The 144,179-nt window shown below is 42.5% G+C and overlaps 1 protein-coding gene across 5 annotated transcripts; it reads left to right on the top strand.

The window, feature by feature from the left end:
* The first annotated feature begins 25,420 nt into the window (after window positions 1–25,420).
* On the top strand, window positions 25,421–123,430 carry LOC121291087 (grainyhead-like protein 3 homolog). 5 transcript variants are annotated; one of them, XM_041212125.1, is made up of 16 exons: window positions 25,421–25,485; window positions 59,861–60,047; window positions 61,772–61,842; window positions 63,101–63,422; window positions 65,561–65,625; window positions 66,476–66,632; window positions 73,183–73,294; window positions 75,162–75,256; window positions 93,410–93,568; window positions 97,888–97,966; window positions 106,628–106,767; window positions 108,889–108,926; window positions 112,263–112,351; window positions 114,725–114,810; window positions 117,387–117,451; window positions 119,952–123,430. In XM_041212125.1, the coding sequence occupies exons 1-16, from the start codon at window positions 25,466–25,468 to the stop codon at window positions 120,064–120,066; spliced, it is 1,800 nt and encodes a 599-aa protein (XP_041068059.1). In that variant the 5' UTR covers window positions 25,421–25,465; the 3' UTR covers window positions 120,067–123,430. The 5 variants fall into 5 exon arrangements, with proteins under 5 accessions (XP_041068059.1, XP_041068060.1, XP_041068061.1 ...); XM_041212126.1 differs by having other exon boundaries at window positions 25,446–25,561; XM_041212127.1 differs by lacking the exon at window positions 25,421–25,485 and adding an exon at window positions 37,893–38,044.
* The last annotated feature ends 20,749 nt before the right edge of the window (window positions 123,431–144,179 follow it).

Genomic DNA, 144,179 nt, shown 5'->3' with positions numbered 1-144,179 from the left:
CAGCATCAAGGTTGCCATCAGCTGAGTCAAACTAACAAGCAGGTGTCCATTTCAGACTGATACCTGCCCTGCGATTGAACTTAAAAGTGAAGCGGGAGGATTGAAACCAATCTAAAGGAGTTGTTCCCATGCACTTTCCTTCTTTCTGCTGCCTCTGCCAACTGCATATCATTGACTGATCGGATAGCAGTAATGGCAACACATTGTGCAGGATGCAGCTAAGAACAAGTTTCTCACTGACTGATTTTACACCCTGTTTCATTAAGTCCCTGTGAAATTCAACCATCATAAATCTAACTTTTAAAATTCTAAATGCATCCTCTGGGACCCTACATTTGTGGCACTGTATGTCAACATACCCCGTAGGGTCTAACAATAAAGAGTGTAGGGAGAGATTAGGTCTGCAGAGATGCACCCTACAAAGGAACAGCACATGATTATCCACGTTGCTCATTTCTTCTCCTATGTTGTTTTCTTTTTACTCTGTAAGCGCTGGTTACCACTCTGTGCCTATTTTTTTTTACAACTAGAAGAATGAGTTGAATTATTTAGGGCTCGCATCTTTTTATTGTTTTAATAAATGCACCTCAGTGGTTATCCAGGAGGGAAACTGCCACAAAGGAAAGCTATGGGTGGAATCTTCTGCTCCTCGAGGTGGTGAGGTGGGAGGTGGAAAGGGCACTTAATTAGGTGGGATGGTGTCGTACCTAAATCCTGCTGCCTTCCGCCTCTGCCTGAATTAAATTCTGGGTGGGGAAGGTCAACTGTAATAATTACAGTTTTGGGAAATGTTAGGCTGTAGCTTTAAGAATAATTCTGTGCTGTAAGATCACATGATCTGTATAAACCAATGGGCTGAATTTTGCCATTGAAGGGCGGGAGGGCCCGACCGACTCGGCGGCGGCGATCGGCTTCCCGACTGCCGCCGAGTCGGATGCGCGCAAGAGGTGGCAGTGCACCCGCCGACAATTAAGAGGCCTATTAAGGCCCTTAATCAATTAATTAAGCAGCATTTTTTGCTGTCCGCTCAATCGTTCGGTTGACGGGTGGATGAATAGACCAGGTGGCCTTTGCATTTTTAACGAAACGTCATCCACAGGCGGGATGAGGTTTCCAGCGCTTACTAAAAAAAAATAAAATTTTCTGGTATCCTTTTTCACATGTCCCTCTTCATATGACTGAGTCACATGTGGGGACATGTTTATCTCATAAGTTAAAAGTTTATTTTTGTATTTAAAATCCGTCAGTTCTCTGAGGCAGCTCTGTGCCTTCCAGGAGCTGTCAGTGGGCATTCCCCCATGCATGCACGCACCTCAGCACTCACACTCCTCCCACCCCTACCCCAGCAGCACTGAAGCTCCCAACACACGTTTCACATTGGCTGGCCGTTAATTGGCCAGTCAGCGTGAAAGCACGGTCAGAGCCCGATCCCGGCGGTGGTTGGTTTAACAGCCGCTCTCGGGCTCACCCACTGCACCTGCCCGACGAGGATAATATTCTGCTCATAGTGTTATTTGAAGAAGATTTCATATTCCATGGTGTTATTTGAAGAAGATTTCATATTCCATGATGTTATTTGAAGAAGATTTCATATTCCATAGTGTTATTTGAAGAAGATTTCATATTCCATGATGTTATTTGAAGAAGATTTCATATTCCATGATGTTATTTGAAGAAGATTTCATATTCCATAGTGTTTTTTGAAGAAGATTTCATATTCCATGGTGTTATTTGAAGAAGATTTCATATTCCATGGTGTTATTTGAAGAAGATTTCATATTCCATGGTGTTATTTGAAGGAGATTTCTGCCTTCCTTCAGTTCTGCATTCTGGTGTAGCCTTAATATCCTTCACTCCACTATTGGCAGCTGTACTTTCAGACATCCAGAACCTATGTTCTCTAATTCCTTGCCTAAATCTCTGTGCCTCTCTGCCTCTGTCTTCCTTTAAGTTCCTCCTTTGACCTTCTCTTTTAAACAATCTTTTTGGGCAGCTGGTTCTAAAATCTCTTTTTGTGGCTTGGTGCCAAATTTTGTTTAATAATGCTCCTGTGCCTTGGCATTTGACAGTGTTTAGCAAGGTAAATGAATGCAAGCTGTTGCTGAGGAGCAAGTTTCCAATGATCACCATTTACCCCTTAATCAACTCGACCAAAACAGAGGAGGAGAAATTGCTCCTTGTTGTATCCATTTTCTGGGCCAAATATTTCTGTTGGAGGAAACAATTTTGGGTCATTATTTCTCATTCCCAATCTACCCTTGAAGTGCGCCAGCTGCCAATTGGAAGTCAATGACTTCCCAGTGCCCAGGCTATTAGGGACCTTGAGTATCCAAATCAAGGTCCTAAGCATGTATTAATATTCTAGTCCAACTTGATGGTCCAGATTTACAATGGACTATCTAGTGGACCTAAAGAGATTACTGGAGGTTACCCTCAAAAATATAAATTCTCTCAGAGCAGAAACACTTAAGGGAGTTTTTCAATAGAGATGTGCAAATTTATGAGCTTTGACAAAGCAAATAGGGAGAAATTGATTGCACAGGCAGCAGGATCAGTAAATAAATGCCACATATTTAAGATAATTAATGGAGATGGGGAGAATTTTTGTTACACAGCAAGTTTTTATGATCTGGAATGCTCTTCCTGAATGATTGGTGGAAGCAGATTCAATAGTAACTTTCAAAAGAAAATTGGATGAATACTTGAAAAGAAAAAAGTGGGAACAATGGGAACTATGGGAACAAGCATGGAAGTAGGAATAATTAAATAGCTCTTTCAAAAAGCTGGCACAGGCATGATAGGCTGAATGGTCTCTCTATGCTGCATGATTCTATGAATCCTTTTACGCTAATGTAACCTGCCTCCAAAAACTACTCAACCCAAGCCCAACTTTATCCAGTTCACCTCCCCTTCCCATTTTTACTCCTGGCCTGGTATGGTGTCAGAGCCAGCCAAATTTCCCACACCCCAATTGATGAGCTGAATCGAAATGTTTGACCGGCATTTGCAGCTCACCAGTTCTATTGAAGTGATGCCCTAAACCTAATGTCCTTTGGTTGGGCGTGTGTTTTACGTTGATAGCCAATTCACCCTGCTTTTTTGTGCTACATGAATTTCTTCCCCGGGGAATACTAGTCATTTATCTCACTTGATGTCTTTGCACATAAGTTGGTTGTCGTGTTTGCTAACATTCTGAGAACAGTAACTGCACTTCAAAAGTTGTAAAGTACTTCAGGACATGCTGAGCAGCCAAAAGCTGCTATTTAAATGCAAATATCTTAGTCTCTTTTTGTTCATTTTTTTTCTCGGAATTTGAGTGTAATTTTTTCTAAGGATATGATTAGCTCTGTTAAAATTATGCTGACTATTGTTCTGATGGATGCAATTGTTGCAACAAGCACATCTCTAAAATAAGAACAAAGGTGTTGTTGGCATGATTGCACTTTTGGTAGTAAATATACAAAGACCTAAAGCCTTTAAATGAATACCTGACATAGCTTTCTATCCAGATCATTGTTGAACATCTGACAAAAAAACCTTACAAATAAAATTACCTTTATTCAATACACAGTAGGAGCTGCCACACACGTACACAGCACTTTAGGAGCAGCACCAGATCCAAAGCACTACACATGCCCAAAATGGAAAAACAGAGTAATTAGGGAAGGTGTTTCAATAGATTGTGGAGATGATGATCTGGGAAGGACAGTATTAGACCCAATGGCATTCTCCATACAATAACTTTATTGATAGCAGTGTCATACAGGCCTCCAGTGTGGTTTGGCACAAATCCAGCTTTTGGAATTCACAATAGAAAACATTCAAATGCATAACTTTGTGATCTTAAAGCCCATGTGCAATTCTATTGAAGAGGGTGTGGAGATGGTGTTTTGATAACAACTTAGAATATGCATAGTTGTGGAGCCATACCTAGTTGGGACCCCAACATTATTTCCAGGTGTCACATTTGACCTAGTTCAGATTACTTGAGGGTGATTCTATAAAGCAATTATGCATGTGTGTTGATGGATGTGAGATAGGAAGTCAATATTATTTCTGGTCCAACACTGCACAAGTACAGCTGCTCCCCACTTCCCAATGTAGCTTTGTTAATTGGGAAATGAAGGTGATAGGCTCACAGGGTAAGATAGCAGGAAGGTTCAAAAAATTGAATCAGGAAATTATTTTAGATGACATATCGCTTGGGTTTTAAAATCCTGATACTCTAAGAGGAAGGATAACCTGAATGAGGTAAGGAGTTCTATAGCTTTGAGATTCCCTCATGAGTATCTTTAATAGTGACTTCTCTTCCCAGCCTTCCAATATCACCTCCAAAGTCTCAAGGACCCATTCTTAAGCCTCATATTTTTATTATCTAAATGCTGCTTCTTGGTAACATTGAAAGAGTTTTATGTGCAACATAATGACACCTAACTTTATATCCACGGACACTCTCAACACCTCCATTGTTTCTGGGCTATTTAACTACTTATCCAACATTCAGTTTTGGATGAGTTGCCTGTTTCTCCACCTAAACATTGAGAAGACCAAAGCCAATGCCTGTGGCCCTAGCACAAATGTCTTTCTGTTACCATTTTATCCATTTTCCTTGCTGGCCACTAGCTCAGTCTGAAGCAGACTGCTCACATCCTCAGCATCTTATTTGGCCCCAGGTAGTCTATGGGAAGCATATTTCAGACTGGCGGCTCAGTTTTAAATGAGGCCCGACTGTGAAATTGATACAGAACCCAAATCTTTTAGTTGGTTTCACCCACAGTGCTCCAACACAAGCTCTTTTTAAGTTTAGCATCCATGGTTTAACAAGTCAGCTTTGCACTGGCTGCAGTTTCCACAGTGGGTGAAATTTCAGCATGGTGCAAGACTGCCCCCTCTTCGTCTGATACAAAATGGTGAACTGCTGCCAGCAAGCTCTATTAACTCTGAATTATTTTTCTTGAAACCTTTAAAATAGGAAAAAAATGTCCTCTTCCCAAATGGCTATCCATTGCTACCAGTTGTCTCCATTTGGTTATTATTATAATAATTAGTAAAATTTTTCCACCTGCCCTGATCTTCATGATGAGAAGAAGAACTTGCAATAACTTAGCAGCTTTCAGGACATGTCTGTCAGGAAGATATAATCATTTATTGTAAAATAATGCTATCTGTGTCTATATGTATCTGTTTGTGTGTGTGTGTGTGTATGTGACTTAATTGGATTAAAGGCAGCTGCTCTGAAGGCTTTGATGTGGCAGAAGATGAGATAGGTTTGAAATGTTAAGTAGGTAGATATAGGGGTAAAAGGACATTTGCATTTTAAAATAAACTGGACTAGACTGTTTTCAAAAGAGGGAGTGAAATGTGTCACCTAGCCAGGTGAAGTTCAGAAACAGTGTGTTTATTTTTCCCAAAGCTTACTAGTAAACTTAGTACTATGAGAGATTTTTATTATTAGGAAGGGAAAGTCTAAAGACATAGTGAAACAATGGGAATTTGCATTCAAAGGGGAAAATATGTATAAAAGAGCGAAGGCTGTGTGAAGGTCAGGCATTTTAAGATCTAACAAATGAGAAAAGCCTTCAGTATCTACACCTCAAGCTGATGTTTTCAAAGAACTGAAGTTAAAAAAAACTCACTTTGAATTCGACTGGTTCAGGGTATTGTGTGTCACCTTGCCTGGGTCTTTTAAATTCTATGTGTCTCACTATTGCCTTAACAAAAGTATAACTGGGAGTCAGATTAAATAGGAAATTTATAAGTTATCATAACAGTAATTTGTAGATCTATGTATGTGTTTAAAATCATTTCTTCTATTAATAAAGGTATAATTCAGTTTGGTAAGAAGCCTATAAGACTTGGTGGTCTCATTACCACTGAATTCAAGGCACGCATCTCGAAATTTATACAAATTTCAAAACAAGATGTGGCAGCTGTTTCAAGTTTCCCGTTGGGATTTGAACAGCTCAGCATTTACCATCAGCTGTGCCATAACAACTCCAAAGTGCTTTACAGCCAATGAACTGCTTTTGAAGTTTAGTTACTCTTGTAACGTAAGAAATGCACCAGGCAATTTGTGCAGTTAAAGCAAGGTCTCACAAGTAGCAATGTAATTAGGTCAGATCATCTGTTTTTTAGTGATGTTAGCTGAGAGATAAATATTGGCCAGGTCACTGGGGATAACTCGCCTGCTCTTTTTCAAAATAGAGCCGTAGGATCTTTTAGGTTTGTCTGAGAAGGCAGATCAGGCCTTAATTTAACATTCATCCAAAAGATGGCACCTCCAATGGTGCAGCATTCCATCAGCACTGCACTGATGTATCAGCCTACATTATACATTCAAGTCTCTGAACAGGATCTTGAACCTATCAGTTTATAACTCAGACACAAGAGCATGTTTACTGAGTTGGGGCTAAAACTTCCTAGTCCCATGCCTATCCTTCCTTTTTCTCCTTCTCACTTTCTTCATGCTAAACAGATAAAGTTGAATTGATTAACTGTACAATGTGTACCATGTTGAAGGCTAGGTTCCAGGTATAATGTCTAAAGCAAGTTGTCTCTGTACCATTTTTGTCAAAGGAATTGACATTCTATCTAATTCTTCCTCCTCCATGAAGTTAGGTGTTATAAATGAATCAGTGGCAATACTCATCATAGTGTGTAATTGCAAGAAGTACATCCATGTATCTTTGACAGTTTTATAATTTTATATGGATGGCAACCCGCATAATGTTTTCAAAGTGATGAAGACGCAACTGTAGTACTACTGCCAGATGTACTGCTAAATCATTGGTGTATTCATCTAGACATTGTTAAAGAATGATTGACCTGAAAATCCCCATTAGATCTACAACAACGCTGTGCACAAAGTCAATACATTACTTTTGAAAAGATTTAGTTGATATGTTAAGTATGTGCACAAATGGTAATATAAAGTACATACTGAGAGTAGATACCTACGCTGATTGAGTAATGATTGCACAGAGCTTGCAGTTCAATACCTTTTGTAAGGCATTTGTTAAAGGGGATATTTTCTGTTAGTTTTCCGTCTGGCTTGAGTACTGTTTCTTTCACTAATATGTTTGTACGTCAGTGTGTTTGTACTTCTGGATGTAATATTGAAAGAGATTATTACACAATCGTCTGGGGGCTTTAAGCTATGTTTAACAAAGTTAGCTAAGGTTGTGACTAGGTTTTTACTCTCTAACACAAATGCTCCAAAGACCTCCTAGTTATTTATGGTGGTGCCAATAACCACACACACACATAACTGGGACATTAATCGACATATATGTCTTCGTGTGCTTTCCAATATTCAGGTTTGTTTCATAATTGCATTAATGAGGAGACTTCAATATTTAAACTCATTTTGTGTATATATTGGCTGAAATTGTGTTTATTATTGAAACCTTTGCATAAAATGGAACACTGAGGACCTGTGACCCATCAGATAGAATAAAACAAAGTTTTGTTTCTAATTAAATTCCATCTCTTGTTTTGATGTAAAATAAACAATTTGTGCTACATCTATTTTTCTTTCACTTCACCTATATCACCAGCCCACACCTTATTTATCAAGAATCTAAACTATGCCAGTTATGTCTACGTATGTATTTGTGTAAATCTGTGTATATCGTAACAAAATGTCAACTGTGTAAATTTAGTTTACCTAGTTGCTCCATTTGCTTCTCTCATTGACTGTTTGCTTGGGTATGATTCTACTGGCTTAAGGATGGTATAGATCATATGTCCATCACTCTCCATCATCTTATCCAAGTGGTCTTTACCCATGTGTGAGCCTTGATGTTAAGGGGTCACATCAATAATGATTTCATTGAAAAGGAAAATTAAATTGCTTCTGTAACACATACCCAACCCACACTGCCAATATTATACTCCAGCAGTAAGCTGAAATTACCCTCGGAGTGTCTGCAGGCTATTTGTTCCTTGGCTAATGATTAATATCTTTCTATGAAACCCTTTCCAGCCTGTTTTTTCTAGTAAACCAAGAGTTTGAATTTTCTGAGAATATGACCCAGAGAATTAGCATTGACTAATTCCAATAAAAATAAGATGACACATATTAGCATCATTTAAAATCTGAAATCACATTTGTTGTTTAGATGAGCACCATAAAAATATCCAGCCATTTTGATTTAATAATATTTCAATTTAAGATGGCTTTTTCAACTGAAGTTGTAATTCTTCAGTGGCTAACTATTGAATAGCTTTGCCAAAATGATTTTTAAAAATATTCATTCGCAGAGAGTGGGCATCACTGGCTAGTCCAGCATTTGTTACCCATCCATTATTACCTTTGAGAAGTTGATGATGAGCCACTTTGTTGGATACAACAGAGTAGCTGACAGGGCCATTTCAGAGGCCAGTTAAGAGTCAACCACATTACTGTGGGCCTGGAGTCACATATAGGCAGGCCAGGTACGGACTGCAGGTTGCCTCCCCTAAAGAGCACTAGTGAATCAGATGGGTTTTTACAACAATCTGGTAGCCTCATAGGGTGGGATTTTCCATGCCCGCTGGCATCAGGTGTGTTTGGCTGCATGAGCGGACAATATGGCAAGAAGGCCAAAAATCGGTTTCACAACATCGTGAAAGAAGCTTGGGATCGTCCACTCAGCCCGTTGAGCGCAGGTTGCATTCTCCGCTCTCGGAAGTCGGCATATCATTGTAAGAACAGCCCACCGGACTCATCCGCCCATGTTGGTGGGAAAACACGCCAGTGCAGAACACGTCTCGACAAGTGTCACGTGCAAAAGACAGGACTTACAGCCAGGGCCTTGCTCATATCGCGGACATCCAAGGAGCAGAAGATGCTGGAGCCCAACGGAAATGGGATCCTGCAGGAACATCCATAGCACGCTGGGTGGATTCTCACCGAAGTTGGAAAGTCACCGTTGAAGCTCACAACGGATGATTGTCGAGGGGATGGGAGATGAAGGTCCAGCTGTGTTTGGGAGAGGAAGGTGTACCGGTGGGTGGGAGAGGAAGGTCTAGGATTGACTAGGAGAGGAAGAGGTGTCAGGTTGAGGGAGGTTGGGAGGGGAGCAATGAAGGTGTTGGGGGGGTGAGGTTGGTAGGGGAGAATGAAGGTTTTGGGGGACCTTGGGGGGAGGGAATATGGGGGGGGGGAGGGGATAATGCGGGAGAAGATGGCAGTTGAGGAGGTAGATGTAAGGGGAGTGGAAGGTGTAAGGGAAGGAGGGGGGAAGGAGTGTGGAGAGGGGAGGGAGTCCAGGGGTGAGGAAGGAGTGCAGAGAGGGGAGGGAGTCTTGGGGGAGAAAAGAGTGCAGATAGGGGATGGAGTAAGGATGGAGGAAGAGGTAAGGCTGGAGGAAGGTGTTTGGAAAGGGGAAGGACTATGGCTAGTGGTGGAAGTAAGGGTGCCTGAGGGAGTCAGGGAGGGGGAGGGACTGTCGGTGGTGGGTGGTGTGGGAGGACTAAGTTGGGGAAGGGGTTTTGGAGGGGGGAAGGGTTCCCGGGGGGAAGGGGTCCAGAGGGTGGAAGGGTTTTCGGAGGGGAAGGCATCTGGAGGGGTGAAAGGGTTCTGGGGATGGAAGCTTTCCAGAGGGGGATGTCCAGGTGAACGTGCAAGGGAGGGCTCTGAAGAGTCCATGACTGCCTCCTGCCTCCAGTGAACTGAGGGTGGGTGTGATACGAGGGAATGGTGAGAGTGACCAAGGGCAGAGTGAGGCGGTAGGGTGGGAGGGTGAGGGTTCAACAGTAGTGGTAGAAGGGACGGCGAGGGTGGTTGTTGGGGACTTGGAGGCAGACATGGATCCTGGGGGTGTGAAGGAGGAAGTTGGAGAAGTGAATGTAGATGGGGGTGTGATTTTTGGGAAGGAAGAGAATGTATACATTCACCTGGACATCCCCAAAGGAAAAGTGTTGTGGCTGGTAGGTCACTGAGAGGAGGTGGAAGATGATGTCGGGGGTTGGGGGGGATCAACTGTGATGGGGAAGAGGAAATGGATAACTGGAGGAGGAGAAAAGATGAGGGAGCTGATGAAAAAGTGAATCCAGACCTGGCTGTCCAAATTGAAAGTGAAATGACAGTCGTAGCAGGCAAGATCAGGTGCTGCATGGGAGTGAGATCAGTGGGTGGGTGGAGATACAGGTCAGCTCAGATGGACAACAGAAAGCGAACCCCAGCAGGCAGCATTGAAAATGCTGAGGACATTGAGGTGAGTTTGGTATGTGAAGGATCTGCGTGCGTGGAAGACAGCTTGCATGAGGCTCTGAAAGGCACACACACACACACACACACACACTTCTCCCTCCAGAATCACTCGTTAACCAGCTGCTCCCTCTGCAGGGACAGAGGGCAAGATTGAGGGGCTCACAGGCAAATGGGACTCAGAGGGAGAGGACAGCCTCTGAGTTATTGAGTAGATGACCCAAGGGTGTCCAGCTGCCGCTCCTCCTCCCTTCAGGTGTCCAGGGGCCCGGCCTGACTCCTTGAGGGGAAGGAGCACCTGGAGGGATGTTGAGGTGCCCCATTTCCCTCCCGTGTTGCCACTGCAGGAACTCACACATGGCTGTCACGATGGAGTGCACGTCTGCGTTCTGCTGGACCAGGGTCTCCATGGCATCTGCTATCCTCCCCATGGAGACCTCAATGCATGTACATGTGGGCACCACTTCATCACAGAGCAGGCAGACGTAATCCTCCGACTCATGTGCGACTCTGTCAAGGGCATCCAACAGCTCTGCGTGATGTTCCCATGCCTTCTGCTGACTCTCCAGGATGAGTTGGAAGGCCAAATCTAGAAGTTCATCATCTGATTTGGACCTCACAAATGCCTGATCCCCATCAGTCCTCCATGTGCCGGGGAGTTCGGCCGAACCTGCCTCATCCTGCTGTGTATATGTATCTGTGCGGTGACCACCAGATTGTGAACCTGAGCCTGCTCTAGATCTCGGTCCCAGTGAGGTCCATGTGTCTGCGCTGGTGTAGGGTGTGGGTAAGCACTGTGATGGGTCTTCCAGGCTGCTTATTTCCAGCTCTTCAATGGAGGAGGTGTCCTCTTGGCTGGAGCTGAGGACCTGAGTGGAGCTGAGGGACTGGCTGGCTGAGGGTGTCAGTCACTTGTCAGAGCTCCCTGTGAATTAAAGTAGAGATGATTAGGGCACAGCAGCACAGTCAAAAGCAGGAGAGAGAGCTCTCACATTTCTATTGACAGAGGGATGATGTGGTGCAGAATCTTCACTAAGGTGTTCACCGCTGACCTCACTGTCACCGCAGGCATGGTCCATGTCCTCACCAGTCAGTGTGATGGCACACTCCTCAAAGTGAGTGAGGGGCCTAGTGTGGGCTGTTCCACCCCTGGTCTGGGACCTCTTCCTGCTGATGTGAGCAGGCTTCTCCTGCATGAAAACAGAGAGAGAGAGTGTGAGCAGGACACATGGCACTGCGTGGAAAGTTTGTGTGGTGAGTGGAGCCATGAACAGGATGAGGACATGAGCTCAAGAGAGCATGAGCCTGATGGAGATGTGAGAGTGTGTGTGAGAGTTAGTGGCCTTGTCCCTTGAGGTGTGAGGTCCCTGTGAATGTGCAATTGGGGTCCCGCCCACCAGTTGTGGAACCGGTGGGAGCCCTGTGCTCCTTCTCTCCAGGAGGCCCAACGTTATTATGAGGTAATGAGGCAATCATGTGGACAGCCTCTGGTCTTCTATGCAATCAAGCTCCCAGCAACGCATTAATCTCACCTCTGAGAACTGCTGGTCAACCAGAGGCCGGTAGCTCTCCAGTACTGGCAGTGTCACCAGGAACAGTGGCCGCTGTTAGTATTACACTCAGACCGACCTCTTCCCAATGCTGAATCCCTCAGTCAGGCACAAAGTACTTGCTCACGAGGGACCTCCCTTAGAAGGCCACAGACAAACTTGCCAGGGTCCCCACCCCGCACCCCACACCCTTGCACCCGAACAATGCCTCCCCACTGCCTTCCAACTCACCTCCAGGGGGTCACTTAATTCCACCCAAAGTATCATTTTGGGATTGTAACAGAAGTAAACTTTGATTAAGGGGTATTGTGACTCCCATGTAAGAGGGGATAGACTGAGTTTGGAACTTTGGAATGAATAATGAAAGCTAGAAAGCAACCAACTAATTCAAACAGCATAAGGCCGGACTTTTCAGTCAGCAGTTATCAAACGGCACTTGCCCACTGAATTTTTCTGGGCTTTTGCGCTGGGGGCAAAACTGTCCAAAAAGTAGTCAATTGGTAGTACAGAACTTGAGTATTGCTGAAAAAAGGTTCATGTTGAAATTTTTCGTCTTGCACTTATCTGGACACTTTGCAAGAATAAGGGGAAAACAACAATTTATACTGTATGTGAAGAGAGTGTTGATTGATTGGCAAGTGGATTCTGATTGGTAGAGGTGTTGCCATAGAGAACACATCAATTGATGGTGACTGACAGTTAACTACCAAGCTTTGTATGAAATTTTAAACAGGCAGCTTGACCCTGATTTGTCAAAGTATTGCCCTGAGGAATGATTATATCGGTATTCTTGCAAATGCCCTGATGAGTGCAAGACGAAAAACCAAGACATGTCTCTTCTTTCAGCAATATGCAAAAAGTACAACTCTCTCTTCCTGACATCTGGGACTTATGTGGACAGTGTGAGTCACTGTGTATCTCCCTAACCAATCAGATTGAACAATTATTAATGAACAGAGTAGACTGAATGAGAAAGAGTAAGAAAGAGTAATGAAACCAATATCAAGTCAGATACAGATAGAGAAATACAACAAGGGAAAGAAAGATTGGATTAAGAAAGAGAAACAAAATAGAAAGAAAAAGTTTTTTAAATTGTTTACATTTTTAATGTCTTAAATTTTCAACAATAATTAAAATAAAAATTTGGAGGAATAAATCTTCATCATTGCAAAAGTTAATTTTCACTACAAAGAGGTTATTGAGCAGTAATTAAAACTTACCATTCCTTTAAAAGGGTTCTTACACTGAAATAGACAAGACGTATATTTTTCTGATGAGTTTGGTTTGCATATATCAGGCAAGTACAGCAACTTCACACCATTCAGTGTATTTTAATGGAGGAATTAGACACTTTGAGTAGCAACATCCTGCTTGCTGCGTTTATCTGTACATGTGTGGATGCTGAGATTTTCTGTCTAACCTCCATATAAATAAGGGTGAGCATTATTAGCCTCATAATTTTTTTTACCACAAAATCTTGCCCAATATCAGGTAGTGAAAGGATTTTTCAAGTTAATGGGCGTCTTGATTTATGACTCAGTTTATTAAAGAGCCAACAATAGAACAAAATATTTTGATTTGCTCGTGAGTAATAGGAATGATCAAATCTCCAACACAAAAGTGGGTGAGGCTTTAAGTATCAATGATCATAATGTAATCAAGTTTAGCATTACAAAAATTGGAGAGGTTATTACAACACAAAGGTCATTTCAACATTTTTGAAGGACCAACTTAAAGCAGTTGACAGTCCTGCCAGAGTGGGCCTTGTAGGTTTGAATATGGCTAGAGGAGTGAAGGATCTATGGGAGATTATTTTGAATTAAATGGACTAATATCCAGTCATGAAAAGCAAAAGTACTGTGTTTAAAAGTCACCACTTGTCTTGTTGAACAGGACTGCCAAGCAACACATGAAAGAAAGAAAATGGCACCAAATTAAGACATATTATCCATATTATCTAAAAGTATGTCAGAATGGTAGATAAGGTACCAAAATGCCAAAGAAAACTTTTGAATTGAATATGGCAAGTCAAGCGAAGGGTAATATTTTTTGTTTTGTTAATTAAAAGAGAAAGGAAGACTAGATATAGGGCTGGATATTATGGCTGCAAATCAGGTGGTCTGCCCCCTCCCCCAATCTCCAGTGCGCACAGCATGATGATGCCATGTCAGCAATCTGACATCATCAGAAATCGGAAGCCCGCACGCCATTTGTAAATAACCAATTAACAAGCCATTGAGCTTGATAAAGACCCAATTGTATGTAATCTTTCCTTGCCCACACATTTTTTGGATGTTGCACAGGGTAGTGTTCGGGACTGCTTTACAGCAGGTATGATGAGGTGGACCAAGGGCGGAAGAAAAGGCCTGCCAACTGGATCATGGCAGCATGTATTTGCAGATTCTGCGAGTGAGGGTGGCAGCGTCAGTCTGTTTTATGACTTCATTATTCACTGTTTTGGGCCTGCCACGAGAAATAAGGAGAGATTGAGAGGGCAGGGGTCTTTAAATTGGTGGCCTTGTCTGACTTCCTGTTTAACCCCTGTCCTGCCCGACATCCCGGTCTAGAAGTTCAATTGGGTAAAGCGCCCCCCACCCCTCCCTTCACACTGCTAATTGGCCACTTCCTGCCTGGCGACCACTAATTGGCGGTCCCATGCCCAAGTTGTGGTGCTGAGACAGCGAGGGCAGAAGCGAGCTGACCACTCAGATTCTGTTCTGTCTCCTCCGCCCCACAGAAAACTGTAAAATCCAGCTGACAGAGATCCTGCCCTGAAAGTGGGGATTGAGGGCATGACAATAGATGTACAGCCTGCAAAACTGCTATGTATATTTTTTGCTTCAGTTTTTACCAAGAAAGAAAAAGGTAACTTATTTGATCAGGAAATTGAGCTAAAGGGCAGAACTTTACACCTCGTCGGCGGGTGTGCGCCTGACCCGATCGGGCATAAAATTGTGCGCGATGACATCCAGTGAGCGCTCTGATGTCATCGTGCACTCTCACGATATTTCGCTTGGCAGGCTTGTGTGGGTGCCGGAGCTGCGCCTGCCATTAATTAACAGGCCACTTAAGGGCCTTAACAGTCCAATTGACTATGATTTTTTTCTTACTCATGCAATTTCACGCTCGTCACACAGGAAAATTGGGCAGGCGGCCAGCCGACTTTTTCAAAAACCTCATCCATGGACGGGATAACAAAGATCAGCAGCAATGCCAATGTGAGTAGTGAGGAGTTTTGGAGAAAGTTTGCTGCTGGTTGCTTATTGGTACTTGGCAGCTTCATCTCTGTTCAGAGTTTCATTCTTAGCATTTGCAGGTTTCGTTTCAGGACTCATTGTTGTCTTCAAGGTCCCCGGAGGATTCACACTGTGTGGGTCCTTCCAGGTATCAGACAGCCTTCCCTTACCCTGGTAATGGGGATTGGGGTCTCCACTGGAGGCATCTCCTCTGAGGAGGAAAAGAGGGGCAGAAGGGAGAGGAGGCCAGATATCCCAATGCAGCTTCCAGGGGAGGGACCTGTGGGAGGAGAGGCGCAGGCACAAGGGGTACAGGGCCAGCAGGAAGTCCAAGGCAGAAGGGGCCGCAAAATATGCCATTCTGCTGCTGCCAGGGTATACAGGCGGTGATGCAGCTACCTCAATATGCCTGAGGTGCAATACCGAAGGAGGCTCTGCCTCTCAAGGGAGACAGAGACCTCCATTTGCCAGATGAATGGACCTGAGATCTTCTCTGACTGTGTAAGTAGACACCCCATGCCAGCGGTTCTGAACGTCACAGGGGCCCTCCGGCTCTTTACAGGGCTCGGTGGGGGATCTGTGTGGAATCTCCCAATCAACTGTCCACAGTTGCATTAGGCTGGCAACAGAAGCTCTGTTCAGGTGGGTCCTGACCTTTATTCTTTACCATATTGATGAGGCCAGCCAGGCGGAGCGAGCAAGAGGCTTTGCAGCGATTGCTGGGTTCCCCCACATTCAGGGTGTCATCGACTGCACAAATGTGGTCATCAAGCTGCCAGTGGGTCAGCCGGGTGCCTTCATTAACAGGAAGGGATTCCACTCCATGAACGTGCAGATAGTATGTGAGTACAGGATGCAGATTCTGCAAGTCTGTGCAAGGTACCCTGGCAGCTCCCATGATGCTTACATCCTGAGACACTCCCAGGTGCTGAGGCTCTTCAGTGTTCCAGCCCGACTGGATGGATGGCTGCTGGGTGACAAGGGCTATCAATTGAAGAGGTGGCTCATGACACCTCTCTGCCACCAAAGAACAGAGGCAGAGAAGTGTTACAATAGGAGGCTAGCAACCTTTCGATACTGTTGTGGGCCATCTTGTCCTGAAACAACAAAGGAGCATCAATTAGCCCATTCTGTACCTGCAGCTTGGCCAACCCCAGCTGAGGAGCACCTGGCAGAGCATGTCCATGTCATCGGCCTCGAGCTGCAAGGCACTCAGTCCAAGCAGCCAGGGCTCATCCCTTGGCCAGGTCCGGAGTCATTGACAGTTGGCACTCAGACTCTAGCACCCCGGAGGCCCTTCCAGCCTTCCAGGGGCTGCCTGGGCCGCTTTTATATCGGCCGCCGGGTCACCATTGGACACAGCGGGCGACAGGCTTCCTGCTTGGCCCTTCCCGGCTAGTGCGGAGCCACATTTCACACTGGCCGGGTCCTAATTGGCCCTCCAGCATGCAATCGCAGGTGACGGACCATTTCCCAGCCACTCCCGGGCCCACCTGCCGTGCCCACCCAACGACCTCAAGATCCTGCCCATAGAATTTTGCTGAGATAAACCGTAACACTCTTGACATTACTACCCATATGTTAATCAAAATGTTAAAAATTAAGGTAAATAAATCTCGGGTCCCTGAGATCCAGGCTGGATGAGTTGTATCCAAGAATCCTTGCAGGAAGTTGCAGGAAATCTGACACAAATATTCCAGAAATCACTGAACACCGCAGAGATGCCAGAAACTGGATAAGGGCAGATGTTATTCCTATTTTTAGAAGAAGTGGCATGAGTGACTCAAGAAACTACCGACTCATGCATTTGATGTTCATTGCGGGTAACTTATGCAAAGATAGCAATCATGGAATACCTGGATGGAAATAAGATCATAAAAGATTGCCAATATGGCTTCATAAAGTGGATATTTGTTCATCCAGCTGACTGGTTTTCTTTGAGGGTGTGACAAAGGAGCACAGTAGGGTGAAGGAGTGGATGCGGTTATTTGGATTGCAATAAGGCTTTTGATACAGTTCATCCGGAAAAGCAGGCACCAAAAATAAAGAAAGCAGGAATCAGTGGAAATATTTTGCAATGAATACGTGATTGGCTGATCAGTAGAATCCTGAGAATGATTGTAATTTGCCTAGGAGAATGTTACCAGTGGGGTCCTATAGATGTTTGTTTGGGGGCTTCTTTTGTTTAATATCTCCATAAATGATCTGGTGCTAGGGGTCACAAGCACAATAGCTAAATTTACAAATGATACAAATACGATTGAAATAGACTTGAGGATTAGGCAAACGGGGAGATGAAATTCAGTGTGGAGAAATACAAAATGCTTCACACGAGGACAAAGATTCCAAGAAGGGACCATAACCTCATTCATATGAAATTAAAACGACTGAAAACAATGAAGATCCAGGATCCTGATTAACAATAAACTGGGACTATTGCAAAATTGCTCTGCGACATTGAGTAATGCAACTCAGATTTGCAGGGTAGAAAAAGATCAACATCGAGCTAAACAATTGTGACAATATTACCACACATAGAACACTTGTTTCTGCAGTGCAGAAAGGACCATTCAGCTTTTAAGATGGCGGGAGCAAACAGAATAATTCAGGGGGGTGGGTGGGGGGTTGGGGGTGGGGGTGGGGCGGTGGGGGGGGGGTGCATGGTGAAGGAATTGGATTATGTGAGTTGATTTTGCAAATTAAGCTTATTCTCATTGGAAAAGCCAAGGTTGGGAGGTGATGTCATTCAAAAGCGAAATATGGAAATCCAAAATAAAAACAAATGCTGACAAATACTCAGCAGGGCTGACAGATTCTAAGGCGAGAGATACAGAATTAACATTTCAGGTCACTAGCCCCTCAGCAGAACTGGGAAAAGTTCAAAATGTAATAGGTTTTGAGTAAGTGAAAGGCTGGGGAGGGTGCGCAAAAGAATAAATGGAAGGCCTGTGATAGGGAGGAGGGCAGGAGAGATTGAATGATGAAACGTTTCATGGTGCAAGGCCAAAGGTAATGGGACAAGTAAAGAAACAAAATATCTGTATAGAAGAGGTGTGAATGGCAAGATCCTTAATAACCGCCATCCAAAAGTAAAGAAAAGGAAATAAGAAAGAAACAAGAGAGAGAAAAACAAATTAACAAAGAAAAACAATACAAAATGGGGACAGAGGTTAGAATATTGTTGAATTCAATGTTGAGTCTGGAAACCTGTGAAGTACCCATTAGAAGATGAGGTATTGTTCCATGAAGTTGTGTTGAGCTTCATTGGAACACTGCAGGAGATAAAGGAGAGAAATATCAGATTATTGCTCAAAAAAGAGATATGTTGAAACTTATCGTCTTGAACTCCTCATGGCACTTTGCAAGAATACCGATTTAAGGAGAAAACAACAAGTTATACTGTATGTGAAGAGAATGCTGATTGGTTGGCAGGTGGACTCTGATTGGTAGAAGCATTGCCATGAACGCAAGATGAAAAGATTTGACATGTCTCTTTTTTCAGCAATACTCCAGTTCTGTATTCACAAGTGACTAAATGTCAGATTGGGAACAAGGTAGAGAATTAAAATGACAGATTGGGGTTATAAGATCTTAAGAAATAGGAGCAGGAGTAGGTCACTCGGCCCATCAAGCCTGCTCGGCCATTCAATAAAGTCACATTTATGGATTGAATGGAGGTGTTGCACAAAGCGGTCATCCAGTCTGCTTTTCGTCTTCCCAGTGTATCTATACAGATATTTTGTTTCTTTACTTGTCCCATTACCACATAGTGAGTAGCAAATACAATATATTAAATTAAAAAAGGTACAAGCAAATCACTGTTTCACCCGGAGGGAGTGCTTGGGGCCTTGGATGGTAAGAAGGGGTGAGGTAAAAGGGCAGGTGTTGCATCTTCCAGTTCCAAAGAAGAGTCATATTGGACTCAAAAGGTTAACTTGGTTTCTCTCTCCACAAATTCCAGACCTGCTGAGTCTTTTCAGCATGTTCTGCTTTTATTTAGGATCTCCAGCAGGAAAAGAGGAGGGTTGGGTTAGCTGAAGCGTGGGCCAGGATAACAAGGAGGAAATGGTCCCTTTGAAAATGCTAAAAGTGGAGGGGAGGGAAAGATTTGCTTGGTGTTGGCACCATGCTGGAAATGGTGAAATTAACAGGATATCCATTGATCATCCAGAGGCTGGTGGAGTGGTAGGTGAGGACAAAGGGAACGCTATTGTGGTTCAGGGAGGGAGGAGAAGCAGTGAGAGCAACAGTGTTTAAAATAAAAACTAAAAACTGCGGATGCTGGAAATCCAAAACAAAAACAGAATTACCTGGAAAAACTCAGCAGGTCTGGCAGCATCGGCGGAGAAGAAAAGAGTTGACGTTTCGAGTCCTCATGACCCTTCAACAGAACTAGGTGAATCCAAGGAGAGGGGTGAAATATAAGTTGGTTTAAGGTGGGGGGGGGGTGGTGGTTGTTGGGTGGGGGGAGAGAAGTGGAGGGGGGGTGATTGTAGGGACAAGCAAGCAGTGATAGGAGCAGATAATCAAAAGATGTCACAGACAACAGAACAAAAGAACACAGAGGTGTTGAAGTTGGTGATATTATCTAAATGAATGTGCTAATTAAGAATGGTTGGTAGGGCCCTCAAGGTATAGCTCTAATGGGGGTGGGGAGAGCATAAAAGATTTAAAAATAATGGAAATAGGTGGGAAATGAAAAAAGTAAAATCTAGAGAAATTTTTGGAAAAAACAAAAGGAAGGGGGAAGAAACAGAAAGGGGGTGGGATGGAGGAGGGAGTTCAAGATCTAAAGTTGTTGAATTCAATATTCAGTCCGGAAGTGCCTAGTCGGAAGATGAGGTGCTGTTCCTCCAGTTTGCGTTGGGCTTCACTGGAACAATGCAGCAAGCCAAGGACAGACATGTGGGCAAGAGAGCAGGGTGCAGTGTTAAAATGGCAAGCGACAGGGAGGTTTGGGTTATTCTTGTGGACAGACCGCAGGTGTTCTGCAAAGCGGTTGCCCAGTTTACGTTTGGTCTCTCCAATGTAGAGGAGACGGCATTGGGAGCAACGAATGCAGTAGACTAAGTTGGGGGAAATGCAAGTAAAATGCTGCTTCACTTGAAAGGAATATTTCGGCCCTTGGACAGTGAGGAGAGAGGAAGTGAAGGGGCAGGTGTTACATCTTTTGCGTGGGCATGGGGAGGTGCCATAGGTGGGGGTTGAGGAGTAGGGGGTAATGGAGGAGTGGACCAGGGTGTCCTGGAGGGAATGATCCTTATGGAATGCCACCAGGGGTGGTGAAGGGAAGATGTATTTGGTGGTGGCACCATGCTGGAGTTGGCGGAAATGGCGGAGGATGATCCTTTGAATGCGGAGGCTGGTGGGGTGATAAGTGAGGACAAGGGGGACCCTATCATGTTTCTGGGAGGGAGGAGAAGGCGTGAGGGCGGATGTGCGGGAGATGGGCTGGACACGTTTAAGGGCCCTGTCAACGACCGTAGGTGGAAAACCTCGGTTAAGGAAGAAGGAGGACATGTCAGAGGAACTGTTTTTGAAGGTAGCATCATTGGAACAGATGTGACGGAGGCGAAGGAACTGAGAGAATGGGATGGAGTCCTTACAGGAAGCGGGGTGTGAGGATCTGTAGTCGAGGTAGCTGTGGGAGTCGGTAGGCTTGTAATGGATATTGGTGGACAGTCTATCACCAGAGATTGAGACAGAGAGGACAAGGAAGGGAAGGGAAGTGTCAGAGATGGAAGTGTCACTTCCTCTCTCCTCACCGTCCAAGGGCACAAACACTCCTTTCAAGTGAAGCAGCATTTCACTTGTATTTCCCCCAACTTAGTCTACTGCATTCGTTGCTCCCAATGCCGTCTCCTCTACATTGGAGAGACCAAACGTAAACTGGGCGACCGCTTTGCAGAACACCTGCGGTCTGTCCACAAGAATGACCCAAACCTCCCTGACGCTTGCCATTTTAACACTGCATCCTGCTCTCTTGCCCACATGTCTGTCCTTGGCTTGCTGCATTGTTCCAGTGAAGCCCAACGCAACCTGGAGGAACAGCACCTCATCTTCCGACTAGGCACTTTACAGCCTTCCGGACTGAATATTGAATTCAACAACTTTAGGTCTTGAACTCCCTCCTCCATCCCCACCCCTTTCTGTTTCTTCCCCCTTCCTTTTGTTTTTTCCAATAAATTATATAGATTTTTCTTTTCCCACCTATTTCCATTATTTTTAAATCTTTTATGCCCCCCCACCCCCACTAGAGCTATACCTTGAGTGCCCTACCATCCATTCTTAATTAACACATTCATTTAGATAATATCACCACCTTCAACACCTCTGTGTTCTTTTGTTCTGTTGTCTGTGACATCTTTTGATTATCTGCTCCTATCACTGCTTGCTTGTCCCTACAACCACACCCCCCTCCACTTCTCTCCCCCCACCCAAACACTGCCCCCCCACCCCCATTCCACCCCCCCCTCCCCCCCACCCCACCCCCCACTCCACCCCAACCTTAAACCAGTTTATACTTCACCCCTCTCCTTGGATTCACCTAGTTCTGTTGAAGGATCATGAGGACTTGAAACGTCCACCCTTTTCTTCACCGATGCTGCCAGACCTGCTGAGATTTTCCAGGTAATTCTGTTAGTGTTTAAAATAAAATGGGCATGGTCGAGGGCCCTGTCAACCACTATGGGGCGGGAATCCTCAGTTGAGAAAAAGGAAGTCATTTATAAAGCACTGGTACGGAAGGTTCCATCTTCAATAGATGTGAAGGGGTGATGTAACTGGAAGAATGGAACTGCTTTTACAGGAATCAGGGTGTGAGGAAGTGTTATCAAGATAGCTGTGGGAGTCAATGGAGTTATAATGAATATTGGTTAATAACCTATCAGAAATGGAGACAGCAAAATCAAGGAAGGGAAGGGAGAAATCAGAGATGGACCATATGAAGGCAAGAGAAAACTGGAAATTGGAAGCAAGGTTGAAATGTTCCAGTTCAGGGTGAGAGCAGGAATGGCTTTGATACAGTTATCAATGCACTGGAAAAAGGTAAGTGAGGAGGCCTGAGTAGGACTAAAACAAAGAATGTTCCAAATATTCCACAAAAAGGAAGGCATGGCTGTGAGTCATGTAGGTACCCATAACACCACCTTTTATTTGGAGGAACTGGGTGGAATTAAACAGATTGTTGTTCAATGTGAAAACAAGTCCAGCCAAGTGGCAGAGGGTGGTGGATGGGGACTGGTTGGGCCTTCATTCAAGGAAGAAGTGGATAGCCCTCAGACTGTCTGGGGATGTAGAAGGATTGGATGTCTATGGTGAAAAGGAGATGGTTAAGGCCAGGAAACTGGAGGCTGTTGAAATTGACAGAGGGCATTGGAAGAATCACAGATGTAGATAGGAGGAGACTGGACAAGTGAAGAAAAAGTAAGGTCTAGATAGGAAGAAATCAGTTCAGTGTGTCAGGAACAAGCTGAAATGAAGGGTCTACCGGGGCACACCTGTTTATGGATATTGGGAAGGAGGCAGAAGCGAGCTATTCAGGATTGAGGAAAAACAAGATTGAAGAGAAGAAACAAAACAAAAACAAAAACAGAATTACCTGGAAAAACTCAGCAGGTCTGGCAGCATCGGCGGAGAAGAAAAGAGTTGACGTTTCGAGTCCTCATGACCCTTCGACAGAACTTGAGTGGAAGAACTCCAGAGTAGATGAGGTCACCGACTACCCTGGAAACAATAGCTTGATATTAAGTGGTGGAATCATGTTCCAGGGGGTTGGGGGGTGGTGGTGGTGGTGGGAGGGGAGGTGGGGGGCGCGGTAGGAAGAAGTGTCAAAGAGTTGACATTCAGCCTCTGCTACATACAGGTTGTCATGCAGCACCCTTGTCAGCAGTTTTGATGACAACATTAGGGCTTGAACCTGTGAGATTAGAGAGCTGCAAATTCAGATGGATTTAGGTTAGAGTGCGGGAGGGGAGCAGAAAAGTTGAGACAGTCAATGTAATGCCAGTAGTTCTCAATGAAAAGATCTAAAGAGGGTAAAAGGTAGGGGGTCCCGGTGGAGGCAGAATACTGGAGAATGGTAAAAGGTTCTACTGTGTAGCGGAGGGAGATCTGGCCAAGGAAGAGGCAAAAGCAACAGAAGAAGAGCTCAGCCTCGTGCCAAGCTCAAAATCTATTAAGATGGGGCATGAGGAGATGAAGCTGGTGCCTCTGCTCAGCACAGATTGTTCAGGGTCAGAGAAGGGAAGGTCAGATGGTATCATGACTGCATGGCAAGGGGTGAGATTGGAAGAACCATGTGACATGGTTGCCATTTTCAGAATTCTACAGGGACTGGAGAATGTAGCCCACAACATGCTGTTTCACCTTGTCCAGAACTATAGAACCAAAGGACATGGCCTGGTATGAAGCAGAGTAAATTAAATCTAATCTTCAGAAACGTTATTCAATTTAGTTAATGATGAATTTATCAAACAGGCTCCTTAGGGAGATAATAGAGTCAGACTGTGCTGAATGATCCAACTGTAACTCACATATGTATCTTTCAGTAAATAATATTTTGAGTTACAGGATGTGAGTAATTTGAGACATGTCATTGTTAAGTGTAGCATCCTTTGAAGGGACAAATGACTTTGTTCTCAAAGCTTTCCATCACAGGGTGTTTTCCTTGGTTCATGTCTGGGTCCATTGTAGATTAATTGATAGAGGTTGGGTGCTATGTTTAGTCAACTACTCCACTATTTTTATATCGTGTTTAGGAAAATGGTGGAAATGGACCATGATATTCACCTGTCCAGCAATTCCTATGTTTCTAATTCAGGAGGCAATGGTCTACAGGACAGTGCTGTGGCACAGGGCATTACACCATCCCTGTTGCTCATTGTCACATTGGGTTTTCAGTTATGTGATTATATTTTGAAGTTATCCAAATGAACAAGTCATATATAGTGACCTTCTCCTTACAATCGGTGCTACTGGAAAATCCGTCATGGCAAAAAAGATTGAATGCTCAAAGCTACATGTTTTTCAGAGTTAAAAACAAAAAAACTGCGGATGCTGGAAATCCAAAACAAAAACAGAATTACCTGGAAAAACTCAGCAGGTCTGGCAGCAGTTCTGTCGAAGAGTCATGAGGACTCGAAACGTCAACTCTTTTCTTCTCCGCCGATGCTGCCAGACCTGCTGAGTTTTTCCAGGTAATTCTGTTTTTGTTTTGTTTTTCAGAGTGTTGTGTAAAATATTCCACAATGGGCTGGGCTTTGTATCCGGGATGACATTGGAAGCAGGCCAAGAGTTCAGTTCACAGCTTCTGCATATTCATATACTAATCGGTATTCCGTATCTTATTTATTCCAGAATATGCAGATACATATGACCATTTATTGAAAGGTTTGCACTTCTTTTTCATGGTTGCTCACATCTCTGGAGACAGAACAGCACCAAGTAATCCAAATGTAGACATGCCAGTTTTCTGGGACAAGCAATTTGCCATCATATTTAATGTTCGTCAAAAGGCATGACAGAGCCTTTCCATTTATATATAACACATATTTTTGAATGGGCACTGCAGACACTGCAACATGTTATTGTGGTATTTGTGGTTTTGTGTAATGTGTAGTATACCTTTAAGAAGGATGTTAGAAAGGAAGATCACATCATCCTGTGTAACCAATAGCAGAGTAACGCGGGCTACCTCTCTAGTCAGTAGTCTGTAGTTAGGGTCAGAATTATGATTTAGGGTTTGATGTAGAAGCACACATGAGTAGCTGCTGAGTACCTTGTAAATGAACAGAATGTGTTCCACCTAAGAAGTGTCTGCTGATCAACTCTATCTATAGTACCAACTTGGCCATCCCACAACAAGCGTGCAACTGGGATTCACAAGTCCCAACAGTTATCTAGGCTGGCATTATTGGAGGTGGCATCTTTCCAGTGAGGGGCCAAATCTTTGAGGTTGGCCTTAAAGAAGGGCACTGTTCGAAAGAAGAGGAAAGTTCTTCTGGTGTATCAACTAACATTTATCCTTCAACCAACAAAACACCTAATCTGGTTAGTTATTACATTGCTATAAATGGGGCATTGTTATTGCCAAATTTTCTCCTATTTTTCTACATTTCAACAGTGGCTACACTTCAAAAGTCATTAATTGTCTATAAAACAATTTGGCATATGAAGTTCTGGAAATGTACTGTAATTAATAGAAGTTTCTTCTTTCCCCTTTCTTTGTATACACCGATTGTATAAAAATTTGGGAAGGTAAATTTTCCAAGAATCCAGTGGTCAAAGGGTTAAGCTATTGCACCTGTTATTGTACACCTGTCTGACTCACCTGCAGGCGTACCTGTATCTGAGCAGACCAATCAGAAGCAAGGCAGGAGAATCTACCTGTCAGCAAAATTCCTGCAGTGAACCTTAAGGGAAATAAATAGAGATCCATCACTGACGCGGTTAGCTTTTAACTAGAAATATCACACAAAACCACCTGGATGTTTTTTGACCTGAGAGAGTAAGAGCAACTGTTATAAAAATATATCACTTGTGAAGGTTACTGTGAAGAGACAGACAATGTCCAAAGAGCTTGGGTAAGTGAATGCTCTGGCAGAGACAAGTCTCAATAGTTGATATTACTTTCTTTTAAGATACTACTCTGTTCATGGAGAGGGAACACGTGCCAGTTTATATCACGCTATTAGTCTGTTGTGTTTCCTGAAAAGATGAATGCCAAGTTTCTGCCTCAGTGTGATGGTTGTTTGTTATGTGTATTTGCTTATTCCCAGTGGAAGAAGTGACCATCATTAGAGATTTTCACAATTGCTTTGTTCCTCAGGGTATCAGCTTCCTCCTTTGCTATTGTAAAAAACCTGAACAATATAATTGAAAGGTTAAGTCTGGCCACGTGATAGCATCAGAGCATCCTGTAGCCATGGTTTCAGCAAATGTTCAATTTTAGGTTAGCAATAGTGATTAGAATTGAAATGTCAATAAGGAGAAATTGAAAGAAAATTAGACAAGTTTATACTTGATTCTGTACTTACTCCACAGGCGTGAATGATCTGTTTTACTTTCATGTGACAGACCATTCATGATATAACTTGATAATCATGTTCCTGAATGGACTTCAAAATGAGAAAACAAGTACTTTTCTCCTTATTCTCTTCTGTGTCTAGTAATACATGAGGCAACCCGTTTCTTCCATTCATTTACATACAGCAGTTTGTGCTCTGGGTTTTTTCCATAACCAAATTCCTTCCTACGTGGACAGGTTGTTAGCCTGATTCACTAACCATACCAGGACAGCTAATTAGATGCGATAGGGGGTCATCACCCGATTCCTATCAGACACAAGTACCCTGCTGGCTATCAACTTAGTATTCAGAGACCCGGACTCTCATCTCTTTTCACTGGGATAATGTTAAATCCATTATATAGATCGCAAATAAATAAATGACCCATCTCTCCTGTTATTTTACCTGCATAAAAGTTGTTTGTTACAACGTCAGATTACATGTTAGCTATTCACAGAAACGTAATCGAATGTGTTTAATTTATAATAGATATTATGCAATACCGCAAATGTGACCAGTCATCCTGACTGTCTTAAGACTGAAGTCTCCTCTGTAGTATCTATATGCATGATGTGGACGTTGCAGTTTCATTTTGCAAGCTAGCAGTCAGCCAAAATAAATAAATAAATTAAGAGCAGTGAGCAATGCTGGGCTGTAAAACTTTAGAAAATAAATCCATTTAATGATACAGCCCATACTAGACAGTAGATAGAACTAAGTGATCTCAAAGAAAAACATTGTAGAATTTTGTATTATCTCTAAAAACAATTAGCAACCTATAGAGTCATGAAAATATCATCTGATTGTTTCATTGATGCTCAATGTTTAATTTTCAGAGCAGTTGTGAATCTGAACTGATAGTATATCTTCAACACCCACTGGTTTAGTTTTGTGTTCAGTGATAGGGAAATAGCAGGGACATGGACTAAAGCTGTCACTGAGACATTGCTGATCAAAGCAGATGCTAGTTGTTGACAGGCAAATGTGCCTTTAAGGCGTTTTGTTTTAGTTGGCACTGAATGTTCGAATAGCAATGTTTTGTGTCTTTTGGTAAAACAGTGTTTTTAATGTATATGAGATCTCCTCCATCATGATGCCTGAGAATGTTGCAAAAGGAATGAGATATGTGTCAGATACCAAGGAAATCACTAAAGATGTTTTGTGTGGCTTTCTTTTTGAAGAGCGAGTTGCGATTAGCTACACAGATCATTTTGAGGGATGGTGCACATGCAGTACTATAGCAATGCAGGCGCAGGAAACAATATAGTATCTTTCTGCTAGTCATGTGCCATTTTACACAATTGTGTATATTAGAAGGTATTTTAATATTAATTAATTTATAACATTGTACATTATAGCAAAATAGATTGCCTTGACTTTAAAGCACTGCAGTTAAGTTTGGCCATTTCAAGTCTTCATTCCTTCATCCCTTGTCTGAACCATGCTAAGTTCTGTGACCATTAACAGCACCTCTTACTCAAGAAAGGAGGGTGGCAGAAAGCAGGAAATAGTTAGCCTAAAATCTGTTATTAGGAAAGTGCTTGCATCTATTATTAAGGAGATAATAGCAGGACATTTAGAAAATCATAATACAATCAAGCAGAGTCAATATGGTCTTGTGAAAGGGTAATCATGTTTGACTAATTTATTAGAGCTCTTTGAGGAATGGACAAGCAAGGTGGATAAAGGGGAAGCAGTAGTTGTGGCACATTTAGATTCCCAAAAGGCATTCAATAATACCACACTAGATTAAGAGCTCATGGTTTTGGGGGTAACATATTAGCATGGATAGAGGATTGGTTAGCTAACAGGAAGCAGAGAGTTGGGATTTTTGGGTTAGCCACCTGTAACTAGTGGAGTGCCACAGGGATCAGTGCTGGGGCCTCAACTATTTACAACCTGGATGAAGGGACCGAGTGTATGGTAGCTAATAGGTAAGAAAACAAGTTGTGAGGAGGATACAAAGAGTCTGAAAAGGGATATAGATAGGTGAAGTGAGTGGGCAAAAATTGGCAGATGGAGAACAGTGGGAAAATGTGAACTTATCCACTTTGGCAGGAAGAATAGAAAAGCAGCATATTATTTAAATGGAGAGAGAGTGCAGAAACTTGTGATACAGAGGGATCTAGGTGTCCTAGTATGCAAATCACAAAAAGCTAGCATGCAGGCACAGCAAGTTATTGGGAAGGCAAATGAAATGTTGGCCTTTATTGCAGGGGAATGGAGTTTAAAAGTAAGGAAGTGCTGCTACATCTGCACAGGGCTTAGTGAGACTGCATCTAGAGTACTGCGTACATTTTTGGTCTTCTACTTAAGAAGGGATATACTTGCTTTGAGCAGTTCAGAGAAGATTCTCTTGGCTGATTCCTGGAATGAAGGGGTTGTCTTAAAGTTGAGCAGGTTTGGCCTATACTCATCGGAGTTTAAAAGAATGAGAGGTAATCTTGTTGAAACATAGAAGATTCTGAGGGGACTTGAAAGGGTGGATGCTGGGAGGATGAAACTAGAGGCCACTGTTTAAAAATAAAGGGTCTCCCATTTAAGATGGAGATGAGGACAATATTTTTTTCTCTCAATGGTTGTTAGACTTGGGAACTCTCTCCCCTAGACAGCAGTGGATGCTGGGTCATAGAACATATTCAAGGCTGAGTTAGACAGATTTTTGATCGAAAAGGAAGCCCTGGGTTATGGGGGTTAGGCAGGAAAGTGGAGTTAAAGCCACAACCCAGATCAGCCATGACCTTATTGATGATGAAGCAGGCTCGAGGGAGCAAATGGCCAACTCCTGCTCCTATTTCTTATGATCTTATATTCTAATGATCTTATTCGCTTGCTGCTATGTTAATACACTTCAGTAAAGATTGATTCTGAATTGTTACATGATACAGGCTACTCTTGTTTCAACTAATCCAACTGATCAGTGAGTGAAGTACCTCACTCAAATGTAAGAGATCCTACATAAGCAAGACTTGTTGGTAACAGCAATTGGTGTGCAGCCTAGAGTTCTGTACATCCCACTATCCAAACAAATTGACGGTGGACGAAATTTGAGAGAGGAAAACTCCACAGGATGTATCTCAAGAGATGTTGATCTTAATCGGTTATGAAATAGGTTCATATAAATGAGTATTACCTATGCGTTGATGTGATTGACATGCAGCTGATCAGGCAGATGCTAAGGTCAGCTGCAGACCTACTGATCATACAGTTTCTGCTGTAATCAAAAGTGGATATTTTAAAAACTAACGCACAGATGAAGGCAGTGGCAGAGAGAATTGGTCAATAAGTTAAAAGGTTGGAGACGGGCCAGAAATTTATTTTAAATGGGAGCGTGGATTTACACAGGTTTTTTCTCTGTTTGCAGCTTGGAGAATTGTCATCCTCTGTGACAGCTGGGGACTGCAGAGTTCTTGTTAAACAAACAGGAAGAATCTGGCCTGGCCAATTTTTCATTTAAAAACTCCCTAGTTGAGTAAATGATTTGGACATACAACTTAGAATTGTAAATGTATGTCTACTTATATGTATACCTGGAAAGTGCATAGCTTTGTTAAAAAAATATCTTTTCCACTTCTCCTTGTGTTAGCCTCTGTGTAACCAAGAGTACAATGATCGGGAGAATTTTCTGTTGGATATTTTGTTGTGCCATCTGCTCATCCTCATTGTAAATGTAGATGTGCTAATCACTTAATTGCCTTGCTGTCTGGCAGAATACAGTGATTCTGCTCTTTAAACTGGTCCCAGACTCATTATTAGAATGCAATTTAGCTAGTAAAAATCGTTCCTGTCAGTAAATGGTGGAGGGGGGGAGAGACATTCAGCAGTATAAGTTGTTAGTAAATCAGAAATCATGCAACTCTTCCTATACATATCTACACTAATGAAAAAATAATTAAATTGATTTAAGATCTATTTCACACAAATGGGCTCTGCCTGAAGAGCCAGGATTGAGTATAATTCTCAAATTTATGAGCCACATTAATACAGGTAGTGCATTACCAAACAGGTGTTCTTGTAAGCTTATTCTTTTAATATTTCAGTGCAGTCCAAAACAAACTCTGTAGCTTGTCAAATTACTAAATTGAAAATAACCATTATTCAATTGATGAAAGCTTTGACACACTGTTAGTAATTAGTTGATAAAGATGACACTAAAAAACAGTAAAAGGGCAGATGATGAGCTCCTAGGCATCTACCAATGATGTTCTGATGCTATCTGTAAGAACATGTTCAGGAGAGACTGAAGAAACATATCACATGGACCCATCACTGAGGGAATGTTGCATTGGAAGCTGGGGGTGAAACTGGTCCATGTCAGTCGCTGTGAGAGAATTCCTGCTGCTGATCACTATTGGATGATTGTGCTGGAATGTAAGTGCATGTGAACAGCTGAGAGGACAGAATCAACCGCATGGTCAAAATGATTGTGGTACTCGGGCCTCAGAGTGCTTGGCGTTTCGACTAGTTTGCCCTGGCCTTGAACCATCTAAATTTCAGGACTCAGGTCATCTGTTTTAAGGGAACAGATGCTCGTACCTTTTGTGGTGTTCCTTGACCGTCCGTCTAACCTACAGAGCAGGAATCTGTCAGTGGAAACTTGACCCTCTACTGGGGCAGAGAGGCAGTGTCTGGTGGACTGTTCTGGTCACAATATTAAAGCTTTCTTTGCAAAAACAGCCTTTTTAACTTTTTGGAACTCCATTTCTGACAGATCTTAGTCTGACACACAAGTGTACCTGCATATCATGTAGGTACTTTGCATTGGGAACATACTGGCGCTGGAAGTGGTGGGATTTCTGATGGATGCCAGTATAACCCTAGTTGCACTTTTTCTAATGACATCCACTTAGAGGAGGATTATGCAACACAGCAGGATGTCACCATGAAAAGAATAATGAACAGAGATCTGCAGGAACTGGGTCCGACTCCAAATCCAAGTTCATTTTTCCCATTTATACCAACATTGTAACCTGTTAGGCCCATGGGCTTTGTGGCCTCAAAGGGTCTATCCTAACACAGGGACAATTGCCAATTGGATTTGATGTCAGAGTAAGGGCTTAACCTGGAAGTACACTCCTGCATGGAACAGCAACTTCAGTAAAAAAAGGCAGGAAGAAGAAAGAACGTGCATTTTTATACTGCCTTTCATGATATCAAGCTGTCCCAAAGCTCTTTACAGCCAATTACGTATGTCAGAGGTGTAGTAACTGTTGTAAAATTGGAGCTGGAGGGGAGAAATAGGAAATATTTTTTGTTTATTGTTAAAAAGAAGTTGACACCATTAATATTGTTCCAGCAGCTTTCCACTTATAAAACAAACATGTCTTAAGTCAAATAAAAAAAAGAAAATGCTGGAAATACGCAGCAGGCTTGGCACGATCTGTGGAAAGAGAAACAGAGTTAATGGGCTGGGTTGAATGCAGCCCGTTATGGCTGGACCATGGTGGCTGGGCAGGCTTAATTGTGGGAGAGCCACATGTCCATCTTCCAGAGGCTGCAAAACCTCCCCCAATTAAGTCAGAGGGTGAAATGGGCTGATGCAGGGTTCCCTGCCTACAACAGCGGGAAGTCAATTAGGCTCTTTAATGAGCCAATTGGCATCCATTGTCCCTGAGCCCACCACAATTCAGTGATGGCTCAGGGATTAAATGGAAGCCACATGGTTTTGCAGTGTCTCCCAAAGGCCTGCCAGGGAGGGAGGGGTCCCTCATTGTCAGGCACTAAGTGCCTGATTGAGGGACCCGGCATTGGGAAGGGGTGGCCCCTGAAAGTCACCCCCTACCCTTGCCTCTGATCCTTATACAATTCCCCCCACCCCCCCCACCTCATGACTGCCCACCCCATGACCCCTACCCCACCCTCACTCAGCTTTGGCCTGGGGTCCCTTAGCAACACTGGACCTCTGATGGGTACAATTCCAGCAGCTGCCACCACCCCTGGTAGTGCTGACAAGCAATGGGGAGTTGTCGGCCTCTGATTGGCTGGTAGCTCTCAGCAGGCGGAGCTTCCGCCGCTCGGGTCCTGAATCCCAAGATGGCAGTGTTGGGCCTCCCCCGTGGAACTAACGGGAGATCCCTAACAATTCTCCACCCAGCGGGCGAGACCCACATCCGGCTGACTAAATCCCAGCCCAGTGTTACAGGTGTGTGATTTTTCGTCAGAAGGGATTTGAAACATTGGGCAGAATTATTCGTCCTGCAGGTGGGCACGCGCCTGACCTGATCGGGAGTAAAGTTGTGCGAAATGACATCAGGCGAGTGTCCCGACATCATCGCACACTCGCGTGATATTTCGCTCTGCAGACACATGTAGATGGCGGAGCAACACCCACCATTAATTAAACGGCCATTTAAACCCTCAAGAGTCCAATTGACTGTGATTTTTCTCTGCCTGTGCGATTTTCTGCTCGTCGCACAGGCAAAACGGGCAGGTGGCCAGCCGACATTTTCACAAACGTCAGCTAAGGGTGGGATAAAAAGGATCAGCAGCATTGCCAGTGTGAGTAACGAGGAGTTTTAGAGATAGTTTGCAGCTGGTTGCTTATTGGTACTCGGCAGCTTCATCTCTGTTAGGAGATTCATTGTCAGCATTTCCAGGCTTCATTTCAGGGCTTATTGCTGTCTGCCAGGCCCTCAGAGGATTCAGACCGTGTGGACCCTTCCAGGTATCAGACAGCCTTCCCTCACCCTGGTAATGGGGATTGGGGTCTCCGCTGGAGGCACCTCTCCTGAGGAGGAAGAGAAGGGCAGAAGGGAGAGGAGGCCAGGTGTCCCTGTGCAGCTTCCAGGGAGCGACCTATGGGAGGAGAGGCGCAGACACAAGGGGCGCAGGGCCAGCAGGTAGTTCAAGGTGGAAGGGGCTGCAGAAGAAGCCACCATTCTGCTGCCAGGGTTTACAGGCAATGATGCAGCTACCTCAATATGTCTGAGGTGCAATGCCAAAAGAGGCTCTGTCTCTTAAGGGAGACAGTGGCCTCCATTTTTCAGATGATCAGGCCTGAGATTAGCTCCGACTGTGTGGATCGACACCCCATGCCAGCGGCTCTGAAGGTTACAGTGGCCCTCCAGCTCTTTCCAGGCGTCAATGGGGGATCCGTGTGGAGTCTTCCAATCAGCTGTCCACAGTTGCATCAAGCTGGTGACAGGGGCTCTGCGCAGGCAGGTACTGACCTTCATTCTTTACCATACAGACGAGGCCAGCCAGGCTGAGTGAGCCAGTGGCTTTGCAGCAATTACTGGGCTCCCCCATGTACAGGGTGCAATCGACCGCACACATTGTGGCCATCATTGCACCAGTGGATCGGCCGGCTGCCTTCGTCAACAGGAAGGGCTTCCACTCCATGAATGTACAGGTAGTGTGTGACCTCAGGATGCAGATTCTGCAAGTCCATGCAAGGTATCCAGGCAGTTCCCATGACGCTTACATCCTAAGGCACTCCCAGTTACCGAGGCTCTTCAGTGCTCCAGTCCAACCAGATGGATGGCTGCTGGGTGACAAGGGCTATCCGTTGAAGAGGTGGCTCATGATGCCTCTCACCACCCAAGAACAGAGGCAGAGCAATGGTACAACAGGAGTCACGCCTCCACAAGGCCAGTGATAGAGAGGACCATAGGTTTTCTCAAGGTTTTCTCATAGGTTTTCCGATGCCTGTCCGTTCAGAGGGTGCACTACACTACCCCCCAGAGTTGGGTGTCACAGATAGTGGTTGCATGCTGTGCTCTCCAAAACCTGGCACTGGCAAAGGGACTCACTGGAGGAAGAGGATCACAGGCCACAGATGATGAGTCCAGTACTGAGTCCGAAGAAGAGCACGGTGAGGGGAACACTGTGGGCATGGAGCCAGACCTTGGTAACCTGCTGGGATACCAGGGACTCCTTGATCCAATGCTCCTTCAGCTAGGCCACCAAACATCATCTTCAAATGCATGCCGGGGCTCCCTCCTCCATCCCAGATGTCTGAAAGGACCTTTGCATTTGAACACAAAGAACACTCAGTGCCTGTGCAATAAAGTTCAGAGCCACTTACATCCAGCATTACATGCGGGCATTCCCCGCACCAATGAAATAACACGGTGAAGCATATTCAGGCTGTGATGACAAAAACACAATTAATGTCATTCTGACAGTTCAATGATCTTAACAGAAACATTCCTGGTATTCAACATCAGACCAGTTTACATAAAGTAAACAAAAATAAACATAAAATTACCCATGACCTGTCCCTCTTGTGTTCATGATCACTCGTAGCGAGTGCTACATCTAGGTGCTTCCCCCTTGTTGGCACCAGCATTGGAGACAGCTTGCTGACACTGCTGCCTTGTTGGCCTTGATGACCTTGGTAATCATCCCTTGGCCAGTGGAACCTGTGTTGGCCCCACCTAGGAGGGAGCAGCTAGCACCACAGCTGGCATCTCCTCATTCGCCGCAGCCTCATCAAATGCCTTCATCTCGCACCCCTGCCTCTCCACAAATGGTTGCATGTGGGTCTTGCTGACTCTCGAGACTAGGGCGTCTTGCTCACACCTTGAGAAGATTAGGAGGTCACTGGAGCTGCTGCCATCATCCAGAGTGTCCTGAGAGGAGCCCGCAGAGATGACAGGCAGATTGTGCACCAACATGAGGTCACTGTGGACCTCGCAGTGCACTATTGATGGCACCTAACTGGGATACTTGGTGTCTCATCCATCTCCTGCACTGACACTGGCCACCTGAGTCATTGCCTGTGTGAGGGCTTGTAGCTCCGAGTGCAACCCCAGGAATGCCTCATCCTGTCCCTGAAGATGCCTCTCCATGAGAGTCGCCAATCTCTCAATGGAGGAGACAGTGCGCTCTGCCAAGATGGTCAACGCAATGCTCATGCTCTGCATGGACTCCTCCATCATGGAGACCATGGCATGCAGACCCTCATGGATCTCCGCCAGATCCTCCCACACATCTTGCTGGACATCCAGCATCTCCTGCCTAATGGATGACTCCAGAGGCTCATCATCAGCCTTCGGCTGAGCACTGTCCTGGTCTCCAGCAGTCCTCCCCATGCTGGCACCCTGGCCACTCTCTACCTTCGCCTGCACCTCAAGTGATTGTGAAGTGCCCTCACCAATGTGCACTGAGATACTAGCAGCTGCTCTAATGCCCACTGAGATGCTGGTATCTGCGTTGACGCCTGCTTCAGAGAGCGGGTGTGTCGCAGGTGCAAATGATGCTCAGTGGTCCTCCGGTGTCAGGGGTGACCCTTCGGGGTCTGGAGAGCGAGCGTCTACTGGCAAACCTAAAAGAGTGAAGAAGGACAAGTCATTCATCAAGTTCTGTCGAAGGGTCATGAGGACTCGAAATGTCAACTCTTTTCTTCTCCGCTGATGCTGCCAGACCTGCTGAGTTTTTCCAGGTAATTCTGTTTTTGTTATGTCATTCATTAAAGTCATCGTACTGTCACTGTGCATGCCATGAACCCTGGTGAGACAAAGGAGATCTGCATCATGGTGACCTCATCTTCCAATGATCAATGGGGACTCCAGATTCGAGGCTCACATCAATGGAGAGACTACACTGGAATGGCTGCACAAGCTGAAATTCTCAAGCCTGTGCACTGCACTCTTCTCTTCATCTGGCACCTCTGCCTCTCCACAACCGGTTGCAAGTGGGGCATGCCGACTTACAAATCAAGGGCGTTTTGCTCAAACCTTGAGAGGATTAGGAGGCTAGTGGGGCCTCCACTGGTCCGTGACCTTTCTATATTGTTGTGGGCAGTCTTCTCCTGAAACAACAAAGGAGCATTGAATAGTCCACTCTGTACCTGCAGCCCCATTGCAGTCTGGCCAAGCGCACCTGAGGAACACCTTTCAGGGCACATCCGAGTTGTGGCCCTTGAGCCGCAATGCTCTCAGTCCAAGCAGCCAGGACTCACCCCCCATGGCCAACTCCAGTGTGACTGACAGTTGGTACTCAGGCTCTAGCACCGCTGAGGTCCATGGGAGGGATGGCCAGACCTGGACATCTGCACAATGACCCATAACAACATGGTCCTCATCCTTCCTGAGTACAGCAGGTCATTGGAACACATCCGGCACTGCACCCAGGAGCATCACACCATGACATGGCTGCTGACCAGCGCTGCCACCTCCTCCCATGCTCTCTTGGTGAGGTACGGTGGCCTCCTTCCCCTATCCCTGGGGTCAAGCGTGTCCCTCCTGACAGCCACCTCTTCCAGGATGACGGTGAGGCACTCATCAGAGAAGCGGGTTGGGGGGGTGGTGGGGGGGTGGGGGGGGGGGGGGGGGGTGGGGGGGGCGGGGGGGTGAGTGCCCACCCAACTTGCCCTCCCGCCTGCCGTGTCCAGTTGCACCCGGGTCCATAGTGTCGGCTCAGGAAATGTCCTCTGTGGCAGCCATCCATCCAGGGGCTGCCTGGGCTGATTTTAAACCTGACAGGCCCCCGCCCCTGCTCGGCTCTTCCCAGCCAGTGCGGAGCTGCGTTTCATGCTATGTGGGCCTTAAATAGCCGGCCTAGCGTGAAATCGAGGTCGGGACCTGACCATGGGCAGCGGTCCATTTCCCGGCCACTCCCGGGCCTGCCCGCTATGCCCACCTGATGAAGGGAAATTCCTGCCAATTAACTTTGTTTCCCTCTGCAACGCCCACTGCTGCAACACCCGCTTGAGTATTTCCAGCATTTTCTATATTTATTTCAGATTTCCAGCAGCTGCAGTATTTTGCTTCCTAACTCAAAAGCACCTTCTGTGCCAGACCCAGAAAAATTGACAACTTGTGAAAGAAGTGACCAGATATGCCTGCTGCACATACTTGCAGAACTGCTATTCCTTTGGCTAGTTCCAAAATCATGAAACAGAAAAAGCCAGTATACCTTTAAAAATACTTCCCTGTGTTGTAATGCACTTAAACTTGATTGCGTGAGTTGAAGAGAAAGGGTAAGGAAGGGCTTTCTATTGTCAATAAGCTCTTAGTTTCCTTAGTTTCTATTGTGATGTTGTAAGTCAATGTGATCACAGATAACTTGTCACGTTGTCAGACCAAGCCCACCAGTTGAATAAAACAAACTTAAAGTACCCTGTTGTCAGTTGCTGGTTTCGACAGCAGGACACTATTTTGCCAGAGGCAAATTTTTATGCATGCAATTTTCTTCCTTATTGAGTGGGTGTTGGGAAAGTGAAGAAGCTCATTAAGATGAAGTAAGATTGCCTATGTATGTGATTTCGACATGTGTGAAGCACTCAAACCTTAATAAAATTTTTAACTGCTGTAAGGCAAAGACCCTTTATAACAAAGCACTGTGAGTAGCATTGCCTGAGCAGTACCAATGAGAGGGCACCTGTTTGCTAGGGCCAATGCTTCTCTTGCCACGAGGCAAAATTAAGTCATGAGATAGATACAGATGTGCTAAAACCAATAATTAAGCATTGCAATTGTACACTTAGATTGTTATCAGTTGTTACAATCAAGCTTCCAGCTGTAGTTTTATTTTACGGTGCCTTTGCCAGAGATATTGTATTAACCTCGAGACCCTGCTTAAAACCGTTCATATCTCCTTGTTAACGTGATGGTGTGTATACAATTGACTCACAAAATGTTCCCCAAGGCTGCCAGGTTTTTTATGCAACAAGTTTTCTAATGCTTAGCTTTTGGTTTTGGAGGGTCTCAAGAGAAACTTGGGGGGACCTGATCCACAGGTGGGGGATCTGACACATGGAAGCAGAGAGTTTTTTCATATCAGGCTGATATCTCCTTCAAACAGAAGCAGCAGGAGTAAAAGAAAACAGATTTTTCACAACGTCAAGTCAAGTTTGAACAAATTGTGGTTCTGCATGTGGTCCAATAAATTAAAGATGACGTTCATGCGTTATTGCAGCACTGTCAGTGGGAGCAAGACTTGGAGTGAAGCATAGTTTTGTTAAAACGGAAAGCCCAATGTATTAGTCAAGCAGGACTATTTGACTGGAGAGGAGATAATGGAGACTCACAACCCCACAACCTAGCTTAAGAAAAGGTATGTGCATTAGATCCTGAGAATAGATAAGTCAGGATATAACTTGTCTGAGATATAACAGTTGTATTTTTGTTAGTAATGAACAAAACAGTTGCAGCACGGTGTACCAAAGCACACAGAACAATATGTAATGGTGGCTTCAGCATTGTAAAAGCCCAATTAATAATGTTTGTTTTATGCAATGCTATATCATGTCGAAGCATGCTTCATACAGTGAATTACTTTGGAAGTGCAAAGATTGTTGCTGTTTAGGTAAATTAAAATTGAAAATAAATTCTTGTGTACTATCCAGTAGCAACTCTTTAATAAATAACCTGTTTGTGGAAGCGTTATATACAAGTTGCATTCATATAGAACCTTGATTGGACCATGCACTGAGTGCTACGTGCAGTTCTGGTCTCCATATTATAAATAAAAAATTGAAGTACTTGACAAAATGCAGAAAAATTTACAAGGATATTACCAGAATTGAGAGGATGGAACTATCAGGAAATATTGAGTAGGCTTGGTTCACTTCTCTGAAGAAGAGAAGACTAAGAGGAATTTGATTGAGGTCTTAAAATTATGAAGGGGTTCAATAGAGTGGATGTGAAGAAACTGTTTTTACATGTGGCTGAGTGTAGAACAAGGGGTATAAAGATAAGATTGACACAAGCAGATTAAATAAGCAACTTATGAGGAATTTCCTAACACAGAATAGTGAGAATATAGAACTCACTTCCAGATGACATCAACACAACTAAGGAGAGCTTGATGCATATATGAGGGAGAAGGGTATAGAGGGATATGGAGGCAGGGCGGGATGTGGCAATTTGAGTCAAAGAAGGTTTATGTGGAGTACAAGCACCAGCATAGCACTGTTGAGCTGAATGGCCTTCTTCCGTGCTGTCAATTTTATGCAATGTTCACAATGGAAGGAACCAATCATCATTTTATTTAGCATCGCTTTACCTTAATGTTTGTATCATCATTGTCGACAATTTTTGGTTTCCTTTTGAAGGTATGAAATTCACATACAATAAATACCGAAAATAAGCAAGACTTATTACGTTTGTTTAAATTTTATACAGAGATGTTAATAGATGAGGTGAATGGACCAAACTGTGGCAAATAGATTTCAATGTTGGCAAATGTGAAGTCATCCATTTTGGACCTAAAAAGGATAGAATAGGTTACTTTCTAAATGGTGAGAAGCTAGAAACGTCTAAAGAGATTTGTGTTCCTTTGTTCATAGGTATTCAAATTATCATGAGCAGGTACAGAAAACAACAAAAAGGCTAATGGAATATTGGTCTTTATATCTAGAGGAATAGAATGCAAGGGGTAGAAGTCATGTTACAGTTATACAAAGCCCTGGTAAGGCTACACCTGGAGTACTGTGAGCAGTTCTTGGCACCACACCTCAGGAAGGATCTGTTGGAGGGAGTGCAGCATAGGTTTACCAGGATGACACCTGACCTCCAAGGGTTAAATTACGAGGAAAGATTACACAAACAAGGGTTGCATTCGCTGGAATTTGGAAAGTTGGAAGGGGTGATTTGATCGAAGTTTTGAGGATACAAAGGCAAACAGATACAATGGGTAGCAAGAAACAATTTCTGTTGGTTGTGGAGGAAAGGACTAGGAGGTGTATACCAAAAACTTAGCATAAGACCTTTCAGGAGTGAAACTATGGAACACTTCTACACACAAAAGTGTTATAAGTTTGGAACTCACTTCTGCAAATGGGAATTATTAATTTAAGACTGAGATTACTAGATTTTTGTTAACCCAAGGTTAAGGAATATAAGGCAAAGACTTGTATATGGAGTTAGGTCAGAAATTAGCCATGATCTCATTGACTTGTGGAACAGGCTCAAGGGTTAGATGTAAAAACAAAAAAACTGCGGATGCTGGAAATCCAAAACAAAAACAGAATTACCTGGAAAAACTCAGCAGGTCTGGCAGCATCGGCGGAGAAGAAAAGAGTTGACGTTTCAAGTCCTCATGACCCTTCGACAAGGGTCATGAGGACTCGAAACGTCAACTCTTTTCTTCTCCGCCAAGGGTTAGATGGCCTGCTTCTGTTCCTATGCTCCTATGGATGTGTGAGCTGACCAAGAATGAAAAAGTTCTAATATTTCCCATGGGATCATCGTACTGGTATTTCATTCAAATTCAAGCCCCTCTCTCACCAATTGTGGACATTAATCGAGAGTTTGTGCTGGTAATAGAATTTCTGAATGCCCTCAGCATCCAATATTTCACGCTAGCACAGATTCCAATATTATGTGGGAGAAGGTGAGTCAGATTAATACAGGCCGTATCTGCACCACTGACTTTCAACTGTGTAATGATTCTGTCATGCCTGTGTGAAAAAAAAATGGGTTGAGACTGTGCCTAGAGAAAGCTTTCAAGGATCTGGTATTATTTGAACATTAAAATAACCCTTAATTATTTGTTCAAACTGATTTGCAATATATGAATGGGACCGAAAACTAAACAACAATCAGAAACCTTTAAAAAAACTTACATTTGTATAATATCTTTCAGCTGATGAATTACTTTTGAAGTGTAGACTCTGTTGTAAAGTAGGAAATCTATTATATATTTTCTCATAATTCATCCTAATATTCAGAATTTCTTACATGCCGTTTAATGTAAAAGGAGATATTTCAGTTAGATTCCAAGACCATTATGATGATATTGTCATTCATAAGAAATGGATAGATCGCTTTTGTATGTGTACTATTCCTTGTACAATAGTCCTGAAAATTACACTAAAGAAAGCTTGTGTAGAGGCAAACACATTCCCATTTCATTCGCACAATAATCAGTTTGGCGCACAATATAATCCATCAGAATCCTAACATCAATCAATATTTTTAATAAGAATCTTATATAGTTGAATATTCCTGAAAGAGAATTTATGGTACTCTGCAACTTTGTGTTACCATGCAGTAGTGTTATAGTGGCAGTATGTACAATACCATAAAAAGGTATGATTAATAATCACAAGATTCTGGATTTCTTGTACAACTTCTAATCTAAAAGATCATATTTTAACCACATTTTAAGTCCAAAATCTACTGTCCACGATTAGGGCATAATTTCACCATTTCATTAAATATCCACAAGATGATATGAAAGTCATCACACTATTTTTCCTATTTCATTCTTATTCCTCAATACTACACTTCTATGATCAGCTTGCAGGATTATTAGTAAACATATAGGGCCTGCAGCCTCGTGCAAGGCCGTAGAAGAAAAAATCTCACTAAGGTAGGGTGTTTCTTAACAAACAGAATACAAATCCAAAGAGATCGTATTGTTGATGTTTAAAGCTTCATCAGATCTCATTTGTAGTAGTGTTTGTAGACCCGTCACCACGAGGGAGGATTTATTACTGTCCTTGACAGAAAAAACCAACCAAGGTAACTCAAATTATCAGCAATTTAAAGTTACAAGGAAAGATTAAGGAGAATGGATTTGGGTTCTTCGGAAAAGAAAATACTTTGGGATTATATAAATTAAGCTTTCAACATTATGAAAGATATTGATTAAGTAGATCAGGCACATTGTTCACCGTGTTGAGTATTTCAAATATCAGAAGACACAAGAATTACAAAGTTAGAAGTAAGAAAGGTAGAAATTTTTACACATAGGGTAAATGACTTGAGGAATAAATTAGCAGAGGGAGACTTTTTAAGCACATATAATTGAATAGTACATAAATGAGTTCAAGGAACAACTACATGTCTTTCATGAGAGAGAGGAAATGGAGAGCTCAAATGAGAATGCAGGTAAGTGGCTGGAAATCAATCAAGGGCAGGTTTGTTGCACCTAAAGGCCTTTTTTCTTTTCTATTCCTAAAATAGAATAGTCTAGTGTTGTTGCTCCGCATCCAGCAATAGCTTGGGACTGGCATTAGCAAAACCTTCACACTTGAATAAAGTTTGTAAGAATTTAAATTATTTATAAGTTATTTACATATCTATAGATTAGATTTTAATTGTATTTTCATCTAAGCATTGTGAATGTACAACCTCATAAAGGAAAAAATGTTTTTCATAACCTTTTATTTAATTGCATTTTATCGTTAATTTTGAAATAGATCCTGATTTTCTCTAAAATGTTATGTGCTCAAAACTAAGAGCATCATTATGGAACAGATGATGTGCTGTTATGGCAATAGGGCTATTGACATATATTTGAAGATAAGAATACTGCAAAATATCTGACTTTCTACCTGCTAATGTGATTGAGGAGCCACACTGATTAATGGCAACTGAATTAGAATGATTAGGAGCCAGTTCACGTTATTTGATGACTTACATCACTTTCCAGTGATTGTAGAACTCTTCCTTCTAGTTTTCCATAGTTAGAATTTTTAAAAAGTGGTACTTAAAAACAACTTTGTAACTCTTTTATTTTATTTGTATACCTTAATATACTTGCATACTCATGTACAGCACATATATGTATCAGACCGGTTAAAGGAAACAATCACCATAGGAATGTGGTTTGGCACCGCACAGTCGCTGGAAGCAAATAACCTTGGCAGGGCAGACAAAATAACATTGGCTGGAAAGACAAAATAACATTGATGCGGCAAACAGGATCTTTGTCTCACTCATTTTCCTTTTCCTTGTGAGGGTTGCTTCTTTTAAATTTGTTCTCAAGATTGGAGCAAAGCTATTAAAGCCACATTCATTTCCCATCCCTTGTTGGTATAAGAAGGTGATGGGCTGTCCCTTTGAATTTCTGGCTGTTGATCATGCTCCCATGCTGGTGACTGTAGTGATTGTTTTACTACTGAGTGGTTTGTTAGAGGGCATTGGAGTCAACTATATTGCAGGGCTGATGTCATATGTAGGGCAGATTAGAAGTTCCTATCATTGAAGGACAGAGTGAACCAAATCCTTGATTATAAATGATCGCAAATGATCAGGTTTAGCTAACAAAAGTTCATAGCCTGTTATGATAGGATTTAAAGCCCTAACCTGTGAATTACTAGTCTAGCATCATAACCACTACACAATCATGCCCATCCCTTTGGTTACCTCATAGCTCCAGGACAACAGGACACCCATCTCTTGAAATCTCGTTTCAATACGGTCATCAGTAGGACGAATGTGTGACCTCGAATACAGTGCTTGACATTTCTGCCCCAATGTTATTCATTCAAGTTAAAAATGTCCAACATACTTCAGAATCTAAGTCAGAAAGGTACCATTGGAAAACATGAGCTGAAAAATTTCTTGAAGCTGTTCCTGTTTTGCTATGGTAATTATACCTAAATTTTGGTGGAGGTCTTGTTTATGTGGTGATCAAGATATCCACAGTACACGATGAAGCTAAAGCAACAGAGTAGCAGCTCCATGGAACTTACCAGCCATATAGTAGACTAAGTAAGCCTACTTAGCATCATGTGCAGCAAGATCAATGCAAAATGTTCCATTCACTTTGGTAGATGGGGAGAAGGTGGCATGGATACTGGATTAGTGTTCCAGAGCCCCAGGGTAATGCTCTGTGGACTGGGTTTCGAATCCCAGTGAAATGGTGTAATTTGAATTCAATAAAAAAAAATCTGGAATAAAAGGGAACCATTGTTATAAACACTCACCTGGTTCACTAATGCCCTTTAAGGAAGGAAATCTGTTATCCTTACCTGTGATTCTTACATCCCATGAACGAATAAAAAGAATGTCTGCATTGGTGGGATTATCCTTACTGTGAGGTAAATGGGCAGATTAATGTTACAATTATCCAAATGTTAACACCTGATTAAGCAAACTCTTCACATTTACCTTTACGGCCAGCAGAAAATTGAAAAGAACCCGCAAATCGAACAGTTGGACCAGAAAAGATTATTCTGGTGGAGTAGCATAATTTCACAATGTGACATTTTTTCATGAAAATTGCAGTTCATCTTTCCTGCAATTTATATATGTCTTTCCTAATGTGTTTGTGAGAGAGAGAGTGATGCACAGAACTTAGTAATATCTTCAGATATCTAGTCCAGAATCTTTCCCTTGTCGGGCGGGCTTGGTGGGAGCGGATGGGGACAGTCGGGAAGCCGACTGCCGCCTGCGATTGGCTCAGCTCCCAATTTCACGCGAGCGGGCCAATTAATGGGCCTTGCATGGATCTGCGTGCATTGAGCGGCATGGAGCTGCAACAAGAAGATTGAAGCGCTTTTTAAAAAATTTAACAACGACAATAAAAATTAAATGAAACATGTTCCCTCATGTGTCACATGAGATGGGACATGTTTTTAAATTCAAAATAAAGTTTTTATGTAATTCGTATTATCTTTAGGAAACCTCATCCGGCTCGTGGATGACGTTTCCTGATAAAATATAAAGCCGTTAGGTTGGATGGGCAGCGTAAATTTCAAGTTAGTTACCTTCTTAATGGCCCTAATAGGCCTCTCAATTATCAGCAGACGCGCAGCCAACTCCAGTGTGCACCCGATGAACGAAATATCGTGCGAGTGCACATTGACGTCTGGACGCACGCCCAACGTCATCACGCGTCATATTACCTTCGGGTATGTTGGGCACACGCCCACACGCTGAAGGTAAAATTCTGACCTTGATGTTATAATCATTTTATTTCACACATCCAAATACATTTAGATTGAGAGCTTTTATTTCCTGTGCTTCTTGAGCATTGCAGACGAAATGGCAAAACATTACGATCAGTCAGATTATTTATTTCTATGATGATAAAAGCAAGGGTATCAACTAAAGCAAACATTTCTATTCCTTTGTGTCCTTTATTCCTAAATTAAGACATTAAAAGACATTCCCCTTTAGAATAGTATGTGGCATCAATAGTGTTGCCTTGAGTCTTAAAGGAGACACAAAACATTAAAAGGTATATACTTTATAGGATATATAATTACATTGGAGGAGCCCAGTAGCTTCATCTATTTGAATGTGCAAGAAAAAGTTTGAGATTTGGTGCAAGAATATTTAAATAACGACTTAAAACAATTCAGCAGTATTTCTAATCATTTATACAAATGGTGACCAGTGATCCCAGCATTGATTCATCTGGAACGCTGCTTCCTAAATTTTACCAGTGTGAATAACTGCATTTAATCCCTAATACAATAGCGAAACACTGTTGTCACTGTAAATATGAACTAAAAACAAAAAAAACGCTAGACATATTCAGCAAGCAACATCTGTAGAGAGGAAAACAGAACTTGACAGGCTGACATTTCATGGCCCCATGGTAGTGGGCTTGGAGGCGAGGCAATCAGGAAAATAGTGGGGAGCTGCATTTGGACAGGTGTTGACAGGGCCACTGAGTATTTCCAGCATTTTCAGTTTTCATTACCTTTAGCCCAAGCTCTAAAGCATTCAGTTAAAGTGATGCCAATAAGTGGATTAAATAGGTGTCTGATGTGGCAGCACTTGCATCTCCTTTCCTACTGAATAGCAAGACATGGCTGCCCATTGTCACTGCGGTGATTCATTGCCTAAAGTACAGGGGCCTTTGGCGACTGCATTATGTTCAATCCAAAGTCCATTCTGTATGCCAGCAAGTGACCTTAGGAGAAAATTTGGCTGCATAGTGCTGCTTTAAACCTCTATGATATCAGTAGTGAAGGCTGGGTGAGCTGCACAGGTAGATGCCGGCGATTCCTGGGAATCAACATAGACTGCTTAGCAACACTTCGGAGTGACGCTGTATGAACAAAACTCCCCCCCGGCCATGTTTCTATTATGATGGCTTAGTATATGAAGCCCTTAGATAAGATTGTGTCAAGGTTTTCAATTGTATCCTGCACCATGAGTACAGCCCTGTTCAGGTATGGGTATGCATGAAATATCATGAAGGATCTACAAGGTCGTGATGTTTTGGTCTAGATGAATAGTAAATTTGAAACATTTTAAAAGGCAACACTTTATAACATCTCCACTTCCTCACGCAGGGCACCATATTTAAACTGCAGCCGCGCACACACTTCTCAATGCTTACAGCCCAGGACTGCTCCGGTGAAGATATGGCCCCAAATGCCAAGAAGATTGCAGCCCCCCAGTTCTGTGATGCATCCATGGGATGCTTTCTGGATGCTGTGGAGGCCCACACTCACTCTGGCCGCAGGAAGCCCATCAATTTCACCACTCCGGCTTGGGAGGCAATGGTAGCGGTGATCAATGCCGATACTGCACACAAGAAGTTGGCCATTCAGTGCAGAAAGCAAATGAATGATCTCATTTGTGCTCATTTGTACTCTAAATTCTTATCACTCTAAACTCATACGGTCACAAGGCCATCACACATTCACTGGCATCTCACTCACTGCCAACTCCAAGGAACATCAACACCCATTCTCACACACGTACCCTGACATGTCCATTGGGGCTCGTTTCCTTTGGAGACTGCCGACTCAGCCCTCACCAACTTGGGGCTATTTGCACAGATCAACATGTGCCCCCATACACACCCTGAGACACCCTCCTTCCCCAGTACAGCCCTAGCCCTGCAGCCATTGAAAAGCCACCCCCACCTTATGCTGGTCTAGGAGAGCCCTGCCCATGAGCCCCCCTATGATGTGATGCTTCCTGTGAAGCCTGGCGTGATGACCGTGAGTGCTGCCCCAAGCAAAGTAGGCAAACAAGCCTCGAAGTCCCGAGTGAAGTTCAGTTCACCAGGTGCACGTTGCTTATGTACAGTTGTGAAACAAATCGGCGTGCCTGGATGACCCAACACAGGGGGATAATGCTGGTGGGCAGGGCTTATAATAAGATGCTAAAGTATTGAAATTAGGTTCCTGACATGCAGTGGCGGGAAACGCAACCCGCTATTGATTGGTGGAGTGGATGATCAAACTGGTTTCACAACGGCATGAAACCAATATTTAACCATTCTGCCATATTGCTCCACTACCCCCCCTCCCCCCACCACCACCAACCCCACCACCCCACCCTCCCCCCCACCCCCCAACACCTCCTACTATGACGCCCGACGCCAATGGGGCTGGAAAATTGCGGTGATGAAATCTTGTGATATCTTCTCCTTTATTTGTTCCCATATCCTGTAGGTTCTGCAGACAGAATTCTATCTGGCCACCAGCTCCAATGGGAATAGTGAATTAATCTGACCTAGGAAGTGTTCCCCAGAGTGCTGAAATAAATAACCTTTCTCACCAACTTCATGAAACAAAATGTTATTATTCATCAACTGGGAGCATGAGGAAGTGTTGCTCTGTTATTCTATTCAATCCTGCAAATGCTGGACTCATTTTTTGAGCCTTTTATTCATTTGACTTGATGTTTTCCCTTTAACTTTCAAGGATTGCATGGTCCCAATATTCTGTAGCCACACTCAGTACACAAGGCTCAAACTGCATAGGCAGCATTTCCAAATGAGTTCATGACTTGACTTGGTAGCATCCAATTAGGTCAGCTCATCATTATACAAGGCATGGGATTTAGTCAATGCTGCATTGGCATTATAATTTCAGTTACTGATATTGTTATTATACATGACCTATTGACTTGTGTGTTGGCTCCCAAAGCTTAATCAATAGCATCCCTTCAGCCGCACTGCTTTGTTACCTTAGCCATGCACAATTAGGTACGCCAGCTTCTTCTGAATATCTTTTAGACATATCACAAGGAAATGCACTTTGCCTCACATGTGCAAATGTCCGATCATTTTTGCATTGTTCTTTCCAAATATTTTCTCCAATTTTCTTAATTTGGGGAACTCAGGAGAAATTTCTTTGTCGAGAGTGAGGCTAGAATATGGAATTAACTAGCACAGCATATAGTTGAGGTATTTAGCATTGGTGCAGTTAAGGGACAGTTAAATGGTTATATGAAGCAGAAATCAATATAAAGTTATCCTGATAGGATTAGGTGAAGAAGGATATGTAGGAAGAGGCTTGTATGGAGCATAAACACCAGCTCAAGTCTATTGGGACAAAAGGCCTGTTTCTTTATTGTACATTCTATGTAATATGAGCGAACTTAATTATGGCTATGCTGCCCATTGTAACATATAACAGTTCAGGGATTTCAGGAGCTTGTAGTTTCGAACCACCCTTAGCAAAAACATGTCTGTATCTGTCAGGTTTCGTTTGTGACTAATGTTAAGATAATTGACGAGCCCTCCCTCCAAATGGTTCCATAAGTTAAAAATTGTGCAATAGTTTCAGAACTAATTAGGCAATCTTGGCACTTCATTGAAATATTAGATTACTATGGGAGGGCCCTGTTAGTTTACTGTCAGGAACTATAGCCAGATTTAAAGGGCTATTCTCACTCTTTTGAGCAGTTATTAAACACTTCGGTCCCTTCAACAGCAGGAACAAAGCTGTAGTTTGGAGTCAGTGGGAATTTGTACAGGTTGTATTCACTGCACCTCTGAGGTCCTCATCTTAACTACAATATTTGAAGGGATCCAAATGAAAGTCTATTGTAGGATGAGGGTTTCCTACATTACAACAGCTATTACACTTCAAAACAAAAAGTACTTCATTGGCTAAATTTGGGATATCACAAGGCTGTGAAAGGTGCTACATAAATGCAAGACTGTCTTTTCTATTCAGAGTTGACCTGAGACTATTCTTTTGTGTTTATTAACAACCTGCTCAGAACATCAATAGCATAACTCTTGGACCAATTTATCCAAGCACTTGAGCAAATAACTCTTTGCCTTTACTATCTAAATGTTTAAGGTTTGGATTCTTTAGCACATGGCAAGAAATAGATAATCAATTATCTATATTACCTTCTTTACCAAATACATTTGAAACAGTACTTAATGTTTATATATATATTATATATTTCTACATTGTGATAGTGATTACACTTGAAAAGCACTTCATTGGCTCTGAAGTGCTTTGGGATGTCCAGAGGTTGTGAAAGGCACTATATAAATGCAGATCTTTCTTTCTGCTTCTTGTGTAGTATACTTATGTATTATTATGTTAGAATTTTCATTCAGAGAATTTTCATTCAGTTGCATTGCAACAGTTAAGTAGCAGTATAGAATGGAAAATATTGACATAGAAATCACAATGGTTAATGCTAACAGAAAAGCAACAGGAAGTGACGTTTGTGCACAGGAAATTTGAGCTGTGAAAATGATAATATGTAGACATGCCCGTTTCACTTCTGCTTACCCAGTCATCAGGAAAATACAGCAACATCAGGAAAATACTGCAATCTGTAATTAAGGAAGTTTTAACAATGCATTTAGAAAAACATAGTATCATCAGAGAGAATTAACATGGTTGTATAACATATAATCATGTTAGGCACATTTAAGAGAGTTTTTCTGAGGATGTAACTAACAGGGTAGATAAAGGGGAACCAGTAGATGTTGTGTACTTGGATTGCCAAAAAGCATTTGATAAGGTGTCACACAAAGGTTAGTATGCAAGTTAAGGGTTCATGGAGCTGGGGTAATATACTAGCATGGAAGGAGAATTGGTTAATGGATGGGAAACAGGTTGTAAGGATAAATGGGGCAATTTCAAGTTGGCAGGCTGTAATTAGTAGAATGTCATATAGATCAGTGCTAGGGTCTCAGCTATTTCCAATTTATAATTAACGACTTAGACGAAGAGACTGAGAGTAATGTATCCAAGTTTGCTGATGATACAAAGCTGTAAGGGGCTTGGCCTAAATAACCAAGTGGTTATGGTACTGGGCTTGTAACCCCAAGATCAAGAATTCAAATCTCACCATGGCAAATTATGAAACAATGTAATTTCATCTGAATAGGAACAGATAGAAACATGTTTGTACTCAAAAGAGTTACAAAGCTGTGGGCAGGACATAAAGAGATATAAACAGATGGAGATAATGTGGGAAATGGTCAGGTTCTTCACTTTGATGGTAAGAATAGATATGTGAAGTATATTTTAAGGCATGAAACTTCTAAACGTGGGTCAGAGACACGTGGCTATATTCGTGCAAGAAACACAGAAAGTTAGCATGCAGGTACAGCAAGCAGTTAAGAAGCAAGTGGCATGTTGGCCTTTATTGCAAGGGGAATGGAGTAAAGAACAAGGAAGACTCTGCAGTCGTACAAGGCTTTGATGAGACCACATCTGGAGTACTGTGCGCTGTATTGGTCTGTATGCCTGAGGAAGGATATACTTGCTTTGGAGGTGGTACAGTGAAGGTTCACTAGATTGGTTCCTGGGATGAGAGAATTGTCCAATGATGAGAGGCTGGGTAAATTGGGCCTAGACACTTTGGAGTTTAGAAAAACTAGAGGCAATCCCATTGAACCATAGAAGATTCTGAAGGGATTTGATAGCATTGGCACTCAGAGATTGTTTTCCCTGGCTGGAGAACCTAAAAAATGGGAGCAGTCTCATGATAAAGGGTTGATCATTTAGGACTGAGGTGAGGAGGAATTTCTTCAATCAGAGGGTTGTGAAACTTTAGAATTCTCTACCCTAGAGGATGCTTCAATGTTGAGTATATTCAAGGTTGAGAGAGATAAATCTGGAGTCTCTGAGAATCAAGATATGGGGAGAAAGCGGGAAAATGGAGTTGAGGCAGAAGATCAGCCACAATCATATTGAATGGTAGAGCAGACTCGACGCACTATATGGTCCACTCCTTCTCCTATTTCCTATATTCTTATGTCCCAGCAACTCTGGATAGCGAACAGAAATAGGAATGAACTCTGATTTCCCTTTCCCTAACCTGAAGACACTCAGAACAATCATAGCTTTCCAAGATGCACCCCTGACATAGGCTAAGGATTGTACCTGTGCTCTTGCTGGTTCAAAGCCTTAGCCACCCATTGGATAAACTCTTGGTACTATGTAACCGAAGAATATCACAGATTCAATCCCACAGTCTGAGTAGCCTAGCATTTGGGCAGCTTGGATCAGAGCTTGAAGGGACAATTTCACTGCAAGAACAGTATGCGCAATTGAGTATCCACAGTTCAAATGTAGAGCAGATGACTCTCATCAATCACAAGCTCCCTGCTGAATTTTACCCTTATCGCATACTCTTTCAGAGAGATCTAGGTAGTTGCCCTTGTAATAGATCTGATTTCTTAGATTAATTGCTATGTAAGTGCCCTCCATTTATTCAGACTTCTTGCTATTCTGGCACTTTGTAATATCTGCATCCATGTTGGGGAATACAAATCCCACTAGACTATTTTCATTTCTATTTGTGGTGCAACTTAGAAACCTCTTTCTTCCTTGCTTTGTGCAACTAATTAAGTAGCAAATAGAACGGTCAAGACTGGAATAGCCTACTGCGCATCCTTAATATAAAAACATTTGGGAATGTTGATGCAGAGAATTTCCCAATTCTGAACTCAGATCCCATCCATGTCTCCCTCAAATAGTGGATTTACAAGTATGTTAAACGTTTGCCTGCTAACATTACCAAAAGTAAATTCTACACTAAAGAGTTTAACTATATTTTCAAGAATGTTGAGCCTTTAAAATCATAATTTTAATAAAAGACACCTGAACTTATAAACTTTATTTCAAAAGTTTCAGCCTTTGGGCTCCATTTGCTCTCTGAGTAATCATTGATCAAAAGGTAGATGTGAGGATTCACAAGAGGTCACCAGCGCACCAGTTATCAAAGACACAATGCACCACTGAGCGTTCACGTGTAGCTGATTGTGTGTTGACATACCTAAATTGAATAGCATATTAGTGGTAATTTTAATAATTTGTTTCGCTCACCAGGAAGCATGGCAGGAATTCTGGTGCTTCCTCCAAAACGTTTTCTGTCCGTTGCAAAATAAATGACTAACAGATTACAAGATAAATGAAAAGTGACATAATATTATTTAATGAATGAGCGTGTATGGTGTTCCAGCAAATATGTTATAATAATAGCTTACATTTTAAATAGTGCATTTAATGTGGGCAAATTTCCCAAGGCATTTGCAGGGGTGAAATTGGACAAAATTGGACAGAGAGCCAAAGAAGGAGCTATAAGGAGATGGAGGTAGAGAGATGGATGGGGTTAAAGAATGACTTCCACGAATATTTGCCAATGGTGAGATGAAGGGAGAGGGGTGCACAAGAGGTCAGTGAATGGAACAATGAGCTTAGGGGATGGGTAGTTGTTGGGCTAGGGAAGACTACAGAGATATGGGTAAAGCCATGAGGGCGTTAAACACAAGGATAAGAATTTCAAGTTGGAGACATTGGAGGACCAGGATTCATAAGAGGACAAGGTTGATATAGGGTAGGAAGCAGCAGGAAATGGGATGAGTTGACGTTTACAGAGAGTAGAGAAAGGAAGGCTGTCTAGGAAGAGAATTGGAATAGTTGAGTCCGAAGGTGACAAAGGGATGAGGTTTTCAGCAGCAGATGAGTGGAGGTAGGCACTAAGACTCCAGAGAAGAAAGTAGACAGTGATTTGTGATGGAGAGGATGAAGCTTAATTGAGGTCAAAGACGATGTTGAGATTTCAAATTGCCTGGTTCAGACTAAAATAATAGTTGCAGAAGCGGATAAAATTGGTGGTAAGGGGTTTGTGGCAGGGGCTGAAGACAATGGCCTCAGTCATCCAAATGTTTAACTTGAAGGAAATTGTATCAAAGCAAAAATGCATCTTTCTGCTGTTTCCACTAATGCTGAGAGGATCATTTGTTTTTGTACCGACATCAGGTAAGCAGCGGTGAGCAATGGTGCTGATCGGGGAAGGTTGCAAGTCCAGTGATCCCTACGTGGAGCCAAGCTGAAAGTAAAAAGTTATGGGAAGGGTGAAACAAATAGTTGATGTATGTGGATGGGCAAGTGGATGCTGCACCCCCCCCCACCCCCCACCACCACCCCCCCTCCCCACCCCCACCACCCCACACCTCCCTCCCCCAAACAGGTGAGCACTCTAACCACCCATTTTTAGGACAGATCAAAAATAGCGGCTGGTGAACAGAAGAGCATTTGCTGTATTGTGATTTTCAGAGTGGCATCGCCACGTTCCCTCCTGCCTAGCAAGGATGCTGAAACCCCTCCCACCACTCCCCCCACCCACTCCTGTAATTTGTGTGCTTTTACAAATCACAATTGCATGTGCATATGAGTTTATTTGTAAGTGTTCCTTTAATTGAGGAAGTAACAGCGGTGAGTGACTGCTGAGCCAACTGGTAAACAAGAAAGCCTAAGGTGTATGTGTGACTAATGTAAAGTTTTTTTTTGGATTAGTGCCAGGAATGCCAGTGTAGTGTCATTGCTTTCTGATCTTTCAGAACAATGTAATGACCCAGAATTTCCAACCATGTTCCTGTTCCTATGCCTCTCTACGCTTGATGGAGACCACCTCCTCACAACCTCAATTGCCAGAACATAGAGCTATGTGCCTTTCCCAGGTCTTTGATTCCCTCAAGAACGTGCAAGCCAGTTAGAACCATCTTTGGATTCTTTTTGGATTTGAACCCTGAGGCTTCCCTAGTAACATTCTTTTGCTTGAACTTTAAATTTGTTTTTCATGAATTATCTTCAACAAACTCATATGCAGCTGCCATTTTGATTTTGGGTTTGTTAAGTTTTCCATCATCAATGAAACTGAAATATTTTAAATGCTTTAGAAGCTCAATTTTAATTCCCCACCCTCATCTGACTGATGTTGGTGGAATGTTGCTATGATTAGGTAACAACAATAGTTGCTCTTATTTGTTTGAAGACTAGATCACTTCTGTACCAAAATCTGTAATACAGCAAGAGGGCTATTTACCTAAAATTTAGTTCATATTGTGAATTGAAAATATTTCTACAATTTGGCGTTTCTTGTTTGATTTTTGGAATAGTCAGTACTAGGAATTTACATTAGCATATTTCTGCACATATGTAATGAAATAAAACTGAAAGATACATGGGCATTCAAAACTGTAAAGGTCATTTGGTTCTCCAAAAGTTAATCACCAGGACACCATGTGCCTTTGCTCATTGCAGTGGTCATTAAAGAAGGGTTGTTAGGCCAGATCCTCTAATCCTCTGTTTCTGGCAGGGGCCATTGGCCATCGGCTGTGCAATTCAAAATCACAGTCGCGCTGCCAACAATTTTCTATCTATTAAAATGAATGCCTGGAAACATGTAAGCTACACGCCTGTCATTGCCAGATATGCATTGTTGAGGCTTCCCACTGAGAGCGCAAGCGAGGAATTTTTATGTAATTAATTCACAGGATGTGGGCATCGACATTTATTGCCCATCTTTAATTTCCCTTAAAGAGGTGAACCACCTGCTTGACAACTGAGTGATATGCTAGGCCATTTCAGAGGATGGTTAAGAGTCTTGGATTTATAGGATAGTTGCAGCATAGAAGGAGGTCATTCAGCCTGTCACAACCATGCCAGCTGACTGCAATGGCACCTCAGCTAATCCCACAACTCCATCCCTCTACCCTTGCCCTGCAATTGTTAATTCTTTCAGATGCTTTTCCTATCCCCTTCTCAAAATCACAATTGAATTAGCCTCCATTACACTCTCAGGCAGTGCATTCCAGATCCTAACCACGCGCAGTGTAAAATGGTTTTTCAACATCTTGATGTTGGTTCTTTTGCCAACCACCTCAATTTGGTGTTCTCTGGTTCTCAACATTTCTGCCAATGGGAAGTTTCTCTTTATCTACTCTGTCTGGACCTCTCATGACTTTGAACAGTTCTATCAAATCTTATGTTCTCTAAGATGAACAACCCCATTATTTCCAAACTATTCAGTTGAGGCTGAACCAGGGTTTTATAAAGTCAACAGTTATTGAGAATCAATGCTCTTGCTGTGGGTCTGGAATCATATATAAGCCTGTCTGAGTAAGGATGGTAGATTTCCTTCCTCAAAGGACATCAGTGAACCAGATGGGTTTCTACAATAATCCCATTGCTTTCTGGTCACCATTTTTGATACTAGCTTTCCATCCCAGATGTACTTAATTAACTGAATTTAAATCCCCTGACTGTTGTGGCGGGATTTGAACTCATTCTCCAGATCATCAGAATAGATCACTGGATTACAATTCCAGTAACATAGCAACTATAGCTGGGAATTTTCCAACCATGTTGTAGCGGATCCCACCGCGGGAGATTTCGCGACCCAGTCTAAAGTCCATTGCCTTGCGGTGGGACCAGACGATCCCGGTGGCAAATGATGCTGGATAATCCTGCCCTATGCTACCATTCCAGGCTACCCCCAAGCACTTTTTGATTCAATTATCAAAAGTTCTTTGTTTCATTGATGATTTGTTGTTTGATTGGCAAGGACTTTGTCGCCTTTAGAGAGAAATGCATTTTTCTCCTGTATTTACTGCAAAGTCCAGCCATTGCCACAATTGTATAATATTTTGTTTGTACATTTTTATATAGAATTGTCAACTGTAAATTTGTATTTGGTATTGTTGAACTTATCTGAAAATATCGACTACAAAAGAATTAAGAGATTCAAAGCTGGATCTTCAACCAGTTCAATACCTTAAATGTAGTGTAAGTATTTTAATTATTAATCCTCAGCTCTGGTAAGTGAAGAAAAGGCTCAGCTTCCAGATTGTCAGAGACAAGGCTTGCTTATATTGCCCTCAGTTGGTTTCTCACTTGGCTTCTTTTCCCGCTCCTGCACCATTACCTCCAGCATCTTCCAGGGGTCTATTTGTGGGTTTTCCCGATCTCATCTACAGGCTGCCTCTTGGTGACACCATCTGAAGATATGGGGATAAGAAACATACAGCTCTGAGAAGAGGATTGAGATATTGGGACTATTCCCATTAATATAAAGAGCAAAGGGGATGTTTAAAAGATATTTTCAATAGTATGTGAAGGGTTTTGATAAGAGTGAATAAGCAGACAAGGGATTACCAATTTAAAAACTGATAAATGAGGTTGGGAGAAATTTGTTTACACAGGGAGAACATGGAATGTTTTGTTACCAGCGGTTGAGGAAGAAATTATTGCAACTCTTAAGGGAGATTTGGGTAATTCTTTTAAAACCATAAGATATAGAGCTATGAAGGAGAACGTGAGACAACTGGATTAATTATGGACTGCTCTAGCAAAGAGCTGGCACAAGTACAAAGGGCCAAATGACTTAATTCTGTGCTATAAATTATCCGGATCTATAGAGTATTAATATAAATGACATATTGCCGAAGATAAATTACTTCAATGAAGAGTAAAATTGGGTGGAATGTAAAACTGATGGTGGATGCAATCCTGCCAGATTCCTGTCGGGCAGGTTTGGTTAAAATCATCCTCCCTCTGGCTGGGGTTTTCTGCTTGTGCTATCTCTGGTCTTTGATTTTCCTCTGATTTATTTCAAGGGACAGGAACATCAAGAGTTAGTAAGTGGAGAAGCAGAAGGTGTAGTCAATGGCTGGAATCTTCCATTCTGGTGTCTACGTTCGGTGGCAGGCGTGGGGATCCAGACAGAGTAGATAGAGAGAAACTCCCCAATGGCGGAAGTGTTGAGAACCAGAGAACACAAAATTGAGATGGTTGGCATAAGAACCAACAGCAAGATGAGGAAAAACCATTTTACACAGCGCGTGGTTAGGATCTGGAATGCACTGCCTGGGTGTGTGATTTCCACTGTGGGGTTCAGCTTGCACTGTTCGGCTTAGTACATTTGCATCCACGAGGAGCTTGCCAATTCTTATGGTGTGGCAAGCTGGAAGTAGCCGTCCCTGCCATTACCTCATGTGTTCGAAGGTCTGGACGCCATGTTTAAAGGGCACATGGACAGCCAGCACTATCCCTTCCACTGTTGACTAGCCACTGCACCACCCTTCCCAGCTAACCCTTCCTCCCTTCCTTGGTCATCCTCCACACAACTTGCACTGTCACCACCTGCTCTCCAGCATAGGTCAACATTTACAGACACTCCCTGAGGACAATGAAGTGGCAACTCACCATTAATCAAGGAAGAAGTCTACCTCACCAGGTGCACACCACTTATGTGCAGTCATAGAAGTGAACGTTCTGATTTCTCACAGGCGGGGAACATAATTTAGGGGGAGAACTTAATTCTGGAGAGGTAGACTTTTAAGAAGTATGCATGACGTGCTAATGCATGGAAAAGGGTTTCCCAACATTGTTCATCAGGAAGCTTGATCCACCTTTAACCCACCTTTAAAGTCCTGAGAACTTAATTCCTGAAGTCCATTCCGCTGTCGGGAAACTGATTTTTTACCTCGCGCCAAATTATGTTCCTTCACCCACCAGCTTCCCGCTGCTGGCGGGACCAAAAGATTCCGCTCCAAATGTCTGCTTTTATCCTTGACGATGTTAATCAGATGTTCTGATTAAATAAGCTCGGGCCATTAAGGTGTGTCCCTTTAGGAGAGAGCGAAATAGTTATCAAAAAGAACTGGGATAGCCAAAAATGATCCTTTTCAGGAGATTCTTAAGTAGTGGCTTAAGTGGATTCTGTACAAAAATGTGATAAATATGAATTGTTTCATTTGACTTCATGCTCTGTTCTTGAGGGAACAGATGGAGAAGTGAATCTCTCATCATTGGGAAACTATTTCAAACCCAGGCCAGAGAATGATTTTTACTCCCTAGCCGATTTCTAAGTGAATTTGGATGTTTAACTCACTTCCTAGTTGGCAAGCTGTTCAAAGCAGAATTTGGTTCTAATTAGGAAAAAAATGGCAGCTTTACCTCAATGGGCCTCAAAAGTATTTAGAAATATGAATGTTGCTCTATTGTACCGAGGAATAAACTTGCAGTGAAGCCACATTTTTGAGAAAGAATAGCAAAACTTTTTCCTCAATTGGATATGAACTGTAACTTGCCTGGCAATGGTAATAGCCCTGAAGGCACAAAATGAAAATGTATCCTACTAACACAGAAACCCTCATCTTTGAAAAACACTCCAAGAGGACCAATGAAAAGTTTCCTTCGTTTGGCATTATGATGAAAATAAGCATGGTCTGTTCCCAGCAGGCTCTGTCTCTGTATTCTCCAGTCAGAAAGAGGAACCAGATATAGGATCAAAGTATTGCATTCATATTTTGTGATAACTGAAAATGTCATAGGAACAGAGTCGGTTTCAAAGGATGAGAGACAAAGCTGGAACAATGTCTGATGTGGTGCAGTTGTCAGATGACAACCCATTAGAGAACGACGTAGCTCTTCTTCACCTCTCTTGGAAAGTCAATTCGACATTTGACAGAAAACAATGAGGTCTTTTCTCTAAAGTGCTCGCTCCTAGCCTGTTTTGACTTATAGATTCCCAATTTAAAAATGTCTGTAAACATACTGAACATTTCTTGAACTTGATAGAAATATGTAATTTTGCATACAGGGCAATATTTTGGTTTCAAATTTTTTCAATGATGGCCATTTTGTCATCTGTTCCAGTAATCCCCTGCAAAATCCCATGTCTAACATTTTAAAATAGGAAAGAAACCAAATTATGTACCTACGTCTCAAAGGAGAAAGAATACAACTTAAAAGCATGTTTTATGGGAGGAATACGTCCTTTTGAAATAACTTGAATTCGCTGATGCTTATTTGCTTAACACAATTATTTTACTGCAAAATAATTTGATACAATGTAAGCTAGTGCCTTTAAGAGGATTATATTGTATTAATTCTGGATGAGAGTCAGGAATGAAACCACTATCTCAGAAAGATCAAAGCTTTGCAGATTGCATGCAGATAGAAATATTCTGTGGGTATTTCATATTTTTCTTTAGAAGGTAGATTTGTGAACAAGATTGTTGATAGAAGCTTGTGAAAACAGAATGTTGGAGAGCAGCAATGAGCCCTGGAGTTAAAGTGTCACTGAAGGGTGTGACAAGGCTTGGCCTTTGTGCTATATTTTAAAATAGCATGGAGAATAAATAATATTGAAATAGAACAAGTTATCATCATATTAGTGCCATTCAACCAAGCATTGAAAATAGGTCTGGTTCTATTCAAAATTATTGGGTTGTTTTACACGGGGCGGAGGCCCATATTTCTCACCCCCTCCCCACCCACTGCAGAGGTGGAATGAGGCCCTTAGCAGGCCAATATTGGCATGCTGGCTGACGCCTTACCCACTCACTGTATTATGGGGCAACTCAGGGGTAGGTGGGAAGGCAGTGGTATAGCTACCCATTCTATTTCATTTGCCTCATGCCTGCAAATACACTGCAGGGGTCATAAAAGGCCCCCCATTATTTTTTTTGAATGATAGATGACACTTTACAGCAATATAGTATACTTGTGCTAATTATTTCTTCATTTCTGTTATGTGTTGAAATCCTCTGTCCTCTATTCTTTTTCATTCACGTAATGCTACACCTTTTACTGCACATTCACAACTGTTCTTAGTTTTTATATCAGCCTATTTAAAATGTTTAACTGCATTGGTCATGGCTTCATTACAGGCATAAACAGCAGACTGAACTCTGCACTGACATTCCTGTCATTGATATCCCTCTAGGCTCAATGGCATCATGGGGAAAGGACATGTTCATCAGAATCTGATGGCATTCCACTTATCCATTAGTAATGACCCAATCCTTGGAGTCTGAGGTACACTGAACATACCCTTGGATTCAACAACCAATTCAAAATTCCATGAAATCAGCTTTTTTTTTTCACTATTGCTGATCTCCATCAATCAAGTAACTTTGGCTCAAACCTGCTCTTGAACTGTCTGCTAGGAAGTAGGAAAAATATCTTTCTCCAATCAGCCATGTTTTCATTGGATCTCCGCAAATGGGGAATCGAGACTGTGTGGCGCCACATGTTCATCTACCATGGCACTTCCCTTGAGTAATAGTTACCTGTATTTTTTTGCCTTATTTGTAAACAGCCATTTTGGTTAATTTGTCTCAATTATGTCAGGTTACTTGTTTTTCACTGTAATTCTGATTAATTTATTTCAGTTTGAGGCCTGTGATGGTGCTTCACAATGAAGGGGTTAATTTCCAACTACATTCTCTCAGCAACGAGGACGAAGCTTGGAAAAACTACCTGGAAAATCCATTAACTGCAGCAACAAAGGCCATGATGAGCATCAATGGTGATGAAGAAAGTGTAGCTGCTTTGAGTTTCCTCTATGACTATTATAAGGTATTTGTTTTGATTGAAAGTTATGTGGTCAAAGGTGTAAACTTATTTGAATAAAACGGGTTTTTCACTTAGTAAAAAAATCTCAATTGCCTTCTGTACAAAACAGTTCAATGACACTAGAATGACTAACATGATATGCTGCAAATTTTGATCCACTCCCTTTCCTTTGTGATTCTATATTTCTCTGAAAGTCCATGACTGCACGCCCTAAAAGGCCAGTCAGTCCAAACAGTGAATGTTAACACCAATAGCATCTTAATTACCCAGAGGCATGTGGATCCTCAGCCATTGATATATTCAAGGCAGAGATTCATAGTTTTTTGGATACTAAGGGAATCAGGGGACATGAGGATAATGCGGGAAGGTGGATTGGAAGTAGAAGATCAGCCATGTTTTCATTCGATGGCAGGGTGGGCAGGTCAAGGGGCTGAATGGCCTACTCCTGCTCCTATTTCTTATTTTTTTTCTCTGTTCAAGCTGTTCCTTGACCTATTTGGCAATAAGCATGGACTCCACAAATCAGTTCACTTAACATTTATCTGAGTATCACTTTGCACTAGGATTTTAACTTAATTTGTCTTGTCAAAATTTCAGCTCTCCATTTAATTAAAAAAAAACACTTAGAGAGTTTTCCCATGCTCCATTTACTAGCCAAATTGAGATAAAAGTGATCAAAACAATGATTTTCTAGCTTTCCAAACAACAGGTAGTACAGTGGGCTCTACAAATGAAACTTCTGCTCTACTGTATCTTCCCATATGAAACTAAATGTTCTCCTTCATTGCAGTGCTTTACCTGAACTGTCTAAGCTGATAGATGGACTAGTTTCTATTTTGTTGTTTTTGACCTGTACGTCATTTTAGTTGGATAAGAGGAAATTTGTGCTGCTCATATCATTGTGTTGTGCAACTCATCATGAATAGAATTAACACCCTGACCACACACCCAGTATCCTTTTGTTTTTGCCCTGCTTACATGGTAGGATGTCACACCATAAATTCCTCTGACGAGTGCAATGGAATTGGAAGGTTTAAGATACCACTATGGTCAGGGAGAACTGTGTTTTTTGCCAAATAAAAATTTAGCTCAATTTAAGATACAATTGGCAATTTCTACCATTAACAATTGACATTAAAACAAAACACAGGCCAACTTCTATTTGATAGGATGGGCAAAGCTCAAATGGACCATTGGATTCGGCTGAATGGCCTGTTTCTGTGCTGCATGTCCTCTGAAATCCTATGTAAAAGGTTACTGCATGTAATGGCCCATCAACCAACTAAGAAATTCATAGATACATCAAAAAACCTACATAAGTGCAAATCAAGGTTGCTATGTGATTATTTGCTCTCTTTAGATCAAGGGAGAGAGATGTGAATGCATGGGAGAGAAGAGAGGCTTTCGTATGTCATACTTGAGATATGCTTATTGAACTTGCAAAACAACAGTAACACCACTATAAAATATGCTACATATTTCGAGAAACATGAAGGAAACCACGTAAATAGTTTATTATCACATTCTCAAAAGTCAGATAAGATCCAAGTTACTCAGTTCACATGAGCTGATATGAACAAGCTGTGGTTGAACCCTCCTAAGTATGTGTTATTCCACAATTACTATCGGCAGTTCAAACTGACGCCTGCTGACTGGTAACTTTTTTGCCAATCTCAACAGCTTCCTGTGTTCATTTTTTTTGAAATGTGATGTTACCTCTGTTATAGGTCCCAAAGCAGGAAAGAATTCTTCTGCCTGGAAAAGTACCTCGCCAATGTGAACCGAATTTAGTGAAGAGGTATGAGATATGTTTAGAACTTGATGGTTCTTTTCTCGAACTGACAGGCTACGTCAAATTTAACTCGGGTGAAAATGGCAGAAAACACTGCACTGAATTCCCATGTGGGCAAACACTTTTTCCCATTTTCTATCCCAAGTGGTGTTTTGTCTGTAGAGCCAGGGCATAATTTTTTCCTTTTAAGTGGAAGCAAAAATGTGCAAGAAATGAACCACCTGTCTCAGAGCCAGGGTCAAGCAAACGTCTCTCCCCAAAAATCATCAAAATGACAATTTATCATTTCTTCATCTGTGCCCCATTTTGAAGATAATGGTGCAGAGCCGAGTGCACCAGCTGAGTGCGCCTCAATATTCCCAGCCAGAGGCCGAGTCTATGTTAGCATTTGTCTGGCAGACTGCAGGGGAAATGATTCCATAGGAACAGCCCCAGTGTCTGCCACAGTATTGTGTCACCCAGATACCTCCCAGGTCAGAAGACGGAAGAGGCATTGCGGGGTGGGGGGGTGGGGGGGGTGGGGGGAGCGGGGAAGGGGTGGTGTCAGGGGAGCCGGAGGGGTATCCAACTTCAGGAATGGTGGGACCAGGTGGGGTAGTGGCCCCAGGCTAGTTTTGTGGAGCAACAGGGACACTCCTGCTCCTCCTAGCTCCACAAAAATAGAGTAAAACTTACTTTTGGGATCACCTTTATCTCCTTCCCATTTTGTTCTAAAATGACAGTTGGGGTTCCATGTATGGCACCATAAGGAAAGTAAAAGAAATCTTAAATAATTTCTGCTGGTGCTGGATCCTTTTCCCAAGGTCTTGACCTCATAGGAAAGCTACAGGAGCTTCCCCACTTCCGGCCAGTGTTAAAGAGATGGCTTCACTCTGCATATTTAAAGATTAGCTTCAGCCTGGTGCTCTTGTCGCCTGTTGAAAAATGTGACAAACGTTAAAATCAGGATTAATGAAAGAGAGGGAGGGAATCAGTGGGTAATTTGCCAGGAGCATTTTGACTGTCCACCTGCCTGGTATCCTCCAGACTAATAGAGGTAAAATTGTACCCGCTCTTACACTGGGAGGAATCCACTGAATGACCTCCTCACTAGCTGGCCGACCCACTCTCTCACGGGAAGCCAGTTGGAACTCACTGGCTCATTCCCTCACTGAAATAAGTGTTTGGCGTTGAAAGGCATCAAGCAAATGAAAAAACAATAAACTGAGGGGGGAAAGCTTGAGCTTGATTCAATGCCTTTTTCACAAATGTGTTTCATTTACAGGAGTAGCACTGGAACAGGATTTGAATTTGATGACATGATATCTCTGGATAGTCCTGTTCAAACTATGAAACTTTTGTCCGAAGATATCACCATGTCAACAGAGTACCCTGATCCAACCAGAAGACCTCACCGGCTGCATTCAGATTCTATCTTTACAACTCCCAAATCTCAGCCACAGTTGGATAACTATACCATTATTCCCGCGGATCTATATGACTGCAATCTAACTGATTCATTTGATAATATTTTAATGACTCAACCACCACAAAGGTGGGCTCCTGAGAACAGTTTCAAAGATGCATTCAAGGACATATCGCCTGAGGTAGGTTTAGCTTTCATAGTAATACAAATATTTACTAAAGTAATTGTTTATGAAAATGAGCTAACTTATAACATTTTAGCGTGTTTAAGACCCAAATGATTAATTTTGGTACCAGTATAAATTATTTGTGTACCAATGGCTTGTGCAATAAATCAGTTATATAACAGGTCCAGGCCTGTGTTTCTACTCTTGGCATGGTCTTGATCTTCATTTGGTCACTGTGGGAAGATATAATAATGGAGAACATTTACCTTCCCTGATAGTTGGCTCGACAGGGGCCTTGAATTGAGTCAGGATGGGCTTTCAGATAAGTGATGACACAATATGAAGAAAGAAATCTCAGGGAGAAAATAGCGTCAAAGAGAAGAGAGGATTAAAATGAATTATAGCAGTCAAGGAATTAACTAACAAAGCAGTAGCGTAGCTGGAATGGATGACCGTTCCTGTGTTTCTGCGGTAGAGAAGGGATGGATGAGTGAAGGATGTGGAAGGTAGCAGAACAGAATTGAATAAACAAATGGATAAATATTCTGGAGTTTCCCTTGATAATGTTTGGGGTTCAATGAGGTACTTATGCATAGATAGTATCTACCTAAGCTTATCTCGTGAAATTACAGCCATTGGTAATAAATTAGTCCTAGTCATAGAACTAACAGAAAGTGACAAACCTAAATTGTTTAATTACTGTTAAAGCTGAAGATGGCTCAATTCAAAAAAGAACTAAGTTTGAAAATTTAGCAACTTAGTCACCAATATATAATTTTGAAGAATTACTGTGCTCTGTAGCTTTTGAATCTGATCTTAACAGTAAGGGAATCTAATATCAAGTTAAATAAGAAATTGAAAGCTGAAGTTACAAAGTGAAGTTATTTTCCCTACCAATGTTAACTTGTTTATTCAGCCATATTCAGTTGTTGCTGTCCATCAGTATTTATTTTTCATGGTTATCAAAACTCTCTTGATTGTCTTTAAATGGTTTCATAACGTAAATCTCAGTAGAGTTAAAATTGCATGGGTGCTAACATGCAAATCTATTGCTCACTTGGGCTTCTAAAACAGACTGATCCCACTGTGTGATTAAACTGTGCCCAGTGTGTTTTGATGCAAAGCAAAGCTTGCTGTAATCGCAGCCCCTACATCAGAAGAACACGCACTGTTGCACAAAGGTGTCATTTTACCATTTCCCATGCCAACAGCCCTCAGGCTATTCTGGCATAGTGGTGTTATCACTGGACTAGTATTCCAGAGACCTAGAGTAAAGCTGTGGGGGAACTGAGATCAACATCCCACAGTGGCAGATAGTGGAATTAAAAGTCTGATGATAACCACAAAACCATTGCTGATTGTTGTAAAAACCCATCACTAATGTCCTTTAGAGAAGGAAATCTGCTGTCCTTACCTGGTTTGGCCTACATGTGACTCCAGACCTACAGCAATGTTGGTTGGTTGGCTCCTATCTCATCCCTTTGAATGAGAGCAACTAGGGATGCTGGCCTAGCCAGTGATGCCCACATCTCATGAACAAATACTAAAAAAATGAGATTGGTGCCAAATAGAATTTAATAAGGGGCCTGGATGCTAGATTCAGACCACTCATTTCAAATAAAATATTTTTATATTATATATATTTTATTTTATATTTTTAGAGCTAATCATCTCATCACTCTGAATTAGGTTTGGACCCAGGGCCCAGATATGAAAGACCAAGGTTCAAGGTTATTGGTCACTCTAGCCCTAACAGATCTGTTACAGAACTGGAGAAAAGAGTAGGAGAAATAAGACATTTACTGTGATGTGTTAGATGTTTTACTTGATGGTAACCATGCCAGTATTGGTGAACTGGACCATCTGAATTGAGGAGATCGTGGATTAAAGATTAACGTAAATCACAATTCTTACCTTTGCAACAAGACTTTCTCAATGGATGAGTTTACTGGTCTTGGCCAAACATTTAAGAGGAAATTACTAGGCACTGGGAAGATAACCAAAGAATACTATTGATATGTTGGCTCTATGGCAATGCACATGGACAGACGTGGCTATATGAAAAGGAAAGCACAAACTGGACAGTGGAAAATGTGGGCAAATAATACTATAAATGTAACCAATTTAAAAATCTCTTCCATTTCTTTAAATAGGCCTTTCTTAATGATTTGATAAGACCATCCTGTGATGAGGAAGATGTTACAAATAGTAAACCAAGGTAGGTATATTCTCTCTCAGTTTGCGCCATTAGGTAAAGCACTTTTAAAGAAATATACATCCTATTTCAATATTTTATGAAAACACATTTTGTCAAGGTTTGGCTTTTGATAGGGGTGGTGTGGAAGAAGGATACAAAACAAAATTTTAAACCCCCTGGGATCTTAGTTACACAATGTTCTGATAAGCTGGATGAAGTATTTATGTGATGCCAAATAATGGTGCTCTATTAAAAAAATAATGGAATTTCCAAACAGAACGTGGAACCTATATCAGCTCTGAATGGTTTTCCATTAACCTTAAACCATCTTGTTGATTTTTATTTACCATTTGCAAGCAAAAATATTACAATTCTGGACATAGCTGGAACTTTAACTGGAATTAATCAGCTTGGCAAAATTTTCTTGATGTAACCGGTAAAGTACATGTTTCATAGCAAACAGTGACAGTGATTAATAAAAGTCTCCTGCTGCCTTGCTCTGAGTTCCTACATCATAGACATGAAAGCAAGGCCAAGTCTGAATTTGTTTTAATTGACATAATTTTCTGATTTTGAGCTGCTGGAGAAAAGCTTTGCCTGCTGGTTATGTACAACATATTAGAAATTAATAGAATTCGTAAAACCATCCTAGAAACTTTCAGCACCGAAGGAAGCCATTCAACCCCTCATGTCAGTGCTGGCACATATATTCAAATCATTAGAAAACCACATACATGTGTGGTCAGTGTCTGGTATCAGCTGCCAGCAGCCACAGCTTCCTGAAGGAGGGTAAAATTGGAAAACTGTTCCTTAGATGTTCAAAAAAAAAATGGCAAAATTGTTTTAAGATACGCTTGTCCTCACTTTTAAGGGTGGATTTTGAATGTATGCTGGAAGCACCTAAATCTGTCAACCAGAAACCAGGGGAGGAATCGATGGGTTACCTCAACAAAGGCCAGTTTTACCCCATCACACTGAGAGCTGTGGAAGGTGACAAATGTCTGCAAGTATCCTCAACCAAAGTTCGAGTAAGACATTTTAGATTCTGCACTTTGGCTTCATTAACCTAGATTTCCTTTTGCACTGCTAGCTAAATTTGATGTTCAGCTGATATGTTTTCACACCTGCTTGATCTTGTAGAAACACTTTAAATTGTTCATAAATTTGGATGATCATCGTTAACATGGACACCAAATGTGCCCTCTTGAGATGGAGCCTCGCCTGCTGGAATTGCACATCAGTGTTCTCCATCCATTAACACCAGGAGCACGTCCATTTTACACATGCTCGGCATCTTCCTGAGCTGAAAGAATGCATGGATTAGACACTATATCCATATTAGAAACGTGGACTGGGATTTTCCAGCCCCCACTGGCAGGATCTTCCTGCCCCGCCAAAGTGAATGGAAGTTTGAATGGTCCGCCGCATCCACCATGCCAGGGCTGGAAGGTTTTCCTCATGGTTTTCATGGGGATAGAAAAGTTTACCAAACGTTTTCTATTTGTTTGCAAATGCGTAATGTCACATTGCAGATCATGGCCATTTCATGTTGTTTGTTGCTTTTACACTAGGTCCTTACAACAGAAATGACACCTCATCTTTTCCCACCCCATAAAAAAAAAGATTTTACCAAACACTTACGAAGGTGAAGCCCCTCTGATTAAGCAAGTTCTACATCTATGTGCCACATTCATTTTGAAGCTTCAGGTTTTTAAAAGTCAGACAGGGAGTTCGGGTATAGTAACATTTTGAATGAATTCTACTACTAAAGTGACAAAGAATTCATATCAGAATTAACAGATAAGTGTGATGTGTCAGCACTCACTAGTCAATAGTTATACTTCTTAGCAGCACTTCAACTTGCCCTGTAAGCAAAGGGAGGTCACCAGGTTTAATCACATAAATGTAAAAAGAAGCATTTTCTAAGGCAACAAGTATGATGGGAACCCAGTTTGTAAATCTGGTCCATAGTGGCGAGAAGTCTATGAAGAGTGTTACTTATACCAAGTCACTCATCCCGATTTAGGCAGTCTTCAGAATCGTGATGTCAGGCAATCTTTTACGTGTTATCTTTGGAGAGTTTTTTGAATGTCAGAAATATTTTCATATGTCGTCAAGAAACCAATAACTTTCTTATTTAGTACTCATTGTTTGATATCTTCCGAAACAGTTCATCAAGTGCACTGTTGTCTTGGATACCACTGAATTTATTACTAGGGTAACAGTATCTTAGATTGTTCTAAACTATTGTCATAAACTGACAGCTTCATAATCTAGGATTAAAAATGATGGGCGGGACCCTTTATCGGATTGCTAACTTAAGTTTTGCCTTCAGAAAGCAAAACAAGCAAATGTTGGAAATCTGAAAAGTCAAAACTGAAAATGTTGGCAGCACTCAGTGGTTCAGTCTGTGTTTGTGGAGAGAACAAATGACAATCGGGGTGGACCCCTTCTTTGAAGAAGGCCCCACACCCAAAATAATAACTGGGCCGTTCTTCTCGAAGGTGTTGTAACATTTTAATGAAATTCAGCAAAGCATGTTGAAAGATGGCATGTTTAAACTGTAAAGCTTTAAATTTCTAAACCTGCACTTCATAATCCAAATGATAAGCTGTAGTTTAGAATGTATAATGTAAAGCCAGCTGCTCGGCACCCAGTGTTATCAGAAGCCATTTCCATTATTTTACCCTAAGAATGTAATAACACAATAATTATCCAAAGTCAACAGTGAGCATTCATCAGTGATTAATCTGTTCTTTTCTAATATGGAAAGTCTGAGTTCACACTCCTTCTGATTTGAAGGATGTCAAGAACGTCACATGAAATTGGCTTTTCATGTTTACAAAAGTTACGAGCACTTTCACTTGAAGCATCTCCACAGTCATTAATCGTGCTGTCACCAAGGCACCAATGCCATTGTTTTTCAGCCTAAATGTCAGCGACTTGAAAACTGGAGTTAGCCCAGGAAATTCGTGATTGCCATTGATTTCAGTGTGGTTAGAGCTTCAGCAAGGCAATTTTGGCGAGAGTAAAGGCAAAGTGGCTCAAAATCCCAGGAAATTATGATGTGGCATAAATAATGGCATGTCAGCTTTTTGTGCCTTTTAAGGTCTCTGTGGTATAGATGCATCTTTAAAAAAAGTGAGAATTTCCAGGAATTTCTGGGCCTTCAACATACATCTACATACAGTAGATGATTCAACAGGGCTATTAACATACCTACAGACCAAGTAATTTTCTTTAGTGCAATATATACATTGTTCTTAATGAATTGCATCTTGGCAGGAATAAAAATACAAATTATTGGAAATGCAGACCATAATTCATTGGCATCTGAATAGAACAAAGGCAGGCTAAAGTTTTGGGCTAACAGTTTTCAGGTGCTGATAGATATGAAGTCCATATCTCATTCTCACACATGAACCTAGAGCTGCAGGGAGAATACTTGTGTTTTCTTTAAGCCCTCCCTAACAGCACTTACAGTTTCTTTTTCATGTACTTTCTTTTTTCCTATCATCGCCGCACCCTTCTTGCTATGCATGTGAACGAATGTTGACAAGTATACACTTGTGAACCAAACACTAGCACTGAAGGGGTCCCAACATAGCTAATGTTTCAGTTCAGTTTTAGAATGTGGATAAACAAATGACAATTCTCAATATGTGCCATATATTGTCTCTGGAGGTTGTTGGTATTTGCTTCATGAATTTGTTTTCACATCACTCTTGGGATGAAAACGCCATCAAAATTATTTGTATTTAATGAAGAAAACATAAAATGCTAGGAATAGTTCGCTGGACATTTCCAGCTAAAGTAAAGGCATGTTAATATTTCCAGTACAAACTCTTTATCCAACAGCTGATGTTTTCATTTCAGATTCCCAGAATTTACATTTTTAAAAATTTCCTGTTTCATAACATTTTTTGGAGAATTATTTTGTCATTTGTTGAGCTCAGAGACAAGTACCAAAACAAAATCAGGTTGAATCTCTGTTCTGAGCTAAATTTTGGAAGCCCAAACCAAGGGATTACAGTCAAAATAGTTGCATCAGAATGTGCTCACCTCTACCCTTCAGTGCTGACTGCACCAGTTTTTTTCTGCTGGGCAAATGCACAGCTCATTAACATTGGATAAGTTGGTACAAGTTGATACCAGCCTGCCCCATGCACTCAGAAATCTCCAGCGCCTGACCCTGATCCCTTTGCCCTCTGTCTAAGCGGCAGTCAATCTGATTCCTTTTTTAAAACTTGTTACACCTTTGGAGGAGTCATGGCAGTTCCCCGCCACTGAGAAAAAATGACAAATTTCAGCATTCTGCCTAAACTAGTGCAGAGCAAGATAGCAGTATGGTGAACTGACTGCCGACAATTTTACCTGGTCATCTCATTTCAGTATTTATAGCTCCTTCTGCAGGAAGCCTGCATAATAACGATTGTGGAAAGTCTAATTTAAATTTAAAAGGATGTGTACAATTAATAATAAGTGACCACTTTAGGTGGTGGTATAGTGGTATTATCACTGGACTAGTAGTCTAGAGACCCAGGGTTCAAATTCTACCACACCAGATGGTGAAATTTGAATCCAATAAAAACCTGGGCCAGGGTTTTACAGTCGGTGTGCACCGGCATGTAAAATGACACATGTAAAATGATGTTGGGCGTACGCCCCAACTAATTAATTTCAAATTTACGCTGCCTGTCCAACATAATGGCTGGCGGGCAGGCAAAAAGGCCAAGCGGCCTTTACATTTTTTAGGAAACCTCATTCAAGAGCGGGATAAGGTTTCCTAAAGCTTTTACAAATTGAATAAAAACTTTTCTTTGAAAAATAAAAACATGACCCATCTCATATGACATGTTTCATTAAATTTTTATTGCATCTATTTATTTTTTCAAAAGCACTTCAATCTCCGAAGCAGCTCCATATGTGTGAAAGGGCGCCGGACCTGACTCTCCCTCCTCCCCCCGCTTGCACAGGTAGCACTCAGCCCTTCAGGCCCTGGAATTAAAAGTGTGATGATGACCACAAAAACATTGCTGATTGTTGTAAAACCCCATTTGGTTCACTAATGTCTTTTAGGGGAGGAAATCTGCCTACACGTGACTCCAGACCCACAGCAATGTGTTGACTCTTAGATGCCCTCTAAACAAGGGCAATTAGGGATGGGCAATAAATGCCAGCCTAGCCAGCGATGCCCATATCCCATGAATGAATAAAAAAAAAATGACAGGGAAAAACATTGTTTTGGCTTTTATAAAGCCTCAACATTCACTTTATTTGTTTGTCAGACTTTGACCTGGGGATAGGGATGAGGTTGGGGCATGGGATGGGGCACAGGGGGAAGAACAGGGAAACAAAATGAAATAAAGCATAATAGTGGGGTATGAAACAGATAATGCAGGCAAGTGACTTAATGGTGTGGCAACACACTACTTGATAGCCAGAGAGGAAAACAGTGCACCATCCCTGGTAGCACGTGACATTCCCCTTCAAATGATATGGCATGCAGTCTTGGACTATTCACTCTGTTCCACATTTTCTGCATGCTGATGCCAAGGCCTCACAGCCTTTCATTGCTTATACACACCTCAGTAGAACACACCTTCAAGGTGTTATGCACACTCACACTAATCGCACTCGCAACTTGAGAGCGTGGTACCTCAAATCAATGTAAAACGTGCTGTCCATCTCTGGGCATGTCCTTCTTTGACATCATGGACATAATCTGAATCTGCAGAAGGCCTCACATGATAGGCTCAAGCACTTGTTGCAATGTTTGCGGACTTGCATATTTAAGTAAAAACACGTCATTACAATGCGCCTCAGATCTCCCTCAGATCCTTCTCAACAGCTCCTCATCCTGAGGCTTGCTGAACACAAGGATTTCCCAAAGGAAGGCCCAGCCTACCAGTGGAAGGCGTTCATGTTGTGAGTCCAACTCCCTTCAATGGTAGGACGTAAAAAAATAAAGCAATACAAAAATTAATTATAAATTGGCCATAAAACTAATGCATCAAATTAAATGGAACAAATGACAAATAATTGGTCAAAATGTAACACCATTAATGCAGCACAACAAAGCTGTAAGTGCTGGGAAATGAGTTGCCAAAGGTTCCCATTTAAAATGTGCTTTTAGCAATAACATTGCATTTCCAGAAGCAAACCTCAAATAATGTGGGGCTGGGAGGCCCTGCTCTGCTTGCTGTGGTTTCAAATTCTTAGCAATGCCTATGCATGCTAGCAGCACATCATTGTTGAGTGCCCAGGGCAGCCTGGTCAGCAGGGAGACACTCCCAGTGCACTTTTATACACAGCGGGTGGAATTCAATGCCCTCTCCTGATGCAGGTTTGGTGGTGAGTGGGGCATTTAATCGGGTTTGAGGGTGTAGGGTTGGGACCCCACTGCCTCTACTCTGATTAAGTCTGGGGTGGGAAGGCTTGTGAATAATTTTCCTGCCTCATCGCCAATTGGAGCCCTTAAGTAAGCAATTAATGCCCACCTAAGGACCCCATCTCACTGCTGCTGGTATTTACCCAGCTAAGGGCAGGGGATTCACCATGTGGCTAGCCCAAAAAGCAAACACTGTCAGGGTTGCTTGTGGGATTTCTTAGGTGTCCCGTGTTGTCAGGGAATCGGTGCCTGATTGAGGGAACTGGCATCAAGATAAAAGGGGCCGGCTGAGAGCCAACACCCTGCCTTAGCTGCTGACTCTCCTTATCACTCCCCTGCAATCCCCACTCTGCAAACTTCCTCCTGCCATCACTCATCTGCGACCCGGGTCCCTTGGCAATCCTGGGCCTCTGGTGGGTGCATTACTGGCAGCAGCCACTGCTCTTCTAGTGGCGCTGTTGGGCAGTGCACAACTGCTGGTGTCTGATTGACCAACAGCTCTTGGGGAGGTGGGGGTGGGATATCCGCCCTGGGTCTTTGATCCCGGGGGAGGTCTGTCAGTATCCAGTTGAGTGCCTGATTAGCACTTAATACAGCAGGCCTTCCTAAAAGGAGGTGACATGAGGATCCCACCAGCTCTCCAGTTAGCAGGCAAAATCCCCGCTGCCTCCATTAAGTATCACCCATCATTCTTCCTCAATTATAAAGGACTTTGTAGATGTCAGGCTGAAATATATTCATATTAAGGCCAAGGAGACTAGACAAGGGAGGCAGGCTAAGGGGGGCAGTGAGGGAGGCTGTCTGGGTGCTCTTTAAATATGGCACCCAGACTTAAAGCTCATGAGGTAATGGCGGGAAGGGCGACTTCCTGCCTGGCCCTACCACAAGATTTGCTACGATCCATATGGATGCATAAATAATGGAGCTGAACAGTGCAAGATTGTGTGTGTTCAGCCATCCCGCTCCCCGCCCCCCCGACCCCCAGTGACAATCATTCACACTTCCGCACCCACCACCGAATTTTGACTTCAGAGCAGAAGGTTCCAGCCTGTATTCGAGTCAGCGTTAACATTAAAAAAATGATAACTTCCCAACTTACCCTACGCCTGTTTTTTGAGGATGAGCTGCAGAAAAGTGTTTCATCACTAAATGTATAATAATTGATCAATAACTCTTCTTCTATGTAGAGTATGGTTATGGCTGTTTTTGACAATGCAAAGACTCCGGAGGAACAAGTGAAGTTTTGGAAACACTGGCATTCCCGACAGCATACAGTCAAGCAACGGGTCATCGATTTTGGTAAGGAAGTTGGTACCATCGTGATGAAACCACACATAGACACCGCATTTTATTTTTAATCCCTTTTCTTTCTTATTCCTTGTCACTACTTTTCTTCCCGAAAACCTGGCAGAAATTGCTGAAAATGCTCATGTTGTACTGGGTACGAATATCGATCTTTATGACACATAAAATTTAATATTAGCTGTCATTAATATTTATTGAAGTGTTCAATATTCATTTCACCGGTGCTCCATTAAAAGCCTTTAGAGAGAGGATTCCATTATGTTAGTTCTTGTATGGGTCAATTGGTGAAGTGAAATGCATGGGAAAATAATTCAAAATACTTAATCATATAGAACAGTCGTGACTTTTAGATTTAAACAAAAATGTAAAATCTAATTGGTGATTATGGCTTTGAAGAATGTATCGCACAAGGAACTGAATGCTGTCTCAGCAAAATACGTGCCAGGAGTGTTATTGATGCCAATGCTGTTAAGTAAAAGTGCTCCAAGGTGACACTGCTCAATCTTGCAAAGTCAATTGATTCAAATAATCAGCAAAAACTCCCAGCATAAATTTAGCCCCACATCAACAGCCAACTAAATTGTGCTGTAGAAAATCAGCTTTGCAGGCAAATTTGTAAAAATGCAGCCACTTTAAAGGTTAGATCAAGAAGGACAAATCCCATATGGAGCATAAATACCAGCATGACCTGTTGGGCTGAATGGTCTGTTTCTCTGCCATGTATACAATGTAATACGATGTGATGTGAAATTGTAGATTAATGACTAAGCCGTATAATGTAGTTCACTTTTCAGCTGACCTGTAATAGGTGAACCCTGCAACCACTTCCCATAGGGGAAAAGAAGTCAATTTTCAGTAAAGACCTGGATGTTTTCATTATTGCGATCACCACCCAAATAGTCAATGATTAAACAGTGTATTTGCTGAAATACCCACACAAAATGGTTCAAATAAAGAAATCACAGAACTCCGTCGTTTGTGGGATTATCGAAAGAAAAAGGTGATGTTTCTAGCCTGATTGATATAGATATCAGAGGACTTTCCTCAAAGGTTAGAAGATGCAAGAAGCCCTTTGTTCTTCAACAATTAAAAGAAGGATTTCATGTGGAACTATTGAAGGTTACAGCAAAGGGGAAGTCCATTCAACCCATCATATCAGTGGAAACATTTTGTTAGAGTAATTCAAAATTAATCTCACTTTTGAAGCACCCAGCATACTTTTAAGTTTTCTATTATTGAAGTAGAAACCACATTTTAAAATATATTATTATGGACAGCTGGCATTGGATTCACCTACACAATTGAATGGAATAGAAGTGGAGAATGATGGAAACTTTGGGCCGCAGGTATTACTGCCTGATATGCATTTCCCTCTCCTCCCCCACAGAGACTGCCATTGGCTGCTGCTCCCCCACCTGCCGCATATAAATGATAGTGGGAAGGAGGTCCCAGGACTCCAATGGATCATCCTTCCACCCGTGCATGTTACTGCCACATACTAGGGCTGCCACGACTAGGTGGCAGTAGGTCTCAGGGTCTACTGAACCTGGATGTTCTAATCTTCAGGACGGTTCTGCCTCTTTACCAGTCTGTGATATCTTCTGGTCCTGCAATTGCAGACCTGCTGGGATTTAGCGGCCAAACAATGGTGAGCTCATGCTTGGTGGTGAAATCCCATCAGCAAACCGTTGTCCATCAGGAAAAAGGATCAGGGTTATGGTGGTGTCACAATAGTTTCGGAAGTACCATTCCACCAGTACAACATCATCAGGAGGAGAATGCTGACATTAGTCTCAAAGGCTCTATTTGCTCACAGTTATTGACATGACACATCACTTTTTCTATCCATTTGCTTATATAGCAGATTACAAGGAAAGCAACAACACAATCAGCTGTGTGGAAGAAGTGGCATTTAACGCTCTGTCCTTCATCTGGGATACCAGCAAGGAAGCAAAGGTAAAACAGGGAGATGTATGGGATACCGTAAGGTAATCCTAGTCAACTTCAATGACATTCACAAATTGACTGGGAAATACAGTAGTATCTCAAATGCAGTTGTCCAAAAACCAAAGTTGTCCAAAAACTGAGCACTTTTAGAATGTGCAATACATCTAAATGAGTAAAATAATTTAAAAAATAACTTACCCCAACAATTTGGTTAGGTGCTGCATCGGTGCGGTGTGACGCCTGTCTAGTTATCCCCTTTGTCGCTTGTGCACCAGTCTATTCCCATGCTCAGAGGAACCCTTGACCCCACCTGGCCCAGCTTGACCTGAACTGCCCAACTCACAATCCTGCAGGTTCTGAAATCCGGCAGAGTCTCGCTCCTGAGCTTTCCGGTTTTGAGACACTGTACCTGTAATCATTTGATCAAACAGAAACGATGAAACTGTATTCTATAATAAACCATTGTTTTCTACAAGATATCTGCCTAAGTGTTACAGTCTACCTACCTATAGCTGCCAGTCCATCTCTCACTAGATCTATGTAATCAATTATTATTATAAAAATAGTTTGCATGGATGTACTTCTTGTCCTTCACGCTTTAGCTGTCACATTTCCTGTCCTCCATCTCCGATATGATATGGAAATTCCAATTCAATCTGCTCATGTTTGCCTCAATTTTTGCACCCATAAAACAACATCAAATCAGCATCTCAATTAGATGAGGTGAGCAGAAGCTGAGTCAAGCAAAACAGTTATTAAAAAAAATCATTTTAGTTATAATAATATAGAAATCTGTAGCAGATACCGAGATCAGCTAAACTGCTCAGAATGGCTTTTCATAAATATTTTGTCCACTATAGGCATTCCTCACAAATTTAATTATTCTAGCCTCAAAATACGATTTCTAACATAATAAAAACATTTCATGCTCATATGATGAAAGATTTTCAAAATGATCTTTTTTGTGTTCTTGGGTCTCCTCAATAATGTCCTTACACAAAGGTTTCAGCTTTCCTCCAAACCCTGAATTTGATTTAAACATTTTTCTTAGAGCTTTTATTCTGCTCACTGAAAGAGGTTATTGGTTACACCTCTCCCTGCAGAATGCCACAGTCTGAATCTGTGCACTTAGAATTGCTTTGTCTGTATCAGCATGATTTCCTATGGACAACTTGAAGTGTGCCCTGCCTTATGTTGGAACATGATTTTGGAGTTATGAGGTTGTTTATGGCATGTTACACATGTGACATATGAAACTTTAAAACAATTACACATTATAACCTTTATATATAATTTTATTGGTTATGTATGCTTTATGTAATGTGCTGATACAAAAAATGCACAAATGAAGTACTTGTGAAGTGTAGTTTCTATTGTAATGAAGAGACACATGGAAGTCAATATATGTAGAACAAGGCCCACAAACAACAACGTGAAAAATTAAAAGCAAAATACTGCGGTTGCTGGAAATCTGAAACAAAAACAGAAAATGCTGGAAAAACTCAGCAGGTCCAACAGCACCTGTGGAGAGAAAAACAGAGTTAACGTTTCGAGTCTGTATGACTCTTCTTCAGAGCTAAAGAGAAGCAAAAATGTGATGAAAATTATACTGTTTAAGGGGTGGACGGAGCAGGTGAAGATGGATAGAAGGCCAGCGATAGGTGGAGGCAAAGGAGAGATTGACAAAAATATCATGAACAAGAAGACAAAGGGGTGTTAATAGTAGTGGTAAGGGCTAAAGGTGCTGATAGTGGCTTTAAGGTAAGAAAGCAGAATGTGATAATAGCAGGGCAAGGGTAAGCACTCTGGAAAGAACAACATGAACAAGTAACAGATGGCCCTTGTGAGGGTGGGGTGTGGGGAGGGGATGATGGTGGGGAAAAAAGATCAAAAATAGGATAAAAGGTGGGGATAAAACAATGAATAAAAATGAAAATAAATAAAAACAAAATAAGTGGGTAAAAATTAAAAAAAACAATGAATATTGAAGAAAGTGGGTAAAAAAGGGGTGAGGATAGAGGAGCGAGTTCATGGTCTGAAGTTGTTGAACTCAATGTTAATTCTGGAAGGCTGTAAAGTGCCTAATCGGAAGATGAGGTGCTGTTCCTTCAGTTTGTGTTGGGCTTCACTGGAACATTGCAGCAGGCCAAGGATGGATATGTGGGCATGAGAGCAGGATGGTGTGTTGAAATGGCAAGCAACGGGAAGTTCTGGGTCATGTGTGCGGACAGAGCGAAGGTGTTCCGCAAAGCGGTCACCCAGTCTGCGTTTGGTCTCTCTAATGTAGAGAAGATCGCATTGGGAGCAGCGAATGCAGAAGACCAAATTGAAGGAGGTGCAAGTGCAGCGCTGCTCCAACTGAAAGGAATCTTTGGGCTCTTGGATTGTGAGGAAGGAGGAGGTGAAGGGGCAGGTGTTGCACCTTCTGCAATTGCATGGAAAGGTACTGTGGGAGGGGGATGAAGTGTTGGGGATGATGGAGGAGTGGACCAGGGTGTCCCGGAGGGAACAGTCCCTATGGAATGCAAACAAGGGGGATGAGGGGAAGATGTGTTCAGTGTGGCATCATGTGGGAGTTGGCGGAAATGGCAGAGGATGATACTTTGAATGCGGAGGCTGGTGGGGTGAAAAGTGAGGACAAGGGGGACCCTATCATGGTTCTGGGAGGGAGATGAAGGTGTGAGGGCAGAGGCGTGGGTGATGATAAATTATAAATTATCTAAATTATTGATTTAATTATTATTATTAATTAATTATGAATAGCTATAATTATATTAATAATAATATATTATTATTATATTTAATTATTATTATTAGATAAATTATCAGTTAATCTGTTTCAATGATATTGGTTGATGGATATTATGCTGTCTAGGACACTGGGGGAACTCTCCTGGTTTTCTTTGAAAGTTCCATGGAATCTTTTATTTCCATACGGTAAAGTGAACAAAGCATCAATTTAATAACTTGCTCAAAAGACAGGACCTCTTACAATGCAGCATTATCTTAATACTGCACAAGTCACATCTGAGATGATATGTCCAAGTCCCTATGTTGGGGCTTTAACTCTCAAACCTCTGACTTAGAGACAGGAGTGCTACCATTGAACAGAGGCCCTTGTGTCTATTCTTAGGATGTAGGTATTGCTGGCAAGGCCAACATTTATTGTCTATTCCTAGCTGCTCTGATATAACTGAATGCCTTGCTAGTCCAAGCCAAAGGGTAATTATGATACAGATGTTATCTGTCACTAATTATCCATGCCCTGGATGTTGCTGAGGTTCTACAGTATGCTGGAAGAGTTGTGAATAAAGCTAAACTCTGTCAGAAAACAGCCCCGTTACAGTACTGACATGTTGGAGAGAAGGTCACTGAAGGAACCGGCTGAACAGCTATGCCTGTAATGCTGTCCTTTGGAACTCTAGCAACAATATCCTGGGGCTGTGATGATGATTCGCTTAGGGCAACCACAAGTAACTTCATGTATGTCATATGTGACTTCAACCACTGGAGACTTTTCCTACTGACCACACTAACCTCATTTTGTAAAGGCTCCTTGGTATCATACTCAGTTAATTGCTGCATTAATGTCAAGGACAACTACACCAACCTCTTCTCTGCCCTTCGGCTCTTGCATCCATGTCTAGATTAGGGCTGTGATGAGGTAAAGATCTGAGTAATTCTCTCAGAATCTCACCTAAACATAGATGAGCAGGTTACCTAGTGAGTTGGTAGGACTTGATGGTGCTGTTAATTAATTATTCCATTATTTTATGAATGATTGAGAAGTGACTGATAGGTCAGTAATTATGAGTTAATTTGTTTTCAGCAACCTATCTGTGTCCATGTGTCCACAATAGGAATGACACAACATAGTCGCTGTCAAAAAAAATCTTGTTTTCACAGTGAAGGTACCCTCTGTGTCATGGTTCTACTATCATGTTGATTGAGACAGATTAAGGACATTTCTAGCAGCCCAATAACCAGCTCATTAATGAGGTGTGGGCCGCATGAGCAGCTGCCAAATTGTATAGCATCACAATCTGTAACTTCACAAATCCCAAAGTGCAACCTCTCCATCAAAGTGGGTAGTGAACCCTGCTTTAATAAGGAATGTGGATGGGTGCATCTGGAATATCCCCAAGAGTACCGTAAAATAAGGCACCAACATAATGCAGATACAACACAAGGCTACTTGCTTGCAACACCCCAAAAGCAGTAGCTTATAGGTACTGAAGACTATTTGATCTTCCACTGAAAGTGTTGTTCTGAGAGATGACCTATCTCTCCCACCCTCTTAAAATATCCTTCACTTTCTGAGAGAACAGATGGTGTTGGACCTTTACAGCAAGTCCAACATTATAAACGCATGTTTCTTCGAGAGAAGTTCAGATTGGCAGTGCCAGCACCCCTTCACTGGATCATGTATTTATGGACAATGACTATATTTGTGATCAATGGTAAATTGGTGACTTCAGCTTGGTAAAGTGTTTATTTTTTTAATTTATTCATTCATAGGATGTGGGCTTCGCTGGCTGGGCCAGCATTTATTGCCCACCCCTAATTGCCCTTGAGAAGGTGGTGGTGAGCTGCCTTCTTGAACCGATGAAGTTCATGTGGTGTAGGTACACCCACAGTGCTATTAGGGAGGGAGTTCCAGTATTTTGACCCAGCGACAGTGAAGGAATGGTGATATAGGTCCAAATCAGGATGTTGAGTGGCTTGGAGGGGAACTTGCACATGGTGGTGTTACCATGCATCTGCTGCCCTTGTCCTTCTAGGTGGTAGAAATCACAGGGTTAGAAGGTGCTATCGAAGGAGCCTAGGTGGTTTGCTGCAATGCATCTTGTAAATGTTATACACTGCTGCCAATGTGCATGGAGGGGGTAAATGTTTAAGGCGGTGGATGGGCTGCCAATCAAGCGGGCTGCTTTGTCCTGTATGGTGTCAAGTTTCTTGAGTGTTGTTGGAGCTGCACTCTTCCATGCAAGTGGAGAGTATTCCATCACACTCCTGACTTTTGCCTTACAGATGGTGGACAGGCTTTGGGGAGTCATGAGGTGAGTTACTCATCACAACATTCCCAGCCACCGACCTGCTCCTGTAGCCATAGTATTTATAAGGCTGGTCCAGTTCTGTTTCTGGTCAATGGTAACCTCCAGGATGTTGACAGCATACGATTCAGCGATAGTAATGTCATTGAATATCAAGGGATGATGGTTAACCAGAAGGAAAAAACAATAAAAACTTGGAAATAAGAATACTGGTCTGAACTGGCCTTGTATAACTTAAAATGGAACACCAGTAAAAACTGGGAAATAAGAGTCTGGACTTCTTCCTTCTGGGTAGATTTTCTATTGTTAGAGATTGGTCACTGCCTGGCACTTTTGTGGTGCAATTGTTGCTTGTCACTTATCAACCCAAGCCTGAATGTTGTCCAGGTTTTGCTACATTTGGACATGGACTGCTTCAGTGTCTGAGGAGTTGCAAATGTTGCTGAACATTGTGCAGTCATCAGCAAACATCTCCACTTCTGACCTTATAATGGAAGGAAGGTCATTGATGAAGCAACTAAAGGTGGTTGGGCCTAGGATACTACCCTGAGGAACTCTTGCAGCGATGTCCTGGGATGGAGATGATTGACCTCCAACAACCACAACCATCTTCCTTTGTGCTAAATATGACTCCAATCAGTGGAATGTTTTCACCCCGATTCGCAGTGACTTCAGTTTCGTTAGGGTTCCTTGATGCCACACTTGGTCAAATACAGCCTTGATATCAAAGGCAGTTGCTACAACCTCGTGTCTTGAGTTCAACTCTTTTGTCCATGTTTGGACCAAGGCTGTAATGAGTTCAGGAGCTGAGTGACATGACAGAACCCAAACTGAGCACCAGTGAACAGGTTATTACTGAGTAAATTCTGCCTAATAGCACTGTCCACGACCCCTTCCATCGCTTTCCTGATGATTGAGAATAGACTGATGGGGTGGTAATTGGCCGGTTTGGATTTGTCCTGCTTTTTGTGGACAAGATATTCCTGTGCAAATTTCCACATAGCTAGTGTCGTTGCTGTACTGGAACAACTCAGCTAGGAGCCCAACTAGTTCTGGAGCACAAGTCTTCAGTACTATTGCTGGAATGTTCTCAGTGTCCATAGCTTTTTCAGTATCCAGTGCTTTCAGTTGTTTCTTGATATCATGTGGAGTGAATCAAATTGGCTGAAGACTGGCATCTGGGGACCACAAAGGGAGGCTGAGATGGATCATCCACCAGCCAATTCTGGCTGAAGGTGGTTGCAATTGCTTCAACCTTGTCTTTTGCAGTGATGTGGTAGGCTCCCCCATCATTGAGGATGGGGATATTTGTGGAGCCTCCTCCTCCAGTGAGCTGATAATTATCCACCACCATTCAATTGATGTGGCAGGACTGTAAAGTTTAGATCTGATCCGTTGGTTCTGGGATCACTTAGCTCTGTTAATCACGTGCTTCAAACATTTGGCATGCAAGTACTCTCGTGTTGGTAGATTCACCAGGTTGACACCTCGTTTTTAGGTTTGCCTGATGCTGCTCCTGGCATGCCCTCCTGCATTCTTCATTGAACCAGGGTTGATCCCCTGGCTTGATGGTAATGGTAGAGTGGAGAATATGCCAGGCCATGAAGTTACACATTGCGATTGAATAAAATTCTACTGCTGCTGATGACCCTCATGGATGCCCACTTATGAACTGCTAGATCTGTTTGAAATCTATCCTATTTGGCAGGGTGATAGTGCCACATAACACGATGGAGGGTATCCTCAATGTGAAGGCTGGACTTTGTCTCCACTATGATTGTGCGTTGTTCACTCCTACCAATACTGTCATGGACAGAAGCATCTGCAGCAGGCAGGTTGGTGAGGACAAGGTCAAGTAGGTTTTTCCCTCCTGTTATTTCCCTCATCACCTGCCACAGACCCAGTCTAGCAGATAAGGGCTTTTGGATTCTGCCAACTCGGCCAGTAGTGGTGCCACCAAACCACTCTTGGTGATGGACATTGAAGTCCCCCACCCAGAGTACATTCTGTGACCTTTCCCCCTTCAGTGCTTTCTCCAAGTGGTGTTCAACATGGAGGAGTATTGATTCATCAGTTGAGGGGGAGCAATAGGTGGTAATCAGCAGGATATTTTCTTGCCCACATTTGACTTCATGCCGTGAGACTTCATGTGGTCCGGAGTTGATGTTGAGGACTCCCAGGGCAGCCCTTCCCCATTGTATACCACTGTGCCTCTACCTCTACCGGTCTGTGCTGTCAGGACATACTCAGAGATGGTGATGGTGGTGTTTGGGACATTGTCTGTAGGGTATGATTCTATGAGTATGACTATGTCAGGGTGCAGTTTGACTAGTCTGTGAGATAGCTTTCCCAATGTTGGGACAAGCCCCCAGATGTTAGTGTGGAGGACTTTGCAGGGTTGACAGGGCTGGGTTTTGCCATTGTCATTTCCCATGCCTAGGTCGATGCCCAGTGGTCCATCTGATTTCATTCCTTTCAGACTTCATAGCGGTTTGATACAAGTGAATGGCTTGCTAGGCCATTTCAGAGGCCATTTACGAGTCAACCATGTTGCTGTGGGTCCGGATCAGGTAAGGACGGGAGATTTCTTTCCCTAAACGGCATTAGTGAACCAGATGGGTGTTTGCAACAATCGATGATAGTTGTCATGGTCACCATTACTGAAACTAGCTTTTTTAATTCCAGATTTATGAATTGAATTTAAATTCCACCAGCTGCTTTGAACCCCTGCCAAAAGAGCATTATCCTGGGCCTCTGGATTAGCAGTCCAGTGATATTACCACTATGCCACTATCTCCCAACGAGAGGAGTATTGTGTTGCTACAAGGTTCGGGTTTTGTGAAAGATTACAACCCACGGGGGTTATATTGAAATTTAAAGTAGCCTTTTTTTTAAAGTGCCATACTCGATGGGCCAAGTGCAAAATTGAAGAGTAGATCCAATAGTAATTGTGGGTTGTGACAGTTACCTTCTTTCTTACCTATTATATCAGCAGTTCAATAGCTTTGCCAGTTTTGACTGCTAAACAATCTGGGGCTAATGTTTGTAGCCACATAATATTTTCCCTGGAGACAAGCACCGAGGAGCACACCCATTCTATTGTAAGAACCTGGAGGTGATAGCCAGTGGTTTTATTATCTCATAGCCCTCCTGGAGAGAAGGATTACATGCCTCGCAGTCAGTTTTCAGTTTTTACGTGAAAAACAGGAACCTCTCAGGAGTGACATTTATGACCAAATTGCTCACTAGCTAATTTAAACATGAAGACATGTGTTTAATTTTAAGAATGAGATAAAATAAAATAGGCTAACTTTTTTAAAGCAAAATTAACATATCTCACTTGCACAGGTTTGAGTCTTACTTTAGATCTTTGTCCAGGTACAATAATTCTGGTCACTTCCATGAGTGGATTGATCATCTTATACTTAAGTATGTGCCCCTATTGCCCAGTAACTAAATCTATGATAGCAAAAGCCAAAGGTGTAACAGTAGAACCCTCTTGTGAGCTGAAGCAGATGCCATGTTTCTCGCACATGTACCTCTTGAACAAAATAACACTTGCTGAGATTAATGCTGACGTAAATTATTATGCTGCTTTATTTCATAGACAGCAAGTGAATGTACAGAACAAATGCTAAGATTGGCTATCGCAAGCAGTATGAATTAATGACTACACTACACATCCCCATGGCAGTTGGTCATCTTGTTTGACATAAACTCCTCTAATTACTCTTTTATGTTCCCATCTTGAGTCTAGTGTAGGCCTCCCCAGTGGCCATTTGCTTAAAATACTAACTCTTGGGGTGGAATTTTACAGCCCCCGTCGCAGCAGGGGTGGGGCTGTAAAATGCAGCGAGCCATTCAAAAGTCCATTGACTTTGGTGGGGCTGTAAAATCCCGCCAGCGTAAAATTCCACCCGTGGTGTGTGTTTCTGACCTTCCTATCTCTTCATGTTCACAATCAAAGAGGACAGCCTATACCTGATGATTCTTTCAAGTCCTCAGGACTAAGGAATTCCTCACACACTATGGGGTGGGGGTGGGAGGGGGGTGTTGTTGTTGTCTTTATTGATTACTGCAATACTGTCATAAATTGCTTATTGTTTTCTATCCTTGGGAAAACAATTTTAATGCTTAGCACGTTCTTCCCAATTTTATTTTGAAAATTTGCATGAAAATACTTGGCTTTGAAATCCCAAATAAATGAAACTGTTTTCCGAAGCTTATCTGTAAGTAAATGGTCAGAGAATTCCCAAAATGTTACACTCGCAGTAAATAACTTAGTCTGTTGATGGAATTTCTGGTTTGAAACAACAGAACCGCTTATAAATCTTGCTGTAGATTAGAAGGGAGCTGGATTCCTTCCCTACTTTCCAAATAAATACAAGAAGGAATTCAGTATAAACGTTTTTACCCAGAGAGTGGTTAGAAAGTGGAACTGCTGGAGAAAAGGATACTGATAGGCTGGCAAGTCCACTCTGATTGGCCAAGGTGTTGCCAGGGAGAAAGCAGCAGGAAACTATAAGCTCCCCAAGCTCCCGGGTAATTAAAAATAAATCTCCTGTAGTATAAATTGTTGTGATTGTTTGAAATTTGGCATTATTGTGTTTGTCCTGATGCGTGCAAAATGAAAAGCTTTGGCGACATGTCTCTCTTTTCTGCAATGCCTCTTAAGGAGTTCTCAGGAGGCTTCACCTCAGGAACAGTTAGGAGCAGGGTGCTCAGAAAATGCTGAAAATCCCCTACTGCTGTAGGTTACGGTAAATGTTATGCCCACTGACGTAAGCAGGCCTCCAGTAAATGCTCTATTCGTGCATCTTCCCTGGCGGCGGACGTGTGGTGTAAGACTGGGCATGGCACCTCACAAGCCTGATTTGATCCGCCACTTTTGGCAATGTGCAATTTTGAGGGTAGAATGAGGCAAGCATAAGCCTCTTTCTCTTTGAATACCTATAAGGATTAGGTGCCACATTGAATTTCACAAGTCTGGGGAAGGCTCCACCCACGTCACTTACCACAACATACTTAACAAGTTCATCACAAATCCTCAGGTCTGACCAGCTCAAATAGATTTTTAAAGGGAGATTAATGATGCTACTGAGTTGATGTTGTTTGGAATTCTCAATGGTCGTGGAAGAAAATTCAATAATAATGTTAAGAGTATTGGATATATACTTGAAAAGGAAAGAATTGTAGGATTATGGGAAATAGCAGGGGTGTGGCACTAATTGGGTAGCTCTTCCCAAGGACTGGCACAGACACAATGGACAGAATAGCTTCCTCCTGCTGTAAGATCCTATGCTGCTATGATTTTGTATTTTTTTTCCTGCCAATTCCAGCCCTTTTTAAGTTTGCTTGCTGCTGCCATTTAAACAGTATTGGGGTTAAAAGGGTTAAATTATGAGGCCAGGTTGTATAGACTCGGCTTATATTCCCTTATATAAACCTTATATAAAAGGTTAAGAGGTGGTTTAATTCAGCTGTTTAAGATAATTAAAGGAATTGATAGGGTAGATGAAGAAAGGCTATTTCTTCTGGTGAGTGCAGGGTGGAGGAAATTAACAAAGGAGATATAGCCTTAAGCCCTTCAGAGGTGGTCAGAATAACACTTCTTCATACAAAGGGGAATGGCAATCTGGAACTATCTCTCCCAAAAGGCTCTTGAAGCTAGGTCAATTGAAAATTTCAAAATTGAGATCCATAGATTTTTGTCAGGCAAGGGTATTAAAGATTATGGAACCAGCAGGTGGAAGAGGTTAAGATACAGATCAACAATGATCCAATTGAATGGCATTAAATGCTCAAGTGGCTGAATGGTCTTTTTTGAATCCTATATAAATTCCTTAGTGTGTTTCTAAAGCACCACATGATTGAGATTAACAAAGTGAGTTCAAGAGGGACTGTAAGAGAAAGTGGTCTGTACCTGGTACTATGGATCCCTTTATGTACACCAGAATACAGTCTCATCCCCTCTGTTTTTACAAGAGGCCCTGTTTCCTACCCTGGAGACACTGTCTGCAACAGAGTCAACCAATGAAGCTTTCATGCTACTGCATCTTTCCATGCCAATCTTGGGAGCATCTGTCACATTAAGGGGCCTGCAGTACCCACATGTATCACAATTATAACAAATGCTCCATTTGTAAAAGCAACAGCTTTACCAGTTTCCCTAGAGAAAGGAAGCGTTAGTTGGTCAGGATGCAGCTTTCGCTGTCTCACAGAGTATTCTTGAGTGTAGGATTTCAGAGATAGCATGTATTTGGGTTTTGTCTGATCCAGCCTACAGTATATATGAACAGAAAAGGTGTATTCAATTACATTTGACATCTGGCCACAGAAACGTCATCGTGAAGGCCCAGAAAGCAGTTGCAATGCTTTCCTTATGAAGCAGTCCAGTATGCCTGCTTTGTTTGTAGGAGTCGTTAGTGGGGTAGCAACTTAAAGAGACCACGATTGACCTGTTACTGACTACATTAAACACCTAACCAGAGAAGCACCTTGTCTGAATGCTTGAGCACCTGTTTATTGTTATTTGGCTGCAATTCCATCTTCAAGGAAAGTATGCAATCCAGTTTTGGCAGGATGAAAGATTGCAATAAAGCGTGGCATAACCTGCCTTCTGTCCTGTGACACCTACCGTGGCCATCTTTGCAAAATTGGCAATTATTTCCACTGAGTTAAAGGCTGCAGCCATATACACAATTTCTATCACAGCTCCAAAAACAGTGAAGTTTTGTGCTGATCTTATATGAAATTCTTAAATCAGTCTGATTGCATTTGATTGTTAAAGTTTTATCGGCAATGCCTTACTGAAGATCATTGTTTAAAGGATTCTATTTAATCCATGTACAATGAGTTATAGGGTATATTTAAAGGTCATAGTGTTGAGTTAAGGCTACATATGCACAAATATCTGTGCAGAATCATACATTAGACTGATAGCCTGATAGTAAAGTTACTTTAAGAGCTGAGGATGTGGGCATCATTCTATTAAACAGACTTTAGGTATGTAACTTTCCTGAGGGCATTTGCTCAATAATATACGCCTTGAAAAGGTACTTGAAATGTTATGAACCTTTCTCCCTAAAGGCTGTAGGGTGTGGAATCACACGCCGCATTCAAGCTAATTGCAGGCGAGAGCAGGCGAAGAAAAAGTGTCTCCCCCTCTGTTGTTCCTCGGTCTCTCTAACACCTGTTCTTTGCAGTGCTAGTAATTTGGAATTATATCCTGAACTGTTCCATGGCAATATCGAGGTGGCGTCCTGCTATGCAAGCAACCTTTAGTGCTCACTTGTTATGTTCATGTTCTTCTCTGTCAAGTAGAACAAGGAAATAAAGTAAAAAAAAGTCCGATCCAGCTGTGACAGATGATTTAAAACTCCTTTGACAGCACAGTCTATAAATGTGCTTGAAACGAAACTCCTTCAGGGTCTGATTGTAATCGTTCTGCAGCTGGCCCAATTTGGTTTGTTGAAGGAAATTTGAGTAAGACAGAGAGAAAAGCCAATAAGATCACATGACTGGAACAGGATTAAATTGTAGTTCAAACCAAAAAAAAAATGTACAGCTCAATTAGTTTACTTTCACTGTGGATAGGTATTTAGAAAGAAAAAACAATTTTCAAATGTATGATGTAGGCTTGAAATGATGTTCTGTGATCTTAGCCCATGACCACTTCACATTTGCGCAGTTACATCACGTAGCTTAGTTCTGAGATTGTAAAAATAAGCCAGATGCTTATTATAAATGAGCTGCAGGGCAGGCTTGTCGTTCATTACAGCAATGCTGTTATTTTGCTTTTGTTTTGAAATTAATAGAAATTTTAGATAACAGTTTATTTCGGGGCTCATGGGCAATTATTTAATGTGGATTGATTTATGCTGTGACCTTTATTGCAATCCTTGACCAGACCCCAGGACATGGGGGGAAGTCCAGTTAGGAACCAATAATGTTTTTGTTTGAACTAGATAAAGGTTGAGATTCAAGACACCTGCTTTTGGAATAAAGCCACAAGATTCCTTGGGTTTTGAACAAATGAAAACAAACTTTACTATAAAAGTTTAGAAAGATAAAACAATTTACAATAAGTATCTTACATTCTAACATTCAGGGTAGTATGAGATACATGTGAATTAATAGACGAACTGTGGTTATACACACCACACTACAGAGTAAATGACAGATGCAACCAAAACAGATTCCATAGATTTCTCAATATATCACCCAAACATTAGCCCCACTGTGAGTCAACCAATCTCATTGAAACTTCATCTTTCTCACAAGGGTTTCCAATCTCCAAGTTTCAAGGTCTCTCCTTAGAATTCTCTCCAAAAGATACTGTCAATCAGATGGCTTTAATAATGGCTCACCTCACAAGTTTTCAATCTTACCTTCTGAGATTCCTTCTCCCTTGATTCCCAAGTATGCTCAAACACTAGCTTACAAGAACACTTTCAGGTCTATGGCCTTGGCAAGCAGAACACCACTGCTCCAAAGGGGTACCTTTGCCCAGTGGCCCACTTTACTTAAAATCTGCTCCCTGCAGCTCTTTCTTTAACTTAACGGGGACCTGTTTCTGCCCTTTATGTCTTTGTGACACTTGTTGACTAGCCATCTGCCTCAAACTGCCTGAAGAAAAGCTGTTCATTGACCCTTGAACTGGTGACCTATCAAAACACTCCCAGAGGGTCCTACCCTTGTTACTCGGCAGGAAGCAATGTAACAAGCATTGGCACATCCTGTGCCTTAAATGTTACAATCTCCACAGACTGCTAATTTTACACCCAGGGACACTAAGATCACTGGATTTCGTGGCACTTTACAGAGTGATATAATAGTACAATGTTATATAATAGTACAGAGTTCTAATAATTTTTAATTTTCTTTTAAAAACATGTCTTTTTCACTATTTTGTTACCAAGGACTGAATTATATGAGACATCAGTTCTCCCCCCACCACCCCCCCCCCCCCCATCCCACCCAATGCCACCACACCATCCCAATGCAGCTCAAAAGCTGGGGGAAGGCTGCTGAGGGGAACATGGGGTGCCTCGCAGCCATTTAATGGTTAATGCTATCAATGCAGTGCAGTGCAGAATGAGGGAATGCTGCACGGTCAGAGATGCTGTCTTTCAGCTGAGACATTAAACCAAGGCCCCATCTGCCCTTTCAGGTGGATGTAGAAGATTCCAAAGCACTATATCAACAAAGAGCAGGGGAGTTCATCCCATTGTCCTGGCCAATAGCTTTCTTCAATCAACATCAAAAAAACAAATTATCTGGTCATTCTCACATTGCTGTGTGGAAATTAGCTGCAGTGTTTCTTACATTACAACAATGTCTAAACTTCAGAAGTGCTTCATCAGCTGTAGCAGGGTGAAACATAAACAAGTTTTCAGCTGTCATTTATCTCTATGTCCTATTGGCTGGTTGATGCTGACAGAGGTGCCTAATAACAGCTTCCTCTTGTCGACATCTGCAATGGGGAATGGTGTGTGGCATAGGCAAGTGGCCTAAGGTGCTTGCAGAGTTCAACTTTCAAAGAGACAGAAAAAGATTCATATGTTTATTCGCTGTTTACTTGGAAATATAATTGTTGCCCTTATATTGTCGTGGAATAAATATATAGGGCAGAACATTCCTGGCGCCAGGGTGGCAGGCTTGGAGGTGGGGGTGGGGGCTGATAAAGTAATGGGAACCCATGCCACAATGGCTTCTCAATGCATTCCCACTGCCGGGTAAGTTTCCCAGCAGCAGGACGGGAGCTGGATTGATGGTGAGCAAATGAACTAATTAAGTGCCCCCTTAGGGGTTACTTTTCAGGGCTGCCTTTTGACAGGTGCAGGGTGGCCTCCACCATGTAGGGCGGCCTCCCTCCAGACATCCGCGAGGCCATCAGAGCTGGAGGCTTCATGCCCCAAAGTGGAGGGCGTGGGGAGGAAAGTCATCTCCATAGCTCCATACACCATTGGGTAGGGACTCTTCACCTTCCCGTGCTGCCATCCCCCTTGGCCATCTGGAATCACAGAATCACACAGTGCAGAAGAGGCCCTTCGGCCCATCGAGTCTGCACCGACATGCGAAAACCACGTGTATTAAATTAAAATTTCTCCTCTGAGTGCATCTCCGTATTGAGGCCTGTGATTGGGCTGACAGCATCTACACCCTACCTACCCACTGTCCTATTGGATGGCGAGCCCAGAGGTGGCCAATTAGGAGGTCGCCTCCAAGAATATTGCCGAGCTGCCCCCACTGCCAGCGAGAGCGGGTTCAGGACCTCCATTTTCACCTCGATGTCAGGATTTCAAAATCCATGGTCAAATTCAGACCATACAAGGCATTTGAAACATGAGCTTAAAGAGTAGCATACTCCTGCTAAAATGATTTTTGTATGAGTTTGCTAGTGAACAAATGTCCAGCGAGCACTGTCAGAGACAAAAGGTTTCCTTCATTTGAAAGTCTAATAGAAATGTTTGCATGAAGACCACACTGATGCTGATTCCCAGGTAACTGAAATTTCCAAATGGCTCTCATACAGAGTTCATACAATTGGTTGATTTTGGATGCTGTAACCCAATGGCTCACTGCCCTCCGTCACTATAATGGTGTTCATTTGAACGGTGAAGTCAAAAATAATCTCAATGGCAAAATCTGGTTGTTTACCATATGGTCATGAAAGGAATATTGCACGTATTTGACTTCAATTTCAATAAGGTTGCACATGATCGGTTTTATTATCCTGCCGGTAAAGCGACAGATGCCGTGTATGTTTTGTACAATAAATACTCCGAGGAGCTTCACTTGGATTTGTCTGAACACAGTTTGATGGCTCTTCTGTATTTTCACAGCTATCAATTTGTGCATCAGTCATGAGCATTAATTAATAAAACAAATAGAATGATAAGTCCTGTTTTTTAATAAAATCACACCGTGCAGACATTATACCAGGACAATCCTTGAAATTATACCACACTGGCAGGTCATTTGCAGAAATATGACAGAGTTTAAAGAAATATCAAAGACACCAAATAACGTAATCTCACTCTATAGTTAAGATCAGAAGAAATAGGAACAAATAGGTGTAGACCATATGGCCCCTCGAGCCTACTCCGCCATTCCATATGATCATGGTTGATCTTCTGCCTCAGATCTACTTTCCCGCCTGCTCCCCATACCCCTTGATTGCCTGTGACACCAAAAATCTATCTATCCCAGCTTTAGCTATACTCAACAATGGAGCACCCACAACCCTGTGGGGTAGACAATTCCAAAGATTCACAACCTCCTGAGTGAAGAAATTTCTCCTCACCTCAGTCCTAAACGATTGACACCTTATCCTGAGACCGTGCCCCTGTATTCTAGATCGCCCAGCAATGAAGGAACATCCTCTCCATGTCTATCTTGTATGTTTCATTGACAAAACCTCCCATTCTTCTAAACTCTAGAGAATATTTTTTTTTATTCATCCATGGGACATGGGCATCACTGGCAAGGCCAGCATTTATTGTTCACTCCTAATCCTTGCTCAGAGGGCACATGTAGGCCAGACCAGGTAAGGACAGCATATTTCCTTCCCTAAAGGGAATTGGTGAACCATTTGGGTTTTTGCAACTATCAGCAATAGTCATCATCAGACTTTTAATTCCAGATTTGTATTGAATTCAGATTTCACCATCTGCCGTGGTGGGATTCAAACCCAGGTTCCCAGAGCATTACCCTGAGTCTCTGGAATACTAGCCCAGTGACAATACCACTTTGCCACCACCTCCCCAATATAGGCTCAACTTACTCAGCCTCTAATGATAGGTCAACTCATTCATTCCAGGAACTAATCCAGTGAACCTTTGCTTTACCACCTCCAATGCAAGTATATCCTTCCTTAGATATAGAGACTAAAACTGCGCACAGTATTCCAGGTGTGGTCTTAGTAAAGCCCTGTACAATTGTAGCAAGGCTTCCTTATTCTTGTACTCCAATTGCCTTGCAATAAAGACCAATGTAAACCATTTGCCTTCCTAATTGCTTTTTGGAGCTGCATGCTAACTCTCCATACGCCTTGTACAAGTACATCTGAACATTAAGATTTAGAAGTTTCATACCATTCAAAAAAATATTCTATGGGCAGGATTTTCTGGTCGTCAGGCTGGTGTGGCAGCCGGGCCTGGGAGCGGCCAGGAAATGACCCGCTGCCCATGATCGGCGCACCCCCCCAACCGCGATTTCACACTGACTGACCAATTAACGGGCCAGCCAGCATGAAAGGCGCGCTGAGAAGCTTGGCTCTGCCGGGGTGGGGGCGGGAAGAGGGCAAACGTGAAAGTCTCGGCATGTGCGGGGAAACGTACTGAAAGCTCCCTGAAGGCAGGGAGGCAGAAGGACTTTTAAAATAGAGATTTTGAAAATCTGAAAAAAATGTCCACACATAGGACTCACTCACATGAACAGGGACATAATAAAAATTAAGGTTGGAAACCTCATCCTGCCTGTGGTTGAGGTTTCCTCAAAAACGCAAAAGCTGCCTGGCCGATTCACCCGCCTGCCAACTGTAAGGTTATGCCGGCAACAAAAGTATCGCTGTTAATTAATAGATTAATGGCCTTAATAGGCCTCTTAATTGTCGGCGGGTGCACTGCCGACTCTCGCACGCACCTGGCGACCAAAATATCGCACAAGTGCACGATGACTTCGGGGCACTCACCCTACATCGCCGTGCGCTATTTTACGCCTGATCAGGTCGGGCTTATACTGCCCGCGGGAAGGAAAATTCTGCCCTCTGTTTCTAATCTTACTGTCAAAGTGAAGAACCTCGCACTTCCATACATCATATGCCATCTGCCAGTTTGTTGCCCACTCACTTTAACCTGTTTAGCACGGATTACCTGTAATTTTGCATAGGGTTCACCTGTAAGAAAGCATTTATTTGTAATTATCTTTCCAGTAAAGTATGAGAATGTTAATGTGTCACCCCTCCCTTCGGATAATCATATTCTGAAGCCTCTAACAATTCAGTCCAAAATTCCTGTCTTGCCCAAATGGGATGCTTTAATATAAAAGAAGCATGGTTCAGTGTGCAGAAAATAATTTTTCCATTTTCTTTTCTCTCCAATAGGTTTACATTGGAATTAACTGCCTTAGTACAGACTTCTCCTCACAGAAGGGAGTCAAAGGTCTTCCCTTGAATCTCCAGATAGACACCTATGACTGTGAAGCCAAATCAGACAAGCCTATTCACCGGGCTGTCTGTCAGATTAAAATATTTGTGGACAAGGTACAGTTTCATCTGTGCAATCTGTAGTGGGGTGTCTTAAAAGCTGTTGTGTTTGGTATCCAGAGGATATTGATATTTAATAGTAAAATCTTATAAGACCATAAGACATAGGAGCAGAAATTAGGCCATTCGGCCCATCGAGTCTGCTCCACTATTCAATCATGGCTGATAAGTTTCTCAACCCCATTCTCCCGCCTTCTCCCTGTAACCTTTGATCCCCTTACCAGTCAAGAACCTATCTATCTCAGTCTTAAATACACTCAATGACTTGGCCTTCACAGCCTTCTGTGGCAATGAATTCCATAGATTCACCACTCTCTGGCTAAAGAAGTTTCTCCTCATCTCTGTTCTAAAAGGTCTTCCCTTTATTCTGAGTTTGTGCCCTCAGGTCCTAGTCTCTTCCACTAATGGAAACATCTTCCCCATGTCCACTCTATCCAGGCCTTTAAGTATTTTGTAAGTTTCAATCAGATCCCCCTTCATCCTTCTAAACTCCATCGAGTATAGACCCAGAGTCCTCAAACATTCCTCATATGTTAAGCCTTTCATTCCTGGGATCATTCTCGTGAATCTCCTCTGGAACCTCTCCAGGGCCAGCATATCCTTCCTGAGATACGGGGCCAAAAATTGCTCACAAAATTCTAAACGTGGTCTGACCAGGGCCTTATAAAGCCTCAGCAGCACATCCCTGCTTTTATATTCTAGTCCTCTCAAAATAAATGCCAACATTGCATGATCTTATTGAAACATATAAGATCTTGAGGAGACTGGATAGGGTGGTTACTGGGAGGATGTTTCCTCTTGGAGGGGAAACTAGAACTAGGGGACATAGCTTAAGAATAAGAGGTCTCCCCTTTAAGACAGAGAAGAGGAGTATTGTTTTCTCTCAGATGGTCATTAGATTGTAGAATTCTCTTCCCCTAAAGGTAGTGGAGACTGGGTCTTTAAATTTTTTCAAGGCAGGGTTAGAAAGATTTTTGTTAGACAAGGGAGTCAAAGGTTATGGGATGCAGACAGGAAAGTGGAGCTGAAACTACGACCACATCAGCCATGATCTTATTGAATGGTGGAGCAGGCTTGAAAAGCTGAATGGTCTAATCATGCTCCTAAGTCCTATGTTCCATAACCAGCAAAGATTAAGGAATATAGAAAAGAGAAAAGCAGAAAATTAAAAAGTGGAGAAATTGTAAAAGAAAAGAAGCTTCAGGTATTAATAAAGAGAAAATGGTAAATTTGGCTGATCATAATCTAATTCCCCGTGAACATCGAGCCACAGCACTAATTTGTTCACCCTTTAGTCCTGATTGGTACAAAGTTGTCAGCCTTACTCAGCGACACTAAAAGGGTAGTGTAGAAAATGGAAATGTTCATACAAGCTGCTCTTCTGAGTTTGGAGGTTAAACCAAATATTTGACAGAATATCAAGAGCTTTATTATGAGGGTGTCAATATTATAATTTATATGAAAATCTATTTAAATATTTTGTTAATAGAAAATGGTTCAGTCATTTCCCAAAGACTACATATTAATATTGTGAGCATTCTAGTTATTTTCTAATGCTAAACTGGATTTGCTAAAGGATTAACGTGTTGTGTAGTTCATGTTAGTGTAGACCATATCTGAAGTAAAATTTATTCAGCATTGTGGTTTATTCTGGGCAAGTACTGCAACTTATATCTTTTTATTGTAAAGAGTTAACATTATGGGAGAAAATCTATCCTGACCTCCTCCCTTTCTGAAACCCCTATTGATGCCAGTGGATAAAGATTTTTTTCTTCTTGAGTATAAGATGAATCTCTGATAAAAAAGGAAATGCTTTGCCCATTGCTGCGATAAAAACAATCTCAGCGATAGGAATATGCATTGCACAATTGAAATGCCAAAACTTGCAAAATAGTTTTTTTTGAACAGTTTGGGTGAGTGAAGTTGAGGAATGCCCCCTGACTTGTGCACATATTGTGGGATTGATTGAGTTATGTCAAATCTTTGTGACTTGATTACTACATTGAGACTGATGAAATGATAAGCAGAAAATGCTGGAAAAGATCTGCAGGCTTCTCATCAGTTCATTTCATGTGTTACCTGTGGGCAAGTTCTAAATAAAAACATGAAATTCTTATTGGCTTTCAAAGTATGTTTCTAAGTCCCATGCTTTGCAGACCATATCTAGAAGGTAAACCTTGTGGGCAATGTATAAGATCACTAACCTAGTCGTTAAAACTTTGCATTTATAATAGGGAGTGAAACACTTGTTTTCTCAACCGGTGAATCACACCCATTTCTTCATACAAATGATGCGTACATGGCGTTATTGTAAATGTCTTACTAATGGAAAATTATGAAAGGGAGATTTCTCAAAGTTACAAAGAAGTCTGTTGCAAACAGGATATAACAGAGGGATTTATGATTAAGCTAAGGTGAATTGCCTGACCGGCGAATCAATAGATGTTCAACTGTATTATTACATTCATTGGATGACAGGTGAATGCTGTGGAAAGGTTTGTAGTTATTAGCAACACTTAGTTAGCAATCTAGTCATGGTAGGAAAATGCCTGCTGGTTGAGTGCAATGACTGCAGAGAATTATATTAAATTTGCACTGGCTGACGAGTCATTGCAATATAAACCTCCAGTGTACTGCAGAGGTCTTTGGTGTAAGTATGTTTTTCTTTTCTATTATGAATAATGGTAGAAAATGAAAAGAGATAGGATCTCCTTTAAAACCTGAGCCAGGATTAGTGAAAGATATGTAATATATACCTGAGGCATGAACCATCACAAAATAACAGATGGAGCTGAAATGGAATGTGACAGTGAAAGAGAGAATGGGTGAGAAAGAACTCTTTGGAGTTTAAGGTGCACCCAAAGTATAGAGATATCTGTTTTGTTTATCCAGTTATAAGGTATGTGGTCCTATACCCCACCCTTATATTTTCATAAGCTATGTAAATGCATGGTTTGGAAACTAATAATGATCTGATAGTTCGTCTCCTGACCAGCCACTTTGCATAGACTGTTAGACAGTAGATAGATTCAGTTAGATTAAACTGTTAGTGGCAGTTATCTATTTTTTGAGTGTTTTAGTCAGATTAAAGTAATAGATTAGCAATGGCCTAAAGGAGGTAAAGAGATTAATCGGATTACTCCAAAAAAACATACACAGTGGTGTTCCCCACAGCTGAGTACGAGGACCACTGCTCTTTTTGATTTATATTAATCTGGAATTGAGTATATAGGTTATAATATCAAAATCTGCAGATTATGTGACACCTGCAAATGTAGTAAACAATGAGGCAGATAATGACTGACATCAAGTGGACATTATCAGAATGGTGAAATGGGCGGACACATGGTAGATGAAACTTAACACACAGATGTGTGAAGTGATGCATTTTGGGATGAGAAAGAGCAGAGGCAGTATGAATTGATTGGATATCTTTTAAAGAGGGTGTCAGAAGAGAGAGACCCAAGGGTATATACACAAACTTTGTTGGTGGCAGGACAAGGTGAGAAAGCTATTTAAAAATCCTTGGCTCTATTAATAGAGTAAAAAGTTTATTTCCCCCTGTCCTTTCAGAAAAAGATACACCGCTGAGCTGAACTACTGTGTTAAATTCTGGAACCACACTTTAGAAAGAATGTCAAGACTTTAAGGTGGAGAAGAGATTTATTAGAATGGTCACAGGGATGAGGGACTTCCGTTACGTAGAGAGGCAGGAGAGGCTGAGGTTGTTCTTAGAGCAGAGAATATTGAGAATAAGTTTGTTAGAGGTGTTCAAAATCATGAATGGTTTTGATAGAGTAAATAAAGAGAAGTCATTTTCAGTGGCAGAAATGGTCAGGAGCCAAAGGACACAGAGTTAAGATGATTGGCAAAAGAACTAGAGGTGACTTGAGGGAAACATTTCTTTACACAGTGAGTTGTTATGGTCTGAAATGCACTGTCTGAAAGTGAGGTGGAAACAGATTCAATAGTAACATTGAAAAGTGAGTTGGTTAAACAATTTTAAGGAGAAAAGTTAAAGGGTTATGGGAAAAGAGCAAGGAAATGGGATTAATTGGATAGCTCAACCAAAGGCCTCCTGCACTGTATCATTTTATGACTCTACAATTGGATCTACCAACAGGAAATACAATACATAGATCCTTTGAGAATGATAAAATAGAATTTGGTTTTTAGTACCTTATTGCTTATACAGTCCTGTGCAATTAACTATTTGAATTTTACATAAGGAAACCATTTGACTTCTGTTAACGATTTAATTTACAATTCATATTCTGGAGAGTCACTCCATATTCTTCTTATGTCTTTGCTTCCAGGGTGCTGAGAGAAAAATGAGAGATGAAGAACGCAAACAATCGAAAAGAAAAAGCAAGTTCCCGGATTCCACCACAGACAGTAAGCAAAATAATGTTTGCGATAGCATGCTAGAATCCGACAGTATAAAGTGAATGAAAATCCTAATAGCACTCAACACCTCAACATTCTATTTCCGCTACTTTTATATTTTCATAAATTACATTTTGAAGAAATATAAACCTGAACAAAACAAAGATGAGAGCAAAGTAAAGGATGTACAAAATAAACATTGGTCCCAAATAGAAAATTTTGAGCTTGAAGAACTCAAAGAAGAAAAAAAATTCTCTGTGAAATATCAGGAGGAAAATCAATATTTTTAAAACAGCAGGGTTCTCTTTCAGAAGTGAAGACAGAAAATGATGGAACTATAAAGGAGGTTAGTCAGCATCAGTAAAAAGAATAGATATGTATACCCTTCATCAGACCAATGACAAAGAGATAAACAGACATTTCAGTGAGATTGGAAAAATAGAGAGAAAAAACTGGAGCATGAGAGGGAGGGAGAACCAAAAGATAGTCTACACAGAGGGAGTTAATGCATCGTAAAACTTAAGAACTCCTCAGTTTTCTCTGATGGCTCAATTTTCCACAGAGCTTCTGAAATCTCTCCCTTTTCCTTCAAACGAGCCCTTCTCCCAAATGTTTGCTCTTACATCGCCCCTCCCTCTCACAACATCAATAGGGTCCCTGTAGTTTTCACTTCCTGTTCTATGAGCCTTTTCAATTACCAGGTCATGTTCAACCATTTCGATTACATACAAAATGATCCCACAGCTAAGCATATTTTCCTCAGCCCTCCCTGTCATTCAAAGGGACTGATTCCCTGAATAATACTCTTGTCAGCTTTTTCACCATCACTAGTTCCAGCTATCCTATTACTGGAGCATTCCTCCGCAGGTCCTGGAGATGCAACATCTGCCCATTTCCTTCTCCCACATCATTATCCAGCGTCTCAAACACTCCTTCCATGTGAGACAGCAGTTCACATGTGCTTTCTCTATCTAATACACACTGTATTTGTAGCTTACATTATGAGAAACCCAAATGGAATTTAGGTGACTGCTTCACTGAATGATTCTGTTACCCTGAACTGCCTGTGGCTCTTCGCCTTTTCCATTTCCACCCTGACCTCTAAATCTTTCCTGCGCTGTTTCAGTGAGAGTCCAGTGTGAGATTCAGAAACAATAACCCTCGGCTGGATTTTGAGCCCCTGTCAGGGCCAGGAACGGAGGCAGGCAGGACCACCCTGTTTGCTAGTTCCCCCACTCCATCCTGCCCGCTGGGGCCATTTTCCTGGAGGCAAAATGGGGGCTGGGTGGTGGGTGTGGTGGCAGGGCTCCCTGCCCTTAAACAGTAGGTAGATGATTCAGGTAATTAGCTGCCTGGAGGTGGCATCCCAGTGGCAGACTGGCCTAAAGACCCCCCCCTGCATGCCAGGGTGCTGCAGCTGCCGCAGGCTGCTTTGTGGAGGGCCCCCCCACACCGCACCCCCCTAACTCCCCACACCATAGTAGTGATCTGGCTGCAAAGGTCATTTTTTACTTTAAATTTAAAAGGGTTGGAGACTCAATGCAGTGTTGTGATAGAGTATATAATATGTTAAACATAATCATTTAAATATATGTTTATGTTAACATGTATGTTAGGGGAAGTTATGAAATATCACGTGATTCAATTCTCTTGCACAGTTAGTTAGCACTCGTAAGCTGAAGCAAGAAGTTGCCATTAAATCTTTGTGCCCAAACTCTCTGCCTGCTCTTCAGTTTCCTTTCTATTAATCTAGGAAGAGATAATACAACAGGCACCTCCACTTTGAAGCTTCCTCTCTCTCACTTAACTGCCATGCCATTCTGTGGATGCTTTCAAGCTGTAAGCCCTCTGATTGGCCCACCAGCTTCAATAGCCCACCCACCATCCTTATTTGGAAAGCGAGCCTTCCCTCTGACCATGAATTGGTCATTCTGGAAAAAATCACATTGAGTGACTTCTCCCCAACAAGTTCAGGCTTCTGACCCCCGTTTCAGCCTGACTGTGAGGTCCAAGAGCTCGCAGAGAAAATCCAGCCTCTTGCTTGTCTTAACATTGATGCCAGCAACTCCAGACCCCCAGCTGCACTCCACATTCTCTTCATAGCAGTTGTTGCTTGTGATTTAGGAAGGACTGGCAATATTTGGGAGGAGGGTGGGGCCGATATATGTCAGGGCTCAGGCTGGAATTTTCCGGCCACGTTGGCAACGGACGTCATGGCAGCCGGAGCAGGACAATATGGTGAGAAGACCAAAAATCAGTTTCACACCGTTGTGAAACCTGTTTGCGATCATCCGCTCCACCCGTCAATGGCGGGCCGCGTTTCCTAACGCCACATGCTGGGAACTTAATTTCAATACTTTAGCATCTCATTGTAACTCCTGCTCACTGGAATCACCTCTCCCTATCAAATTTACTGCCCACATCGACGTGACTTCAAAACGGTGTGCTTCATGGCTGCCTTTAAAAGGTGTGCACCTGGTGAGCTGAACTTCAAGAGCAACTCGAAGGTGAATGCCCGTAGAACATCAAGACACTGCACATTCGGGGGCACAGGCTAGCTACTTTTGCTTGGCTGGCTTTCAGTGCAGTGCTGGGCAAGGGCTCCAGTGTGGGTCAGGCTGGGGGCCCGATGGGATGGGGCGAGGGGGGCAAGACAGCACAGACTGGAGGAAGTACACAAATACACAAGTACATGCCGAGGTGTTGGGGGAAGGGGGTTGGGGGGCATTGAGGAAAGTGGCCATGTACTTGGAAAAGCTTGTCAAAAGTCAGCATTCATCCCCAGCTGAGGCGATTCAGCTGCAGCTCCATGGACATGGCTCAGGCTTAGAGTCAAGCCTCTGGAGCATTTCCGCCCACTCAAGCAACACAAAAGCATGAAAGTGTCACCAAATGCTCCAGAACTTTACACCCCTCAGGCGCAGACTGCAGATTAATGTATGTTTCATTGGGCAGCAGGACAATTGGACGACTGGGCAAGTTGTACAATCCCCCTGTGAAAGGCGGCCATGGTGCAGTCACTGGTGGAGGCGCTCACAGCTCTTTGCAATATCTTTATTAAGGTTTGGACCAGTATCCCATGGTTCAAGCTAACAGTGCAGCCTTGCAGTGCAGGTTAAGAGAATGCCTACGCCTGAGCTGAGAGCACACCAGTAGGTAAAGCTGCTGCCAATAAGTTAAGTGGAGTGCGGCAGAGGTGGGTGGGGTTTTGGCAGCCATGAAGCACATTAAACACTGGCCGTAGAAATGGTGGCCAGCATCTCCGGGATGTGTGAAGGGGCCTTCAGACCTAACCAAGAGAAGTTCTTAGGACACATATGCTAGCCAACGAGTCTCTCTCTTTGATCCTGCAGGAGGAAAACATCAGGATCATGGAGCCTGGTGATTTAGCGGTGTGCCTCATGGCTTACAGAGACCAGAGAGGAAGAAGAAGAGAGCATCAGAGGTACCTGGCTCGGCAAAGGGAGGAGCACCTTCCCCAAGGTGAAGGGGAGGCAGGGCCTGCTGCGCATGCAGCTGAAGATCCACAGAGAGCTATCGCTCATAGGCACATCACTGGACCCAGGGTCTATAGATGGTACTTGTCAGGCCTGCAGATGACTCATATCCTGTGCTGCCAAAGACTGAGCATGCCTATGGAAGGGTTGGTCACGTATGCCACATGTTGCAGGATTTGGTGCCACGGGGACCTGGAGGGCATCCACTGCCAGTGGCCATGAAAATGACCGCGGTGCTCAACTTTTATGCCAGTGGCTCCTTCCAGAGCTCCACAGGTGGCCTGTGCAGGACCTCGCAAGCCTCCACACAAAAGTGTATCCAGGAGGTCATGGACGCCATCTTCGCAAAGGCACAGAGTTTTGTGCATTTCACACAGGACCAGGAAAGTCTGGAAGCAAGACCACTGGGATTTGTGTAGATCTCAGGTTTTCCACAGATGCAGGATGCCATTGGCTGCATTCACACAGTGCTTAGGTCTCCATGGCAACAAGCAGTCAACTATGTCAACAGCAGGGGCTTCCACTCACTGAATGTTAGCTGGTGTGCAACCACCACAAACACATCCTGCAGGCCTGCACACGATTCCCAGGGAGTGTCCATGACTCCTACATCCTTAGCAGGTCGCAGTTCCCTAACATCTTCCAGGGTGCAAAGAGGCTGTAGGGTTGGCTCCTCGGGGACAAGGGTTACCCGCAGAGGACGTGGCTGATGACACCCGTGTGGCGGCCTCAGACTGCAGCAGACCGACGGTATAACAAGGCTCATGCTGCAGCTCGCAACTTGGTGGAGCAAATGATAGGCATTTTGAAAATGAGATTCCGGTGCCTCGACAAGTCCAATGGAGCACTGCAATACAGTCCCCGGAGGGTGTCGCGCATCATTATTGCTTGCTGCATGCTCCATAACCTGGTACTGCACAGGAGGAAGGACCTGGCTGAGGAAGAGATGGAAGACCACACGTCTCCTCCAATGAAGAGGACGTCGAAGGGGATGATGGTGATGAGGTCCTCAGAGGCGAGGATGCCGGCGATGAGGCCATCGCACTGGCCAGACGAGGCAGGTGAGCTCGGGAGGTTCATGGAGGATGATGACGAGATGCAGTGAAGACAGTTCTGACATCCTTACTTTGCATCTGTGAATATTTGACTCCTCTGTGTCTGATGGCAGTGCACATACCCTCAGTTCTGAGGCTCATGTCATGGAGATGCAGCAGAGGCTGTAATAGTCACTGGATTCCAGGAGGATGATGGCAAAATGCAGTGAGGACACTCCATAGATCTTCACATTGTATCTGTGAATGTCTGACTCCTGTCTGGCTGAGGGCAGCTCTGTGACCCGGGTCATATGATGGAGACGCAGCCATGAAACTTTAAGTGCACCTGATCCTTTGTCAGCCTGCAGCACCTGACCCTTTCAGGAGCACAGCGTGACTGGTCACAGATGCTGAAGAGATGGGGGCCATTCCTATCTCTGAGAGCGCACAGAGAGAATGACGGAACTCTTTGACGCCTGCCCACGACATTCTGGCAGCAATGATAAGCACCATCGAGGTGCAAGCATTAGTAATGTTTCGAGTGAGTGTGAAGCCAGACCATCAGTTTGGTCTGATGGTTACACACTTCACAGGGAAGAGGCCCTGGACTGAGACACCTGCCTTTATCTTGTGCAGAAACCAAGGTTTCACATCTGAGTGACACGAACTGCTTATCATGACAAAGAGCCCTAGACAAGGGGACATACTTGGGAATTTATTTACAATAGCAAACATTATGTACTAGTGATTAACACCCGTGCCCAAGCTGTGCACCTACATCTTAACTTTCCCGCGGCTACGTTCGCGGCCGGATGTCCTTGGAGAGGGAGCACGCGGTGTCTGCTGGCACACTCGAGGCCTTCCGTGCCCGGTGGGCACCGCGGGGACTGGGGTGCTTTATTGACCCCTTTAATCACATTTTGGTTTAAAGTTTGTAAGTTTCCTTTAAACTTTGTTCTTGGTTTTACAGCTGTCCTGAATTAGGGGCTGTGCCTGATTTATCCCAATTTTGTTAATTTAGTTTAATTGTTTTAACTCTATAAGAGTTACATCTTAACTTTCCCGCGGCTATGTTCGCGGCCGGATGTCCTTGGAGAGGGAGCACGCGGTATCTGCCGGCACTCTCGAGGCCTTCCGTGCCCGGTGGGCACCGCGGGGTCTGGGGTGTTTTATTGACCCTTTTAATCACATTTTGGTTTAAAGTTTGTAAGTTTCCTTTAAACTTTGTTCTTGGTTTTACAGTTGACCTGAATTAGGGGCTGTGCTTAATTTATCCCTAATTTTGTTAATTTAGTTTAATTGTTTTAACTCTAAAAGAGTTACATCTTAACTTTCCTTTAAATTTTGTCTTTGTTTTTGAAGTTTCCCTTGAAGGGACTGTTTTTTACTTTGTCCCTGATTTTGTTAATTTAGTTTATTTGGTTGACTCAAAAGAGTTACATCTTCTTAACCTTCCTAACCCTGCCACTGCATCTTGCTGCTCCCAGGACATTCACAGCAGAGGTGTAGGCAGCCTGCTGACTGCTATGCCTTGTCTGTGATGACCTTGACCAGCGTCCTCTGGAGGGCCTAGACCTGGAGGGCCCTGCCTGCTTTCAGAGTCCTGCTGTATAGCAGTGGCACCCTCCTCAGCCCGTGGAGCTAGAGCTGCTGGGATCACTGGAAGTGGGGAGTTGGATGCACCGGACACTCCCGGAGTCATCTGGATGGATGGCCCCGTGGTATGCGCCTGCTGATCCTCTTCCCTATGAGTGCTCAAGGGCACCTAGCTGACTCCTTGAGGAGAAGGGGAAGCTGGAACGAGATCAAGCTGCCCTGCACCCTTCTTGCGTTGACACTGTTGGAGGCCAAATATGGCGTCAGCGATGGAGTTGAGCCCGCACAGCAGTGCAGGTCTGATGTCCTGGGCCAAGGGCTCCATGGTGGCCACCATCCTACCAGTGTTGATCTTGGTGCGTTGGCATGCCAGCGCTATCACCTCAGACTGAAGGTGGACAGACTCTTCCATTGTGCCTTATAATCTGAGGAGTGGAGCGGACATCCCTTCCTGATGTTCCCGGGCTTGCCTTTGCAGTTCCAGCAACTGAGGTATGACCGAGACCAGTGGCTCATCATCTGACTTAGACTCAGCAGATTTCTGGCCGCCAGCAGTCTTCCCAGTGCCGGGGACCTGGGAAGTCCCTATCGCTGCCTGCTGTGGATCAGGCAGTGTGATATGTTCACCAGACTGTGACCCCCAAGGCTACTCTAGGACTGGATTGCACCGATGTGTGTGTCTCTGTGCTGGAGGAGGGTGTCGGTGAGCGCTGTGATGGGTCTTCAGTGAGGGTGTCATCAGCTTCCTGTTCCGAGGTATCTTCGGGGCTTGAGTCGAGGACTTGGCTCATGGACCTCCTTGGCTTCTTCCCAGATGCACCTGCAAAAACAAGGAAAGATAATTAGTACATGGCAGGGGACTGCGGAACAACAGCATGGTTGTCTGATGGACGTTGCACTGCTGGATCCTCACTTGGTTGAGCACCGCCGACCTGACCGTCAGCACAGTAACACTCTATATCATCGCCGGCCAGCCGGATGACTCTGTTCTCAAAGTCAGTGAGGACCTTGCTGTCGGGCATTCCTCCACCAGTCTGTGACCTCTCCCTTTTGTTGTGTACCAGCTTGTCCTGCAAGAATAAAGACAGAGAGAGTGTAAGCAAGATGACTGCCAGGCCAGATGAGAGGGATGCCTGGCACGTGTGGGTGGTGAGTGGTCCCATGAATGGGATGAGGACACGATCTGCAGAGCAGATGAAGGTTTGTGTGAGACAGTGAATAGTGATGTCCCTTGAACTGGAAGCGAGTGAGATCCCTGTGGATGTGTGATGTGTTTGTGAGTGTGTGATTTGAGAGTGATGAGAAGAGTAACTTACCCTGGCAGAACAGAGGAGATCATTCATCTTCTTTTGGCACTGGGTGGCTGTCCACTTTTGCAGGCCATGGGCGCTGACCACTTCTGCCACCGCCTCGCATGCTGGATTGATGGCCTTGCTTGTTGGTCTTCGCTGAGTGGAAGTAGAGGACTTCATGGTGGCCCTCCACTGCATCCAGTAGGCACTTGAGGGTGGCATCGCTAAATTTGGGGGCAGCATGTTTCCTCCCTTTGGCAGCCATGACTTTCCACCAGCTTCCAATCCCTTAGAGAGAGCTAGCTGTATGCAGGGGTGCCCTTTAAATATGATGCCCAGATTACTGAAGGCCTGAGGTGACGGCGGGGCGGGCGAATCAGAGACTGCCCCGCCAGCGGCCCAACGTATTTCCCAGGAGTGCATTATTAATGAGGCGGTATGCACCAAGAATGGAACAATACGGATCTATTTCCCGCCTAGCAGCTGGCCAAACTGACAGGCAAGCTAGTGGCCAGGGTTGGGCGGGGTGGCATAACCAACAACAGAAGGCCACAGCCAAAGATATTCAGCAGTAATCTGGAGGTGGGGAAGGTCAGCATTCATGGTTTCAGGGAGGAGAAGAAATTGCAGCTGTCAGTGGGGAGGGAGTCAGCAACTAGCAAGGGGAGAGAAGATATGATCTGCAGGTAGGAGGCTGAAGGCTTCCTTGATGGACCGAGGGATGCATTCCTGCTCTTCCTGGCCAACAAGAAGTGCTGGAAAAGGCACTTACTTTCTGAAGTCAGTGGCTCCCACTTCCCTTTCAGTGCTGGGTTTTTTGACCTCTTGGAAACTGGCTGAACAATGCAACTGGAATCCCAGTTTAAATATGGTAATGAAGCAGTCCTCCTTTCCATTTTGGTACACTCAGATGCCATGAGATCCGCCATCATAAAAACAGTGACGGGCACGTGATTTGCAATCGCATTTTGGTTTAACCTCTCTGCTTCCCCACAACCCTCTCCCACTTGGCATTTGGGTGATTAACATTGAGGTCAATGCCTTTTCTTAGTTCTTAATTTCTTCTGCTCTATTGGAATGACTGAAGGCTGTGAAGTTTACAATATCTGTGTTGGGTTAGGATTTGCGCCTGGTCTCTGCAGGTTGTTAAAGCTGTTGCTCCAAGGGTATCTACAAAGCCTTTTCTGTATTCATTATCAGTCTGCAAAAAATAAACTCCTAATCTTCTTTCTTGTCCTTTTCATTTAACAGCCATCGATAGCAAGAGGATTTCACAGCCAGACCACAAAGGAAATGACATTACGTACTTTAAGCCAATAACAGATCTCATATCTCCTCCCGTTCTATTCACCCCAGAAGCCCATTTTCTTTATTCACAACGAACTGGATTGGTATGTAAATGTCCTGATAAGTGCAATAATACTAGAGAAAGATTGTTACTGTTTATTTTACAGGTCTCCAATTGTGATTCTTTTTTTTCCCTACCTAATTTTCTCTCCTTGCGCTGAGTTGAGTCCCATAAACAGCAGCAACCCTACCCTCAAGTAACTATTCTTCATGTGTGAAATAAAATAGAGTGCTGCGCTGAGCTGTTTTAGCATGGGAGGCAACACAACTTGTTCTGCCTGATGACTTTCCAGTGGGGTTCATTGCATTGTTTCCTAGCCTGAAGATGAGGTTGCTTCCTAGCCTGTAGAGGCCAACTTCTATGCCTTTACTGCTGCCTCAATAGAGACTAGGTAATGCAATGTGGATCTGGGAATCAAGCTTACTTTCTTGGTCTAAAAGTTGGTTCTATCCTGTACTCTGTATGTAGTGGCTGGATCATTGAGCCACCCATGCATTTTGTTTTGAAGGCAGTTTTGCACTGTAATTGGAGATTAAGCTCAAATACTTTAACGTATGACATGTTATCATGCAACTCCTAATTGAGTAACTCAGCCTTTTTCCCTAGCGTTTGGAAAAATGAGAAGTGTTCGCATCGAAACATATGAAACTCTTAAGCTGTTTGACAGGGTAGAAGCTGGGAGAATGTTTCCCTTGGCTGAAGAGTCTAGAACCCAAGGTCACAGTGTCAGAACAGGGAGTCTGCCATTTTGGACTGAGATGAGGAGAAATTTCTTCACTCCAAATGTTGTGATCCAATTGGAATTTTCTGTCTCAGTGAGCTGAGAATCTTCAACCGTTGAGCATATTCAAGTCAGAGATCGATAGATTTTTGGATATCAAGGAAATCAAGGTATATGGGGAGAATACAGCAAGCTGTAGCTGAGATAAAGGGCAGCTGATCTTATTGAATGGCGGAGCAGGCTCAAAAGGCTGAATTATCTACTCCTGCTCCTATTCCTTATTTTTCATGTTAACAAGTATCACCGCTTTTTAAAAAAAATCATCCCCTCTCTCCACGTTGTTTGGAATTTAGGGGTGAGGATAAAACCTCCTTGTTGAAAAATTAGAAGCACTGTTTTATGTTAGAAAGTGTTACTATGACACCTTATGGCTTCAGATGAATCAATCACGTGCTGAACTCCATTCTCTTCTCAACCCCATGAATACAAAATTCTAAGCACTACAATAACTCAGCACAGCTACTTCTTCAAACCAGAATCCTTGTTTGCCAGAACATTATATTAGCAGTTTGCATTAAGAGAGCTCTGTAGCAACAATACCAGCAACTAAAAAAAGGTTAGAATGTAGGTAATTATGAAAGCTAATAGAATCTTATAATTTATTATAAGGGGAATTGATTACAAAAGTAAGAGAGGTTATTCTTCAGTTGTACAGGGCACTAGTGAGACCGCATCTGGAGTATTATGTACAGTACTGGTCTCCTTATTTAAAGAAAAATATAAATGCATTAGAAGCAGTTCAGAGAAGGTTCACTAGTACCAGGAATGGACGGATTGTGTTATGAGGAAAAGCTGGACAGGTTTGGCTTGTATCCACTGGAGCTTAGAAGAGTAAGAGGCAACTTAATTGAAACCTTTAAGCTCCTGAAGGGTCTTGATAGGGTGGATGTGGAGAGGATGTTTCCTCATGCAGGAGAATCTAGAACTAGGGGCCACTGTTTAAAAATAAGGGGTTGCTCATTTAAGACAGAGATGAGGAGAAATTTTTTTTCTCAGAGGGTTCAGAGTCTTTGGACGCTCTTCCTCAAAAGGCAGTGGAAGCAGAGTGTTTGAATATTTTTAAGGCAGAGCTAGATAGATTCTTGACTAACAAGGGGGTGAAAGGTTATCGGGGATAGGTGGGAATGTATGGTGGGGTTAAATTCAGATCAGCCATGATCTTACTGAATGGCGAAGCAGGCTCGAGGGGCCAAGTGGCCTACTCCTGCTTCTCATTGGTATGTTCGTATAATATGGTCAAATTCAGGCCTTCCAAATTTCAAGCTGCAAATCACAAAGTTGCTTTCCAAAATCCTCTTTTAATGTTAGCAGCAACTATTATTTTTTTTTAAGTACCCTGGGTAATACTTCAAAACTGGATTAAAATTTTGTTTTGTTTTTTAGGGGCATTCAATGAGTTGTGAAGTCACAAATCCTGAGAGGTAAGGAATCCTTTCTGTTTATTCTAAAGTTACTAATATGAAATGCCTTGGGATGGTTTTCTATGCTGGTGGTGCTATGTATGTATGTGGTTGATGATGAGATACCTCACTATAATTCAGAGAGCCCAGAGATGTGTCTCCATTCAATAATTTGGTTATCAGAGGACACGTCAGAGCCTTTGAGAGAGGCATAAAGGAAATTTCAAATAGCTTTATGCACTGATACCATCTCTTACAGGTGATGCTGGAATTTAACATTCTTACATTACACTTCAGAAGAACTTAATTGGTTGTAATACGCTTTTGGACATCATTAGTTCCTGAAATCTTTTTTTAACTGATGGGCAAACATTTCATCTGACTATGTGCATGCATGACATAGTTTAAACATCAACAATTCGGCATCCAAGAAACATTTACAGAATGAAAACATTGAAACAAAGGAGGTAATTACACTGAAATATATGTCAGTGTAAGTTATGGGGAAAAAGTATCTTTTAGTATTAATGACTGAATCATAATATATGTTTTATGAAGTCAGGTGAATGAATGACCCGAGTGTCTGTCCAAAAGATTAATAATCCTCCAAATCTTACCACAAACTTTCAATCAACTCTGGAACTTAAATAGCCATTATCACAGATTAATTCACAACTACAAATTGTTATTTAGTTCTTCTGTGAGAATCTGTGCTATCATTGAACTGTACAGTTAAAGTAATGGGCATTGAGGCCAAACAGTGGAACAACTGTAGAAAAATATAAGACAGTCTACATTTGGAAATTACTTTAATTTTAATGAAATTTAGGAACAAGTCACAGTTGTGAATTGTAAGAGAATGAAACATAATGGGCAAAAAGACCAGTTATAAGCACCACCAGCTGAAGCAAGGTTAAAATGTTTTGACCTATGTTCAGTTGAGGGTTATTATATATCATATTGCTTTGATTTGATTTTTAATTTTAAGCACAGTTTCAGTTTCAGCTGTGCAATACATACTGTATGTGTTTGAAAGTTTTGTTAGGCCACAGGCAAGACTATAGATTAAATGGTTTACAAAAACGTATTACAGTTTTTGTGGTTTCATTAAAAGATTAGAGCAGCTCTTGATGGAGAGAAGGTTCTTACAAAGGGAACATTCACACTGTCAATTTGCTGTCAGTGTGAAGTAATTTCAGCTTTGCACAGATGCAAAACTGACAGTGCAAATGTGGGCTCAGAACCTGACCTGATGCCAGAGCAAAGCAAAGTGAGACTGGAGGGGATTGTCTTGCATTGCTTCAGTTTGCTGAATGGTGAATCCACTGCGGTGACAAACCTGAAGTTTTTGTAATTCGTTCTTGTGATGTGGACAGTCAATGCCAGCACAGAAGATCATTCGGTCCATTGGGCAGAATTTTGCCGTCGGCTTGCCGACATGTAAAATGACACGGGATGATATCAAGCGGAACCCCCGACATCATCCCGCCCCATTTAAATTTTCAGGAAGGCGGGGGAGCAGCAAAATCAGCTGCGTGCTCGCCAACCCATCAATGGCCAATTGAGGCCATTGATGGGATCAATTATACAATCACAGGACCTGCCCGTCTGACCTTAAGGTTGGTGGACAGGCCAGGAGCCCCAGCAGGGAATAGAAAAAAAATGAAACCTCATCCACTGGCGGGATGATGTTTCATGTAGGGTTTTAAAAAGTTTAATAAACTTATTATGTAAATTATGAACATGTGCCATCTCATGTGACATTGTCACATGAGGGGGACATGTTAGGGATTTTTTTTTTCTATTTTTAATCTTTTTAAAAGTGCCAGCGATCTCCCTGAGGCAGCACTTAGCCTCAGGGAGATGTGCGCTCTTTCATGCGCATGCGCAAAAGAGCACACTCTTGCTTTTGGGGAACCCACGCCCCTGCCCGCACAGGGAGTGCATAGCGTTTCCTGCTGGATGTCACACTGAGCGGGCCTTAATTGGCCCACCCACGTAAATTGGCGGTGGAGCCCGCTTTTCCGGTGGGGATGGTCTCCCCGCCCGCCAGAGATTGGGTCGGGCCTGCCCACCCGACAGGCAGAAAATTCTGCCCATTGTATTTGTGCTGGCTGTCCTAAGGAGCAGTTCACGTACTGCCACTCCTGAGGCCTCTCCCCACATCCCTGTACATTCCTCCTTTTCAGAGATTTAAAAAATTAGAAAATGTCGAAGAATTTACTGCCCATCCCTCATTGCCCCGAGAAGTCGGTGGTGAGAGGTCTTCTTGAACTGCTCCAGTTCATGTATTGAAGGTACACCCACAGTGTTGCTAGGTAGAAAGTTCCAGGATTTAAACCCAGCAACAATGAAAGGGCAGTGATTTATGTCCAAGTCAGGATGCCCTGTGACTTGAAGGGGAGTTTGCTGGCGATGGTGTTCCCATGCATCTGTGCACCTTATTCTTCTGGCAGAGCTTGCGGGTTTGGGATTTGCTGTCGGAGAAGCCTTGGCAATTTGCTGCAGTACATCCTGCAGATAACACACACTGCAACCATGGTGCACTGGAGGGACCAACTGTTACGACTTTGCAATAACCTCAATCTAAATGTATCAGAGATTTCACTCCCACCTGTTCTGCAAACATTTACATTTCTAACTTTAAGAGACAATCATGCATCCAGGTGTTTGCAGAGCCCTCTCTTAAACAGGATCTAACCAGGCAGAAGTCAATCAATGGAAACGGGATTCAGCCTGACTGAACCTGAACACCAACTACCAGCCTCAGATGGGTAGTTACAGTGTAAATACATTCAAGGGCTGCATTATGCCATTACATATGTATTCTCTGTACAAGATTAAAAGGATACATTTGAGATCGGCACCACCAACAATTATTCACATAGATTAATAACATGAAATCATCCCGTGGATTCCAATTATGGACTGTCTTGGTGTAGTCCTGTTCTGCACTGACATGGCAAAGAACACCAATTTCAGACAGGCATTTCTGGTTGAATATGATGACAAGGTCTGGGTTACATGTGGCCAGTGACCACCATACCAACTTTGTCGCAGGTGAAAGAATTGCAATGAAATGAAGCCCTTAAAAAAAATCAGATTTACTCGAACCATCTAAAATCACGTCAGGTATCAGCCATGATTGAATGGTGGAGCAGTCTCGATGGGCCGAATGGCCTAATTTCTGCTCCTATGTCTTATGGTAACTGAAATCTCAATTTCCACCATACACATGTCGAGAATGTAAATGGAGAATGGATGTTTGTATTTCTCTCATTGTGCCTGCAATTGCATTCTTCTGTGGCATCTGACAGTATTGTGTATCACTTATAATCGTGTGCTTTTAACGTGCAGGTTTCCATTGAAAAGGGATAACAAGGTTCTGTACAAAGATGAATTGGACCCGCCAGTCAAACAAGCAAGGTTTTGTGAACCAGAGAGAGGTACATTGAAAACAGTCTTTGACGCACTGTGTTCATGGTGGGCAGGGTACAGAGTGGGAGGGAAGCACTTGAGGTGAATTGTTTTGCTTGGGCCATTTTAACTCTTAAGCCTCACTTGAATAATGCAGCATTGTCCCTAAGCCAGCAGGAGTTGCTTCAGGGCCAGTACGCTGGACTGGAAATTTGAGGTGGGAGCCTGACACCATCAGGAACCCATGGAAACAATGTGTAGTATAAAGTTAGTGCTGGGGGATTGTTGGGGATTTGAGAAGTGATGCTATCGCTGGGAGAGAAAAGCAAAGGGCTGGGAAGGTCCAAGGATCCTCGCTGGATGAGTGAAGCACTCCTGACCTGCCAGGAATCCATAGAAAAGAATTTTCAATGAAAATATTTACCTCGTTCTTTCCTATCTCTCTGCCAAGTCTCACCAATTCTAGCTATCAGTTTGGCCCCAATCAGCAGATATTAACTTTCGAATGTAAAGTAGGACCCTGCCTGAGCCCAGTTGGCAATCTTCCTGTGCCTATTTTTTGATGAGTGGTGTCAAACAGGAATGTGTCACAAACCCCACCACCTGCTATTTTAAGGACCTGCTATGGGCAGACTGGGTTAAGGTACAAATTTGAGCTATTTTTCAATTTAAAACTATGAGAACTAGAGGAGTCGCTTGAATTGAACAACCACTAATTTTGAAGTTTCATAACATATGTACAACATTGCTGAGAATGGTACCCCAAATGTCAGGGTTAGCAGCGCAAAGGCAACAGTGGGACACTCTATAGCCCTTGTGCATCACTAAAAAGGACAATTCTCATTGGCATCCCTCCAGGCAGCACCAAACTAAACAGAAATGTAATCAGAAACCGGACAGTTGTCAGAGCAAGATTTGGCCACGTATTCAATGGCTTTCTTGCTGTACAGTCCAACTGAGCAGTTTTATATTCACTCACTATACAGACCTTTCTCATTTATCCCATTTTAACTAATTAGTCTACGCTTCTCTAATAAACAGCTATCTGATAATGCAATTTACTGTTTAAAATAAAGATTGTGAAATATGTTTGTATTTGATTTGTGACTTTTAACAACAAATGTAATAAGAGGATTCAACAAAATTTAGGTCTGCTCCTACCAGGTCTAATCTGCACACGTTATGTTTCGCACACCAATGGTCACCAAAGTTAGGCATGATTGGATGCAGCCACTGATTTATATGGGCGGCTGCCTCTGTGAAATGCACATGTGCGAATCTTGACCTGGACCCATTCCCACCCCCCCCCCCCCTCAAAATGGTAGGTGCCATGTTCCAGGGGAGGACTTCCAGATTTCGGCCTCTTCCGCCATTTTTGCAATGATGGAGATGCTCCCAATCATTGTGAAAATCCAGGCCTTTCTGTTTCTCGTGGATGGTGCATGAGGGTTAATGAGTTATGTCACCTTCATATGTAGCTAATCTTTGTGAGAGTTCATTATGATTGAAACTTAAAACTACTCAAAACTTCTTGAATATTATCACCAAAATAAATTTGCCCAAATGAAAACTGAACTGAATAATTATTAAAATATTACTGAAAATAATCATTCCTTTGATTTTATATATATAAATTAGTGATATATCTTACTAAACTAGAAATTAAGCACAATATTTATGTAATATAGAATATTTACAAAATATATAATCAAAATATTTGAATTACAGTACACAATAGATTTCTCTCCAGATAATTTTATATTAGCCATTTGTTCCCAAGTTGAAAATATAGAGAGTACAATTCATTTTTCAATTTTTGAATATTACAGAATATAAAGAGCTTTTTTTATATCTTCATCTACAATGAATAATAGATTCATATCATTTAATATAGTCACATATATGGGTCACAGGTCAGGAACAAAACTCCCTAATGCTGTTAAATTTAATTTAAAAGAGAGCCTGTCATCAAAATCCTTATTTATTAGGAATGAATGAATCCTGTCCGCATATAGTTTAGATTAAAATGTATCTGCTGCAGCATGCAGAGTAGATCCACCATTAAATGTACAGTGTCAAACTTAATACAACAGTGCACAGAATAAACACTGAGCATTAATAATTGTTTTGTTAAATATAGAAAATCACTTCATACAGGTTATTGGAGCATTGTGCAGCTTTAAAAGCTATTGAAGGCAATTCAGCTCTCAAATCCTTCTGAATTTTTAAACTTTTAATAAACAATTATATTAGCAATTCTATCATTGTCTGTGACGGTGAAAATACAATGTAGTATCTTGATACTGATTCTTCGCTTTGCATAGTTTTCCTTGGAAAATGGGATGAATAATGACCACGTGTAAATTATGATATAAGTAAAACATAACTGTATTTCCTTCTAGTGCTGTTATACGTGCGGAGGGAGTCAGATGAAGTTTTTGATGCATTGCTGTTAAAGACGCCTAATCTTAATGGATTGAAGAGTGCGGTTAGTATCAGGTTACTTAATTCCCATTATTGAATATCTTGTTACACATTGAATTTTTCCCATTAACCTCAGTACATTTTGAAAGTACTATTTCATGGTGTTAACCTACACAGGCATTTCCAGCAAATTGAAGAACTTCAGAACGATCTGCATCTGGCTCTGTGGGGTTCAAGGGGAATAAAAATAGGGAGGGGTGTGAAAATCGACTACCAATTCACAATTACTCATTTCACACAATCTATAAAGTCAAAATTGCCCACAGTGATAGCACTAGCTGTTTGCTTTTCACCTATTCCTGTGACATTCAAAGGGCTCAGAAAGGGGTGTAGACAAGGGTTGAGACAAATAGTGTCACTAAGCTGTCACATGATTATTTTACCCCTTTTTTTCTCTGATGCAAAAGAAGGCTGTAATTGGAGATTAGTTCTACTCATGGGGTATTTAATATTAAAATTATGTCACCTCTGTAACTGCAGAGAAATACTGATCTCTGGATGAAGTGTTTTATCAACACCCTGGGGGAGAACCTTGTCTCAACTCTATACAGAAACCAACTGTTCATTACATCCATGTGGGTTGACCATATAGATACAGAATTCAACTAACATTCATCCTGACAATAAGAAATAGTTTTGCAGGATCCTCCTAACAATTTAGTAAGTTTATTCAATGAGTACCTGAGCCATAAAGACCAGAAATGTAGTGTAATGGGTTAATGGTATGGTAATGCTAATGAGTGATGTAGACCATGATGTTTCAGTGACATCAGCATTCATGTACTTGAGCCTTGGGAGAGAGGGTGGAACACTCTGTACTCAGGAGAGACATACCTACTCTGTAACCTATCTTAAATAAACAAGTTTAAAGTAAGTACCAGAGTAAGACTGCAGTCTCTCTAGGTAAGATAGGTTAAGCATACCAGAAGCCAGCAATCATGCCAAGAATATATGAAACAACACGGTCTCTAAATTATGCTGAATTAGCTGATCTCAGCTCACATGATTTTATGAGTGGTACAATTGGCTTCAGTGTCCCTGAGTTAGGGAAGAATAACTTGATCAGCATTCCAGCTCCTGATTGTTACTAAGTGGCTTACTAGAAGTGTGTGCGTATGGGTGTCAGGTGAGGACAAGATGAGGCTTGGCTACTTTGGTGGTGTCAGAGGGAGGAATTTTGTGCTCTGGCTGGTGGTGAGCTTGGAGGGGAAACGGCATTTACTTAGCCTGGATAGTGGCGTAAATGAAACCCAGCACCTTCCTGCCTGTGCCCAAATTTAAGTTCTGGGCCGGAAGACCCATGGTCAACCTTCCCACCTGCCGCCAATTGAGACCCATAAGTGGCCAAATAACAACCACTTAAGGGCCTCATCCTACCTCTCCTGGTATTCACCCAGCTGCAGGCAGGCCTGTCACCATGCAGAGAACATGACAGGTAAACTTGTGTGGGCTGCTTGTCACCTCCAGGGGAGCAGTCCCTTAATCAAAGACACTCAGTGCCTGGTCGAAGGGTTCAGCATTGGGAAGTTGGGGGATGGTGGTGGGGATCTGCTGTGAACCACCCCTAGATAATGCTGCTGAACCCCCTATGCCCCTCTCCCCACAACTCCCACCCTGCCAAACGCCACACCCCCCGTATTACTTACCTGTGGCCGGGTCACTCAGCAATCCTGAGACCCCGGTGCTTGTCATTCCAGCAGCAGCCACAGCCTCCTCGGGCACTGCTGAGCACAAGAGCTACTGACCTCTGATTGGCCGGCAGTTCTCGGTATGTGAGACTTTCGCCCCCAGGGTCTTGATTCAAGGGGAAGGCCCACCACTGACCTCGCCACTGCCTGATTGACTTGTGGTTTGGCGGGGCTTCCCAAAAAGAGGCAGCACAAGACCCCTGACACTTCAACAAGATTCCGCCAAGAGTGTGCCTGGCAGCTGTAGAACTGTAGTCAATAAGATCTAGAGTAAAGGAGAGGTGGAAGAAAATTGATGTGGAAAAATATGGTCCAAAGAGCATATTTGGAAAGTTCATGCCAACAAAAATCATCTGGAAAATCAATTAGTTTTTATGAGGTAAAACTGCAATGTAATATTGGCATATCAGTGTGTCAACATGTTCCCATCCTGCTGTTTTAACAAGATCATTAACCTTTCATTAACAAGATCATTAACCTTTAACCTTAAGTGCTGGAATTCCTCACTATATCCCTCTGCCTCTCTATCTTGCTTTCCTCCTTTAAGATACTCTTTAAAAATATTTGAACCGGCTTGTAGTCATCTGCCCTAATGTGTGGCTTAGTGTCATATTTTGTTTTATAACCTTTCTGTGACGAGCCTTGGGATGTTCAATTGCATTAAAGGTGCTTGTTTTTGTCTTAGATTATAATGCTTTATTTAGGAAAATGTATTCAAAAGAATAAGGAATACAATAAATGGTAAAAGGCAACAGTAAATATCATGCCGTCCTTCTTTTCCATGTTTCCACCCCTTATTAGGACAAACTTATAAAAACCTCTAAGCAGAGTTGACCTTCTTAGCAATTTTGCTTGACCTTTTAACAATTGTATTTTGATGTTCTTGACCTAGATTTCAGAAAAGTATGGACTGCTTGAGCAGAGAATTTGCAAAGTTTACAAGAATTGTATGAAAGGGTGAGTAATTGAACAGATTTTATCTCTGTGTTGTACGTGTCTCATTACACTGCCATATTAGTAGCGACTGCCAGTGGGTTGTTAAGTACACAAATTGAAGTAATGGCTAGCACAAAACTCTGTTCTTGAACTGTAGGTTTCATATTAGGCACAACTCTAAAATCAGGGCAATTGTAGTTATTACTCACATCCATGGAGTGACTGTCCCTTTTAGACACCATCTCAGTTATCAAGAAACACTACATCATAATGGTATTTTGGCAATAATGATATTTTACTCAAGAAACATATTCACAGACCAAAAGCTGAATTGTAGTGTAAATTACATTAAAACGTTCGTATATAGACTAAGTAATCAAATGAAAAACATGGAAACATCTAACAATTATGTGGTAACAAAAATAGATAAACAAATTCAGCAGGTAGGGGAAGTGATGGATGGGATATTAAAAGAAGAGTAATACTGGATTAAAATTATATTTAAGTTACAAACCAATTATGAGTAAGCTCCATGGTTTGAAAGTGATGCAGCATCTTATGCTTTTCAAATGGAGTTTTTCCACTGTGAGTTGATATAAACTGCAGGCAGCTCTGATATTGTGAGCTATCAGTAGTTGGAGAAATTTAAATAGTGATGTGAACTCTCATAAAAAGATCTTGGCAGAGCGAGTTCACTTATGGCCTGAATTTTTTATTGATTGGCATGCGCGTATTGTTATGTTTATACATTTCTGAATACATGGATATATTTGCATTATGAATGGCAACAGCAATATAGACACTGATTGTAAACATGCACCTGGGATGAAGCTGCATCTCATTTACTGCTTCTAAATTTGTACCTGTATGTAACCCAATATTATGAGAGTAATTTTGACAAGTAGAATGGGATCACAATTGCTGATATCATAATAAATATAAAGGGATGGATAAAGAAGAGAGAAAAATTTCAACTCCAGTGATTGAAGGACGTAGAATGAAGGGAAAAAGATCTAAGATTAAATGTAAGAGATTGAGAACAGAGAGCACAAGAAACCTTTTTACATAGAATCTCGTGAATGTGGGATGTGCCACTGGTGTTAATAATTGAAGCAAAGACCGTGCTAACATTTGGGAATAGGTTAGGTGGATGCATGAAGGAAAAGAGTATAAAAATCTCAGACATGCAACAAGAACTATTGTATGTGTGGAGGATAAACCCCAGCACAAGATGTTTGGGACAAATGATCTATTTTTGTGTTACAATTCTATTTAATATATATTTTAAAGTCCAGGCAGATATTTTAAAAATTCACCTCACATCAGTTGTTGTTGCTCCGTAGCAACAGCATTCTCAGACTATCTCCCCAAAGTAGTGTCACATAGAATACAAATGAGCTGACTTTACTCCCAAATTACGCTACACAGTTTACGTAGCTAGTGCCTCAGATTAACACAAACTATAATACATTGGGAAGACTCACAACAATCATGAAGTCTCAAAATAGTTCCAGTTTTGTTCCTTTAAAACATTTTTCACTCATTTGTTCACTGTATTTCTGGAAAGCTATTATATTATGATTAAAGTCTCAATATTACAAGATGAATTTCAAAGCTTATTTACATTTTCATTCAGAAGATACTTTTTCTCAATAACGTCTTTGTTAAATTTTTAAATTTTGCAGCTTTTATAGTATGTGCTCCATATATAGAATGACAAAGAAGACATATTTTTAACTATGAACAATAGGTAGGACAGGAATGCAAGCATGACTCTGAAACCTTCCTTGATGTGTTTATTCAACCTGATAATAAAAATGTCAGTGTGAGAGCCTGCATTAACGTTAAACTGAGATATGGTTTATGGGTTTGATAATTTTAATATGAGTGTTGCAAAACAAAAGGGATTGTAGGTGGGTAAGAGGAAATGAATGCACACAAATAGTTAATAACCTTGGAATGTTTGTTCGTGACTGGATTGGAATGTGGCCTTGCTGATTTGAGCACTGATTTTGGTCCTTGTTCAATGACTCATTGCAAGAACACAAAACAGGTGTTCCCAGTTCCTTAGGAGGAATTTAGTATTTAAATTTAGAAATTATAAATATTGTAAGCTAGTTGGTTTATTTTAACTCTGATTTTCCAAACAAGTTGCAACTGGTTTTGATGTAGCTGGATTTGCAACAAATAGGGATGGGATTGAATTCTAAACCAAACATAGTGGAGGAGCAAAATGCAAGTTCATAGTGTTCTTCCTCATTAGAAGCATGTAACCTATAGGCTCATTAAAGAATAGACATAGCACTAGTCAGACAGAAGACTATGGTTTTAGCCACTTTGCTGTGCCACATAAAGGAGGTTGCAGTATTAAAGGTTATTTAAAAGTACTTTTAAATGCTCTTCACATAACTCATGTGTGGTGAAAAGCTATCCCTTGAGAGTGGGTTTGTTTTTGCTTAGGAACTTTGGCCACAATTAGTGAGCTCTAATTAACATTCATTTTCCATTTTCCCTCCTACAGAATCTTGGTAAACATGGATGACAACATTGTGCAGCATTACTGCAACCATGCTGCATTTTTGGTGGAGATAAAGGACATAAATGGAGGCTGTCAAATAACACTTAAAGAGGTTTAAAGAGTCTCAGCACTCATAGACAAACTCAAAGGAGCCTCAAAATGAGGAACGCATCAGTTATCACTCTACCTCTTCCCTTCTCTCCACATACGTATACTATTGGCTGCTTTCAATATTTGGACCCAAGATCACTTTCTTCTGGTCAGTTGCAAAAAAGAACTTGCTGAAGTCAAGAATGAAGAACTCAACGTTATTTTATTTTTGATCTATACTCATGTTGGAAGAAGCCCTCTGTATCATTGAAGAATTTTTTTTCTTTATTTGTTTATACTGCTCAACTTGTTAAATCTCCAGTGTCAAAGTGCTACATGCTTTCAACTCCGCCCAACAAATGTTTATTGACTGTTGGAACATATACATGGAATCACTAGCCAGTCGATGTATATTTCAGTGTATTTGAATGTGTGATATTTTTGGATTATTCATCTTTTTCTGCAACTTACATGTGTCATTTTTTTATTGCAAATTCAACCGATTTCAAATTTTCAGGTTTGTCAATATAAAATATTTTTTACAAGGAATGGCAAAGCAATTGCTATAAAATTCTTTTACGGTGCTCATGAAGTATGTGGAAGAATTCAATGCTCATAGAAGAAAGTATACAATAACTATTTTCCCCTTTGAGGGACATTGACTCAGTGATAATTCAAAAAATATTTATCTTTTCTTGAAATATAAATAAAAGCATATGGTTTCCTTCTCTTTCGCATGCCATGAATCTGTGATATACTTCCTTAATGCTTCACTAGAGGAAATATTCATGTCATTTTAATGCTACAAAATGGTACCTGGACCTCCTGATATGATCAAGGATTTCCAAAATCTTTAAAACTATCAGCTTACAGAGGATGTGTGTTTTGGAATCATGGTGTGCTGGTATCATATCATGATTTGAAACATTAAAGCTATGTACTATGGATATGTATAAAATATTATATCATGGATTAAAGAGGAAGCAACGCATAATGACCTGGCATCCCTCAGTTACCAAAACATTCCTCAGCTGACTAAATTTAAAATATTACTAGTCCTGTTAACTGCCAACTTTAAAAAAAATCTATTATCATGTATAAGTTCTTTATTTTTATACCAAATGTTCTCTGGCATTGTCACCTGTCATAATTAGGGCAAGGAAGCATTGTTTTCCAAGTGCAGCAAACTGGGGAGACCACTGATTCCTATTGGCTTGATGTCTTGTGCTATAATATTTTTACTAAGCTTCCAAATTTAATGCTAGGTTGCTCGATAAACTACTTAAGGAAACATTACATTTCTATACCTGAAGATATGACAAATCTGAGTGATTCAAGTTTTTGTCTTTGAGTATATTTTCCTCTCTTCACTAATGTTAGTGAGAACATTTACTTGAAGCATGAAGTCAGAAACATGCTATCTACTCAGCTTGACACTTTCACTAACATTAGTGCACAAAGGCAGGAACTTATCTTGTAATGAATTGACTTGCCTGATTTGCTATTGACTTATTATGGGGTTTGTGTATTGTAATACAGTCAATTTGTGACATCTATTAGTATTGTGCTAAAGATCTCCGCATTGTGAAGCATATATATTGTACATATAAAGAGTAAGTCTCAAGTATGAACATGGTGATGGACATTTCATGTTTTCTTTATGATATCGTTCAACCTCAGATGTGGTCTCAGAATTGCCTGATCTATTTTTATTATCCAATTGTAATGAATCAGCTTCTTGTAAGATTCTTAATGACATGGCATAGAACATTCACTGCCAAATTCCTGTCAAAATTTCAATTGAAAAATGTAACTTGCAATTTTTTTAATGAAATTCCCTTAGTTGATGCATTTCTCATCCAATAAGAGATATAAACCTCCCACTGTGTCTATGTGCCATTGTCATTGTATCTATCTCTTGGGTATTCACAGAGATGCAGTTTACAAAGTTCACAAATTCTAAACAAATGTTACCTTTCTAACTTAAACTGTTCAAAAGAAAATGTATTTCTATCAATCTCCAGTGTGCATAGATGAGTAGAATTCTGTTCCCATCTTCTTCCTACACTCCCAACCCACCCCCCTACCTCCCTCACCAACGCCTTCCTGCTTACCTGTTTCATTTCCAACAGGTGAAAAAGCAATTGGCACACTTGGTGCATCTTAGCCATTTCCAAATTTGATGCTTAGATTGGGTGGTTCGTCCCATTTTAGTCTTATTAAACTTTGTCATTGTACCATGGGCTAGGCCATCTCAGAAAGCAATTAAGAGTCAACCACATTGCTGTGGCCTGGAATCGCAGATAAGCCAAACCAAATAAGAATGGATTTACTTCCCTAAAGGACCTTAGTAAACCAGATGGGTTTTTGCAACAATCTGGCAGCTACCTGGTCACTTAAATGTTGCTGTATTCCACTCCAGGGAAAGATTTTATAATTGGTGCAATACAAGAGCCTGTTTCCTTTCTTGTTAAAGGAGGAAAAATGGTTCTAATACAATGAGATTTACATTTTTTTAAAAAACTTTTATTATGTATGTCTTGTGCTTAAATAAAGCTAGCTAGTTATTCGCACTAATGCCTGCTCTGAAATGTGCTCAGGACTATCCTCAGTACTACTCACAGCACCAGTTCCTAGCAATCTGGCTCATAGGAACATAGGTTCATAGGAACAGGAGTAGGCCATTCAGCCTGACGAGCCTGCTCCACCATTCAATACAATCATGTTTGATCATCCACTTCAATGCCTTTTTCCCAACACTATCCCTATATCGTTTTATGTCATTGGTATTTAGAAATCTGTCAATCTCTACTTTAAACGTACTGAACGACTGAGCTCTCACAGCCCTCTGGGGTAGAGAATTTCAAAGATTCACAACCCTCTGAGTAAAAAGATTTCTCATCTCAGCCCCCTTCTTTTGAAATGTTGTCCCCCAGTTCTAGACTCCTCAACCAGGGGAAACGTCTTACCTGCATCTATCCTGTCTATCCCTTTAAAATTTTGTAGGATTCAATGTGATCCCTTCTCATTCTTTGAAACTCTAGAAAATACAAGCCCAGCTTCCTCAATCTCTCTTCATAGGACAATCCCACCATTCTGGGAACAAGTCTGATGAACGTTTGCTGCATTCCCTCTATGGCCATAATATCCTTCCTAAGGTAAGGGGACCAAAACTGCACACAATACTCTAGGTGCAGTCTAACCAAGACTTTATACAATTGCCCAAGACTTCACTACTCCCATACTCAAATGCTCTTGCGATAAATGCTAACATACCATTAGCCTTCCTAACTGCTTGCAGCACCGGCATGTTAGCCTTCAGTGACAAATTCAGTGTCCCTTTGTACATCTGCACTTTCTAATCTCTTATCATTTAAGAAATACTCTGTACATCTGTTCCTCCTACCAAAGTGGATAACTTCACATTTTTCCATATCATATTCCAACTGCCATGTTCTTGCCCACTCACTAAGTTTGTCCAAATCCTCTTGAAGCTGCTTTGCATCTTCATCACAACATACACTTCCACCTAGCTTTGTGTCACCTGCAAACTTGGAAATATTCATTTGGTTCCCACATCCAAATGTATATTGTGAACAGCTCTGGTCGAAGTATTCAAAAGGTAATTGGATTGTTATCTGAAAGGAAAGAATGTGAAAGGCTACAGGGAAAAGGCAGAGGAGTGGGGCTAGGTAGATTGTTCTTTCAGAGAGCCAGTGCAGACTCGATGGGCCAAATGACCTCCTTCTACGCTGTAATGATTATGTGAAGTGCTGTTCCTGCGGTACCCCACTATTCACAGCCTGCCAATGCGAGAATGATCCGTTTATTCCTACTTTCTGTTTTCTTCCTGTTAGCCGATCCTTAATCCATGTCCATACTAGTAATTCTGTTTGGGTGGACAAATAAATAGGGGACATATTTCCCAAGGAGCAGTTAATCTCTTTCTTTCTTCAGTGCTTGAGTCATAGATCTGCACTACTTCACAAAAATGGAACATTTTGTCCACTGAAAGAAGCAATTAATGGCAATGGCAGACATCAGTAGTTAAGGCATCAACATTAGGGAGGGTGAGATACACAGTTTATTACCCAGAAAAACCTCATGACTGTGCCACTTGTGGTTTATGAGTTAATCTTTATTTGTGGGTGAACTACATAACCTGGTTCGAAAGGACTAATGGGATATGTGAGTGCCACTCACTGGATTGTGAATAATATTGGAAAATGCAGATTGAACAAGTAAGAAACACATTTTATTAACTGGGAAACATTGTCACCAAAAGAACTGTTTATTTTAAGTTTTAAAAAAGTGAAATAAAAAAAATGTAATTTATGGTTTGCTGTATTATTTTTAATGCCCGTTTGGCCAGCGGCATTGCTGTTCTTGCATGTGCAAACCAGGACAGGCACCAGCTGACGGGCACACACTAATGACATAATTGGCAGGAGAAACTACACTTGTGCCAGTGGATGCATTGCAGGCCAAGTGCACATGTACAGCTGTCCCTGGTGTCTGACCACATCAGGACCTACAGTTTAAGTTGCCTATGCAATTATTATGCAGTGTGACATGAGAATAGATGGACAGTTGACTGCAATGAGTATCATGTTTGTGAAATAATGCCGGTACAAAACATCACAGAAACCAAGGACAAAACTGGCTAATTTAATCTGTGGTACAACATATTAAACAGGCAATATCACAGGGGTCTATTATTGACTTGGAGAGCACTTTAAAGTACATGGTTCTACATAACATTGTTTACGAATTGTTATGTTTCCGTGCTTTCACTTTTGCTGATGTGATGTTATAGCTTTTACCAATGGCTAACAGGTCCTGCAACTGAAGCATGTAATTTGGAAAGAGGTGATACTTTACCATGTGAATTAAATGTGTGTTATTGGAGGCTATAACAGCACCCACAAATTTTGCTTCTGCAGGTGTTAATAGGGGAAAAAAATCCCAATTGGAACAGTGACTGCAGATATAATGGATGCCTCATGTTCCCTAGATTCTAGAACAGTATCAATGGGTCGGAAGATAGCAAATGTAATCCCACCATTCAAGAAAGGAGGGAGCGAGAAAACAGGAAACCACAGGCAAGATGGACTGACATCTGTCATCATGAAAATGTTGGAATCAATTTTTAAGGAAGTGGTAGCAGGGGAATTGGAAAAACAACATATGATTAGGCAGAGCCAACACAATTTTATGAAAGGGATATCATGTTTGACCAACCTGTTTGAGTTTTTTGAGGAAATAAGTAATAGGTTAGATAAAAGGGAACCAGTAGATGAGATGTATTTGGATTATTATGATCCCAGCTGATGTTAGTGCTGGATAAGTCAGACCCCAGAATGAAAACTAGCTTGATAGAGCCTAACTTTTAATTTTTTTATAGAAACCATGAAGGTAAGTTATTGAACAAATTCACAGGAGCCTGCTAATGAACTTCTAACACAAATAATTAAGTATTTATTAAACAAGAGAAAAGAAATATATTATGCCAGTCAAAAAGGTTAGAAAGATCTCAAAACCAGCACAGGAAAATGAATCAAATATTCACTATTCCTTCACCCGAGCTATATCTTTACCGACACACATAAATTAGGAAAGATAAAACAATTTACCATATCTATCTTAAACTCTAATATTCAGGGTAAGCATGTAGTACATGTGAACCAACTGGCGAACTGTGGTCAGAAGCATCACATTCCAAAGTAAATGGCAGGTATGACCAAAGCAGATTCTATGGATTTCTCAACAACCCACCCAGGTGCTTGTCTCATCGTCAGCCAACCAGTCTCACTGAAACTTTGCCTTTCTCACAAGGGTTCCAATGTCCACGTTCGAAGAACACACCTTGGAATTCTCTCCGAACGTCGCTCCCACTTGGACGGCTTCAACAAGGATCCACTTCCAGGATTTCAATCTCGCCTTCTGAGGTTTCTTTCCTCTGGATCATCACATACGCTCAAGCTTCACCTTCCAAGCACATTTTCAGAGCTTCGGCCATGCCAAGCAGAACGCCGCTGCCTCCACCTGCAGCACGGAATCACCGACCTTCAGCTGCCCTCTCGGAACTTCAGGGCTTCTCTTGAGCCTACTTCACTTCAAGCCTGCTCTTTGCGGCTCCTTCTTTAACTTGGAGATTTTTCCTCTGCTTCTTTCTCTCAACTTTATCAGGATCTGTTTCTGATCTCTGCCCTTGTCCCTTACCTGGGACTGACTTCTGGGACCTCTATTTGTCCCATTCCCTTGTTTGGAACCTTCTTCTTGGTTTGACACTTTCTCCATGTCCAGCTCCCTGGGGCACGCTCTCTGAAATGGTGCTCCTCTTCAGGTCATCTGACCTGCCGTTTCATGCTGTTTCACTCTTCTTCTTCTGCACAAGTGTGCAGGGACGTTTCCCAGCCTGAAGATGAGAAAAAACACCAACTGCTCATGTGCAGCCCCTTTCCCGGCTGGCGCATGCACAGGAGACATGAAAATGGAAAAAGACTTGGACTGCATATATGCGGCTAGTTCCCGGCTGAGAGAAGTCCAGAGGCCTGCTGTGAACTGGAGTCCCCAAATTCCAACTCCAATTTAAACTTAAGGTAAGTTTTTCCCTTTTTTTCATTTTGTGATTGTCATGCCCAAAACACATGAAATAGATCATAAACTGTTTAAATCAAACCTTACTTTCAGCTTATTTAAAAATGGACTTTGCTGGACCAAAAACAAGGCTGCTACAGGTCACATGATTTGTAAGTTGGCTACAGCTCTGGAAATTTCCAACAGTAATTACAGGGCAAAGCTCAACCCTCATCCTTGTGGAATCTCATACCTACCATTGCATGGACTCAGTACAATCAATGAAACAAGGGAGCAGCAGATAGCCTTTCTCCCCAGCCTGGACTTATTGCAAAGAGAGAGAGCCATCAAAACTCGTTATATCCCTGGAGGCACTTTTAGCTACCATCTGTCTCCCAAGATTTTAAAAGAATTCTTCATTCATGGGCTGTGGGTGTTGCTAGCTAGGCCAGCGTTTATTGCCCATCCCTAATTGCCTTTGTTCAGAGGGCATTTTTAAGAGTCAACCACATTGCTGTGGGTCTGGAGTCACATGTAGGCCAGGCCAGGTAAGGACAGCAGATTCCCTTCCCTGAAGGACATTGGTAGACCAGATGGATTTTTACCCATCAATGGTTCTACCCATCAATGAACAATAGCTTCATGGTCATCGTCAGACTTTTAATTCCAGGTTTTTTTTATTGAATTCAAATTTCACCATCTGCTATGGTGGAATTCAAACCTGGGTCCCCAGAGCATTGACCTGAGTCTCTGAAATACCAGTCCAGTGACAATATCACTATGCCACCCTCTCCTGGATTTTGACCAGAGACACAGAAACTGATTGTTAACCTGAAACTGACTCATCAATGGGCAACACCACATGACCTAAGCTCCTTTGGCCTTTGGAAAGTTTTGTTGTTACATTCCTGGATTTCCAGGATAGTCTGCTGTTAACATCCAATCTGTCAACACCAAAGAAGAACTCCAGGCTGACAACAAAGCCTGCCTCAAGTCAAAACCTCCTCGAAGTTTGGTTCTCTGGAAGATTCCTGCCAGTAGAATGGACCAGACCAAGGACAGAATTTTACAGCCCCATTTCAGTGGGGATGGGGCTGCAAAATGTGGTGGGTCGTTATAAACGCCATTAGCGACAGTGGGAACGTAAAATCCCACTGTCGTAAAATTCTGCCCCAAGTCTCTGTATAGCAATCTCATCTTGCTGTGTCATCACCAACTTTAAAGGAATTTGGCAACTCCTACTTTCAGCTAACTGGACCTTAACTCCTACTTGAAGGAACCCTGACTTAACTTTGACATTCTGGGGGAGAATTAAGGCCCACCCAGCATGATGCACACCTAGACTTACCTGTGCAGACAGGGGGAGAGCTAGTCAGGGGCCTGTGAAACCAGATGGGTGTTTCCAACAATCTGCAACAGTTTTTTATGGTCATCACCAGACTTTTAAATTCAGATTTTTATTGAATTCAAATTTCACCACCTGCCATGGTGGGATTTAAGCCCAGGTCCCCAGAACATTTCCCTGGATCTCTGGATTACCAATCCAGTGCCAATATCACTACGCCACCACCTCCCCATACAGAATATGGAGATTGGACCAGGAAAGCAAAGTTCAGTCCAAGGATCAGCTGCAATCTCATTAAATTATTGAGAAAGCTCGGGGGTCAGATAGTTGACTCCTGCTCCTATTTCTTATATTCTAATAAAGGAACTTAAACCAAGGAAATCTTACGACTGATAAAAACAAAAACTGCGGATGCTGGAAATCCAGAACAAAAACAGAATTACCTGGAAAAACTCAGCAGGTCTGGCAGCATCTGTGGAATGTTCTGTGGAAGGGTCATGAGGACTCGAAACGTCAACTCTTTTCTTCTCCGCCGATGCTGCCAGACCTGCTGAGTTTTTCCAGGTAATTCTGTTTTTGTTTTGGAAATCTTACAACTGTTCAGTACAGCGAAAGCAGTTTGTTGCAATGATTTTCAAAAGGGAATTTTTTTTACTTTGCGTAGAACATCTCCTCCTGCACTCAATGTGTTACTGAACAATTTGTATTGAAGCTTCAGTGTCTGAAAAATTAGAAGACGATCCATAATCTTGACGAAGATTTCATGTCAGCTTTGTGACTGCATTTTTGTTTGGCTGAACAAAACGATTGGGGTAATCCTGTTTAAAATGCTGCAGCGCTGTAACTGAAAATAACACATTTTCAGAAAAAGAGGCATCGCTGGGTACAAAATGACAACTTGTAGTTGGTGGGAATATTCTGTAAATCTTGTGAAGCGGGAGTTCAGAAAGTTATAAAGTATCATCCAGATCCAAGAGTGTTGTAACTAGGCCAAATCCTACACGTTCCCATGCATAATTCACGCTAAGGGAGAAACAGCAAAAGAATCTGCTCAACTTTAAAACAAAGTTTGAAAATTAATTCAAACCAGGTCTTTTTGGCAGTTTGCAATCTACCTAACTGACCAATTTCATTGACAACCTTTAGTGTCTACAGCAGATGGCTGCAGCTTATTTTAAATGATTAGTGCATCACGAAAAGAGAATTTTAAGCAAAATTTGCAAATTTTACACGATAGTTGAATTCCTCATGAATTTATTAAACTAAGCATACCAAATGCTATTACAAGATTTTTTTTCAGCATAGCAGAGTGACCCTTCCATGACTGAAAATTGCTTTACAGAATCCTCTCTCTCTAAAATGCTTTAATTTTCTCCAATTGTTCTTGTGCGATGGGTGGGGAGACATTCTAAGAGGTGGTGGAAATTTCTTTCGCACTGTTTTGGAGCCTGAAATGAGTTTCATGCCCTGACCACACAATCCAAGAATGAGGCCTGTGACCGGCCCAAACTGAGCTTTGAGCCTCATTGATATTACTTGCACGAGTTGACAACATCTCACACATTTTAAGAAGATGAACATCATGACACTGGCCACACCGGCAATGGCCAAAAAGTTGGATGTGAGGGTGGGAGCAGGATTGTACGTGGAGGTACAGCAACGAGGGAAGGGGGAGATTGGGAGCACTGTGGTGTCGGAGCACCAGCTTTGCTTCTCTTGGCTCTGTAGCAATGATTTATTGGAAGTGAAAAAAAACGAATTGTCTTTCACTGGGGGCTCTGCTGGGGTTCTTTCCACAATTGGAAGGTCCTAAGTAGAACAGGCCTGGCCCCTGCTGTGCTCATCATTATCCAGTTCCCCAGGAGATGCCTAAAACAGGCATTATTCAATGAATTAAAAACAAAAACAGAATTACCGGAAAAACTCAGCAGGTCTGGCAGCATCGGCGGAGAAGAAAAGAGTTGACATTTCGAGTCCTCATGACCCTTCAACAGAACTAGGTGAATCCAAGGAAGGGGTGAAATATAAGCTGGTTTAAGGTTTGTGGGGGGTGGGGGGTGTCGGGAGGCTGCGTGGAGTGGTGGGGTGAGAGAAGTGGAGGGTGGTGGTGTGGTTGTAGGGACAAACAAGCAGTGATAGAAGCAGATCATCAAAAGATGTCACAGACAACACTATCACTGCTTGTTTGTCCCTACAACCACACCACCACCCTCCACTTCTCTCCCCCAACCCAACCACCCCCCCACCTTCCCCCCCGCCAACAGACACACACACACACACACACACACACACACACCTTAAACCAGCTTATATTTCACCCCTTCCTTGGATTCACCTAGTTCTGTTGAAGGGTCATGAGGACTCGAAACATCAACTTTTTTCTTCTCCGCCGATGCTGCTAGACCTGCTGAGCTTTTCCAGGTAATTCTGTTTTTGTTTTGGATTTCCAGCATCCGCAGTTTTTTTGTTTTTATTATTCAATGAGTTACTATGTGAAAGGCATGATGCATTAATTAAGCGGCTGCCAAAATCAGGTCAGACACCTAGCAGAATTTGGGCAAGTTGGTGACTGAAATTGGTGGTTATGCCATCTTACACTCATAAAACAAACAAAACAAGATGGAATTTCTACCTGATCTGTTTTCCATTCCCCATGCCTCATAGGCATCAGTATAAATAGGCATCAGTATAAACTGTGATTGAAGTGATCTCTCTTGAATGGGGGTCGAGGGTTGGGGAATCATCATTTATGTGAGAATTCTGCCATTAAAGAAAAGGTATGGTGTCACCATCAGGCGAGGCGAGGGGGAGGGGGGGCGGTTGAATGGTTACCCTCTTTACCCTCTCCTCATTTGACTGCAACAGGTTTTTTTTAAAAAAAAACAAATATACTTGCCAACTCCCTGAATTTTTAACCATGAAAGACACAATCAGGCAGGTTTTCTTGAGCTTTTTGAAAAAAAAAGGATAATTTTTACTGTACTTAATCCACTCTGAACAAAATAATAAAAAAATGCTCCAACTTTCACAGACACACGCTCAAAGTTCACGCACAAATAGATTAAAGTAGGGACGTTAAATTAAGTAATGTAGAATACAATAAAATTGAAGGGATATACAACTCTTGAAGGATGGTGACTCAGCTGGTTTCAGGCTGCACTCGGTGGTCCTGTTGCTTCAGCGACAAGGTAGTTTAAAGCTCTAGATGAACAATTTATCTGTTCATCTGGAGACAGCAGCACTGGGTTGAGTTCTTTTTAAAATCTCTGTATGCAGCACCTGGATAGTCAAAATCAGCAGACAGTGTTCAGAACCCATTCAGAGTTTTGTTCATTTAGCATCTCAGTTGCTTGTCCTATTCTGCAGAGAAAGCAGGTACTGAAAAACACAAAAGTTTGGCTTGTCACATGACCTCCCTCCAACTGCCCAGTGATCCAAACATGACCATGGCTAGTGTACTTCAGTTACTTTGATTAAACCATAGCTGGAAATTCCTCTCCCATTCAGGATCCATTGTCCAAATGACCATGTCTAATGGTTTGACTCTACCCAGTTGAGTACCCAGGTGATAGTTTGGAGACTTTGCTAATTGGATAGGAAACAGCCCCATTCATGTCTTTCGAGGCAATTGTTTCTGTTGTGGCTTCTCAGACTGGTTGCCTCCATTTCAATAGTTGTGAAATACATAAAGTACAGTGATGCAAATGTGCAGACATCTTTAACTGTGACTCCAAATTGCTGGGATGTGGATTTAGCCTTTTTTTACAAAAGAATAATCAGTTAGGAGTTTCCAGCTAGTAAATTCAAAGATCATTTTTTGATCTAAAGCATGTCTCTACAATAATGGATTATTTTTTCTTTTGTTGGGACTTTATTTTAAAAGTTAAGACAAGGACTACCCCATTCCTGTGTTGTGCATGGTCAGTGGGTTGTTCGAATGACCTCTCAACTTCTGGTCTGATCCCATTGTTAAAATTATTTAGTTAAAAATGATAAATAGTTGTTTGCTAGTACAGAATTTGAGTATTGCTGAAAAAAGAGACATGTTGAAGCTTTTCATCTTGCACTCATCGGGACACTTTGCAAGAATAGCGATATAAGGAGAACAATTTATAATGTATAAGAAGAGAGTGCTGATTGGTTGGCAAGTGCACTCTGATTGGTAAAGGCGTTGCCATGGAGAATGATGGTGACTGACAGTTAACTGCCAAGCATTGTTTGAAATTTAAACCAGGCAGCTTGGCCATGATTGGTTAAGGCATTGCACTGAGGAATGAATTAGCAAATGGCTGTCACTTATTTTGTTTAGCTGAAACAGGCACAAAGTGCGTATGTGATCTTGCTGTCTGCAAAGATCAAGGCATTGTGTATTTTTATATGTAGCTTCCAGTGCACACAAATGAGCCACACTGTGAGCTTGACTGACAATCTTAAATTGGTTGTCAGCGTAATTCTTAGCTCACTGAGGATTGTTTAGCAAATGTGATCCAATCGTGAAATTACACCTAGGGAAGACTTTTCGGGTCAGCGAGCAGGGCCGGGGCTGGCTGGCCGATGTGTAAAATGACATGCAGGGAAATCGGGCGGGTGTCCCGACACCACCGCACGTCCTTTAGATTTTCAGTTTGGTGGGCACGCAGCTGAGTTGGTTAACATTGTAAGACATTTTTTTCAGCCCATTGCTAATCCTTGGGAAAATAAACAATCAAGTGAAATACAAATACATATCAAATAATTGTCTGTAATTGTAGTTAATGGCAAGGGTCCTGATTGATGGGCCAAGACTGCTTTTGTAACCTGAGGTTAAAGTGGACTAATACTGTGGGGAGGCAGTGGTGTCGTGGTATTGCCACTAAACTGGTAATTCAGAGATCCAGGGTAATGTTCTGAACGCCGGGGCTCAAATCCCACCAAGGCAGGAGGTAGAATTTGATTCCAATGAAATTCTGATGACAACCATGAAACCATTAGTGATTATCATCAATACCCTTTAGGGAAAGGAATCTGCTGGTTTGGCCTACATGTGACTCCAGGAATGTGGGTTGACTGTTAAAGATGCCCTCTGTACAAGGGCAATAAATGCTGGGTACCTACAAATGAATAAAAATAGTTTATGATCAACATTCATAAACTGTGGGCAGGTGTGGACCCAACAGGGTCCATGTTGCCATTTTACACGGACGGCCAATTAAAGTCCACCCAGTGTGAATCATGGCTCCCGAGGACAGTGGGAGCGGGCGGGCGGCATCGTGACTGCAATGACCACTGGGCCCAATGGTGACCCGGTGCCCGTTTTAAAAAGTTGCTGCAGCCTTTCAAAGGCTGCGAATCATGGCCAGTGGAAGGGCTCCCCAGAGCGCTGCTGGTGAGCAGGCCAGGCAGGAGGGCGCTGTGCCCTCATTTATCTGATGATTGCCTTGTTGCCCTCCTCGAGGAAGTAGCAGCAAGGCAGGAGGTCCTCGTAACCCAGGACGAGAGGAGGAGGTGGCGGAGGTGGTGAGCTCCCGCGGTGTGGTGCAGCGCACCTGGATCCAGTGTCGCAAGCGCTTCAATGATCTGTTGCGCTCAGGAAGGGTGAGTACCATGTTGGCATTGGTCACTTAACCCAGCAGATAGGCTTTCCCATCTGGAGCAGCAGGGGCTCCCTCTCACACCCTGGGCCCTGAAGTCATGGACTCACCAGCGCCACACCATATCTGTCAGGCAGGCACCAGCGCAGATATGAACACCTTGGTGGGAATTAGAACATCGGCTACTGTCCCGGGCACAGTGGTGAGGACGCTTCGCAGTCGCCGGAGGACTCACTCGGTGGCTGATGATGTGCCTCTGGAATCATCCGCGATGCAGCAAACACAGTAAATGCGGCCGGGTGTGCGGGTGCATCTGGTGGAGATACATGAGGTTATGCTTGGCTTGGTGTCCAGGTGGAGTAGTCTACGCAGACTATCGTTGAAGCAATGAGCCTCATGTCCGAGCACCATGCATCCTCCATGGAGAGAGTGGTGACTCTTGTGGCGAGACTCCTCCAAGAGACTAATCATGTCTTCCTGAGGATGTGCTCAGACCAGCAAGCCCTCACATCGGCTTTGACCTCAGCTGGTCAGTGCCAATGTGGGAGATGGTCTGGGCACTAAGTTTTCCAGCTCGTTGCCCATCCATCCACAATGAGCAGGGAGGTCCGAAGTGACCTCACATCAGCGCAGTAGCTGCCTGGCGTCCCTGCGGGCTCCTCTCAGGGGGCTCCGGATGAGGGTGGCAGCTCCTCTGCCCTTCTGCCAGTGACCATTGCATCCAGAGAGGCTGCGGCAACTGGTGAGGTGCCAGCTGTGGAACTGGCAACTCCCTCCCAGGCAGGGCCAGCACAGGCTCCACGGGCCAGAGGACGACTGCCAAGGTCATTGAGGCCAACAGGACAGCAGAGTCAGCAGGCTGTCTCAGATACCACTCCCAGCGAGGGGGCAGCGCCAAGATATAGCATCCGAAAAAGTAAACATAAGACACCTTAGGCACACCACGGGTTTATCACTGGTGCTTTTGTCTTGGCCCGCAATGAAGTCTTTTTGAGTTGATGTGATTTTTAACACCTTTGTCATTTTGTTTTCTTAAGTTCCATTGGTTGTAATATTAAATTCAAACATGTCACCATGGCTGAGGGTGCCTCTTTTCTTCTGCAGGTGGATGGTTTCCAAAAATGTTATGAGTGTCTTGTGGGACATTCAGCTTTATTAACAAGGCCCTTAGTTAATGTTCCTGTCCAGGCAGATTTTGCACTTAGGTATTGAATATGGAGCCTGCAACTCAGGCTTGTCCTGGAGGTCCATATATGGAGTGCTAGCTGAAGTTTCATTGGATTAAAGTCTCCCGGGTGTACCTGCCTCCCTGGAGTATGCCCAGGTCAGCATCTACCCCCTCAGCATTTCCCTATGCGTGCTCATCCTCAGACTCACTGCTGGACTCATCATATGCAGCTGCAGCCACTGCGTCTACATCTTCTTGGTCCACAGTGTTCCCCCTTTCTGGCACAAGATTGTGGAGAGCGCAGCATGCAACCACTATCAGCGACACACAATCTGGGGGGTACTGGAGTGAGGCCCCTGAGCGGTCCAGGCATCAGAAGTGCATTTTAAGAAGACCGATGGTTTTCTCTCCACCGCAGCCCTTGTAGTGCTGTGGCTCCTATTGTACCTCTGCTCAGCTTCTGATCTTGGATGGCGAAGAGAAGTCATGAGACACCTTCTGAAGGCATAGCCCTTGTCACCCAGCAACCAACCATCCAGCCGGGCTGGAGCACTGAAGAGCCTCGGCACCTGGGAGTGTCTGAAGATGTAGGTGTCGTGGGAGCTGCCTGGGTACCTTGCACAGACTTGTCGAATCTGCATCCTATGATCACACACTATCTGCACGTTCATGGAGTGGGAGCCCTTCCTGTTGACGAAGGCACCGGGCTCACCTGCTGGCGCCTTGATGGCCACATGTGGACACAGGAGAAGCCAGCAATGGCTGCAAAGCCTCTGGCTCTCTGTGTCTGGCTTGCCTGGTCCCAATGATAGTGGATGAAGGTCAATGAATGCCTGAAAAGAACATCTGTAACCTGCTTGACACATGTTTGGACAGCTGATTGGGAGACACCGCAAAGATCACCCACCAACCCCTGGAAGGAGCCAGAGGCATAGACATTGAGGGCAGCTGTGACCTTTAGAACCACTGGCATGGGGTGTCCACCCACACAGTATGCGGATATCTCAGTCCCAATCATCTGACTGATATAGTTGACTGACTCCCTTGAGAGTCGGAGCCTCCTTCGGCACTGCACCTCAGAAATATTGAGGTAGCTGCTTCACCGCCTGTATATTCTGGCAGCAGGATAGTGGCGTCTTCTGCAGCCCCTTCTGCCTTGGACTACCTCTTGGCCCTGCACCCCTTGTGCCTGCGCCTGTCCTCCCAAAGGTGGCTCCCCTGGAGGCTGAATGTGCACTCCTGGCCTCCTCCCCCTTCTAGCCCTCCCTTCCTTTACTGAGGTGGCTCGCTGTTGTATTCTGAGGTGGCTCACTGCTGTTTACTGATGTGGCTCACTGCTGCCTCCAGTGGAGAGTTCAGCTCCCATTCCCAGGCTAAGGGAAGGCTTCCTGAAACCTGCAGGCCCAAAAAAGATTCCTCACTGCATAGTGTTGACCTGAAGGTTTTGAGTCCAGGCCAAGCAGCTGGTATACATTTTGAAGTATTGCAGATCACACAGGCAATTATCAGTAACTTTGAAAAATCAATATTTGACAGAGCACACTCGCGACCCCACTGAGTCCTCTTACCAAGCCTGTGGATGAGGTTTATACAAATGTATCCTACCTGCCTGCCCGTTGCGCCTGTGCGCCAACCTGAAGGCTGCACGGGCACTGAAAAATCAGCATTGATTGGCACCTCAAGGGCCTTAAGGGGATTGTTAATCAATGGCGGGCACGCATCGGAGATCAATGCGCGCCTGCCCAACAAAATATTGCGATGGCGCGTGGTGACGTCGGGACGCTTGCCCGACATCACCGCGCATCATTTTACAAGGGGGCGTGCGGGGCCCAACCCTGCCCACCAACGTCAAAACTCTGGCCCTGACGCCATACTCATGGAAGAATACAAGTTGTTCAAAATTTGGCAAAAGCAAAGGATATCCAAATATAACTTAATGTGAAGTGGGCAACAAAGCCAAAAAATGTTAATCCCAGAGTGGTAGTAAATTCTCCAAATGAAAAGATATCAGTGAAATTAGACTTAATGGAGCAAAAAAACATAAGTAAGTAAACTGCCACAGCAACTGGGCAAGTCCACTCAAGCCGGTGGTAAAAGCTGAACAAGATCAGCCCATTTCAACTCTGTGCAAGTGCGTGAGTTTTAAGTGAATTAAAATCCCTGCCAATAATTCAGAGAGCAACAAAAATACAGAGACCAGTGTCAAATAAAGCCTTGACGTTTCGAGTCCTCATCACCCTTCGACAGAACTTGAGTTCGAGTCCAAGAAAGAGTTGAAATATAAGCTGGTTTAAGGTGTGTGTGTGGGGGGCGGAGAGAGAGAGAGAGAGGTGGGGGGGTGGGTGTGGTTGTAGGGACAAACAAGCAGTGATAGAAGCAGATCATCAAAAGATGTCAACAACAATAGTACAAAAGAACACATAGGTGTTAAAGTTAAAGTTGGTGATATTATCTAAATGAATGTGCTAATTAAGAATGGATGGTAGGGCACTCAAGGTATAGCTCTAGTGGGGGTGTTTTTTTTTTAAATAATGGAAATAGGTGGGAAAAGGAAAATCTTTATAATTTATTGGAAAAAAAAAGGAAGGGGGAAACAGAAAGGGGGTGGGGATGGGGGAGGGAGCTCATGACCTTAAGTTGTTGAATTCAATATTCAGTCCAGAAGGCTGTAAAGTGCCTAGTCGGAAGATGAGGTGTTGTTCCTCCAGTTTGCGTTGGGCTTCACTGGAACAATGCAGCAAGCCAAGGACAGACATGTGGGCAAGAGAGCAGGGTGGAGTGTTAAAATGGCAAGCGACAGGGAGGTTTGGGTCATTCTTGCGGACAGACCGCAGGTGTTCTGCAAAGTGGTCGCCCAGTTTATGTTTGGTCTCTCCAATGTAGAGGAGACCACATTGGGAGCAACGAATGCAGTGGACTAAGTTGGGGGAAATGCAAGTGAAATGCTGCTTCACTTGAAAGGAGTGTTTGGGTCCTTGGACGGTGAGGAGAGAGGAAGTGAAGGGGCAGGTGTTGCATCTTTTGCGTGGGCATGGGGTGGTGCCATAGGAGGGGGTTGAGGAGGAGGGGGTGATGGAGGAGTGGACCAGGGTGTCCCGGAGGGAGCGATCCCTACGGAATGCCGATAGGGGGGGTGAAGGGAAGATGTGTTTGGTGGTGGCATCATGCTGGAGTTGGCGGAAATGGCGGAGGATGATCCTTTGAATGTGAAGGCTGGTGGGGTGATAAGTGAGGACAAGAGGGACCCTATCATGTTCCTGGGAGGGAGGAGAAGGCGTGAGGGCGGATGCGCGGGAGATGGGCCGGACACAGTTGAGGGCCCTGTCAACGACCGTGGGTGGAAAACCTCAGTTAAGGAAGAAGGAGGACATGTCAGAGGAACTGTTTTTGAAGGTAGCATCATCGGAACAGATGCGACGGAGGCGAAGGAACTGAGAGAATGGGATGGAGTCCTTACAGGAAGCGGGGTGTGAGGAGCTGTAGTCGAGATAGCTGTGGGAGTCAGTGGGTTTGTAATGGATATTGGTGGACAGTCTATCACCAGAGATTGAGACAGAGAGGTCAAGGAAGGGAAGGGAAGTGTCAGAGATGGACCACGTGAAAATGATGGAGGGGTGGAGATTGGAAGCAAAATTAATAAATTTTTCCAAGTCCCGACGAGAGCATGAAGCAGCACCGAAGTAATCATCGATGTACCGGAGAAAAAGTTGTGGAAGGGGGCCGGAGTAGGACTGGAACAAGGAATGTTCCACATACCCCATAAAGAGACAGGCATAGCTGGGGCCCATGCGGGTAGCCATAACCACACCTTTTATTTGGAGGAAGTGAGGGGAGTTGAAGAAGAAATTGTTCAGCGTGAGAACAAGTTCAGCCAGACGGAGGAGAGTAGTGGTGGATGGGGATTGTTCGGGCCTCTGTTCGAGGAAGAAGCTAAGGGCCCTCAGCCTTCCGGACTGAATATTGAATTCAACAACTTTAGGTCGTGAGCTCCCTCCCCCATCCCCACCCCCTTTCTGTTTCCCCCTTCCTTTTTTTTCCCAATAAATTATAAAGATTTTCCTTTTCCCACCTATTTCCATTATTTTTTTAAAAAAAACACCCCCACTAGAGCTATACCTTGAGTGCCCTACCATCCATTCTTAATTAGCACATTCGTTTAGATAATATCACCAACTTTAACTTTAACAACTATGTGTTCTTTTGTACTATTGTTGTTGACATCTTTTGATGATCTGCTTCTATCACTGCTTGTTTGTCCCTACAACCACACCCCCCCCACCTCCACCTCTCTCTCTCTCTCTCTCTCCGCCCCCCACACACACACCTTAAACCAACTTATATTTCAACTCTTTCTTGGACTCGAACTCAAGTTCTGTCGAAGGGTCATGAGGACTCGAAACGTCAACTCTTTTCTTCTCTGCCGATGCTGCCAGACCTGCTGAGTTTTTCCAGGTAATTCTGTTTTTGTTTTTGTTTTGGATTTCCAGCATCCGCAGTTTTTTTGTTTTTATCAAATAAAGCCTTGGTAGCACTCTGGTGTGTGGCTTCAAGGAAGTCCAGTGGAAAATGCTCAAAGCAGGGTATAACTTGGAATTTTTCCTGGGTGTCAGCTTCCTATTAGCCAGTAGCCAGAACGCAGATGGTTTGCCTGCAATCAGCAATCTTGCCCTTGACTGGATTAACTCAACCAAACTGACCTTTAGATTTTTTGCATATGTTGTCCAGGGTCTCAGAGTTCTTACAATTCTTTGCAAATTTTGGATGACACAAAGTCACAAAGCGAACACAAAGGTGTCCCTGGTGACACTAAAATATAAAACAACATTGGAACTATCCTGAACAAACTTATACCACTGGTAGCATCAGCGGAGAAGAAAAGGGTTGACGTTTCGAGTCCTCATGACCCTTCGACAGAACTTGTGTCCGAGTCCAAGAAAGATCTTGGACTCGAACTCAAGTTCTGTCGAAGGGTCATGAGGACTCGAAATGTCAACTCTTTCCTTCTCCGCCGATGCTGCCAGACCTGCTGAGTTTTTCCAGGTAATTCTGTTTTTGTTTTGGATTTCCAGCATCCCAGTTTTTTTGTTTTTAAACTTATACCACTGATGTTTCAATCATTAATGAAGCAGGTTTAGGAGCTGACAATCGATGCCAAGGGAATAGTTGTTACAGCTCCACAGAAAACCCGCAGATGGTTTGTCTTTTGCCTTTATAATAAATCAACCATAGCCCAAGTTTGTGTTTCTGGCTGTGGTGTAAATCCTCCAGGATGGTAGCCAAAGAAAGCTGTGAACCTTGACATAGTTGAGGTTGTTGAAAGTGAACCAAAGATAACATTTGCTGCTGCTTTTATGAGTTCCAGCTCCTACTTGTCAATCCTACTTGAAAACATCCACAAAGGTAAAGGAAACCACCAAATTATTTCAACTTGCAGATGAGTTGAAATTATTTCTGCATTTATAAACAAAATCGTTTTCCATCTGGTTCTGGTGCTGTGTCACTCATCTTTCCTGCACACAACTGTGGAGTTCTTTTTTTGGACTATGCTAATTTAAGATACAGTTTCTAATTTCTTTACTTAACTTTTTTCAGCTCTTAACCAGGCACATTCTAGGAGCTGATTATTTTTGGCTTGCAATTCTTAGAGAGAAAGCGGAAAGCGATATGTTTGGTAATTGTGTAACTAATTGAACACTAGATGCTTCCCGATGGGAGTAAGTGGATTGTAGCAATTACATTTCAATGTCTTCTCTTATATTACTTTGTTATACTGTGACAGAAAATTCTGAAGGATTAAAAGCAACAACAATTACTTATATTTCTAGAGTGCTTTCAATATAATCCACCGAGCTTGTGTCGCTGACAGTCAATCAGATTCATTTTGCATGCAATTGCTGTGGAGTGGCATCGTTCATGCCAGGGAACATAGTCCTCACATTCTAGCTTCTAAATCGAAAAGTTACCTTTCTTTGTTATTGCTGTGCTCAATAAACCAGATTAGCTGACACACGCTCTATTCGAGAGGCTAATTGCTCCTTCTACCAGCATGGAGACAGCACTGAAGACCGCCGCGAGAATGATGTGGGCTTCTCAGTGAGTTAATTGAGCCACAAATAGTAACTTCGGAGTGCCCCATCTCCCTGCGGCCTTCCTCTGATGGAGGCACAATCAACATCATACGCCCCTACGCACCAAGTTTATGCCAGCATCTCAGACAAAGAGCATTTCTATGACTCCCTAGGTGATAAACTGAGGAACATTGCAAACAGCAAGATCTATTCATCCTGGGTGGCTTCAACACGTAACGTTGGTGCAAACAGTGATTCAAGGCTGATATGCCTCAGTCATCATTGAGTGGGCAAGATCAATGATAATGGATGATACCTTCTTGAACTTTGTGCCCTGCATTATCAACACCACCTTCCAGGGCACAAGGTATCATGGTGACACCCAAGATCTGAACATTGACACCAACTAAACCTAGTCATTGGGAGAAGGCTCAATTTGCCTACTGTTCTCCACAGCCTCTTCTACCACAGTGCACATTGCAAAACCAACCACTCTCTTGTCAGCAATCGAGTGAAGGTTTGCCCCAGAAAATTCCAGAACTCCAAACGCAATGGCCCGCCACATATCAACATCCTCTGTACAAGCAATAATGCAAAATAACAACACTTCACACTGTCGCTAGAATATTTGCTACCCATCCAAGGTTTAGTGGGAAGTGCCAATGATGGTTTTGATGAACCTTGGAAGTCACAGAGCTCAGTCAACTATGAAACAGCAGAAGCATCATTTGATAAATGTACAACCCACAATAAGGTCTGGTTTGAGACCTACTCAGCTGAGACAATATCTGTCATCGATGCAAAAAACAAAGCCTACATGATGCACAACATAAACCCAACAGTTAAAACCTGACCTGAAAGTAACCAGGACAGCTATGCAAAAGATAGGGGTATACTGCGCAAATCATGGATCAGCTTTTGTCAAGCAATCCAACCTGCTTGTGACAATGGAATTCTAGGAGCTCTGTACAAAGGGGTCAATAGGGAGCTTGGTCTTGCCATTTCCATGGTTGTCCCTCCTGAAGCCAGCAGATGGTGAAGTACTCACCGACAGAAGTAAACACATGTCCTACTGGGCTGAACACTACTGTGAGTTGTAATCTTGTGAAATGGACATCTCCCATTCCATGCTTGACACTCTCCCACAGCTTTCTGTCATGGATGAGTTAGATGAAGAACTGTCATCTCTTGAGGCTGAGAAGGCCATAGACCACCTAACAATCAGAAGGGCATCCATCAAGGATGGAATCCCAGCCAAACTGCGCAAGCACGGGAAGTCCCATCCTTTATGACCTTCTCCTTCTCTGCTGGAAGGTAGGCTCTGTTCCATAGGAGATTTCTGAAGCCAAGATCATCTTACTCTACAAAAACAAAGGCAATAGAGGAGACTACAACAACTACAGGGGCATCTCACTCTTTAGTGCCATGGGGGAGACCTTTGCTAGGTTCATATTTAAAAGACTCCATCTACTTGCAGACCAAGTGTACCCAAAAGCAAAGGTGGGTTCTGTTCCAGAAGATCTACATGATTTTCTTCGTATGCCAGCTACAAGAGAAGTTTAGGGAAAAGGGTATACATCTTTATCTTACTTTTGTAGATCTCACTAAGGAATTCAACACTATCAGGAGAGCATATTTCTACAAGATTTCAGGGAAAATTAACTGTCCATTAAAGTTCTTCAGCCTCAGTCAGCCCTTCCATGACAAGATGCACTGCACTGTACAGTTTGATGGCTCTACTTCCAACAGTTTCAGAGTAAAGTATGGAGTGAAACAGGGCTGTGTCCTAGCCCACACTCTGTTTGACATCTTATTCTCCATGCTCCATGGTATAATGTGGCAGGTAATGTGTGCCAGCCAGACCAAATCCACAAGGGAAACTTGGTCACGTTATCACAGTGGTTTTGCAATTTGTATTTATTACGAGAAGTTGTGCACTGAATTCAGAAATAACAAATCCACTAAGAGATTTTAGAGATTTTAAAAATTAAATTAAATTATTTATTAACAGAAGCAAAGATTTTAAGCACATACATAAAACTACAATTAATTACTACTATAACAAATCCTACAATTCCTAATTAACCTGATTCTAAATTACACTCCCTTTAAGGCAACAGTCCAAAATAGATTTTAAATTTTTAAAAAAACAAGCCACTAAGTTACCATGGTACCCACTTGACAGTGGAATTCCAAAAGTTTGTCTCCAACTTTAGTTACTGATCACAGCAGACTTTTACAAAAATGGTTGGAGACTTCCCAAAGCCTGTTTCACATACTCTTGTTAAATCTTACATGGCCTCCCAACATAGCTTTTCCTTCTCCTTTATGTTTCTCTCTCTTTAATATGCAAATTCCATTGTTCCATACGTCTCTGGACCTTTACCTTTCCCATAATATAAAAATCTTTCATGTTGCCAATATTGTCAGTAACCCTTGGGAAAAATAAGCACACTGTTTAGCCTTGCTTATCTGCCTAGTTGTAAACATCCTAACATCCCTTTGAAATCCAAACAACCCCTTCACTTATCTAAAAATGCAAATTCCCTTCACACCAGACATGCTAAGACTCCCATCCATGTTTACTCATTAGCATTTCAAGTAAATTTATACACCTAGCTTCCTTTGATAATTTCAAGCTTGCAGTCTACCTGACTCCAAATAGAATTAAATCACATGGACAGAACCATCTACACTCACACCCATAAACCTATTTTACAATAAACCAGAAGAATATTATGAAAATTATTATACTTTTATAACATCCTGACTGCTGCCTTCCCTGCAGACATGGAAGGAGTCTAATTGCATACTACGTCAAACGGCAAGCATCTACAATCTATCAAGAGTGAAAGTGGAGACAAAAACACATTGGGCAGAATCTTCTGGCTGGTGTGTGGGCTCCACCACCCGCACGCCAGCGCTTAAAATGTCGCGAGAGCATCCCAACATCAGTGTGCGGCATCGCGATATTTTGGTTAATTACAGGCCTCATTAAGCCACTTAACTTGCCAATCATTAATGATTTTGAAGGGCCCGTGTGAACTTGGGCTCAGCGCACGGGCCCAACAGGCAGGCAGGTAGGTGTTTTTTTTTACAAACCTCATCCAGTGGCAGGATGAGGTTTGATAGCGGTTTTAAAAACGGTTAATAAAGTTTTTGTTTATTTCATTAACATGTCCCATCTCATGTGACATTTTCACATCAGGGGGACATGTTAATGAATTTTTTATTGTTCTATTTTTTATATTTGCCAGCCTTTCAGCGATCTCCCTGAGGCAGCACTTTGCCTCAGGGAGATGTGCACTCTTTCGTGCACGTGCACGAAGGAATGCACTCTGACAGTTGGGGAATCCCTCCCCCCCTGCACAGGAAGTACATAGCGCTTCCCGTCAGGTGGCCCGCTGGGTG

This window comes from Carcharodon carcharias, chromosome 19 (genome assembly GCF_017639515.1).
Source record: "Carcharodon carcharias isolate sCarCar2 chromosome 19, sCarCar2.pri, whole genome shotgun sequence".
NCBI classification, from domain to species: domain Eukaryota; kingdom Metazoa; phylum Chordata; class Chondrichthyes; order Lamniformes; family Lamnidae; genus Carcharodon; species Carcharodon carcharias.
Note: the sequence above shows the minus strand (reverse complement) of the source record. Positions and strands in the feature narration are given on the sequence as shown.

Excerpts from the sequence above, each read along its gene's own strand:
- LOC121291087 (XM_041212123.1), top strand. The coding sequence starts at position 59,668 with ATGTTTTCATTGGATCTCCGCAAATGGGGAATCGAGACTGTGTGGCGC. Across the intron at positions 60,048-61,771 it reads TCCTCTATGACTATTATAAG|GTCCCAAAGCAGGAAAGAAT; the intron begins GTATTTGTTTTG and ends CCTCTGTTATAG. Across the intron at positions 106,768-108,888 it reads ATTCACAACGAACTGGATTG|GGGCATTCAATGAGTTGTGA; the intron begins GTATGTAAATGT and ends TTTGTTTTTTAG.